The following is a 144,179-nucleotide window of genomic DNA, read 5'->3' on the forward strand; positions in this document are numbered from 1 at the left end:
GAATTAAAGTCGTTTCCTGTGCAGATCTTTCTGTCTCAAATAAAATCATGACTGAACAGGGGGAAAAAGAAGGAAGTTGAGAATTTATTTTTACATTGCAGTGCAAATTGCACACATTATCTGTTGGGTTAATAACAGGTTTATTCCAAATCATATTCTATTAATGATCTCAACAGATAATCTTTCCATAATAATATTGTTTTGGGAATTTCCTTACCTATTTGTGCAAAGACCTCTTCAGCCTCACTGACTGAATTACCTGAATACTTATATTGTGTGAATCTTTTAGTGAGGGACAACAGCTAAAAAACTCTGATATTTTTTTTTTTAATTTATTTATTTTTTTCTACAGGGGAAGTTATATTTTAATTGAGTTACACTATTCAGAAGTTGACTGCAGAGGAGGCACATGCTCTGGTTCATTCTTGTCTGGTATTTTCTGTAGTGTTTTTACCAGGTGCAAGTAAACATAAACTGCTACCAATTTTGATTTGACAGTCTTTTACAATAACTTTGCATTCAGCTTGTATTGGTGTGAATAAGGATTGTCTACAGTGAAACTGAACTACAAATTAGACTCCATGTCTAGAAAAAATAGTCACTTTAATGCTTTGCTAACTCTCCGGTTTCTTGTCTTTCTGGCTATGCAGTATAGTGGAAGCCTTTTCCTCACCAACTATTACTGTCTGAGCAGGTTTTTTTATTTTCCCTGGTACTGTTTAAATAATTTGAATTATTTCGACCATAAACTTTTGTATATTATGTGTTCTTGTAAACCAAAGTAGTGTTCTTTTCAAAATGATAGCACCCTAGTTTAAATGCAAAAGGTAGGAAGGAATGAAAACAGGTGAACAGAATTTTGTGTATGAGGAGAATATAAATGGCTTTTGTTTAATTTGTTGGATATTAATTTATTTGTATATTATAATAGTGAAGGGGGGAAAAAGGCAAGTCAAATAGGATGCTGAATGACATATTTGCAACCAAACATCCAAGGAAATTGAAAATGTGTTGATATGTTTGCAAATCTGTCAGATAAACAACTGCTTTTCATATCATAGGGCTAATGTATCTTATCTTACCCTAGAACCTACATCACCTAGTTCCGCTAAGACAAAAATGTTGTCATTATATTATAGAGAGGAAAAAAATGTAACTTATGAATTTAGTGTATTTTGCAGCAACCTTGGTCACGAATTTCAAAAAGATTTGAACACATGATCAGTCTGAGGAATAATTGCTACATTATTATTTCTATACGAAGTCAATAGATGCCCCCATATATACACTGAAAATGTCAGAGAAATGAGATTTATCAGTTTCAGGTCACCAACTGTATGATGACATATCTGTTTGATTCTGTAACTCTGCCCAATATTCAGTTGAAGTATTGTATGTTAACAAAAGGACCACAGTTAATCAATTGTCATTTCTCCCTCAGTCTTTGATATTGGCTTATTTTGCTTTTTGATGCTTGAGATGGCATTTTGTACCTATGGAAAGGAGTTAATATTAACAATCAGGGATGTTTTCATAGGCATGTACGATCTAAATAAACTGCATTTCAACTTACCTCTGCTGCTTCACTTCTCTCTTATATAGTTAACCTGCTAAGCAATGCTATAATGCAAGCAGCTCATCATTATGCACCCAGTAATGTGTAGCTTTGCTTTGTATGAAAAACTTCTTTAGTTTAATGAAAGAATAAGAATACACAGTATATACAAGATAGCTGTACCATAGGAAAAACCTAAACCTGCAGTCTAGGTCTTGCAGACGAGGGAGTGCAGACGCCGTATTGCAGCTCCTCACGTTCTGATGGTACAAGTCACTGGGAACAGTATGACCTTCCCCACCTTTCTGCCATGGGTAGACTGAAACCTATGATATATTTAGAGAGTGTATGCAAATTATGAGATGTTCTAATTTACGGGATCAATCATTATTTATGTACTTGTTTTCAGAAATGACAGCTAACAGCTTGATTACAAATGTAAATGCTAATGCAGTAGCACGAAGTGAGTTTTAGGAGGATATGAACTTGTGTTACTGACTGGTTGCGGGCGTGCCTGCTCCGCATGGTCCCTCCGGCTCCCCGGCAGGAGCAAAATGGTAGCTGCTTTGGATGCTGATACCTTTCCTGTTTGCTTTAAGTCCTGAAGGAACAAAGGTATGGCCAGAGCATGGCTCAATAGCTCCAAGTGTGTAACTAACAATGTTACGGAGTAGGCTTTATGTTATGGGCCTATTTCAGCTCAAATGAAACTGAACTGAAAAATTCCTGATCTCCATTAACATGGTTTGGTGTTTGTCCCATGGTGCTATGGTTTGTGTGTTCCAGCCATAGATATGCAGCTTAAAAACAAGGTGAATGTTGGTGATCTAGTGAGAACAAGAGCTATCATATATCTGAAACATTTTATGAAACTTCAGACTTAAAAATCTCAGCAAGAAAACCACAGAGAAATCTCAGAATTTGTGCCTATGGTTTCTAGTCTTGTGATGAGATACTGAATGATCATGCATAATGATATTGGAATATCACTAGTGTCTTTGAACAATTATGTAATCTGTATTAACTCTCTCTGGGATTACACAGATATAGCTGATTTATACTTAACTCTTTATCTTTAAAAAAAAAAAACAAACGATGGAACAGATATAAAAGACTATTGTTTTGTCTTCTCACTGTTCTGAACATAGTTGGGCCTCTTCAGCTCAAATGCTGCTGAAATATGAATAGAAAACCTGCTTCATATATAAATATTTATCATGAAAACTTATAGCATTTTTTACTCATTTCCTAACTATCTTCTCCTCTTTCTTAAATGCTCTTAAATTCTGAATTACAAACTAACATGCTGGAACTCAGGGATGCTGGGAAAAAATGTAGCTTACAGTTTCTTGGTAACACAACCCGTCTTACTTAGTGCTCTAAGTTAGGTCTTAATTACAGAAAAACAAATTACTTATTTACTAATCCACACAGTATACCTTAATTTGTTACTTTATCTCACTAAGAATAATTAAGTTCCATCCAAACATCCTATCGGTTAATCCTCCCTAGAAAATGAGATCATTAAATACGTGTGAGAAGGGTATTTTGTGTCAAAAATCCTTCTCCTGGTTGAATAAACAGGGCTTTATTTGTGTTGCTGAGTAGGAACATTTTTAATTTCTTGGTGACATTTTAATTATGACTATTGATGTTACAATTAGGAGCGCAGTGAAATCAGCGCAGTAAGACAAGGCCATTCCCAAACTGAGTCTAGTTGTCACCTACCAGAATACTTAGGTTTTTTCTTTCTCTCCACATGAGAACATGTGGAAGAGAGGGGGCTAACACAGAGGTAATTTTTAAGCAAAGAAAGTGATAGAGCCATTCTTCTCTATCCAGAATTACATGATCTTAACTCTTAATTGTTACTAATGACAGCTTTTCTGTTTCCTGTGAGGAGTGAGATAGTTGGTGATGGTCAAATTCAGAGCACAGAATTTCTAAAATATAGCAATTTAAACACTACTGTGTGTTCTAGTGAACCAGCTGTTGCAGGCAGGGAATTAGAGAAGGTGTGAAAATGCATTTGGTGATTTCCAGGTACAGTGATCATAAAATGTATAGTGCTTTTTTTGTTGAAACTGCTGGCACTAGTTTTGAACTTTGGCTTGAAAATTTGTTAAGACCACTGTCATTTCTTCAGCCTGTTTGTACAGTGCCTGGCATAATGTAGTATGGGCTCAGGTTATGATATGCATAATAAGAAAGGGAGGAAGAACGAATGATCTCAGGGATGAATTATGAGGCATTCAGGAAGACTAGGTTGCAGTTCCTGCTACTCCCCTTTGTTTGAGCAAATAAAAAATTGCATTGTTAGAAGTCTGGCACAGCAAGGCACTCTTAATTTTTAGGAATGTTCATTTCCAGTCTTAAGATCCCTTTCTACTGTTTGTAAAATTATACTATACCTGTCTTTTACATATTTGCTTATGTTTGCTTTCTTTGCATATTCTGTGTTCAATATTTTAAGCCATGTCACAGATTCCTTCTGAAGTTTGTAATTCTGTTTGGTGAACTCATTTAATTTTTCATTCCTGGATGATGTGACTTATCTGTAAACTTCACTAGATGTCTCTGGTATGGAAAAGCTGGCTACTTCTTTGCCTGTCTTAGAAATCAATAAAAAATGCATATGCAACAACAAAAAAGTCTTGGTGAACTAACAGTAGCCTGATTTCCAAAATTAAGTTTTCTGTGGCTTTTTTTCTTCTTTAGTCTCTTTAAACATTTTTTTTTTTATACACAATCTTGATTATGAACCAGTCTGACAGCTGTCAATCACAAGCTAATTAGAGTGTGACTATGCAAAAAACTTGCATTTTGTTTCATGTTGAAGAAATTACCTTAGAACTAACCTTGACTTCTGGTATCTTAAAGTCAAAATTAGGAAAGAAGATTAGGGAATTAGAAAAAAAATTTTAGAAAATTACTGTTGTTTTTTTGGGGGGAATGTCTCTGTTCTGTAAGATAAATAAGATCTGGAGAAAGAAAAGTAGGAAAAGGAACTCCCTCAAGTACAGGTTTTCTTCTTATGAATAAGTGTTAAGAACAGAAATAACTATTTTAAGGTGTCTTGCTCTGCAACAACACTGGAGCCATTGTGGGTTAACATAATTTTTCAGGCCATTTATGACAATCCCTTTGTGATAACAAGATTATCTGGTAGAATGATGCAACAAGTGAGCTGAGATCACTTAGATCTATTTATAACAAGGGCTATAGCACTTTCAGTATTATGGGGATTCAGGAGAGACTGACTTTGTCTTTCAGATTGGCAAGGATCTGTTGAGGGAAGAGAGATTAATTTTACAGAGAGGTTATATGTAATTCTTTTCAAATATTTGGTTGATTGTTCCAGCAAATCTGGAAAGCGAGCCTCCAGTCTGTTGTCTAGCCATCTTCCAGTGTCTAAAAGGACAACAAAAAAAAAGGCAATGATTGGGACAGTGAGAAAAGAAAAAGAGGAGCACCTAAGATATAAATTTTATATTCTGGGTATGACAGAGATACAGCTTCATATAGAGGAGACACTGGGCAAGACTCAGATGATCTGCTTCTCTTTCTGATATTGATCTGCTCTCCTACCTGTGTGTCTGATTCTTTTCCACCTTTCTTTCTCTTGCTTTGCTGAACATAGTTTCCTGAAGGCCTCTCATTTGTGTAGTGCCTGTTTCAATTAAGCCACAGTATTGTCTGGGGCTCTGGACTGTCTGTTGTGCCGATGGAAACTCATGTTTCACCCAAGGTGGACCAAAAAACCATTTATATCTAAATAAGCATTTACAAATATCTCTTAACTGGGATTAACTGGTCATCAACCAAGATGATGTACAATGAGGACTCCTAGACTGATTTGCTTGTATGCTTCTCAGCAGTCTGCAAAATGAACAAGAATTAGCCCTTAGAGGTTTATACTTTGTGTGTCAGCAGGATTTGGTGATGAAGCAGATTAATTCCTTCACTTTGTATTAGGAATGTGGCTTTTCTGAGAAATAATAATTCTGCCTTTATAGAAAATATGCCAGTAGGCCAATTAATTTGAATTTGCTGCATAATATTAATTGGTCTAGCTTGCTTGATTACTGCTTCATAATGAAACGGGTAACATCATTTTATGTTTAGTTGTCTGAACTATTCTACAGTTTTCCTTGCTCTTGCCACACATTTTTAATCTTTCCTTTTCTATCAGAGACACTTTTTCACTTTTTAACATACTATATTTTAAAAATTAATTCCGATTATTATTAAATGATGTATTTAGTTAGGCTACTCAGCCAGTGCTGGGTAACCTCTTCTCATTCCTTGTCTCAAATTTCTCATTCAGAGATGAACAGGATTTCTGTATTTACATCCCAGTACTGTAGGTGAGAATAAAACGGACACAACCACCAGTTCTTTTTCTTATTTATATTCCCCTTCTGTCTCTTTAGGGTTTTGGTTTTCATTTTCCTCCTTCATGATAGCATTGGAGTGAAGTTTGTAAATTTTCAGCAGTAGCTCCCAAACCACTACCCTGGTCAGTATGCAGCAGCATAAGCCTAGACCTCATGTCACTGACTTTTCTTGCTTGCTTTTCTATCTCTGCAGTTTTGGCTTGTAGGTTTTCCTTTTATTGCTAAATACAAGTATCCTACTTCTATCTGCACTTATCTGCTGTTTCCATCATCTAAACCCAGGGAGTACAATGATACTATAATCCACTTCAAATCATATTATAACAATCCTCATTAATTGAGGCTTTGTCTTAATCACCTCATAAGGTTATGATGATATATTTTTGCCTAAAAACTTCCAGCCAAGCTATGAATGTGGCCACTGAATCTCCCTGAAATCCTCTATTTCTTTACAGTTGAAAATATTACTTCACTAAAAATCTTTCACTTGTATCCCAGGCTGACTCCAGCATGTGCTTTAATATTACTTCACTAAAAATCTTTCACTTGTATCCCAGGCTGACTCCAGCATGTGCTTTTTTCATACATGACTCAGCGTTGTACTCACAACCTGCAAACTGTATGAAATTATTCAAATCTCTGTTCAGTGCTGAGGAGCAGAAAGCCCACCACTATAACCCATATAATTTCCAACTCCGAATGCAGGTCTAACGTTGGATGGTCCAAACTGATTTTCCTAACTAGGGCTGCTGTTTCTCATCAGATCTTTTGGCCAGGTAGGAGATGATAGTGGCAATTACCTTGATTAAGGTGCAGGAATGTTTTCCTTTTTTCCAAATGTCTTTCCTCCAAATAAATCAGGAATTAAACCTAATTTTAGTCATATGTATGTTAGCTCAATCACTACAATAACAAAAGTTTTGTTATGTAGCTGCAGGATGGCCTGAATTTTTAGATGAAATCACTACTTAGATCTTGGTTTCTCAACATAAATCAAAAATGAAGACATACAAATACAGCTAAATAGTAAAATCCTGGAATGTAATGACTATCCTCACATCTCTTTATTGGGGGATAGGACTTTGTTCCCACTTTCTTTCTGCTGCAACCTCTTTGAGTCTTCTTGCACATAGGGATTTTTTAATTCTGAGTGCTTTCCTTTCCAGCTAAATCACTAAAATCCAATACACTGCTGCTTTTTTTTTTCCCCCTGGCACCCTTACTGCTCATCTTTTTCTTTTGCATATAATACACTTTTTATACTATTCAGTATAAAACACAAGACAGACTGCAGATGTGAGAATTTATTTTATATAGCAGAGTATACCTGACATTTATAATAAGTTTTATTAACTGATGAAAGTTGAGCAGGATTTTTTCAGTCAGCTATTTATTTCCTGTGAATCACTTGTAGTAACATCATTAATGTGGCATCATTATCAACCTGGCATTTTAGTCATCATATTTACACTTCCACATTCCTTTTTATAGCATTTTATATCCCCTATTCACTTTGACATAAAATTCCTACAATTTCTCATCACAATCCTTTTAGAGCAAGAATACATTGCTCAAAATAAAGTACATCTGTATGTTTTAAAACCTGCAGGGGAAAAACCCTTATGAGCACAGCCAGTGACAGTTTATATTTAACAGGCTATTTTTTTATACTGATAGCTCAGAGTCTTTACAAATCATATGATGCGATTGTACTTTGTTTAGACTAGATATTTCTGATTCACGTTTCTCAAACTGTACATTATTGACTCAGAGTCTTGGACTCCAAGAAGCTTGATGTTCACAGTCCCTGTTCATTACGTATGATCTAATAAAAGTAAATTCCAGTATTTGTTAAACACTCATTAGGGGCAAATTAATTTCATGAACTAGGAAAATGACTAGATCTTTTAGACTGTCTGAAATATCTGTTATTTATCCTTTGTTATAATACTAAATAGCTTACCATTTCAAGACTTTAAACAGCACCAACGATTGTAAATCATGACCCCTGAGAGGTATGCAATTACTGCTTTCTTTACAGTGAGGGATGTTGGCATTGCTAGATCTCTAATGAGACACGAAGAAACATTCTTTTTCTGAGATATTTCACTCGGTGAAACTGAAAGCACCCTTATCTCCCTCCCCACTCCTTATCTCTGCAAATTATTGTTTCACTTGCTGGATGCTTGTAGAAGGAATGATACAGGGGTGACTATCATCAGCTGTGAAACCTCTGGTAATTTCCCAGTGTAACCAAAGCAAAAGCCGTGATCTTCCCCTACTTTATCTTCCATTTCTTGAGCCCAAGGAAAATTTACCATATGGAAGAAAACTACATTAAAAAAAAAAAGTGTGTGCGGGTGCTTATGGCACTCATGCCAAAGATGGTGATGTGTCACAACATCTTACAAAGAGTAACAAAACACTTGCTCAAAAAGCTAATCTTTTTGTCAAATCCAAAGGCGGTGTTAGTTCGGGATAAGGTGCTCGGAATGGGAAGGAGGGCAGCAGCTGCTTGGTTATTCGTTTCTATGTTTTACTGTCGTCTTTGACTAGATCAGAGATGACTAAATGGGGTTTTTTTGGCATTTAGGCCATATACAGCTGTTAAAAGTCACAGCTCTGGGGCACTGCTGTCCCAGGACTATTGCTCTCTAATCCTGACATAGGTTGCCTGCAGCCATTAAATCTTTCCACAAGCTCTTTGTGATTTTAACCCCCCAGTCCCTTGTGGCATGAAACAATGTCATCTCACTTCTGACCTGAGCCTATTCCCTATATCTAGCCCTAACAATCTTGGTAAAAGCAAGAGTGAAACAAAAGCAGGTGATTGAAACTTTAGCAAAGTAGAGGGAATCTGTAAGGAAATTCTAGCGCAAATGTTCTGTTAACATCACACAGAAATGTATTTACATGATTTACTATTTTAACAAGATATGTTGAGAGTGAAAAATCAAAATTACATTTCAGCCTACATGTTCCAAGACCCAAACTCATTTAGGCACCCATGTTTCAGTGCTTAACCACAGTTAAGGGAGAGAGATCTGGCCATCGTGTGCCCAGTCATCACATTTGGCCACCTTAATTTTCCTAGTTCAAGTGATGACTCTAGGTAAGCACAGCTTGAAAAACAGCTTTCCAGAAAACCCCCAAACCATCAAACCAAGCATGCCCATATAATAAGACAGTTACTTTGTGGAGAAAGGAGGAGGAAAAGATGGCAAATGAGTGTAGCAAAGCAGAATGAAGAGCTTTGCATCTAACACAAGTTGAAGTATCCATTTAGAATCAGGCCTCCAGGTTAGGTACACAATTGCTATTCACACATTTGTTTATCTCACCATTTATCTCCATGGGAAATGGGAACAAAGTTTTGGGAGTTAGAGATGTGCATCACTCATGGGGTATTCGCTCTGGCTCATTTAACATTGTGGTTAGAGCTCAGGCCACAAATAGAGATTGATTTACCCCAGCTGTGCTGAAGCTCACAGCTTACTCAGCCTAGTACATTCACACCAAATCAGAGGTGTTCAGCTGGGTAGATGAAATGGGGTTGGAAGGCACATTGGTGACAGCAGTTGTCATGCCTGTGCCTCAGTGGCACTGAGCAGTCATACTCAAGCACACTGTTTTCAGGTACTGAAAATATTTTAAATGTGCTAGGCAAGAATAAGCACCATACCAGAAAAATTACTTTTAGAGAATCTTGTACTTTGTTATCAAAATGTTAATAATTGCAGTGAAGCAAATAAGGGAAGTTTGCAGATTATGTGATCTAGTTCATCACTGAAGTCTATGAAAAGAACTTAAATAGACCTAATGTAAATTTTATAGATCAAAACTCACCATCTTAGCAGGTGGTGCAGCCATAAAGTAGTGGGTTGTACCTGAGCTTCAAATACACACCACTGCTTTGAGAAAAAGGGGAAGTAAGTTTGAAGTGGGTGCCAAACCTAAAACTTTCCATTATTTCCACAAAGTTTAGGAGAAATTGTGGCACTGTTCACACTTCTCAGGAAACGATATAATATGGCACCCTCTATATGAATCCTGTTGCGTTAGTAGGTGACTAGACAACAAATTTTAAGTGCAAATTGACACTGAAGCTGTGTCAGAAAGAAGAACCACTTGAGGTTGGAGAGAAAATTCATATATATGTGTGTATAAATATATCACAAAAAAATATTAACAGCATTTAATAATTTGATTAGAGCTTTAGGACTGTTTCATTAGGATTAAGAGATCCCCCTCATTATCCCACAATTTAAGCTGTAAATATATGTATTTAAGACAGTTGTTTTCCCCCAAGGACATTCTGCCCTTGGCAGAGTCCCAGAACTGATACAAATTTGTCTAAGAGTCAGCAGGTTTTGCACTCTCTATGGCTAACATTACAGGAAAATATTTTTAATGTATTTTGTACAGATATACACTGTACCCTTTTTTTCCCCAAGCAAATAGTAATTAGGAGCAATGAAAAAAAAATCATATTCTTTCTGACTTGGCATAAGACCTTATTTCATGTTTAATTGAACAAGACCCTCACAGTGTCCTCCTTAGAAGACTCAAGTGCCATAAGGCAACTGGTTGTATTTAGTAATCTTCTGCATCAGTAGTTTTGCCTTTTGGGCTCCAAAATTGATTTTCCTCATCTTGGCATATCTTTACAACAATGCCTCTTGACCTACTGCACTGCACTGGCCAGCAGTGGCATGAGTGGCAGAAGAAATGTAAGTCAGACTAGTTATTTCTGGGACATCAGAAGTGACAGCTTCATGAGTAGAGAGAGTTGAGGCAGTTCTGTTGAAATATATTACAGCTGGGAATCAGCCACCACAGAGGCTGTTCAAACTTAGGAAACTTTCTCCTTTATGAAGAAATCTCCTGAAAGACAGGGAATGTGTCTACCCTGGAAGTACACAACCCAAAGTTGTTTTGAATATATCTTAGACCTCTGCTAAGAATTTCATAAACTACGTGAGAACCATTTATCTCAAAAATCTTAGATTTTTTTTTTCTTAGAAACAGGCTGAGATGAAAAAAGTCTCCATAAAATGTATTCTTTTTAAATGTATTCTTCTATTTAAAATTGCCTTTTAAGACTGCCTTAGCCACAGTATTCTTGTACACTATTGTCTAGTATGGGCTAGACTTTTGGCTATGAATAGCACGTTTCTCTGCTGAGGCTTCTAATATACATAATCATAACCATTACTGTGGTGAGATTTCCATCTTTTCCTCCTTTTTTTCTAATCATCTGCCTCTTCTTTGTACAACAGTCACTGCTGAGAAGTCCCAGTCACTTGCCACAGATTCTAGTTGCTGTTACAGCTAATAGCCTCTGTGCTGATAGGTGACACTTTTTCTCAGCAGAATCTGAAGGTTATACAAGAAGTCTGGGAGAGCAGAGTGAGTGGATTTCTGCCTGATTTCTTCAAACACAGTGAACTGCAAGATAATTCTTCCTCTTTCATTTGTTTACAGGGAAATATAAATTTAGAGCATTTGTAAGCAGATCAGCATCATTAACACCATTTCACCAATAAAGCAATGTAATTCTAGAAAAAGTGACTTATCCACATTCACCCAGAAAAAGACTTAGCAGTTTAGGTCCTCAGAGAGTTAAACCATAGCTACACCATCGAATTAGATCACCTGAGTTATCGTGGTGAGACCATGGTGAATATTTTTCTTCTGATTGTACAGAGGTGGACAGAAAGTTATGCTTAGATAACTTTCCTAAATCCCAAATATCATGACTTAGTTACTATTACCAACAGGCTGTGGTCTGGTCTGCCCTTTTTTCCCACCTGTGGAAGTCTGTTTAGTTTCTTTAACAGAGAAGTGATCTCAGCATTCATCCAATGTTACTGGTTTCTTGGCCTTTCTGAAACACATTAGTTTAATTATCAAATTAATACAGTGTATATTTTATAAGAATTTTTCAGTCATTAGGAATGCCGATTTCTGTGAGGACCGTTGGCCCCCCTTTGGAGCAAAGAGTAGACAGGCGCAACCTTCTGCAACCCTTTTCAGCCTTATGGTTCAATGGTGCCGCGATGCCCCTTCTGAGGGGTCCACAGAGACAGCCCCACGCGAAGGCTTAGGATCTTCCCCAGAAACCTGTGGCAGGCGCAGTCCTGCTGTGTGTCAGGTCACTCCTGCAGGAAGACCTGTTTGGGCCATGGCGAGGACCAGTCGGGGAAGCTGTGCAGTGGGCAGGGGAACATTGCCTGGGTGGCTCAGGCACGCAGCCGCTGGCTGGTGCCAAAGCTTTGGCCTGACCAGGAGTCATAAAGCAGCAGCTGTAGCATCACCTCGCCCCCATCATACAGATGCACATGGTCACCGCTTGCCAACCTCACCTAGCCTGTGTTAAGCTGCCTCACCTCTGACTTTACAGCCACCTTGCCTTCAGTTCCTTCTGGTGCTGTATAGGCAAAGTCTCTTTGTGTCCTTATTTTTCTCTATATATGCTGATGAAAACAGTGTGTCCATTCTAACTGTGCAAGGTGCTGGTACTCTTTGTGTAATGCCTCAAGTAGCAGAGCTGAAATATCAGATAAGTTCTTCTCTGTTACTGTACAGAAACTAGTAATAGTAGAAACAAGATATATTTTTGGTCTGGGATTGGGGATGTGATGTATTACAATTCAGTTTCTGTTGTGTTGGGTTTTGTTCAAGATCCTTCACTGCACTGACCTTGAAGCCAGTTTTCTTTAGTGATGCACGCTATCCAGCCACAGTTATGATGTGAAGAGAATCGGATGATTATTTGCCATTTCTACTGACCATAGCTTCTGATATCATCAGTCTTTTTATCTTTTAAACATGTATTCACAGCTATTAAGTACTAGATATAATAAAACAAAATAATAGCTAATAATCTTTTGCTTGCAATACAGAGCTATAATAACTTGTGTGACATTTTTTAGAGCCAATATTTACCTTTATCACTGGTAAGTGCCTCCTGAGACTCGTTATTCATGTAATTCCCATTAAGAGGTGGTAGTAAAACAGCCTGTTGTCTTACAACTCTTGTTGTTAAGTACATTATGTCTAGTAATAAATACATCAGCTTGTGCTACACTAGAGAATTATTATCATTTCTTATCTCTAGACATTTATAAATAAATGAATCATGTTTATGTATAGACTTCTTTCCATTTACTTCTTGCAGTAGCCAGATAAAACTGCTTTTCTTTAGGTATATAGTTGTATTTCCTGAAGGTTGCTTATTCCCTGTGACTCTAAGGCTGTAACAAAAATAATATTCTTGATTTTTATATCTTGTACTTTACAATTAGCCAAGGATTATATTTAGCAGAAAAAGTTGTATTGAAAGATAAATTATGTCAGTTCTAGAATAATGTGACAGAAATACTTCACAGAATTTAGTTACTTGAAATTTTAACTGTTACTTCTACTGCCATTACTAACGCCTGGTACAGGAAGATAATCATTAACTTGTATCACTAATTTGTCTGATCAATGGCTCCATGCAGATCTATGACAACCGTCAACATAAATTTCAAGCTTTGGTATATATTTAAGAAAATCTTTTGCAGCAGTGTGAATATAACCAGGAATTCTTTTTCTCTTTCGATGACTTAAAACCCATGTTTGTGTGGCTTACCACTTAAGCATTTATGGCACTATTCATGTGTCTGCGAGAATAAGATTTTTAGCCTCATGCTCTGGCAAAATCCAGAGTCAGAAAATTTTGTTAGCAGGACTTGCTGCAAAATCTAATGATCTTTTTCTTGATTTCCATTATAAATATTTTTTAGCATCACTAGTACGCTTTTAAAAGCCATTCTATAAACGGCTAGCAATATTGAGTGAGGTTTTCAAAAGCATCAAGCACTTGTTTAATTCTGCTCATATCCACTTGAAAGGGTTTTTTTGTTTTATTAACTCATTTGCTAGGAGAAGGCCAGTGCTGTCGGGGGTGGAAGAGTGGATGATGGATGGGTGGTGGATGGTTAATCAGCAGGACTAAAGCTATGATAAACATCTGAAAGTGAACTTTCTGGTTTACTGGTTCTCTATATTATTCATGATGTTCTTCCTCTCCTGTCTCAGTGTTCTTAAAATTAATTTTCTCAATTTTTATACTTTTTGGGAGTTGCAAGCAAATAATCTTTCTGTTCAAAAACTGTTAAATGGAAGTGGACATTTTCAGCCCTGACACCTTTGCTGGAAAAGAAGGCCTAGGTTAGAGTCACTTACAAATGAACATAACTGTTGAGATTCAAATAATTCAACTCTTATGCATTCTTAGAAAGTTGCTATTGAAGTCATGGCTGGGATCCTCTGGAATTATCACGTGGAAATTAAAAAAGATTTACCTTCTCTGGGAATCTGTCTATCTTTTGGGGGAGGAGATTATGTATGGAGGTAAGAGAAGTGCACTCAGGTGTGAAAATTATGGTTTTGCAGCCAGCTAAACATTATATCAGTACATGTATTACTCTCATAACACACACTTTTAAACTGTTGAAATGGGATGTGTTGCTCTAGTTACTTCATGTTTTCTTCGCCTTCCAACAGACAAGATAGTTAGGAGAGAGGGTAGTCACAAACAAGCTGGCTGAGGCCATAATGACCCAAGGCCCCATTTTGCTTGGTCTAAATTAGCCCAGTTCCTTACAAATCAAGCACTGGTTAGGCAAGACAGGGAGGACATGATAGAAATGTGCAGAAGTCAGCAGGCTGGTTGACAGAAGGTATTGTCTTCTGAATAGCTGTATGTAGCAGTCTCACGTAAACGAAGAAACAAAATTCTATCAAGCCCACAAAGTTTTACATTAATCTCCATATTATTTTGTTGTGTCCATGAGACCTAGTTATAAAAATATTTCACACTGCCATATTAAAACTAATGCTTGATCTAAGACTCCCAGGTGGTTATTTCATGAGCTATGCACCATTACCTTTAAGAACTGCATCCCTCACCTCTTCATGCCTACTGTAGTCCCTCAGACAGGAAAAAGATGAAAACTGAAGTTGAATTTCATGGGGTTTTGTAGAAAAACAAAATGAAAGTAAAAGCCCTGTCTACAATGCCTCCTGAAGCTATTGAAATTAACATTTTCATCCAAAAAGGAGATGGCCTCTTAATGTAGTTGATTATGTTTAATTGAAAAAGGTTATTTTTCTTATATTTATGTTCCTACAGCAGGTCCTAACAATTGGCAGAGATTTTTACTGTGGCCTGTATTGGCTTTTTTTCTATTAAAAAAGGTGCATTCATTTAAAATGTTCTTGGCCGAAATCCACTTTTCTGTTTTTGCAAGATATTTCATTAAAAAGTAATTTAATTAAAGAGAAAGGTCTTTCTATTGTGACTTCACTAGGTTTTATTTTTGGTTTTAGATGACAATGAAAGGTTTTCTTCTGTTTAATTTTTTTCTGGAATTTTTCATATCTTTGCAGTAAATTTGTTGCATTAACAAATGTTACTACAACAGAGAGAAATCCTAGAAGCTTACAAACCACTTGTGTAGAAGTGCAGTTCTGCTGCTACAGGAGGTAATGGCATAGGACCTGTGGGTTTTTTAAAAGAAATTTGCATTAATCCCATAGCATCTGTATTATTTTTGTCCTATGAGGCACTTCAGTGACCTAGTATTAAGTAGATGATGCACACATGTAAAACCCCCATGTAGCAAAGATAGCGCACTCTGCGCGGCCATTAGCAAACCAATTCTGAAGAAATTTAGCATCTTGGGCCTGGTTCAGAACCTTAGGCTTGTACAACTTGGGATTAGTTAAATACATATAAAAGGACACTTTGAAAGAAATTAATCATATCTGCGTTCAAACGTCCTTGACTGGAGAAAGAGTTCAGCAATACATCTCTCCTCCCTTGACACCACATTGGGAAAAGCAGTGCCCTTTGTTGGTCGGTCTGTCTGTCTGCAGGTTTCGGAGGGGAAAAGTCCGTAGTCTCTGGGTGAAACGCGAATAACAGCTGTGCTGCAAGGGCAGAACCTACTCGGAACATCTTCAAATGCCCTAAAACAGTTCAATCAAGTTTATCAGAAGCTGTGAAGTCATCCTGCCTGTTGGGATGGGCCTATAGCCAGAGCAGATGAGCTTATAGAAACTTCTCGTTTCAAGGCTTTTACCTCTCTTGTTGTATATGATGTAGTTTGTAATCAGATGTAACATGACAGCAGCAGCTTGACAAGCTGATAATACACTTCACTTGCAAAATTCATGTGCTAAGACTGCAAACACATTTTTATTTAAGCTATATCATGTTTATGCATAGCAGGAGAATTTTTTTTTTTTTCTTCTGTGGATCTGCTACAGAAAGTCTGAGGAGATCTTTTTATCTTTTAAAGTATGATTGATATTTTTACAGCCTCTAAGAAAAAGTTTGACTTTCCCCAGTCACACTAATTTATTTGGACAGTCATTCAGATAAAAAGCACAGGCTGAAAGAGGTTCTCTTATTATTTGCTCCCTGAAGCTTATGTGCCCCATTTTCTAGCCATTAGGGTGTTTCATAAGCTTTTATTATTTACCTTATTGGTGAAAATAGAAGGAGATAAAGAGAAAAGGAAATCAGGGGTTTTTTTTCAGGTCTCACATAGTTATCCAAGAGAAAGAATATAATTAAGAAAGTTGTTGTTGTAAAAAAAGTTCTTAGTCATTAATGAAGTCCTGCAGTAGCTTCTAGGGATGATCCAATAAAAATGGGAGTTTACCCTGCTGATGTAATACCAGTTAGAGCAAACACAGCAATGCCATGTCAGGCTGGACTGTCCGGTGATTGTGAATCTGTCATCTGATGAGGCTGTTCTTTCACTTTGTAAAGATGAATAGTGCTTTTTATTTTTCTCTGAGTCAAATCCTGTTGCATCTAGACACTTTCACTCATTTTACTTGAGTAAAACACTGCTTAAAAACATCTGAGCAGTGACAGAGGAGATGTGAGAATCCCCATGTATGCTCTGCATCTGTCATGTGAACATAGCAGGTGGGTGTTCAAACAGTGCCACTTGCCACTTTACCATACTCCTCCAGAAAATCCTGTGTGGGTTTCCATAGGGATTCATCTCCGTGGAGTTAGTAGTAGGAGGCAAGGCACAGGGATTCAGACTGCATTATTCTTGGTCAAAATTGAGGAAAGCATAATAAATTAATAGCATCTGAGTCCATGTTAACACAATCTTTCCATCCATTTTGAAGCATCCTTCCGTAGGACTCATGCTGAAGAACACTATGAATATTGTTATATACACATATACACTTAGGAGCCTTTCCTGCTTTGGATTGTCTAAAACTGTATGTCTGCAGCTGGTTGTTTCCCCCTATATCTGAGCATGAGCCTTGCTTTTCAGGAACTTTTCCAAGAAAATTTGAGGGCTGAAGGATGAATGCACTGGAATGACTTTTCCTGTCCCTGTGTTTTTCTATGGGGGAAAGAACAAAGAGTTGAGAATTAAAATTTTCAAGTTATACATATGCTTGTTAGAATGCTATCCCCACAACTCATTAAATACATGAAAAAATATTTTACACAGCCTGAGGTTCTCTTCTAAGAGTCTGTCTTAGAGCTGTGCATTTACTTAAAAGGTAAAATCTAGAACATAAATACCCACATTTTTACTCTCATTCTCTGGTTTATGTGCCATTTTATTTGGGAGGCAATGCATTTGATTCTGTTCCTACACTATATCATAGTCATTGTTGTGGTACTAAACCTTAACAGTTGTTCATCTGATTCGATTAATTGCTTTACTGGGTATACATTGTACAGACTGAACTTTTTTTTTTGAAAGTGAAATCAGATTTCAGAAACATTCTTGTTATATTTGTCCCTGGAAAACACCAGACAGAAAATTCTATCTATTAAAACTGCATTCATTACCATATCCACAGAAACGAAGTTTTTGAATGAATAGCAGTTTATCAAGCAATGTGTCATAAAAGGCATTTTTTTGAATTTTAAAGGAAACCAAAGTAAAACATCCACTTTCATTATTGAACATTTTTAACTTTATTATTATGATAGAATTACAGTCTGACATAAAATAAAGCTTTTGCTAAACTCTGTAAAGTAATACATGCTTCTGCCATAAACAATCTCTATTAGATTTAGGTTTTATTGCCACATCACTGCACTGAGGTGCAATAAACATTCAATGTCATCTTTTTAAAATTATCCCAGGAGTAAACAGAAACTGTCCTCTATAAGAGTGTATCATTATTTTCAAGGAAGACTTACTATTATTACATGGTTTAGCAAAGCATTGTAAAAAAGCTACATAGAGAATACCTTGTCTTTGATAAACTGTGCAATCAAGTTTATACAGTATAATACTATTGGTATAGACTAACTAAGAGGTGATATAATGCAATCATTGCATAGCAAAAAGCAGACTAGTTAAGTAATATTCACATCTAATGTGCAAAATGCAGACCAAAAGGTAGCTATGAATTGCTAGAAAGATAAAATGCCCTAAATGAACACACTAGTTTAACGCCAAAAATAACAAGATAAACAAGTACACAGAAGTTAAAGAGCCATAGTTTATTTTTTTTCTATACATATATCTACACATGATACCAGAAGATGAAACATCCCCTTTTAATAAGTTCCAATCAGATAACTTATCCCGTTTAGACAGGACTAAATGTTAGACAATGAAGTATTGTTTTTAAAAAATCTTCTCTAAATAAAACATTAACTTTTTCCTTTTGTAGATAGAGAATGTCAACTTTTTGATTCATTGAGAAAGAGTTTAGAAAACATTGCCTATGAAATTTGAGTCTCGGTAGCTGTTTCTCTGGAGGCTCATGTAGCATTGTTTAAAATTCATTCAACCCCATATATTATGTTTTTTAATTGATTTAATTGATGCTTGCGAATATCCACCATTCTTCCCATTTCTTTGAAAAATCGTTATTTGAAATTTAATTTCTAAGAATCAGCAGTAATGATACTGACTAGAATTTTTTTAAAGGGAACACAATACCTGCAAAATGGACATCTTGTATTTAAAGCCCTTACATATTGTTCCTACAAATATATTGCTACAGTAAAAATGAAATGTAGTAAGTGTATTCAATAAAATCTATTTTCCTGTACATTCTTTTACGTATGACTTTTTTGTATTTAATGCTACATATATTACATCACTTATTATAACAGTTATGTATCAGCAAATATAGCAGTAATATACAGATGAACTTCTGTCTTAACAAATATTTCACCATTTTTACCTACCAAATATAATCCCATACTGTAGTATTTACGCATGACCTGAGCAAACCAGTCATTAATCTAATAGTATACACTGGATGACATTGTCAAATTGCAAGCTACTGTACACTTAACCACTTTGCAAATGGAATTAATTCCAAGCACTTTCTTGGTATATTTTTATTAGGCTTTCTAGTACCATTGACTTTTTTTTTTAAATTCAGGCTCTAAATATGTTTTATTGAGCATTTAACAACATATTAAGAGCTAAGAGGTGAACCCTACAAATGTTTTAAGAACACAACTTTAAAAAAGTAAAAAAATGTACAATCTCATGCTGCATATTTACATATATTACTTAAATACTATATTTTGTCTTTCTGCTATCCTTAAATCTCAGTCTAAAGCTTCTTTTAACGTATCATTTTATAAAAGAATACATTCAACATATCTAGAGCTTGCAAAAATTATTGGTTGGCTTGTGGCGTTTTTTTTTAACTCTTTAAAATGTAGTGATGAGTAAAAACTATCTGTAAAAGCATCCAGGAATTGTTTGGATTACACATGATACAGGGAAATTGGGATCTGCACTTGACTGTGCAACTGGTTTTAAATCTACTCTAGTGACAATTTAATGCTTAGAGCAAGACTGTAGTAAGACAGCAGATTAAAGCATTAGATCTTATGTGCTATACAGTGACAAACTGTACCTAGAGTGAGTAGATTTCCTTTTTATTTGAAGACCATTTAATATTATAAGTCAGGTGGGTTGGAATACAGAAGAGAAAAGGGATTAGGAAAATAACATATCTTATGGGATTCAGCAAATGGAAAGCTTTACATCTTTGAAAAGGTTATAAACAGTGGTTGAATAAATGGTACGGTATAGTATGTGCATCAGGAACATCATAAAGAATATTTTCCCACTCCCTACAATCCTTTGAATAAAAATATCTCTTTCACGTACATATACAGTAGCTTTTGGGGACATTCGGTACTAAGTTATCTACAAATGGTTTCTTTTTTTTTTTGTTACTCTACAACTCTTTCTTTCCCATTTTCAGAATCACTTTTCCAAAGTATACAGCTTATATTGTTCTCTCTCTCACACAAAGTTTTTCAAAATATACAGATATATTTTACCTTTTGTTAAATAGAGAAATCTTTATTTTCTTTAAGACAGAGGCAATAAAGCAAATGGGAATTACTGTATGTGAAAATGGGAAGCAATTCCCAGAGCAAAAGACAAAACAGAACTATACGAATAAATGAGGTTATTGATGTGGAGTTGGAGCTTTTAACTGGGGCTCCCTGTTTAAATAGGTAGCCCAATAGACTAAGTTAAAGATTCCAAAAAGCAATGGGAAGGCTATTCTTGATAGTCGATCAATTTTACTGACGCTGTTAAAAGTTTTCTTGGGTTCTGCAGGTTTTGTTTCTGGCTTAACTTCTTTGGGCTCAATCGTTGCACTTTTTGCAATCGTTGCCAACCCAGGGTCCCTTGCAATATTAGGGGTGTAGCTCGTAGCTGCAGCTGTGTATGTGTTATTTTTCTTAATGAGAGGATCCTTCACTTTCTTTGGCTGAAGAAAGAAGAAAATGTTTTATTCTTACTGTCTTCTCAACAGATAAGATTATGAAAAAAACACCATAAAATTTTGCTATTCATTGAATTTATACCACAAGTTGTAATAAGCTGTAATGTGTCTAGATACATGACTCATGCAAAATATTTAGGTGAATACAAGGACAAAAAACATCCATCTGCATTACTTGTGTTAGTTAAACAAATTAGATGATGGGTAAACTATAATGAGGACTTATACTGTTAGCTGGGCTCACTGATAGACAAAATTATCTTTAACGGTAATCACCAGTGACAAACAACTCATAACTCAATATTCTCTTAATCAACTGTGGATCTTCACCAGGACAAAAAATTTAAAAGACACTGAACTTCTTAATGTAGTTTTCCAATATTAAGACAAATAATGTTATATGATGCATTCTAACACAGTTTATCCATAAAAATGTACAATAAAAATACCATGTAACCATGCACAAAGAGTGGATTATTTAATAAAAGGCAAAGCCGGTAGTATTCTATTCACTAACAGTTTACACCAAAAGCATATGCATTATGGAATAGAAACTTAATGTTCTTGTTTGAATGTTACAATTGGGTCATAATGGCTGAAATGTCATTCCACATACAGGGACTTAAATAGCTGTATGGTTTTTGCATCCACCTACCTATATTGCTAATGTAAGAATGTATTGAAAGTCTTGTAGTGGAGAAGAACTTATTGATCTAGATTTTTCCCCTGGGTCCTTATGTTTTCTAGTATTCTACTTCTGGGATCTACTTGTAGGAAAACCTTAAATTTTGACATCTGGGATTATCAGTTGGAATTCAACTGTCCCTGTTGCAGACAGTCAAAACCCTTCCTCCAGCCACTGCACAAGGATAAACATAGAAGAAGGATGTAATGGGTCATTAAGGAGGTCACAAGAAACCTCACTTTTCTCCAAGTTCCTCTGATTATGAGAAAAAAACAACAGATAACCAAAAAAAAACCATCCCAGGAACTTAGAAAATCTTTAGTCAGTATTTGCCACAAAAAAAAACAAGAGGCAAATGTTATCTTTTATCCTTAAAAAAAAAAAAGCTAAAGAGAACATACCAGCAGAATATGATCTATTATGTCATTTCACAAGATAGCAAATATAATTGTCTGTTTTCAAGAAGCATCTGTCCCATGGAGGCAAGATTTTTAATGTAGTTGTCGTACTTTTTATGATGGATCAGCTGTCATAAAATTAATAACTATTTAGACCACCCATTAGGGAGGCTTTGGTAAGTTCTTGTTCAAGGCGTTAACATTTCAGGGAATACATAGGCTCCTGCAGAACACCTGGGAATGGGAAAGGAAGCTGCAAAAGCATCAGGGCAAGTGGGGAAAGGCTTGTTGAAGCATGGCTTGGAGCCCCACACAGGAAGGAAATAAGGCTGAAATGTTAAATTTCTGCTACTTAGAAAAGGAATTCACGGAATAACTCTGATGCAGATGCTCTGTGTTTCATGACAATAATACTCGGCTTAGCTTGAGGCTAAGAAAAACTTAAATTTGTCTCAGAATATTTCTGCGGAATAGGAGGAATGAACAAGTTGCAAAAAAATACTCAGAAAAGAAAAAGAGTGATGTTGGAAAGATTTATTGTTGTTGTTGTTGTCTATTTGTTCTTTTCCTCCTGAACAGGAAGGCCCGTAACATGCTTGCTGAGTACAAAACCAGTCCTCTTTCCTCCTCAGTCAGACACCCTAGCAAGCAGCAATAAATACAGGATGCAAAGAACCACTTCACAGAAGTCTCAGAAGAGACTCTTTCTATAAATTTGAATGTTATGAGGAATCTGATCCACAGAAAGTCCTGACACCAGTCAGGGTCTTAATATTTCATGTCAAATTCAACTTTATGAAAAAGTAATGTGACAGCTAATTAGAGCTCTAAATTTTATTAAGCTGTGATGCTTTGTTCACTGTGAGTTTGTCTGCTTGCCTTTCCTTATGTCTGCAGATAAAGCACTTTACTGGGTATTGGTATGTCTTTGCTTACTTATATCAAATGACACATGAAGACCTTTACCTGCTGAGGAATGCAAAGCCATAAATCTTCCAATGTTTTAACAGCGTTTGAATATTGTGTTTATATTGTTATGGGTTTTTTTCTGAAAGTGTAATTTTCTTTGAAAAAAATAAATGGCTGATTATAGTAACCATGTTACAAGGTAGGTTATATTATCGAGGCAATATTTAACATTTAAGGATCTTATTCTATTAATACAGCCCATTTTTTACAATAGGTATCATGAAGATAGAAGCACAACAAAGAATGAAACAACTTACTTTCAAAGAAAGTATCATCAGTAACTGAAAACTCAATATTCAGCAGCAGTCGTGCAGGTCTGTACTGTAAGTTTGTTTTGTTGCTGCACTCATTTGTTCTACAGTACCTTTGTATTAGTTGTCATTGTGTAAATGTCCTAATTTTATTTCTGTTTTCTCACTGATGCAATTAAAATAGCAAAAAAACCCAACCAAACAAAAAAGAAACCCCAACAGGCATACACTCCTGAATTAAACACACATATTCGCATACCAATGAGTAGCATCTGCTCCTCCAAATATTTATTCTGCTGAATCTCCAGTCTGTGAATGTTCATAATAACCATTTAGGCAAGTTAAAACTCTCTTTCAAGATCTCAAAAAAAACAAAAAACAAAAAACAAAACAACAAAAAAACCCCAAAAAACAACAAAACCAAAACAAAAAGAAAAAAAAAAAGATCCAAACAAACAAAATCACACACACAAAAACTAACCAACCCAAAAAAACAAAACAAACCAAAAACCCCACAACCAAATGAGCTTTCTGACAGAAGCAGCTGACATGATAGCTCATAGGAAATGGGAAACTTTCTCTTTCATTCCCTAAATGTCCTCAACAAGTTCTTGGTGTACCTCTGGTCCCAGACCAAAGGCACTCAGTGTGATGTCTCTCTGTTACATTCAGGGAGGGATGGATCAGGATTGCACACTCCCAACACTGCTGTCAATGCTTCCCCCAAAACAAATCAATTTCTCTTACAGACTAAGAAGTAAAAATAATCGGCGTTACCTTTTCAGGAACGACGCTTTTGCCATCCCATGCATAGCCTCTCTTTGTGAAGTAATTCACTGTTGCAAATTCGATGAGTGCAGAAAACACAAAGGCATAGCACACCGCTATGAACCAATCCATCGCAGTGGCATAGGCCACCTTGGGGAGCGAATTCCTTGCGCTAATGCTCAGAGTAGTCATTGTCAGGACAGTTGTCACTCCTGCAAAGTAAACAGTTTTAGTGTCTTTAGATCAGTGCCTATATTTTGTGCTTCATTTCTCAATTGTTACAATAGATGGGAAAGCTTTGTCTTCACCCTTAATTCTTATAAACTTCCCCACTTAGGTGCAGTTGCTAATTGAGGATATCATATTTCAAGTTCTGTGGAAATTGCAGTATCTTCAAAACATCTTTTATACCTTTATTCTTTGACATTTTTGTAGTAGAATAATATTTTTAAAGTTGGAATGGAAATAATATCTTGAGCTGTGAATTGGATGCTACTTTATGTTTCCTGGTATTTGGAGAATCATTGTTGCTGTTCCTTATTCATGCCCTGAGAATTGTCCTACAGATGTAACAATTTAACATTTTTAGTTTGTTCTTGCAACTGTTCTACAATACTTAGCTAGAAAACTAAAAAACTTGTTTTCATTCAGCTTGTTCAGTATATGCTCCTTCAAATGTATGTGTAAATGCACTAAGTTACAGTTCAGCATTATATGATATTGCTTTTATTTGAATTGATGGTTTTACAGATTTCTGTCCCTTTATTCACTGATGCCCTGAAAATAGCAAAAAAAAAAAAAAAAGTAAGAGCAATGATAATGTAATTTGCATTTCTGGTATCAGGGTTTCTCACTGCTGATAAACCTTTTCCCTTAAGTGGCCACAGAGAGCAAGCAGGACTGTATTACCTCACTCTGCTTGCAGCTGCTTGGAAAAAGAATATAATAATCTACAAGTGCAGGCTAGACATTCACATCACATCACAGGTCCACAAGTTACCTTGACAACTGCAATGTCATGTATTGAATGTGTCTTGCGAGTTCATCTTTGCTGCACTGAGTGTTAGTGAAAATATGTGGTGGTGTAAAATAGACCAAATAATGAAAAATATATTTACGTGCTGGTGTAAAGAATCATTAGTGCTTAGCGAGGAAGCAATTTGTCTTCCCTGAGAGAAAACCTAATCTTATCTTTGACTCATTGCTAGTAAGCTTATGTTTTTCCTGCATAGTAGCAAAACAGGATTTATAATTTCTATCTGTGGTACTGAGTTGTCTAAAAGAAGGAAGTTGTGCTTCTTTATGTATATACATTCATGCGGCATTTTCTGAAACAGTTTCACTGCCATTAGGAAATGAAAAAGCTATTCTGATACATAGCGATAGAGTAAACACAAGACTAGTTATTCAACAACTGTCTTTTAGAAGGAATGCTTTCAGAAACGTGTGTGTTCTTGAGCCTGTGAAGGTAGCAGCTTGAACATTGTGCAGTATTATATGCTATTCATTGTGAGACTAAGAATTTTGTTCTCCATCTAGAGACAATGACGTATGGCATTTCAAATTGATCATCTGACATGTCTTTTTAATGGCATGTATAAAAAGAGGTAAAATAGTTACAATTTCAACAGCTTTGACTACGGAGGCCCAGAAAAGTCCCAGGTTAATTGTCATTGAAGTTGATGATAAAAATTCAGAAGTAATTTTAGATTTTGATCTAAACAATATTATGTAAATCAAATTTAATTATGCTGTCGTCTAAACTGTCCTTCTATAAACGCACATCTGTATATCAACAGAAAGCCTCTACATGGTTCAGGAGGTGTAGGCTACGCAAACTGTGACTGATTTCCAGAGGCTTTGGGAAACTAAAGCACAGCTGTGAAGAGAGCCAGAAAAGGTCAATAAAAATAGTTCTTGTTCAACAACAGTTTGAAGGTCTGGATTTCTCAGCATCAGCCTTGTAACTCTCTGGCACGATGTCCAGCGTAAATGGGTAAATTCTCTTCACGAAAGCAGCAGGGCCCATGGCGTCCCACCCCAGCAGTGCCCTGAGGCAGGGAAATTAGTGTGAAAGACAGCTCGGCTGTGTGTTCTTCCACCTCCTTCTGCCAAATGTGTTCAGGTGTCCTGTCTGAACACCATGAAAAAGACTAGGTCACATAACAGAAATCTCAGGTTCTATTTTCCTTAACTGAAGATTTGCTACATCACCTTTTTTTCTTTGTTATTTTTTAAATTATGTACTTGACTTGGATTGATATCGCCAAAAACTATACTAGTTGTTTGTTTTTTAATTTCAAAGTAAACGTTTGCGAGCAGTGGTTGAAGCACTGGGGACCAACTGTATAAACTTAGTCCTTTAGATTGCCTTCTTACTGCATTCATTGAGTGCATCTATTCAGTACTGTAGGCACAATAAATTGTCACTGATTTCAACAGGACACCTTTAGCAGCAGCCTGCAAAAGGGATTGATGAAAAATATTTTTAAAATAAGAATTTTCAAAGGACCTAAGGATGTCAAATGACCAACACCCACTGATTAAAGCCTTTTTGACAATCCCCACCGTGAATGTCATTGCCATTGTCAAAAATGTTTTATTTGCATACTTACTGTTTTGGAAAAGTTGAAATGTAATAGATTGCTTAAGATATTTTCAGGTCTCTCTTAATGATCCATTTAAAAGCTTTGGACCTTAAATTAGCTTCCGCTACATCTTCACAACAAAATGTGTTAACTATTGTGTACTGCACCATGTCGCGGCTCATGCTGTTCTCCAATAACGTGTTACACACAACTAGTTTTACCATAAAATTTCTTAAACTTATTTGGCCTATGGTTGCCAAATAGTTTATAGGTCTCGCTTACCAAATACAGTTCTTGCTGGAACAGATTCTCTGTTAAGCCAGAAGGACACCTGTGACAGTATCACTGTCATGATGCATGGCAAGTAAGTCTGGATGACAAAGTAACCAATCTTTCTCTTCAAATGAAAATGTGTAGTCATAACAACATATTCCCCTAAAAACAAGAAAACCATCAACAGTAAACTTTTATAAATATGCAAATTAGAGGGGTTTATAGGAATTATTTTTTTATTATATTATCTGCTATTGTAAAAAAAGTTCTCAGATCAAATTAGGTCAGATCTGAAGAAAACATTTAATAAAGCAGGTTCCGAAGCTCCACTAATAATACAAAACTAGACAGTTCTGGGAAATGCTAATTAAATTTACATCTTTTCATCTCTGAGTAGTGAATGAAAGTCTACATTAACTGGTGGCTGTTTAGGGCTCTTTTGAAAGGTCTTATTCCATTAGAAGATGGAAATCCACTGTATTACACACATGTAAACATCATATAAAGAATAAATCAAGACAGGCACTCAGAATTGTTTCAGTTGGGACAAAGATGTAATTGTTGATGTGATTGTGTCTTCATTGCCATTGTCTGTGCTTTATGTACTCTGAAGATTAAGTGTCCCTGTTCTGGTAACTCAGTATTTTACTAAATGATTATTCTCTCCTGAAGTAAATGGAAAACGCAAGAATAACACAGGATATTTTCATTAGCACTAACTTTTTGGGTGCTACGAAACATATGAGCTAGGTATTCTAATTGCAATTAAAAGGAATCTTAAGTATTTATGTAAGTCTATAAAACATTCCTGCCAGAACGCAACAACTAATGCCTCATTTTCAGATCATCATTTACACCACTGAAAATGGAGTTTGAAAAACAGTATATTCTCAAAAGATTGGAAAATCTATTGTTGCAAGGTGTTTTTTTTGGAGTGGATCGATTCTTCTTATTATGTAATAAATATTATCTTAGGAAAGAAACAGGTAGACATGTAACTGAACAGAAACCTCTGCATTAGAGATGACATATGAAATTACTGTTATTCTATTTTAAAATGTAGGCAGTTGGAAAGAAAATATTGCTCTTGTACAGGAAAAGCTTAAATTGGATTGAAAAACTATGTCTAGACATTGACTGCTTATGCACCAAGCATGTCAACTGCCCTTTTCTTTAATTCAGAATCTGGAAGAACATTCATTTGAACAATCTTGCTCAATGTATAACCCTGAGAAAAGCTTATAAATAAGATGTGGCAATTCTCCTGGTATGTTTCAATATAAAAGACAGCAGCAAAGGGGGAAAAGAGAATGAATTCTAAATTGAGAGGTAAAGCAAAGGGTATACAAGGAAAATACTTCAAAAATAGGACTGGCAGAAGGTAGTATGGTGGGCATTATTACTTGAGTTTTGCCCACCTTTAACTTTTATTGAAACAACCTTCTTTTCCTCTGTACCAGAGATTATGATCTTGTGAAGGGTGCCGGCCTTGGCTAGAAGAGCCAATAATGTAATTTTATCTACTAAAATATGACATGGGAAGCTATTTTAATGCAGTCAGATATAGAATGCTCACAACAGTATGTCAGAATTAATTCGGTGATTGTAGATAGCAAGCTAAGAATACAGAGTGAACACACCACTGTACTCTGAAGCTTTATTTAGCTGCTTAAATTATCAAAGTATTTTTAACCTCTGGAAAATGAGAACACGATTCCAAGCGTAAAGGCAATTAAAAAGACAGGGATTACTCTCATCTGTTAAGCATTGCAGCAGGTCTGAGCTAGAAGTCAAGTAAAGGTAATGCCATGAGGAGTGAATCAGGCAAAGTACAGGCCTAGAATAATGTCTACAGCTCAGCTATGAGGCAAAAACCTGTTTTTAAATTTCCAAAGTACCAATGTAGTCATTTATTAGAAGACAGTAGATCTGTGATGAGATTTATTTAAATAACTGCAGGATGTGAAAGCACTCCAGTTACTTAATATTTAGCTTCCCGCACTTTATGGCTTTCTTTAACTGAAAAGCATAGCCACATTCATGACAGCTGCTGACCACTGTCTAACTTTCCAGCAATTCCTCTGTCATTCTGTTTTCAAAGGTTTGTAATTTGGGCATAAATTATACTGCAAGCTAAAATTTCAAATGGCTCTTGAGCATAATATTTCCTGTATTCATAATGTCTGATTAGTGGGCTTGCACAAGTTGTAGCTTATGCATCTTACCTCTTATTCTCTTATCCAAAGACGTTAGAAGGAAAGGTATTTCTCTTCAGCTTTCTTAGGATACCTAAAGTCTTCCATAAATAACTGCGGTGAGCAGATAAATTTGTTTTTCATTTTATTTATTCCATGAAGTTTGAATTAGTTTATGTATTGCACAATATGAAGCATTTAAAAGTAGTCACACAACTCTTTCACCTGTATTAACTTAATGTTTTGAATGATTGTCCATGTTTGAATACTTCCAGTGCTCTGGAATAGTTTGTGTCTGTGCTTGCCGCTTCTGTAGCTACAGTTTTTAACCAGCCATTAATTCTGCAGTATATCATATCATTGATTCAGATGTTCAGGTGGTGTCAACCTGTGTCCTTAGATGAAAATAGTTGATAATTCAGTAAAGTTACATCAAACCTGTTACTCAGTGTCTGTAAACTATCTGTAATAAACCCAGTTTATCAGGTGAGCACCTAAAATTAATGTGCCTCACATCAGACATAAGGTTTGACTGAGTTTTAGCTATAATAATACTTTTTCTGTTGCTGTAGGTATGAAGTAAGGTTTTCTTGCCATTAATTTAGAACAAAGTATTCCTCATTTACTACTTATGCCATGTAACCCAGTAGAAAAACTCTTAAGAACAGCAACCTTTCAGCAGATTTACAGAACATTAGAAAAAATATACCATTGTGAGTATAAATCCTGATGATTCTCAGTGCAAAGGAATGTTTTCAACGTGGCAAAATAATTCTATGTAAATAGAAACTTGCATGAGCCCTTTAAATATCTGTTAAAGTGCTTACAAAAAAGATAATCTTAAACTACTTCTGAGTCAATGTGAGTCAGTAGTTGGAGAGTGACAGGAATTTTACATAGAAGCAAAAAATGGATGACTTTCTGTTTAAGCAAAACAGCAGCAACAATAATTATTATTTTGTTTACTGAATACTATTTTTAAGCCTGTAGTACCTGCACATTCCATTGCCAGCATAGATGAATAACCATGCTGTAAAAAAGTTTTAGTCTTTCAAGATTCTTGTCATAAAAAAAAAAATCAGTATCTGTAGTTATCTTGTTCTAGATCCAGAAATAAGGATAGCAGATGTCCTACTAGCAAAGGAAGAAATTAAAGGGGGAAAAAAAGGGCTTTATGGATTCATCAAATCATTTAATAGTTTTGAGAATGTTTGGAGTAACCCAGTTACACTGAAATTCTTGGAAAATACATGTCTGGAATTCCAGACAACTATAATAACATCTTTAAATTGCCCAAGATGATGTAGATTCCTCTAGAGATCCACAGAATCAGCTACACAAGAGCTTAATTTTCCTGCCTAATAAAGGTGCTGAGAACTCTTAAGTGAAGATTGTCTTCAATTCCTTTTGTCTTTTTGTCAGATGAGTCATCGTCCACAACTCTGAAAGTAGGAAGGGATTTCATAATTTTCTTTACATATGTCATATCTTAAAATAGAGATGATCAGAGGACAAAGATGTGCTGGAGGATTCTGTTGATACTAGCTGCCCACCTACCTGAATGGGGAGAAAGGTGTTTATTGACCACTTCTGATCACCACCATTATTTTGGGGAAGGCAAAACATTTTTCTTTCCAGAGCAAATCAAGAAGAAGTTTTCCTTAAGACATTGAATTTGCAAGCAATAAGTGTGTTCTTTCCACCACTGTATTTTCTGACCAGGTAGTAACTAAAGAGGATTACAAGTCTGGTACTAAAAAGATTCTTTAATGGGCTTACTATCAGTTTTGATAACTATTTTATTTAGTTCTTTGTAATGTTTTTCTGCATCTAGACAATAGCATCTTTATTTCATTGAATAATTATTATACTATATTTAACTTCTATAGATAGGCATGGTAAAGAGTTTCTTCAGGTAGAAAAAGGAGGCAGAATTCAATTCATGGAATTGTATGAAGAAATTTTATACTTAGGTTTGCCTTCAGTTCTGTTTAAAAAATTATTATCTGTCTTGCTTAACAATTGATAGGGTGCTTCTCACGTTACTAATTACCCTGGGCTATATCTGGTATTATCTATTTGGTTTAGATACATTCCCAAGCTTATAAGTCTTCTGATTATCCTGCTGCCCTTATAGTGCATCCAGCAAGCAGAGAATTGACGATGAGCGTAAAACGGCAGGTACACAAGTTGTTGAGGTCTCTCTGAGGGAGTAGCTTCAGAACAGAAAGAGCAAAGAGCATGAGATTCTTGTAGTTCCTCACAAATCCTATTGACTTTTCAGCAAAGGGCAGCTGAGGTGAATTGCTGTCTCCGCAAAAGTCAGTGGCAACGTTTCTAGCTGTGGCCATGCCAAGAGTTCTCCCCTTTTCTTTTTACTTGTCCGATGCCTCTCTCCTCAATAATGGAAGCAGTGAGACGATGGGAACCATTGTACTGATACTGTTCTTATGCAAAGTCCTTGTTACTGCTGTCCCACTTTTTTTATGATTACACTGATTGAATAGAAGCTTCCAAGCTGTAACCTGAATATTGGTCCACTAGAAACTTTTATCTGTGAGAAATTTTGTTGGCTTAATAGAGCATATGAATACATTTTGACAAACTAAATAAATTCAGACACAAATTAGGGTTCACCTTATATCGACTCACTTTTCCTTAAATGTTCATTGACTTTGAATGACACATTAGAAAGTTTGATTTCTGCAGGTATAAGTGTACTTCGCTAGTTCAGACACATCGGGTACATTCAAAGCAGTACAACTCCTTCTAATGCAGTGCTTGTTTTGGTCCTCTGAAGAGCCAACCTAGTCAACACTGAGCTCTTGTTCATGCCCATTGTTCAGTTTATTACTATATTTAGGTCTTCGTGCCCCTTCCAAATTAAAAAAAAAAAAAAAAATCTTGAAACAAACACTGCAAAGTGAAAAAGCTAAGGTTTTTAGCCAGCTTCAGGGTTACAGGTATGTAATAATATAAATGTCAGCTATATTTCGTGTCTCATTAATAGTTTTGGAGTTAAAGCTGGTACTAACGTTAAGACACCTAAAACCTGTTTGGATATTCCAGATGGTTTTTAATTTGATAACAAAAAAAAAATTCTTTTCACTATCTAAATACCTCCTTGAGAAACTGTATGCTTCTTTTTAGCGACTTCACTCCTTCCAGGAGTATGATCTATTCTTCATATTCTTATGCTATTTTTTTAAGCTTTTATAGTAAGCAGATAATACAGTAAGAATGAGGAGTGCTTCTTTATAATGTAAATTACTGTTTTTTCTGGCTAGATCTGTCACTATAGGAAGCTTTTAAATGGTTTAAATATTTTAACCACCAGTTAAAGTACGAAAATAATCTCAGGATATGTTATCTTTTCAGAGACACGTTTTCCAATCTGAAGTTCATATATTGCAATTTATTTCTCTCACTCTCTGGTCTTCATATTTTTTTATCCTGCTCTAAATTATGTTTTGGCACTTAATTATCACCCTTCCCAACAAAAAGTTTGTCACAGACCTGTACTGGACTGAACAATTCCAGAGTCCACAGTTTGTCCAAGCAGATCATATTGGTTCAATCGAGAGCCATCTTCAGCCACAACCACTGATCTTGCTGGTTCCCGTGTCCATTCATATACAACCTCTGCTCTGGTATAAGCATCTAATTTAAAATAAATACATTGCATTTCAGATTTGCACCTTCTCTTTCCATATGGCTTTATCACAGCAATATTTTAAGCAGTGGTTTCAATATTAAATTATCTTTAATTATCTGTAGAAACCCACAACTGGCTTACTGGAACTTTTTATCTATGAGAAATATATCTGATTTTATAGGTCTAACCATATGGTGATTAGCTACATATCTGCTGTAGGGCTGGATTAAGATTGGTCCTCAATAGCATGGAAGTCTCTCTCCCTTACATCATTCCTTCCTACGTAAAATATGAGTATCCAGAGGTGAGAGTGAGGTGTGGAATTTCAGGGCAATGTGAGGACTCCACCTCTTTTTCTAACTTTTGACTACTATGAAGAAAGGCGAGCACCGGTCTTTTCAATTTGTCATAGTGTGGTGTTGTCTGGGCCACTGTAAGAAAATAAGCGCTTCTCAGAGTGGCTTCAGTGATCTTATCACTGGCCTGGCTAGAGCTTTCCATTTGATTATCTCCCCCACCCCGGACTGTCCTTGCTGTTTTAACAGGCGTAGCAGGCACTTCTGAGGCTGCCTAGGCTCAAGTGAGTTTAAATCACAATTAATCTATTGTTTTGCTTTGATTATTTCTGGGAAATGCTCACACTCAAGTTCACATTTATTTGAGTCTTGAACAAAGCAAAAGAAAAATGCTGTGGGCTCTTCAAACCTGAGTAGCCTAGTATGTTACACAGATAATTCAGTAGCATACTGCATATGCCATGCAGGTGTTTTGTGATGTTATTAGTATGTTATTTATATTATTTCAGGAATCAAACTATATATAAATTTTTTTAATATCGGTGCCCTTGTAAGATTCTTCTGTCATTTTGCATAGTCTGGAGTCTGACAGCTCTCGCTCTGAGCAGTTAGGGTGGGAGTTAGTTGTCTACAGAGAAGCATCTAGTGTAATTCTTCACACCTAAGAGTATCCCAGACGTGTACGGAACTGAATGTGTAATCAGAACCTACATGCAGCTTGCACCCATCAAAGGCAGCTGGAAGCCAGACGGGGCATCTTAAGGCATCTAAAATGACACGACTCCTACCTACAGGATGAGATTCTCCCTTTTTTCAGGACTGGCAAGTAGGAAAGGAAAAGGAGGAATCTGATTTGCTTGACCTCATTTGTGAGTTAGTAATTTAATCTTATCAATGTAAGAGATAACAGTAATTGAAGAGGTGGTGTTGGATGGAGTGTGCTGATAAATTAATTGCATGGCATTTGATCCCACATTATTGAAGCAGAAGGGTGCTTTTACCCTCAGATTTCATATTCCCCAAGCTCTGTAACATATACATAGCTTTTTGGAATCAATGGTAAATGAAAATCTACATCTTAATAATTCTGACCTTAAAAATAATGGTCACAGTAAGTACAAGGATTGGCTTGCTAATGTAGTCACATAAAGAAAAAGAGGCAATAATAACAGTAATTTTCAAGCATTTTACTTGTTCTGAAGCATAAGAGTAGTTCGGAAGAGAGAGGACTGGTTTCCTGAGCTGCTGAGAACCACTGGATTGGGCTAGAGGGGAGTACACTAATCAGTGCTGGAAATGAGCTCGCCCTGACTTGTAACTGCCAGATTCAGTGTTCTGTTTAGCTTCCACCTTCAGCTTCCAATTCAGATATTTCATAAGTAGCAACACAGCCTTCTACTCCTATCACTGCTGCTTTCCAGAGTGGCCTTAGTTTTAAACTGACAATCAGATTTTTGTGGTAAGAGTTGAGGAGAGCATCTCCCTTTCTGATTTTGTTTTGCTAACATATGTCTTGTTGTTTTTCCAGAATCTCGTTAGCATTTGTCACATCGAATTTACATTGGAATAACCTCTAGTTTAAGATGGTATTTTGGCAAATCACTTTAGCCTTGGAGCTGGGTCAAACATTTATCGGCCTCTACAGTATAGGCAGAGTCTGTAGGAGATGTGCGACTCCTTCAATATGAGGCTTTTCTGAATCCAGCTCCAACAAATGATGAGTAACAGTGGAGGACATGGAAAAACTCTTATCCAATTTAATCCAAAACAAACAGCTGGGCAAACGCTACCTTGGGGGGCTACTAAGTGTAATATTGTGGTCTGCACTTTAAAGCCTGGCTTTCATGACAACTAAATGTCTCTTTCAGTAAATTTTTCAGTCCATTAAGATGATCATAATGAATTGCTTTAGTTGTTTGACATAAATGTCCCAAATGTATTTAAATATGATTCCCACTGGAAAAGTGGCAACTAAATATAAGAACTGTTCTTTTTCTATGTACAATGGCGGGTCCCATTTTCGTATCTTGCTTGGGTCCAGCCATTTGTCCCATGGGAGTTATTTCTATTTATATCGATAACTAAATAGTGAGACAAATATTCTATAATCTGATGAGAAGGAGGGGAGAGGTCCAGCTTCAAGGCTCTGTTCTGGACACTGAATTCCCCATGTGGTGTTTGCAATAAAACCATGTTACAGAAGGAATTTCTCTCCATGAAGATCCCAGATTAGAAGCTCACCTGAATTTAGTAGGGGAATGCAAAGTTTTCAAGGAAACTCCTTGATTTTGTCTCATGGCCCTTCCCAGCATTTGGAGTTATCTGTTTTGCTAGGTCCTGTTTAGGACAGCTGGTATGATAGCCAGTTAGTGTTCAAAACAACAACAACAAAAAACAAAACAAACAAACAAAAAAACCCACAAAAAAACACCACCACCAAAAATAGCCTGTAAAACATGGCAGACCACGCCTGCACTCTGAGCTTAGAATACCAGTTACCACTTCTGACTTTTGTGTAAGAAATGGTCTTTCAGTCAGAAATATCACTGATTATTTTTTGTATATGTATAATAATAAATGTATGTAAAAATAATATATATTATGATAAGTTTGGGGGTTTTTTTAGGAAAAGGAAACCGATTTAGATACAAAAGATATGTAGATACATTTGCATGTCTTTTTCCTATGTTGTTTTTACCTTGTGGTGAGGTTCTGGAGTTGTACTCAAATCCATATTATCTACCCCTTTTCATTCATATTTTCTGCATCTCTTAATCATTTAATCGAGGCAAGATCCTTAGTAATCTGGAAAGCCATGCACTTTGTGAACTAGGAGTATGCTAATCTGGGACCCAGTGGGCCAGAAAGAACTCAATGTAGGAAAGAAATGGGAACTGTTGTTCAGACGAGGGAGTGTCTGGTGTTTAGGCTGTGGCTCAATAATGCACAGATGTGGTGACAGGTGTCTTATCAAGTCTATAAAAATTGAATCGAGTAGTTCACACTTGTTCAAAACCAGTTGATAGTTTAACTTTGCATTAGCAGGTTTCATGCACAATTAGCCACCTTCCCACCTCCCAGACCCAGCATGCGGTCTGCATAAACAGTTTTAATGCGCACTTCAAAAGAAATTCAATCCTGTGCCCACTCCTGATCTAACTGGGATCTCAGGTGCACAGATCTCCTGTTATTAATCAAGGACCCACTGCAGCTATTTGCCCTATTATTAGCTGGTGTAAGGCTTACCCCCACCCCCTTCTGTTTCACAGGAAATTTGGAAAGATTTATTGGAAGTGCTGTAAGAAAACTTAACATTCAAGGAGTAAACTATCCTTGTCAGTTATACTCTAAGTTTCTATGAGCTTTTTGTTGTCTAAATTTTATCTAGGAGGCTAGTAGCTCTTTAAAGATAAAGCATAAGTCCTTTCTCATGGTAAACAGCTATTCAGCCCAAAGTAAATTATCACCCTGTCTGGTAACATGTGAAGAATGAATTGGGTGTTCTCCTTGTTGATTTCTAAAATAGATCAAGTCACTAAGTATCTATTATCAGTGAAACGACCCATTTCTACTAGAAAAAAATAGCCATTGAAGAAACAATTTGTACACTATTACTTCTTCCACACATTTTGTCTTCCTTGTTTGTGTTGAACCAACCAGAGTAAAGCAGCTCCTCACTTTTTTTTTTTTTACTTAAAGAGTTGAAGGGAGGCTATATTTCATTTTTTCAAATATTATGTTTAGCTAAGTTTGAAAATATCAGTGTCAGGTTGGTGGTTATGCAAATTAAAGTTTTTGGGGAAATTCTCAATTTACAGAAAGATTTGTCAGTTATTACACTGATTTCAGTTACATTACATTTTGTACACTATGTTCTTGAATCTAAGGTTACAAATGCTGCAAACGTAGAACTCTAGTTGGAGCTTTGTGAGATTTTTCACTTCCAGAAATGTTGCATTATAGTAATATGAATATTTTATATTCTTAGGCAAAATTTTGTTCTAAACGTGCCAAAATTATGGTAGGGGAATGTTTTCACCTAAAGCAATTCAGTTATCCATGGTCTTCATTACTTTTCTCTAACATTGATTTTGGGTCTTAACAAAATAAAGCAACTATAAGATTAACAGTATATTCTATGTGACAAACTACTGTTCTAGATGTTTTGAGCACTGTCATTTTTCTCTTTTGTAAATTTCCAGGCATGGCACGGGGGGATATTTAAGACACATAGAAGAGGTTCATTAAATTAAGTATAAATATATAGAAGAATAAAAACACAACCCCGCAAAAAATAAGTGAAAAATACACCAGATTAAAACCATGAGGTTTTCTCAGTTGCAAAATACTTCTGTAAAGTGGCCTAAAAAGGGAGAAACCTCAATTTAAAATAAACTTACAGCTTCCAAATTTCAAGGGGCAAGCATGTGCATCCATAGGAAAGTCTTCTAAATGCATTGGACATTCTGCTCTCACCGTCAATCTATAGTGGATTAATGAGCAAAAGGACACATTTATTCTAGTTTCATAGCAATAGCAAACAGAATTCTAGTAAGACACATAGAATAAGTACAGCATAATATCAGTTATGTGATTAATTAGCAGCTAGAACAGGACCTGAATTGTCTGGCTGGGGGTGCTGACAGGCATGTGTAGAAACAATAGTGCGACTGGCTCTGCCTCTCTACCATGTTTCACTGTACAGCAGAGACATGACTAGACTTCTAACTTGGCATGAGGATTAAAATCTATTAGAAACTGAAATTGCTTCCTCTCTGCCATCATTAAATTGGCCCACTGTGGATGCTCAGACATTTGCTGAAATCATTTCATTGCTATCAGCTTGGGTGCAAACACGTTTCTCAATAAAAGAGATTAAATAAACTAGAAACAGTCACATACCATGCATCAGCAAGGAATGAACAATATTACTTGAATACTAGACAGAAGATTGTATTAAGGCACTTGCAAAGGTGAGCAAATAGAAATGGTTATGGTCTAAAAAAGAGACATATGTGAACTATGTGCTGCCAAGATAGTGTTCTTGTGGATTAAATCCCTAACAGCCAAGCATTTAGAAAGACAAGAAAAATTGAGCTAGACTTGTATAACTACTAGCCAAGCAGATTCTACCCTAGCTTAGGCAGTCTTGAAAGATGTTGCAGAATAAATTGAATATATTTGACACACTCTCAAAAGCCTGGAGACTTTGTTTTCTCCAAATACTTGTACTGCTTTTAAAAACATCTTCAAAATTGTTAAAATAAAACTCAGTGTTCACCTACATACTAGGCTATTCATCTTGACTTTGAGTCAACAGAATCACTTTATACCTTTTTTGATTCCATGGGAGACTTAACTGGGGGGATGTGTAGCTCTGTAGAGACAACATACCATTTTTTTCACTGTGTAATTTGCAGTCTTTTAATCTAGAATGTTTCCATGACTGTGTATCATCCCTATTTTAAAAGGATTTAACCCCTCTGCTAACAAGTGGATAGCTAAAGTTTAGTTATCCATGAAGAGAATAACACACTTCTAGTAAGAGTGGTGCCAGCACAAAAATAATTTTTTCTCCTGACTTTCCAAATGCTTGTGAATTGTTTTGCTTGTTATGAATGGAGTAAGAAATGTCTATTTTTAGACTGTCCTGCTCCCTATTCCCAAGCAACAAGAAATATGAAGAATGTGTATCTCCTAGTTTTTAGAATGTGCTTTCTATAAAATCCAAAAATTAAAGACCCTTGTACATGATCTAGTAGTCTGGATTACATTAAACTTTTGGTTTTATTACAATTTGCTGATGGAATCCATGAAAACAACTCCAAATTAAGGTCCTCTGCAAACTGGTGGATTCCTAATACTGTAAGTAACTTTAAAAAATCAAGCATTAAGACATATCCAGGGAGTGTTAAAGGTAGCACAGCAGGAGAGGAAAAAAGAAACACTGCAAATGTTTAAGTTTGTCCATCATTCCATGGCCTATTGTGAAAATAATTAGTAAGTAGCAATCAAATTATGCTCAGAAAGGAACCTGTTTCCTGGTTGGGAAATACAATGCTTTAACAAGTTAAATTGTCAAACTAAATGAAGGATATAATATTTTAGGACTCACCTCATTGTGTATAGCAATGTCCCATCCTCTGTAATTCGTAATAGTTTATTTGGCATTGTCATGTTATGAGCCACTGACTTCTTTCCATTGTGGAAAAATGTATCAGGTGTCCAAATTTTGCTGGCCATTAAATTATTTAACCGGAGAACAGTCATAGGTCCTTTGAATTTTAATCTCTCATCTTTCCAGCTTTGGCGGAAAAATACATCTATAGTGTATTCCTACATCAATTCAGAAAAAAGGGAAATGCTTATGATGGCATATGTTGCAATATGAGAACTTGAAAAGTATATTCTTACCGTTCCCTAGAAGCAACATGACTATTAATGAAATTAGTAATTATCAGATGTTTATTCTTTATATTACTTACAACGTACCTGAAGCTGGTTATTAAAGAGTTACAATGCCATTACTGTTCAACAGAATAAATGTCAGGGAATAGAGTATTGAGATCATAGTATTTGAGATATAATGTAGTGGAAACAAAATAATTCACCTTTTTCTCACTTGTCCTTCACCTTCCATAAAACCATAATTTGAAGCTGTGGATGTGATAGCCACTATGTGTAGCACAGGAAGAATATGTCTCTTAGAAGCAAACAAACCTGGTGAGACAGTGTCTTACTAGACCCTTTTGTTCTAAGTGTCTCATTAGCATAAACATGTAGTCAACCTGCGAAAAGTTCACAGTTCAGTAAAATTATATGCTCTGATTTATGAGAAGTAGAATGTCTTATTGGGCCAAATCACTGGACTGCAGAAAGCACAAACCGAGGACAGCTTTGGACTAAGAATTATAGTTCAGTTGTGCAACGATTGGGCCAATGGGAAGAGATGCAGTGGCTGACAGTGTACAAGGGGAAAATCAAAATAACCAACACTTGCTATGAAATGAGAGAATTATTTGTTACAAAGCAAAAGGAAAAAAGTGAAGAGGGAGAGAGTGGAATTAGGAAAAATATGTTGCAATATTATACATAAAATATAGATGTATGTGGGGTAAAAATGTGAAAAACTCCTGTGGATGCAGTATAGTATAATATTTTCCCAGGGAAAAATTCCGCTCTGACATGAAATTTCAGTAGATTACCCTGCCCCTTCCATCATTCATAGCTATGATATTATGATAAAAGTCAGAAGAAGCTATCCAAACACTGTTCAAAATTACTCTGAATGATAGTCTTTTGGCTGAGAAACTGAACCTTTGCTGAGATCCTGCCAATGGAGGTGGCACATCTTGAAATAAAGGAAATTCTTGCGTGTGAAGGCACACACAGCTACAAGGAAAAGAGCTGCACCAAGGAATATGTTAGTAAACAGAAACATTCTGGAATGAGTATGCAAAAAATCTGTGGCAGACTCCTTTAGACTTGTCATTTTTTCTTCTAACAAATGGTAATGCTCTGTACAATGTAAGCAATTGTGAGATGTTTATTCCTTGTGTAACTATCGGCAAGTAAGAATGGCGATTCTTACTGATGGTGCGTTTTTCCTGGATTTTTAGGGCATGAAATGCCTAAAAAAATTTCTCGTGGACATGGAAATGCTGTCATTCCATGAGATGGTCTTGCTTTGGGTTTGTTTGGTTTTTGTTTTGTTTTGTTTTTCAATTTGCCTCCCAGACCTCTGAATAATTTAGTGCATACTTAATTGTATTTTGTTTTTTTTAATCATGTGCTTAGTGAGCTGCTGATGCCCTGGATTTATTCAGCTCCAGTGACAGCAATAGAACAATTATACACAATTACTTGCTTCAGAATTTTTCTTGGTTGGGGCTTTAGGTTGAACTGTGTGCAAAATCTTGTCCCAGGTGTGCAGCAGAGTAGATGAGCAGGAGGTTTGAAATGCAGTAGATGACATTAAAATATTGGATTTTCTCCACTTTAACTAGCTCCAAAGAAAATTTCCTCCTACACGCATGGGAAAGGTAAAAGAGATGCCCAGAAGGTGACATTATTTCAACGTGTGTGTAAGCCATTCCCTTTTTATCTCTTTCAACTGCAAAGAAGGAGGTGAGTGGGAGGTGGTACAGGTTGAGAGAATGGAGTCTGGTTCTTTGCTTTACATGAACACAAGGTTCTTATGCTGGAAAAGAACAAGGAGTCTGAGATTTCATAAGGGACTTGACAGTATAAGACGAAACTCAATTAAAAAGTAACTGACAGGTCACACCTGGCACAGACTGAATCTTTCTCTATCCCAGACCATTGCACCATATAGGATGAATTCACTTTGGCTGAGATTTCTCAACTACTTTAGCTTTCTACTACCCGCTTGAACATGTACAATAATTCTCCTCAAATAAATCCTGACAGACAGCTGATCTTTAAGATCAAGTCATCAGATACTCTTCTACAGGAGGGTGACATACAGAACAAGGAAACGGAATGATTTTCTCCAAACCATGTACTATAGCACTAGTCTACATGCAAACATATGAGTGAGATGAAATTCAGAATAAATTCTCCACAGTGGAGACTCTTCATTCCTTAATGTGTAGGTAAAGAAAAAAGATCCCTCTCTGCACTTTGGCAATAAGTTGTATGGTATTTAATATTTATAACACTTTGACTTAAACGTTCTCCAATTTACTCATCTGATCTCTCTCCCTGTAGACTGCTTATTCACAGGGTAGACCACACTGTGGTCTACATCTGGTAAGGTGCTGTACAGGAAGGTATTAAGATAGAAATTATTTTCTGAAGAGCTTACAGTACGGAAGCAGCGGGAATGAGGGTTTACTAGGAAAAAAAGAATTAATTCTATCATGAAAGAAATTAATTTTAAAATACTTCTTATTCCAGATAATATACATGAAAAATTTCACAAAAATGACAGTCATGTGAGAAAAGCTAGTTGTCTGTTGATTAGTTCAATCTACCATCTGAGAGATCATGCCTGAAAACCTGCAAAGTTCTTCCACAAAAAGAGGTTTTTATTTTAAAAAGTGCTTTTCTCCTGTTTAACTTTATTTACAAGTTTAAGAACAAGTCAAGACATTCTCTTTATAGAATAACAGGTTATGTCTATGCTGCTCTTAAAAGAGTGTATTGAGAGTGGGTAGGAACACCATGTACTGCCTGATATATCAACCTACTATCTATGTAACTGCCTCACTGGATTCCTGCAAACAGATGGTCTAGGTACGCTGATGTCTCACTGTGGCTGTAGTTTCGTAACACGGCATCAGCTGGAAGAGCTCGTTGCCTGTTCCCAGCCATCAGTCTGGGGCTCAGGCAGCTGCGCATCATTCCCCCAGTGTGCCAGTACAGCTGCTTGCGAGGCTTCCCTGTGACCAGATCCCACAACCCAGGCTACGCTTACTGTAAATCTGCTCCATGGAGCAAATTTGGGGTAGCCCTCAAATGATGGTGTCTACAACCAACCTGTAGTATGCATACAGGGCTTTGCACTAAAGTACATTGAAATGAATATAAAATTTATATTCTGGTAATCTCTTCATTTTATCTTTCTCTGTCTCTGATTTCACACTTATTTCCTTAAGCAAAAGAGTCAGCATGAGTAGGCTGCACACACATACTTTCGAGGGGAGGCGAGTAGGAGTTTTACACTAAATACTTTTCTCCAATTCCTTAGTTTTCAAAGCATATTAACGCCTGCCTGTGTGTTTCTTGGTCACACACTTTTATATTAAGAGGCTAATGAATTCTTTCTCTTGTTTAACTAAGTGAAAATCAGGAGCCAATGTGGTATGGGGTTTTAATTGTTTTTGACGGCTGTTTTTTTTAGGTAATCATTGCTTATGCTATAGTAATTCAGCTATACTGAATCATAGCTGAAGTCAATAATTTTTTGTTTTTCAAATATACCTGTTCCTAATACTGAAAGTAGATTATTTTTGGCTTCAGTTTTATTCTTCCTTAAAACTCAAATCCCATACAAATATCACTATATTCTAGGAATATCCATTTAGCTTTACATTCTACTTAACTAAATCACCTGAAACTACAAAGTACAAGTAGATGTTGAAGTCCAAACATCATATAGTCCCAAGTAATTCAGCAGGCCTATCAGTCACTCTAAACTTATGTCTACATGTAGGAAAGCATCCATGTCCATTTGTTTATTAGATTGCCATTCATTATTGGAGCTTTCTAGTAATTTGACTCAACAAAGTAAACAATATCTTAACCAGCTGACTTATAGAAAACAACTAATAAATATTAATACAAAGCATATATTCACCCACATCACTTTTTCTGTTCACCTCCCACAAGCATCTATGTCCAGCCCAATACTTTAAATTATGTTAATTTTCAGGTAATTAACAAAATACCTGTCCCAAGAGGAGGGATCTGTACAAAAATGGAGCAACTTCAGATCACTTACAAACTGCAGCTGCTACAGGTTTAATTCAAGGACTATTAAATTTAAAAAAATACATATTTTAGTCACATGACTCTGTTCAAAGTTTTCAGTCTGTCCAGTGGTGATTGGTTACCTATTTCAAGACAGAAATGGGAAAGCAAGATGGAGCGTTTTGCTGAACCAGTTACCAGAACACAAATAGTGGATGCCAGTGGTTTCTACAAATCTTTAATCCAAGGAATTTCTCCTCTTTTAATGTATTATTTAATAATAATATAAATACATATACCTTAAAACCCAAGTCCCATACAAATATCAGTATGTGCTAGGAATACCAATTTAGCTTTACATTCTACTTAGTAATTATAATATATATTAATATATAAAATAAATATATTTTATATTTAATTTAAGCGGACATTGTAATTTCACAAGATTATCAGAGAACAAAAAAGCAGAAGTCATTGAATGATTGTTTTTTAAATTCTTTTTCATAGTATATGTAGTACTTAGACAGTATTGTATACATGTGCTGAGGAGACAAGTCACCGGTCTAGCTATTTGTCTGGATTACCCTTCTGTTGGAGGAGTTCTCAGCAGAATGACTGGTCAAAAAGTCTGTGCTGCCCAAGCTATTCATCCTCATTTAAATACCATGGCATAAGTTACAGTTCCACATTTGACTGTGATTTTATAAATGTTATTTTCCAAGCAATCAGGAAAATGGTGTCTTTGCATAAAGTTCATTTAGGAAAACAAACCATCTTGTAGAAGTTACTTTCTCTCTTATTCCATCCCTTAACATTATTTTGAGTAGTCAGAAATTTGTAATAACCTGGTGCTTAAGGCCTGTCTACAGTTTTAGTTCATATTAAACAACCGACAATTTTGTGGTAAGAAAGGGAAAATGTTTCCTTCCCTGTGATAATTTTTTATCTTTTTTTTTTCATCTTTCTTTTGGTGAATGTCTTTAGCTAAATGTAGCCAGTTACAAGGTTGAACTGTTTGCTTCATTTCAGTTAATGAGGGTGTTTCAGCATTCTTCCTAACACAGGATCCAGCAGATACTAGTAGCTGCAGAACAGAATCTCCCTGTCAATAGCAACCTACTTGTGAAGACCTCATTCATATGCAAAATTTAAAGTATCTTTTCTATATTTTTACACATTTTTAATATCTCTAAAGACCAGGACTCACAACATCTCCATTCAGTTTTCTGAAATTCTCCATCCCCTGCAGTTATCTAGCAATTTGATTTTAATATTCATTCCATAAAGAAATGACACTAATTCTCCTATTAATCTTCTCTTTCAGCAGCCAAGATCTAGGAAAGTCACTTCCCATTGATCAGTAGCTTTTAATAAAAAAACACAGGTTAGACTGTACAGATGTCACACTGTAGGCATAAGTGTTAATTGTGTTTTACGAGGGTGATGATCTTTTTCAGCAAATTGGATCAGTGATGTGCCAGCAAGGACCTGAGCAATCATTCTCAGAAGAATACAAATCCAAACCCTAATGCATTTCATAATATATTATGTAGCAAATACAAGGTCTGTTAAAACACATTATTAAAGTCACTGAGGCTGCTAATTTCAGGGCACTTAAATGCAGTCACAGCTAGCAGGAATGGTTGCATATAAAAGCTGATAGCATTTTGGAATCAAGGGTTTAAAAAAAGCCTAGCCTTAAAAGGAGTAAATAAGTTATTGCATAGATCTTTCATCCTCCAAATTAGGGACAGAGAAAATGAATGTTGTAGAAATATAGACCATCACTTACCATATCATGGTCTGAAACAGGCCCAAAACTGGTGACGAAGATGTCAGTCTTCACTTCAGTTACACGCTCTGATGAAGCAGGAAATTAGGACAGTGAGTGTCTATCAACAGTCTTCATTAGATCTAACCACTACCAATTCTCACAATAAATACAAAAGTTATTGGCTTTGATTAGTCATTCTAAAATTGGTCTACAATACGGTCCTGATAATTTATTGCTTCTAGAGGTAATTTCACAGCCAATATTGTCAGCAACAATTTTTTTAATATAGTGTTTCCACGGAACTTTGAGATGTGGCTTGTGATGCTACAATATAGCAGCCATAGTTCCACTGTTGTGTAAAGCTTTTCACCCTTTGACTAATAAATCTTTTTGTCTGACAATGTAAATGGTGCTGAATATTTTACACGGTACTCCAAAGTCTCATTGGGTACTCAGTGTTTCTGGGCAAGCTGAATGAAGGTGTCTAATATTTAACCCTGGGCTTACGAATTACATATTTTGTATTGAGACACAGGAACATGGAAGGAAAAGAGAGAGGGAGAATACATTACAATGTATAAAAACATAAAGATATTTTATTGGCGTGAGTTAGAAATGGCTGCATTACTCTTAACTGTAATAAATGAAAAGGAATTACAACTTTTCCAAATAAATATCAGCTAAACTTCTCTACTACAATTCTTGACTTATGTATAAAAGTTATAGTTTGTAAATTTATTAGTTTTCTTTTTAAATGTATATGGATACTAACATTACATTTCCCTTAAACTACCAAATTTGTTTTATAGGCCTTAATGATAGATTAGTATAAATAATTCAGAAATCTATAACATGTACATAGCACAGATTATATGTATATGCTGTACTATAAAGCTAGACTTCTCTGTGATTTCAAGGACGTGGCACAATGCCCTTGGCCAATTCAGAAGAATCTAATGATTTCAGTGGTCACAAATGCTGAGTCTGAGCCTCCTAAAATGGTGCTGATCCCCACAAAGAGCCCAACATCTGGCTTCTGCAGATATACTCTTAAAAGTCATTTTGAGAAATGCAGAAGCTTAACCTCCCCCTTTTTCTTCCCCCACCCAGAGTATCAGTCACTTCTGAACATATTGGTATTTTCTAGACCACACATCACAAAATATTCACCCAGGATGGCATATTTCAAAATAACCTTGTTGACTTAAACATTGCTGCAGGGAGTGACACCACCTGGAGGCATAAATCCAGTGTTGAGCAGAGCTAACCCTATCAGCTTTCAGCATTTACAGGGACGTCTGAAGTCTGAACACATTTACTATAGTGCTATACGAGCCAGCATAGAGTTTTTGGTAGAAATTTCATATGAGGAAGGAGTGATACATTTCTCAAATAATTTTCAAAAAAGAAATAAATTGAGAAATTTGGTCTATTGAAAGTAATCCTAAAGAAAAGAGGTTAACAGAAAAGTACATGTAGAGTAAGCAAAAGTCACATAGCAGGCAAAAATTTTCGTAAGACTAAGAAACATATATATAAAGTTATTTGTATAATGTTATTTAAATATTGTAAAATAAATTTTAAAACTAATTTAATCAATCCTCTGTTTTCAAAATACTTCGGACTGTTTGAATATGATCTATTTCATCTGACAAGAAAATTTTGACAGAAGTGAAATAAGGAATCAAGGTTAAGCAGCCAGTAACAATATACATTTCTGTATCTGATGCAAAAGTTCTAATGAGAATCAGTGTTCTACAATGCACATACATTTCTCTTTCATTCAAAAAAGTCTAAAACTTCTAAATATATATAAACGTAAGCAGTTTAATATAAATATTTAATATATATGCAATATATCATTTTGTGAGACAGCCATAATCAAGATGTATTATTAGATCGGATTCTGTTGTTATTCTAGTAATGCACAGAATGACACTTGTAGTCTGTTAGGAAGCTAATGAAAAATTAGGTGGTAGCAAAAGTAATCTCCAGGACTCATTAAAAAAGTTAAAAGATGAAATTTCCAATGTATTATTCATAATCACAGAAAGTAAAATACTATGATGTGGCTGAATTGCCTAATAATACTATTTTCATTCTTTATATCTGTGGCTGAGACGTGTACAAACTACAGTGGCTGTTGATAAAAGCATTGGATAGTTGAAATTTCCTCCTTGGCTATCCAGTGAAATTAATGTGTGACCTGATCATTGTTTACAAGCTTTTTCAACTGAGTTAAAGAAATCTAAATATTCTCTTGAAACCTAATTGGCTCTCCACTTAAAGATGTTCACAGTGAGAATTTAACCTTCTATTACTGGAAGAAGCTTATGGGTGTCCAGAAGGTACTAGGTTTGGAAAAAAAAACATTCGTTGCTTCAGCCCATCGCTTTCACAAATGTTCAAGAGGCTGTGGTCTTGTATGAAACAGCTGGCAGAAAAAGAAGATGGAGATTATACAAGGTCTGGTAAAACATTGCTGAATGTATTCTTGACGTTCCAGCTACTGAATCACATTTTCTTAAGACAGAGAAGCTAATATCATAATGAAACCCATTAGCCTTTTACATATTGAAAAGTGAATCTCAAATGACTCCTTTTAAAGATCTTTCATCCTGACTCCCCATCTCTCCATCTCCTTTCCCTTGAGGTGCTTCCACTGGTGTCATTAGGAGATAGAAGATGCTAGAAGTTCTTCAGGCACAATGCATTCATCTCTTAATGGTGAAAACTCAGAGTCCCAGCTCTGAGTGAGCCTCTATTTAATGTAATATAGCTAACCTATTTACCTTGCACAAACACAGAATACGCTCTTTGAAGCAGCAGCATATCACGTAGTGGTATCCTGAATTCTAGTTTTGGGGGACATATGGCCATAGTAGAGAGACTGAGGCTTAAGGAAATCACTTTGAGGACCCAAAATGGAAACTAAAGGCTTTGACAGTAAGATGGAAGATTCCTAAGGGAGTGGAAAAATGAGTAATGCCTTTCATTTCTATATAAATTCGAAGATAATTTAAGTGGCATGTAAATCATAAGTAATAATAGAAAATTCAGATTGTGAAGTCACAAGAGATTGTGTTGTCTTCATACTGATTACATGTTTGCAGAACGTCTAATCCCAGGTCTCTTCAAATCCAAGTAGAACCACTGTAGACACCACCAAATTATTTCTTTTTTCTTTGATATGTACCTCATTTTCAAGACCAATGAAGAAGTGTTTATGAACACACTGAAAAAGATTAGCCCCTCCAAAGCCATATGGAAGTTTTGAAATTTTTATTTACTGTTTTACTAATTAGATGATTCAACTGTGCTTTGTTAAGAGCTTCAGAAGTTGTGAGTCATTCCTGCACAGGACATGTGTTTACTCACACAGTTGAGATATATATTTAGAATCAAGGTTAACCATGTTCAGTTTGCAGCTTGATTACCATGGGAAGGCTTAAACTGTGCTTCAAATACTCAGAATGCATTTTTCAGTAACCTCAAATCAAAGGTTATAACCTCAAGCTATATTCAAAACTTTCACAGTATCCCTAAGAGCTAGAGAAAATTATAAGTCATTGAACAAAACAATTTCAGGTCAGGAGCTGATCAGACTGCTGAGGATTAATCCATCAATTGTAAAGACATGTTAACCATGTCTCTTCACTATAATAATCTATCTCACGAACCAGGACTAAGTAATATAGGGGTATCTGTAGAACATGTAAAGAGTCCAGTAAAAAAAAGAAAAAAAAAGGAAATTATTAATGACTTACTAGTTCCACTATGAGGCAACCATAGGGTCCAAGCAGTTACTGATCAGCAAAATAGCAACTGAGTATCACACTTAGATGCTCTGGAGCATAGCCTCAGACAATTGGTCCACATATAGCTATGAAGGCACCAGTTAATGTGAACTACTGTAATTTTACTGTTTACAGCTACTGTGTTTTGCTAATGACGGTAGACGAATGTAAACCCTCAAAATTAATAACAATGAATATTTTGATTTAAGCTCCCAGGGAGCCCATTATTGCTAGAATTGTGATTGTATTACAAATTGAGAACAAAATAAGAAATATAGATTTATTTACACAGCAGGAAATAAGCCTATTTATCATAGGAAACTATACATTAACTATTTCCCTTTCTGCCCTGCTGGTATTTGAGCACAAGGCTTATCTGAATTCCATATTTTGGTGGCTTAAATTAATTCCATCTTTTTTGGTAATGCACTTGTTTCTCCTGCATGTCTGGTGTAAATGTGTGCTATAATTATTAAAATAGAAAAGATTTTTCCTGTGGTTTTGAATTAAAGGAATTTAGAAGCTTGTACAGCATACAATATTATTACTAAAAACATCATGTAGACTAATCTCCCTGGCTGCATCCTATGAAGTATTTTGATTGAAGAACCACAATAACTACACTCATAAGAATTTTGTGCTGCTGCTTTTGTAAAAGTAGACACCAAAAGGGAGAACAGTGAGCTGCCCTGTGATTACCCAGCTATAGTCTGTGCTACTATGAAGGGATTACCGAGAGCTGCGCAGTGTCATGGCAGCTCTCCCCACGCCAATTAACAGCTCAAAGCTGCTCATATCCTCCCTACTTCCCTACTGTTGTATTAAATCAATTTTCCTGGGGTCTTATATGGCTTTTTACAGTTGCCTTTACATCAATGTGAAGTTACAGAGTGCAAAAAAGACCAAAATCAGCCTTTTTTACAGTTAAGTATCGCATCTAGTCCTTCTCCATTTACAGAATTATGTGCACGGTTCCAGTGTAGCACTCTCTTTTCAGTTAGACTAGAAACATTTAGGTTTAACTAAATTTTTATTACACGTACAGACCAAAACCATATTTCCCCCAAACTTTAAGTTAGCGCAGATATGAGTTCAAATCCAACAACTTCCACTGGGACCTCAATCACCAAGAGGTAAGTTTATCATATATTTATAGATAATGTTCTCATAAAACTGAATTTTAAAACCTAATTAGCATAATACTGTCAGGTTTATTTTCCATCACTTTAAATATAAGCACTCTCTGGAAGTAATGAATTGCCTGAGATGGACCAAAGTTCCACTTAAGGACAGTCACACTCAATTTTGATAAACATCACACAGGAGAGATCAACAAATAGCTTTTACTGGTATCATAAAACAAGTATAATTCTGTTCAATACTGAAGTAATGTTGATAATCTCCTTGGGATGATCTAATGGGCATTCGACCCAACTGTAGAAGCAAATTTCATTTAGGAAGATTCTTGTCTCCCTAATGAAACCCACTCTTGTTCTTAGTTCTGTATTGAAAAACCTTTCTACTGCAAAATCCCTCTCAAAGGGATAAACCACATTTACCATTATGCTAAGTTAAAAGGTCACAGACCATGTGATAGCCTTTAGTTTTAAACAGGGGATGTGTGCACTGCAAAAGTGATATTCTTAAAAACTTGTAGCTGCTTCTGATGCCTAAGGAATCTCAGGACCAGATACAACCAACCTGCCTCGTGCAAACCCAACCTCTCTCCAATGTGGTTCTCCAAATCTGCCATGGTGGCACCCCAGGACTCATCTCTATTCTCCACATAAAGACAACCCAGAACAAAAAGCAATGGCATATCCATTTGTCTGAGGAGCTTATTTTTTCCATCATTTTTCATTGCTTTTCCATTCTTTTAATCTCCTGCTCTAGACATAGTGGTTTACTATGAGAAGTCACCAAACACTGAGGTGAATTTTCCTCCTTATTTTGCTCCTTCCCACCACTGTCTGATCCTTTCTTTTGTTCGGGATTGTGTATTTGAAAAGAGATCAGCATCTTTATTATTTGGTCTATTTTTGATCACCTGTAGTTCTAGGATCCAGATAGTTCCCACAGAAAATTATGCTATTACCTAAATGACTTCACTGTTTATTTTTTCCCTTAATATCTGACATAGTTTCCTCTTTTCCAGTTTCAGTATGTTACTCCCTGTAATTCTTCCACCTTGCTTTTTGTAAATTATTATCCTCTCATTGAGTTAATAGGTGTCCTCTAGTGTGATTCAGAACATTTTTACATTAATTTTGAAAGATCTATTTTGCAGGCTTAAATAACTGTAAATGTAGTTATTTGTCCCTGTTTATGGATGGGTACAGCAGATGCTATTTCCTAGTAACATCTGACTAAGTTACTATGCCCACATATGAAGGAGGCAAACATCTAAATAACGTAATTTGTATCAATAATTATTGATAAAAAGTGCAAATCTGCCAATGCGTAACACAGTGCTTCATGTTTCTTTTAAAGAAAAATTGGATTAATTTTAGCCACAATGCCATTTTTCAAATACCGAGCATATTCAATCACTATAATTTTATCCCGTGGGTCACCTACTCCATTTTTTTAATACTCCTGTTAGTGAGAAATATATCCTTCTTTGTTTAATGACAAAATGCTTGGAGCTGCTCACTGAATTTCAGATATGGCTTTACTGGGTTTTCTGATAAATAATAATATTAATTCCTATGCTCTTTATAGAGCATATGTGATTTTTAGTTTTCCATTGTGGTACCTCAAAAGAGGATCTAAAAAACAGGAAGGGAGGACTTAATATTAATCTAGCACTGATTCCATGCATGCTGAAAGAGTGATTCAAAATTCAGCACCTCTAAATTTTTCATTTCCTTAATGCTCCACCTTTTAACCTGGCTTTGCAATTAATATACAGTGTAGCTCCAACAGTGTATCTTTGTAATGAGATCTTTCCAGGATTTTGTTCCTGGCTTCATATCTGCCTCACCAAGATATTTCTACCAAACAATGAAACTGTTCACCACAGTAATACGAAGTTTGCAAACTTGGGATAGAGAAATATCATGATGTTTATTTCAAAAAGGGGGAAATTACTCCTACAAGTGAGTAGAGCAAGATGATCCAACCCCTTTCACAATTCATTACAATTTTTCAGTAAACATAACTTTTTGTCAGTGAATTCTTCATGCATACCCATAAACGCAAGGAAAGAGAAACAAATAAGCTGACTGAAGAAACTCTATCATTTATCTTCCATAGGTGTGAGAGAGAGAAATTGGTTCTCTTTTCTGTTTCTGTTCATGCACAGAATTCTCTTTTCTGTAGGTGTATATATTTGAAAAACTGCACTACAGAAGGAGAGGTCGTACAGGGATAACAGTTTTCTGCAATATGCTCCTTTCTGTAGAAGAAAGTAACTGTACCACACAATGTTTTACTTCATCTTCTGTTTCTCAGAAGGCATAGAAAGAACAGGACAGGCAGTTTTGGATAATTGGAAGAGTGCTGTAGTGTAATCAGTGGTACACAGATTTACATTGTGCCTAAGAGTGTAAAATTTATCAACATATATGTATGAGGGTCTCTGGTCTCTAAATTCTCTGTTAGCTACATCACAGCTAATATGTAATGAATGAGTTTTAGACCTAATTCTATATATCTAAAAGTGCTGTTATATTGGTAGCTTTCTTAACTTTCTCTTTGGAATAGATAAAAATTGTGTTCTGATGAAATATTTAATAAGAAGCCATCACTGATGTTCAGAAGAAAAATGAAACCACTGCTCTTCCACATATATTTTAAAATTTCCAGCAACAGATCATGCTATAATGGAAGACTGTTGAACTTCCAACTCCAAAAACTGTGCTATATTTGATATATTGATTCAGATTTCTCATTGGATATTTTTCCATCTGGAACATTTCTGAATATATTTCCCCATTATACAAAGTGTATAAATCAAATGTGTCAAAATTGAGTCATCTTGAGGTTGTTAGCTCATATTTAGGTACGAGAAGGCTTTCCAGAGATGAATTTCAAAATCCTTGAGCAAATCCTTTACTATAAATTGGTACCAGAATTGAAGACATTGGCCTAGATGTTTGTCAATAGTTTTTGAAATTTATAATGTATGTCTTTTGAATAAAGCATTATTCAACATTCAGAGGAGGAAAGCTACTTCTTACTACGTTTGGTTTTAAACATTAATTTACTGCCCACAATTTCATTAAATGTGGGATTTTTTGACAGTCTTGATACTCTTACTTCTAGTATTCAAAGCTCACAAATTAAATTTACTCTGCTGAACTGACACGGTGAAACTATAATGTACTGAGCAACAGGGAAATTGTGATATTCAGTGTTCTTGGCTACAGGCAGGAACATGCAACACAGTTCAAAAAAGGAGGATGCAAAGATTAAACTTCTCTAACCCTTTGTTAGGGAAACTACTCCAATTCTGCCTTCCCTCCACGCCATGCTTCCCATGCTCCACACGTTCCTGGCTTTAACTGATAGTGGTGCAAATGGCTATGAAAGTTTGTGACGGGACTCATCTCCTCCCGCAGAAGCACTTACATTAAACAATCTTTCTGTCAGGAGTAAATTTTAAGTGGGCTGGATGATCCTTTCATGAGGTATGCAGACCTGTTCTCCCAGTATACCCTTGAAGTCTGGCTTCAGAAATGTTTATACAAACACACATACATAAGACTCTATACCGATGTGCTTAGTTCTCTAAATTGTAATCCAGAGAATGAGAGCAAATTCTTTCCCTGTGTCTCCTTTTGTCTGCTCTTCTAGTAACTGTTAAATCATAATAGCTACAAAACTCATATAAGAAATCATCATGTGCTCAGATTTTTCTTGTAGATCTGTACCAGACTCTACAGTTTTCAGAGTTTCGTTTATTTATTGCCTTCTCTGCTCGGTTTATTTACTGTGATATAGTAACTGACTGAATTGTACAGTTGCATTAATCAAAGATTAAGGAGCATTTATTTCTACATTGTCCAAGGGATTACAAGTAAGGAGGGAAAACTACTGGTAGATAAAAGTAAAAAGAGATTCTTATTTAATTGTGTATTATCTGAAATTGCACACAAAAATTTACAGATTAACCCATTTTTAAATGTGTCAGTTAATACTTTATAAACAGAATTTTGTCTTTAGCCATTCCTTGAAGTCAGTGAAGTCAAACCATTTAAGAAGTTGGCTCACAATTCAAGAACTGTTGCAAGATGGTAACCTTAAGTCACAGAATAAGCTTACTCTTAATTATCTTCCATTTCATATGAAGAAGATGGTATAAGAATTCTTAATGTAATATCCTGTTCTTCTTATAATGCAGTTCCTCTGAGAGCTATTATATGAAAACAAATTGAACTATACTTAGTGTGGTGGGTTGCTTTGTTTTATTTTACCTGAAGAGTCCAAAAGAAAAAAAAAATTAAAAAAAGACATCTGAAAGAAGTAAACTCAACCTTTCCATGCACTGGAAAGAACGGATTTGTGCTTGTATGTTTAGAACTTTCACATTTGTGAACAACGAGCTTTTAAAACCCAATTTTGGGGTCGTGTCACAGTAGAACAAATCAAAGAGTGAACGTAGGGATGCTGATAAAGACTAGGCTTTGTAATGATATTTTTATAAAGATAAAATCATTATTATTTTTATATCCTTTTATGGATTCAGCACCAAGAGCAGAAGAAGAAAGACCTTTTTACCAAGCTGTGAAGACAAAATGTTATAGAAACAAATCCTGACATACCCAAGTAGAAAAAAAATTTTACAAACTTTTCTGATTTTTATGACTAAGGTTGATTGATGCTTTCACTTTTAAAACCAAATCTTTCTTACGAATATAGTCATAGATAGGTTTGCTGTTTAGGCCTGATTCATAAACTTCTCATTTATCAGGTCACAGGTCATATTTTAGTATCCTTTATTCTTCATACATTTGAAGTTTTAATATATGTTCAGAGGTTTTCTTGAATTGTGCACCATTTTCTTCTTTTGGGTATAAGTGTGAGTAAACCGACTATATGAAAGACAGAGAAGGCATGACTTTTTTTTAAAAAAATGATATTACATATCAGCATTATTTTATGTGTATACATAAACAGAATTAAAACAAGTATATCATGGAAAAATAACATTGTTTTAACTGATTTTTATCTAACATGTAACCTTGAAAACTGTAATACAACACACCTCCCAGTCCTGGTCTCAAGCGATTATCATAACCATCCAGCAGACGATCCAATATTCTGGTAAATACTGTGGTATTGTCTTTAAGTTCATCTTGTGATGAGGTTTGTCCGTAGCTGAAATACAGAACAGTTAACACTGAAAAACAGTAATCCACCAATAACCTTACAAAACAATAATTCCAAAATCTCTTTAATCTTCCTTATACTGATTTATGGTCACAAAATCTCCTCCATAAGACAAGATTGTAGTGCTTTATAGGATTCTTTCACTTAAACATTTTCATCTTAAATGGTACATTTTTTTGTAAAATTGTAAATAAACAGTGTCTTTCTATAAATGGTGAGCAACTAGAACATCAGTTCCTTAATGTTTATCTCATTATTCATTAATGGTTATAATATTCTAATATGTGTTCCTCAGTAAAAGGCTCATTTGTCAGCAAAAGATAATGTGTTAAATTCATAATAATTATAACGGGTTTGCATACAAAGAAAGATACAATAATTTAGAACACTGACATTTAAGTACTGAAAATAAATGCTAAAACAAAGATAAAGCAAAAAAAAAGTGAGTGTGCATTTTCATAGATCAATATATAATTTTACTTTATTTTACTTCCCATTTTCCTTTAGCAATTAGACTTGGAGGAATACTTCAACTTTTCTTTATAAATGTGTAATGAAACATCTGTTGATATGGAAATCTTTCTTGTCTATAAAGCTTCACTTACAAATCCCTAATGCATATATCTAACTCAGCCAAAGGTCCTGAAGTTTTGCTTGAACGAGGATAAAATTAAGCTCTTTGAACTCAGCTACAAAAAATCTTACTTCCATCAATACAAACCAGAAAGAAATCCTTGGGCTTAGTGGTTTCTGTCTGCTGTAGATGACATCAGAATCAACCTTTTTCTTAAATCTGAAACCTTTACCAAATACCCGTCATAGATGATTCCCTTAATCACAGATTACAGTTGTCTTAATGCCAACCCAGTATCATTTTTTCATTCATTGCTGGGAAAACTTCCATTATAAACATGTGTAGTCATCATGACTAAAAGCAGAAACGCTGCTTTCCAAATCATCATTTTGTCGCACACGTTGCTACTGAACTGGATAAACAGTGCAGTGCCAAAAACTTTTGTTAGGATCAGGTCTAGTCACAAAAGTGATTCTTCGATTGGGCAGCTTGTTATCCATACGGCTACGGTGATATGTGGGTCTCAGCGGTCTGCAAGTTGTCCCTGCCCTAACCAACAAAGACCTTCTTATAAGGAATATGCTGTTACATTAAATGATCAGATTCTAGTAAAATACCTACGAAATTATTTTCTGTAAACTGCGTCAGTCAAATACCCTTCGTATATCTCACACATATATTCTGCTTGTCTCGAATACAGAGAGAAGAAGGATAGATACTCTGAATATAGGTACTCTGGAAATGCCTCCAAGTTATTTTGCAGTATAGGTTTGAAAAAGTAATACTACAAATTTAAATGAGTTTCAGAACTGACACTCATAGAAGTTCTACTAATTTTTTTTTTTTTAATAGGATGTGACCTTGTAGAGAACAATTTTCAGGGGTTTTTAATGCATATAAATCACCGTTTCTAATGAAGAAGACAAAACCTCTAACAGTTTTAAAAAATACTATGAATTTCCTCTAGCCACATCATATAAATTCACTTAATTAAAAAAAGGTTGATTTATATTTATTTTTCATATCTACAGTTGCTTTTTAAGTCACAGACATTAATATTTTTCTTTTTATGCTTCCTATATGTTACCAAACAACAAGTTCTCCTGCTGTCTCCAATGAGCATTATCTTTCAACGGATCGTTCCTCATACACCTTATGTAGAATTGCAACACAGGACTTTTCACTGGATTAAATTTTATATTAACACTGATTGTCAGTAAACAAGCTGCTGTACATACATATCTCAAGGATAGCCGAAGGTCATCAGGATTAAGGTGGCAGAAGGATATAAAAACACTTCAGAAATTTTAGTGGTAAATAAATGAGTATGTTTGCAGAAGAGGCGTCAGAAAGATGGACTCGTGGCAGTGCAGGAGGAGAGGATGCAATGCAATGCACCGCTTCCAATCTGGATGTCACATTTGTCTGCACCTTTACCTGTTCTTCCCACCATTTTATCGGAGGTAAAAAGCACTGTTAGGGCTGGTTTTAACTGAGATATGGTCACAACGGGAAGAATGTGACCATTTGTGTACGTATATAGTATACTGTAACTCCAGAGGGATTGTGATTTTTCATTCAGAATACACATTAAAATAGACCTAATGCTGTTTTTTTATGACAAGAAGAATGATATGGCAAGACTGTCTTTCTGTATCACAGACACTTTATCTAATTCATCAACTGTTTTCTATCATAAAGGATTAACAGCACTCCCAAAGAAAAGGCAAGGGAAGTTACTGTGACAAAATGGCTTTAGAAACAGATTATAGTGTAAGGTGTGTACATTTTGAGGAAAAAGTGACTGCAAGAGATTGTGTTTTCATATTAAACCACAGTATAATAAAAAACTGTGCACTAACTCCATCTACAGGTCATTATAATAGTGACACACCATATAATTTTTAAACATTAGTCCAATGCATCTTAATTGTCATTTTAAGAATGCATATGCATACATTACAGATATAATAAATATATGTACACATATATATGTCCACAGATCTATACAATAAACATGTTTTCACAAAATTGTCTACCTGGTCTACATCAAGTACTTCATGAATACTTCAAATCTCACCCTTCTTAATATATTATCAAAATAAAGGTATTTCTTCTAGAATGTCGTGTTTATTCAATACAGCAATTGTAACATGAATCACCTGCTTTTATTGTTTTCGGGTTTTTTAGAGGAAACACTCGTGCAGATGAACCTTTGCCCCCTCCACTCTAAAATCTTCAAGGTAGCCACAAGATAAGTTTACCTAGAGCTGCGAATGCATAAGGAGACACTATGGAGATCAAGGCACAAATACCTCTTCTAGGGATCACTACTGACAATACAAAATTTCTACTGCTTTTTGGTCATTAGGAGGTAGCATTATTGACAGGACATTAATATTTTTAAAATATGGAAATATATCTGTGAGTCTTCTTAAACACCTTTACTGAATTTTGAATTGCAGAGAGTACTGCAAGTATACTCCAAACTGCTTTATAGTCTTTAGTTAGCCTACTAGTTATTAGATGAGGTGTTGTATGATTACAAATTGTTCTTAATACTAATGGTATTTTTAGATTATGATTTCAACATATATTTCATAAACATTCGTTGTAGCATGGTCTTTCAAACATAAACTGTTAGGAGGTTTGAGCTTACAAATTCTTCTTCATCCAAGCAGTCTCCCTTCACCAGGAAGGTCAACTTTGAATTTGTGAAAACAGCTACTAAGTTAAGACGCAATCCTGACCAAATAAAAAGTGGAATGAGGGGACAATAAAGTTACTAAATAGCATTTAAATGACATTTAAAAAAAACTTAATTACACTTTTTTTTCCTCTAAAGGATCTTGTATTTCTGAGCAGTCATTATATAAGAGTAAAAAGGATTGTACAGGTGTTCAAGAGGTAGTTTAGTTTCAATTTGTTTCAGAAAGCTTTTGCTTTTTTTTCTTCAGAATATTGGAAAAAAACATGTTATGCAAACAAATCGTAGTTTTCTTTCAGTCTTCCCTTAGTTAAATTTAGCTGGGATTTGAACAGGGGTTAACTTTCCCCAATACACTTAGTAGTAGTGCAGCCCATGCAGTATTTGTCTTACACTGCTATAGTAAATGAAAGGTTCTCAAAATATGTTGGTGCATTAAAAAATATCTCCCCACCTTCTTTCAGTCAGTGCATTCAGAAGGAGGCTCCAGGCCCAGAGGCAGTCACAAAGCACCAGGAGTCTCTTCATCGTGGGCTCTGAAACTAGAAGGAAAATAATCATCAATGTCCCCTACATTAAAACAGGTACTGTGGAAAAAGAGGTCTGATTTTGGGAACTTTTGCAGAATAATTTGATGTCAGGCAATGACCTCACAATACTATAGCTCATGCCATTTGGAATAAAGGAGTATGGCCTTGGCTGTTCTCCTGTTTACCTTCTACTTTTAGACACAGAGGCTTAGGGTGGGATTTATTTTATGGTAAGGGTGTATTCTTGTTTGCCTTATTCTTGAACTTTAACAAAAGCAATTATGAGTTAAAGCTGCTGTCCCCAAACTCTGCGGCAATTCTTACTCAGTTTCCTCCTGTGTTGAAAAGGTGACAAGGCACCTCCATGACATTTCCAGATAACCAAGTGTAATTGTTTTTTGTTTGACTTGAACCAGCCCAAGTCCTTCCAAACCTCTTGGAAGGTGTCAGTGTGTGGTAGCGCGACTGAGGAGAGCGGTGCTTCCCTCACAGCCACTGCTTTGCTTTGATGTGATGGAAGCAACTTTCTTCTACAGATATTACTGTTCTCCCCTGAAATATTAGCATCAGAGAAGGAGTAAAATGATCAGATTCTGACTCCATGATCTGCTGCTATGTATGTACACTAATGTTTTTGTTGGGCTAAAGGGCACAATTCGTAGCCAAACCATGTGCTGACAACCTACACACCGTCTCCTAAATCTCTACCTGTCTCTGCTGCTAGGAAATGTTTTTGTATGAACAGCCTTCTCCTCTCCAAATGTCTCCTGTCCTCTCTGCAGCCTTCACTGAGTTACTGTCAGTTTACCTTTGAGTAAAAAGTAACACAACCTCAGAAGGTTTCTTTCGCTTGCTAATAAACTGTGAAATACAAAGTTAGCTGGTATTTGTGGAATTGGTGTTCCAGATTCAGCTGATTGCCCAGGATATGCTGCAGGTTCTTTTACGTACCTATATGCTATGTGCTGGAATCCAGTCAATTTTTAGTATTCATTACATTAAATAAGGGCAACAAAATATGAAGCCTGTGTTTCCCCCTCAGTAGTGAATTGGAGGGGTTTTTTTAATGCCTGAGAAAATGAAGCACTGTACATGGAAATGTTTTTGTACCTTTAAATAAAGCTACCCCAATTCTCTGCACACTCTCAGGGACAATTTAAATCAATAAAATATCGTTACAAAGCTGTATGTAAGCAGGAAGATATAATTAATGCCTTTATAGGCAAATGATCGGCAGATAAGCATTGAGTGGGGGTGAGCTAATCTAACTGGATAGGAAGGAGCTGGATGTGGCAGGAAAGCGTGGATAAAGATCTTCAGGGACGAGACTGCATCTTAACTTGCCCTGTGATCAGTCCCCTTACAAAGGGAAAGGCAACATCTGTGGCTTCAAAAATCGCCTTCTCCCGGTCCTGCCAACTTCTGCCTTTGCAAAAGGTTCCTCGGGATAAAGAACGGAAAGTGAATTATTCCGAACTATCTTGATCTGTTGAGCTCCACGCCCGCACCAACCCCCCGGCACCATCCCTCTGCTTCAATAAACCCATACAGGCACTATAAATCCTGGAGAAGGAAAGTTTCTTGCAGCTGGAAAAAGCAAATGTTAACAGAAGTCTTCCCAGGCGCGTTAAACAGCAGCAGACCCCGGCCTCCCCCAGCCCGCACCGCCTGGGAACCCAGCTCTGGTTTTCCCATTCAAAATGGGAGAGAGCCACACTTCTGGGAGCATTTCAGCAGCTCCCACTGGGGAGAAAAAAAAAGGGGGGGGGGGAAGGGTGCATTTTGATGCATTTTTGACCCCCGGTGAGAGATTTGCCCATGTCTAAGGCGCAAATCGAGACTTGTTTTCCTCCCGGCATTTCAACTTTGTATTTCCCCCTCACCCTGAGAAAGCAACCCCTCCCACCGCCTCCCTCGGAAAAAAAAAAAAAAAAAGAAAAAAAGCCCCAAACCCAAAAAACCTTTTCCAAGCGACCGGTGGAAATCACTCCACGCTAAATAATAAACAAATACGATAAATTAAAATGCCCATCGATCGCTGCGGATTTTCAAGCTGGAAGGCTGGGAGGAAATCACACCGACCCGGCGGTACCTGCGGAGCGGGGAGAGGAGCCGCCTGCGCTCCTGGACGCGGTGCCCGCAGCTGGGAGCGCCCGGAGGGGTGCGGGTGCGTGCGCGGGTCCGCGTGCGTGTGCGCGGGTGCGGGTGCGAGCGCACAGCCGCCCTTACCGGGAGCCCCTCGGGCGCGGGTCCGCGGCGCCGCTGGCCGGCTCTGCCGGGCTGCTCCCGCCCGCGCGGCGCGGAGGCTGCGCGGCTTCGGCTCCGCCGCTCACTCCGCCTCGGCCATCGCCGGCGCCGCCGCTCCTCCGGGTTTAGCGCCCAAATTTCTCTTCCCAGTTATTCCGGCCGGCGCTATACAACAAAAGCTTTCTCTTTACCAAGACAGTAGTAATACGTCCCAGGGTAAACCGGATGTGAAATAGGCTGTGACTTCATGCCAGAGAGATTTTATTTTAGAAAGGAAGGTGGTACCAAGCTCTCATCTAGAGACCAATCCGCCCATTTTTTATATGCAGCACAATTTAACTTCCAGTGCTCTCGCCCTAATCCCTTTCTGGCTGCAGACTCAAATCCTTCTACAATCTGCAGCGTTATTATTATTGGGGGGGGAGGAGGTGTGTGTGTGCACTGAGAATATTTAGACACTGGCCGTTTGCAAAACAGTCTATTTTAAGGGTCGTCCCTGAAAAAATATAACCGATCTGCGTTAGCCTTCAACCTTTGCTCAAATATTTAATCGCGGCATAAATATGAATGAAGGCTAGCTAGAAATGTAGAGGGTGCAGCACTACGCGTGTGTGCCTATAGGCTCTATGTACCTACAGAGCCAGGCGGTAGCCGGTGGACGTAGCCAGAGGGGGACAGGGATGCTGTGCAGTTCTAAACGCAGGTAACACGCATTTTGGGCGAGACCCGTAGGAAATCAGCTCCAGGACCTGGTGGCTCTCCCACACTTTCACACGCCTTTCAGCGGTAGGAGCCACGTTTGCCCGGAGTGGCTCCAGGGCTCTGTCGAGGGCTGTGCCCGGGGGCTCCCGGCCCCGTCGCACCAACTCTCTCCCGGGCGCGGCGCTGCCCTGGACCCGGACCCCGGCGGGGACCAAAGCCGTGACAGCCCCGCGCTCCGCCGGAGCCCTCGGCGGCGGGAGGGGCGCCCCCGGCTGCCCCCCACGACATGGGTGGTGGCTCGGCCCTGGCCCACCTGCCGTCACCGAAGGGCACGCTTCTGCTTGAAGTTAACGTCAGTTTACACACACACACCCCCACACACCCCCCCCAGCGACCGTCCTCTCCTCAGGCGTGAGCAAACTGGGCGAGCTCGGCGGGTGCTGACACTTCTGCAGAGAAAGAAGGAGAAAGTTGGATGGATCAGGTGCGGAGAGGCGTCGGGTATGCCGTGAGAGCACACCACAGGTTACCGTGGCTTTAGCTCAAGGCACCTTTCATCAGCCCTCAGCCTGCTGCGGAAATGTCAGACACTGCTAACTGCCACAAAGACAGCCTGGTCAGCTGTCTTAGCTCTGTTTAGCGTAAAGATAAAATGAGCTCCTCAGTCAACAGTATCTGTTACTTACAGAGCACTGCCAGCATCCATGGGGTGGAAAAAAAATCCTTGTATCGTATGCACCTGCTGGATTTCAAATACTGTCTACCTTCCCTCTTCCCCCTCTGAATGCCATCACCGATCCAATTTCTGTTCTTCCCTGTGATGTTGTTCCAAGGGAGGTCAAAAGCCATATACTTTGTCAGAGATAACCTGAATTGGTATCCTATGTTACAGTTAAACTAGCTGTTGCAAGCTTTATCCAGCTTTTTAAAACCAAATATTGCACATTCTACACATCCTCATGATATACATGGTTTATTTGTCTTTGTAACATCCTGAGAAGGATTTGATGTGACCCAACAAACTGATGACATTCATAACTAAGACTGGCAGTAACTTCCAAGGTGGCAGTCATTTTGGATAAGTGCCTGACTTACAACAGTCTAAATGCTGCAATGACTTCCCTAAGCACAAGGAAAATGGGAATTTTGTTTATCAAAGTCCCCTACTGCACCAAGTTCACCCAGTCATGGGCATTAAATAGCCACAGGTTATTTTAAAGTCTTGCAATGGACTTTTTGCTTAGTTTCCTGACATTTCCAATGAGTTCATCTCATTTTGATTCAAGGTTGTTAGCAATGCACAGAAAAGTAGGGAACAGAAAAACCTACTAACTTCCCAAGGGAATTATAAGTCGTGACTTTTCAAATCACTAGTACATAGGCACAGTCTTAGTGGCTAGAGGTATTTTCCAAATATGCCATGTTTCTACCTTCATTTGCTCTTAGCTAACATAATTTACTATGTTTTTATTCTTGCACTGAAGCATGAGAGAGTTTTGCTTAAGCAACAAGTTGAGATCCTCAGCTGAGTTAATAAAAACAGTACAAGGGTGTTTTATTAAAGTACATGGACATTGTGTGGCTGTAAAACCACTGAGATTCCTTGCCCTGTCACTAGGGGAATTAATTATATTATCTACAATGACCTTAAACTATTTTTTCTAGATTAATAATATATGTTTGAAAAAATAAATAAATGTTCAACATAGCTCCAGTATTTCATTTTCCCCTTCTTTTCTCATGAACAAAGAAATTATAAGTCGTACATTTGCTGTATGTTGTGTGTCTGTGACAGGCAGCTAGACAGACAGATGGGCCGAAAAGTGAATCACTGAATGGCTAAAAGTTCATGTACCTCTGTGCACTAAAACCTGAGCGAGTGGGCAGCTGAAGTCATTTCAGAGCCAATGAGACGTAACCTTGCATCCTATTTTTTTTCTTCTTGACTTATTTGAATTAGTATATAAACAATGGAATCTGTTTTTATTTTAGTAAAGTGTCAAGGGTCGCACAGGATGGTCTTTGCCTCCATGGACACAATTGCCGCATACCAAAGGATGATATGTTTTTCTGAGTTCTCCCTGGGTGAAAATATTGACCTAAAATTGGAAATTGCTCATTCTCTCTCTAATTCTCATCTGCTCAGAAAGTAGGACAAAACTATTTTTCCTCCATGGCTGAGATTCCTGTCCATCAGTGCTCACACATAACCCAGATTTTCCCTTTTCAAGGGCTGTTACCACAGTTATCATGTCATTCTGTAGTAAACACTAAAAATTTAAAACACTAAACAGGCTGTTTTATGATAGGTTATGGTAACAAAATAACTGTCTTTTAAGGAAAAAAAAACTATAAAAGAAAAAATCTAGTCTTTTAAAGACCGATATAATTTGTTGTTACCAACAGGAATGTAACCAACTTTTGAAGAAAAAGTGCTAAGTGGGAGATACATGTCTTGCAATTCTTACTTTTTCCCTTTCCCATCCAAATTCCACTGACCTAATCCAAACACCACTAAGGGTAACGCATTTATCAAATTAGACCATCTGTGGCTTTCAAGCACCTAATTTAAGAGGATATCTTTGAAAATCTCAAGCTATATATAGGAATGTGTATATTACCCATGAGTCTTAGCATCATATGATTTCATTCTTGAATGAATTGTTCAGATGAGAAAGGGAAGATGCATTTGGGATTAATCTCTCCAAGTAACTCAATATTAGGTGATGTACATCTCAGTGCATGGTTTTACAGTCACATTTGGAAAATGAGTATATCAAGAAGACCTAAATTTTTTTCAAGACAACTTTATGACTCCATAAGGTTTTCAAAAAGAGGCTGTGTCATTCATGTTACAAGGTAGTGTAGAGCTGAATTCTTTAAAAACAATATTATTAAATCTAAACAGTCAGCCAAAACAAACTTGGCACAGCTACTATGTGCAATGCTTTGAACTTTGATGCTAGTGCAAGTGATTAATAGCAATGAGGTTAAACCAATTGAATCCTATTTTGGTAAAATAAATCTATTAAATGATGAATTAGAATTGTCATAGCGAAAGATTTTTGAAGTAGTTAGAACTATTTTTGCTGCTGAATTTCTAGTAAACGTTTTTGAAATCTGGCCTATTCCTTAAATGCCTGCATCCTCTCTCTGTATATGTATACATAACACATATACAGAGTATTTATATGTCACCAGGGAACAATTTTTCTTTTCAGTGTTGTGTTTTTTATCATGCTGTTCTTTGTGTGTACAAAATATACATATGTTTTCTTTTAGTTTAGGAGCATATATAAAACAACTGAAATTCCACAGCAGAATGCTTTGACACGATGTGTCCTGAATAGCCAAGGGATTTGAATAAAGCAAATGAAACTCAGAGATTTACTGGCATACAGCAGATCAGATAAAGAATTAAAACAGAAAGACCATCTGCTCCAAAGCTTTGAACTCTGTTATTTACAAGTCCTGCTCGTGTGAGTAAATGGAAATATTTTGTTGAATATATTATTTGAATTTGATTTCTAATTTACATGTTTCAAAAATATACTGAAGAATAGCTATTGACCCTTTGGTAGACATAATGAAATTCAGTTGCTTAAGTTTTTTTTTTCCTTTAATTGAGAGCCACAGTCAAGAAAACAGGACATATATTTATCAACTAGTGTTTTTGTAAAAGGCAAGTGATGGTATCAAACAAAAGTTCACTCTTATTATGCCTCTTTCATTTTACAGTAAGGTTCTATCCATCGCCTCTTTAGTGTTCAAAAAATTAGTAGAAAGAGAACTTCCAGGGAAATACAAATAAGAATCTTCATGAAAACAAGTTACACTGTTTTCAAAGAGTCAATCTGAGATAATGCACATTAAAGACTACGAATGTTCTTTCTAGATCTGTGTTGAAAGTTGAAAATTGAAAGTGGTGCTCCTTTGAACCCATTATCTATTAAAAATGGAATAAAGATGTAAAATACCTGACACCCAGAAACTTAGAGATGATGGCTGTCTCTTGAATTTTAAAGTTTCCAAATACAATATTTCAAACAGAAAACCCAATTACTTACAAGTTTCTCCGACTTTCTAATCCACATAGACAACAATTTATTATGCCTTGCCATGCTGTTGCCAAACATCACCATGAAATTCAATCCATGAAGCCAGAAGGGGAGGATCCGTTCCTAGATAATAATAGGATTTCTTGTCTGATGCCAGAAAGGAAGAATGGGATAACAATATGTTTTTTTAAAAAAACCCACAGTGAAATTAATGAAAACCACCAAAAAGAACAAAGGTCACAGTCAGGAGCTTGCGGGGATTACAGGAGCCTGGCAAATCCAGTGGTGATCATCGACGATATCTTTTTCAGGAGGCTTTTCCTGCAACAGCTGGATTTATCTGTAGTAGAATATAAACACCATATGTGTTTATCCCCTATGCTCTAACTCACTGCTTGTGATGAGGTGAAGTCTAAATCTACAACCTCCTGGAGCTTTCCTAGCACCTTTAGTATAAATTCAGCACACCTTCTGCAACTACGAAGCTCTCCTCACAAAAAGGGAGGGGTGTACTCTTGTCAACCTGGTGTGGATGTCATTCGGTTACCCTTCAGAAACTAGAAAATAATGTCATGGCTCACTGTCCTTCCCACTCTGCATTTGGAAGGAAATATTTGTTTGGGACTCAAACCTTAGAATTATGACTTGTGGTTTGATATACTTAACAAGAGTTCAGGTTCATATGGACCAAAGAGCTAACCTGTAATTTCATATTTTCTTAAGCAACAGTGTTGATCCATAATGATGATTTTTCCTAAAAAATGGATAGGATAAAAATCTATGTAAGCAGAAGTTCTAGATTATTCAAAGTTTCTGAAGGTTGATAGGGTTTTTTTGGTTTTAAAGATTTCCCTAGCAATACAATGTTTAGTGCATTAATAAGCCCTTGTTACTTATTATTTGTAGATAAAGAAGTGACTTTGAAAGTGACTATGAAAAGAAAGTGAACAAAGTAAAATAAATATTTACAGATAAGAAACAATAAAATACATTTTATAAAATTAAGAAACAAAAATCAGAAGGAAAAATATTCACCATTGTCCTACTACAAATATTTGCCTTTGGTTGAACTAAAAGATGTAGAGTCAGAATATCTCAGCCTGAATTCAGAGATACGCTTAAAATGTGTTTAAATCCATCCCTATTCAACCAAAAACTTAAGAATCCACTTAATGCCATGGGTCATAGATATTCTTAAACTTAAATGTGTCACACAAGGCTGAATTTTCTTGCTTTTGCTGCTTTGGAAGCCAAACACCCTGCTGACTTCTTAGGTGACCTTAGACACATTTCATTTCTCTCCCTGTCTTGGTGCCTTTATCTAGAATGAGAACCTTGCAACCTTGGAAGCTCAGTTAGCCAAAATTCCCATCGATTTCAGACAGTGCAGCGCTAAGCTGAACCTTTCTTGCAAATACTGTTTAGAAACCACAGAAAAGTTCGTAAAGCAAAGGTAACACACACGTTAGCTTGTCAGGTGCTGGTTCCCACTGTCATTTCGAAGCACACGGTGTTTGATTCACCCATTCCTCCTACTCCACTGCTTTCCTGGCTTCCTAGAGATGGTGCAAGGAGGCTCTTCAGATGATTTTATCTTCCAGCTGGACACACCGTATGCTTCCTGACTGCTGATGTTGTGCATGGAGGTGTACTTGCTTAGCTGCAGGACACTGTCAAAGCACCCTTGCACACACTGTCCTGCTCCAGAGTTTGAAGTCTGCTGTAGAAACAGCAGAGTAAACATTTAAGTGACATTCAGATTTTCAAATCTAATTTTTGTGTGACCTGCTTAGTGCTAAAAATCCAAGTGTAGACAGGCATAGCAAATATAGATGAGGAATACGCTCGCACAATCATTAACAAAGTGGTGTTGTAACGGTATGATTTTACACTTACCTTTTGCATTCATATCCTAAGGTCCTTATCCAAAAGATACTAACACAACTATTCTGCGTTTTACTTCCATTTTAAAATTATTTATGTTCGGTTTTATACCTACTGAAAATTACACAGACAAAACCTGTGTAATTTTCCCAGAACTGCTGTGCTGGGACAATTGCAGGTCCAGCTGTTAGTGGCAGATATTTTCAGGCAATATAAGAGCAGGGCAGGTTATGTGTAAGCTTTCCTGTGGCTCAAGGCTCCTAGTTTTTATGCATTTAGCTTTTGAGGTGGGTTCTTCCTGATTTCCTCTGTGGTTTACGTTGCTTGTTTTTACTGTTACAGATTAAAACCTGATTTATGTGTTTTGAATTTCCTTGTAGAGCCCCCGGTGTTAGTCAGGCAGAACTGAAATTTTGATGTTGGCTAAAGAGCTGCTTGATGGACTTTTTTTTCTTGCTCCTTCTAACAAACTGATTCAACAGCATTGCCTGTTCCATCTATTTCATTTATGGAAATATACCTCACAATTGTTATATTTATATGCCAAGCTTTGCAACATGAAGTCTGCACTTACAATAGTTTGCATATGTGGTTATATTATATTAGGAAATTATTGTTTTCATTCAAAGTAGCTAAAATAATAGCTGGCCTATAGACACAAAAACTCATACAATTAAAAATCAATATGTTCTGGACATTTTCAATAAATGTAAATATCAGTTAGAATTGAAACTGTGTTGTAATCTAAATCTGTGCTTTATTCTAAAGGAGAGCTCTAACAATACCATTTCAGAAGGTCTCTGATAATCCAAGATGATCCAAGTGATATTTTAGAATGTAACCAATAATTTTTAATGTTGAGTAGCATAAACAGCTTTATAGGTGTAAGGATTGGCTCCCCAGTGCATGTAAGCTGGCACAGCTGTGTTGAGTTCAGCTGGGTTGTTGCAGCAGCTGTGGATCTGGTCCTCGCCTACTGCCATGTTTAAACAAACTAAGCAATTGCTGTAAACACCTAGGCTTGCTCGGGTAATATGTGAAAAGACAGTCAACTTAATATGAAGCCATATTTAGCTTTCATAGCCTTTGCTTGCTGCTTTCATAAGAATATTAATATTTACTTATTCTTTGTAGCATGGATATTGGTGTGCCCTTTTACTTCTTTTGAGATTCTGTGTATCAGTATTAATTGGTTTCTATTCTAGAGCTTGAACAGTTACTTATGAAAATTATGAAATGTGTCTACATAGAGACAGTGCCTCTTTAGTCAGTAGTAGCTCCATAAAAAGGAGTGTTGAGTCTTCTCTTTTTTACTGCTACCGATCAAGAGCAAAGCAATTGGGATTAGAACAATACTCAGTCACTGGTGTGACTGGGAGGGAAACTACTTTTTCACTTGTGTTAGTTTTGCTGTGGGGAAGAAAGCTCTGTATTTTTGAGAATAATTCGTTGGCATGGTTGTGGAACTTCCTTCTCAGTTACCACTGGCTACCCTTACTGAAGGGAATGTGGGTGCACAGGCTCCGACCAAAGATATGTTGTTATTAGCAATATTTCACAGACTGACAAGAAGGTTGTCTGACTATCTCATTTTGTGATAAGGTAGCAAGTAAAGGAGTCAGCTGTTCTTTTTGAAAGTAAAACTCTGCAGGCCATTAAAGGCAGGATTCATCTAACCCATTTTCAGCTGTGACTAATTATTCAGATCCCGAAATTCACATGTAGACACCATTCGTAATCAACAGAGTGATAAGATGACTTTTCTTAACGGATTGTTGAAATGGAATGAAACATTTTGTCATAGTGATGTATCACTTTCTGCTAGGCAATACTAATAAACATTTAACTAAAACTTAGTTACATAAATGTAATAAAGGATTGTAAAGTCAGGCCTATTGAATATTGCTGCTGTTTTGTATTAGTTCTGGAGAGTTGGGGTTTTTCTTTTACAGTTTCTTATTTGTATCTATCTGATCAATTGAGAGTTCAAGAAAAACATCCAATACAACAGTATTTTTATACTGAGCCAGGTGTGATGCTGTGATAATAGCCTCCATTTTTTGCTCAGGACAAAAACCCAACCATATTGGTATATGAGATCATTTGTCAGGAGTGAAAATACTTTCCTCATTGCAAACCAAAAGTGATCTTACTCACATATATAATTCAAGCAAGAATTTGAGAGGCCTAAATGTTGAAATGGTTTAAGTCTGTATACCAAAACAATTGGCATGTAACATTTGTCTTATCAGTATTCTGCAGCAAAATCTTTAATCACGTTGCAGTGGTGTCCTGAACTTCTCTCATGTGCTAGGGATGCCAATGGCCCTATGACTGCAAAACTGCTGGTATTTTCTTTGATTACACATAGTGATTTGCTCTAGTAGCTAAAATACATCAAAGTATGCTTTGCCTTAGATGACAAAGAAAGAGAGTGAAGGTCCTTTTCTGAAGACAGTGATACAAACTAAACAAGTGGGACAGCAAACCATCATGTGCCTGCAAATACAACTGGTTAGTCAACAAAATTGTAGTTATTGAAACATTTTAATGTTCATTCCTTGGCAGACAGCAACTAGAAAGGTCTCAGCCTTGGACTCTGCCCCTCCCTCATTCCCCGCCCCCCCCCGAAACAAAATGGAAGGAAGAAGTAAAGTCTTCTGAAGGCAAAAAGTTAGTTCACTAGCACTTTGTACTCTGCTGTACAAAGTAAGGTCTGTCAAAACTGCAAATTTTATTGTCATTTAGGAGAATCAGCCAAAGGTGCGTATGGAAATAATTCTGTATATAATTTACACTTTTCTACCATTTTTTTCTTCAAAGCACAGAATATGCACTCTTCACAGTTTTTCCCCCACAGTTTTTCCATGAACTTTTTCTTGTTTTATCTTTTTATTGTTCTTGAAATTGAGTAATATAGAAAAAATTATCAGTCACCTAAACCACTCAAGCATTTTTCCCTGGTTTTGAAGTACACATTCATCCAGCATAATCATTTCTACTGTCTAATGCTACAACTTCTTTTCCATGAGTATATTGTCGTAGACACCCACAGGAGTGGGTAACAGGCTGTAGTTCAGTTTTTCCCCATTTTAATGGGGGGAAGGTTTTATTTCTAGGTAGCATAGCAGGAATGCACATATTTTAGAAATTCTTGCTAGCTAAATGCTGAAATATAATCAAAATAAGCAAACTTGAAGACTTGATTCCATGAGAGATCTACCACCTTTAAGGTAGCAAAGAAGGGGTATTTGCAGCTGTGCATGGCCCTGTGGCTCATGCACATGTGCCGACATTGTCCATGCATTGTAGGAAAATGCCATTCCATTCTACCAAGGGAAGATGCCAGGAACCATCTTAATTCTGAATTCAGCTGGGCATCTGGGAATTTTTTAGATACTGCTGAAAGGTATTCATGATCGGGATTCATAAATGGGATAATTAAAGCAAACTCTTGATTGCTTCTTCTGACCTGATGAGTACTTACTCATAGTAACAATGTCCACTCTAGAAAAGCACTTGAGTCAAGTATTATTATTGCTTATTTAGCAACTTGTTACCTAAAAGATGCATTTATGCTAGTGTTTTATTCATATTGTGTGGCCGTTTGAAGGAAATCTGTCTATTCCTATTTCCTGCAGTTTGGCTTGGCTCACATTAGGGAGGAGTCTCAGAACATGGAAATTCAAGTCATTACCAATGAAACAATATCAGGCAATAGTCTCCAGGTGTGTTTCTGATATGCTCCAGTAGCTAATGGATATTCAGCCCATGGGACCAGAGTAGAAGTAAATCTCTCAAAATGCATAAAGGTTGGGTGCTGATCCACAGCATCAGCTGTTTTGCTCCAGATATCTCTGTCTACTGGTTTATTGTGCTGGCAAAGCCTACCTATGATAATTAGATATCCATCATAAATTTTATTTTTTATTAATTCCCTTTACCTTTTGCTGTGTATTTGGGACTGATATTCTAGATATTAGGTATGCCAATATCCACGTCCCTAGCCCTCAAAATTCTTTTAGGGCATGGATCTGCATATGCCTGTGTATGGTTATGCCAGCCATGTATTTTCCTAACTTAGGATGTTGACTCCCTGCTAGCAGCACCTTATGGAGCTCTTCCTTTTTTTTTTCCTTGTGAGAATAGGCCTTGGATATGTAGAATAGTCACTGTTGTCTGTATCATCAGATCTGCTCGTTGTCCTAAGTGTATTAACTGTATAGTATTTTCAGAAGGGTCCTAGTATCAGTTTCATTTTTTCCTTCCCTTCTGTAAGCTGGCATTTTTATGTGTACTGTTAGGAAAAAGGAAATCAATCATGCAGATTTACTGAGCAAGTACAGCTGAGCAGTTTGGGCAAGACTCCTTTAATTTGTTGGGTTTGATTTTTTTTTTTTTGTTAAATAACAAAATGTACCTCAGACTGTCTTGCTAATTATTTAAACCAGCGAAGTCAAATATTTGGAAATGTTAGCTCATCCTCTATAGCAACTCAAGGAATTTACAGTCATGTAGCCTATCCTGCACCTTATTCTCACTTACTTTCTTGTCCTGGTTTCAGCCAGGATAGAGTTAATTTTCTTCACAGAAGCTAGCGTTGGATTTGGGATGAGAAAATGTTGATAACATGCTGATGTTTTGAGTTGCTGCTAAGTAGTCAAGGACAGTCCAGCTTCTCGTGCTGGCCTGCCAGCAAAAAGGCTGGGGGTGCACGGGGAGCTGGGAGGGGACACAGCCGGGACAGCTGACCCAGGCTGGCCAGAGAGATATTCCATACCATATGACATCATGCTCTATATATAAAGCTGGGATGAAGAAGAAGGAGGGGGTGGAGGGACGTTCGGAGTGACGGCGTCTGTCTTCCCAAGAAACCATTACGCGTGATGGAGCCCTGCTTCCCTGGAGATGGCTGAACACCCGCCTGCCCATGGGGAGTGGTGAATGGATTCCTTGTTTTGCTTTGCTTGCATGCGTGGCTTTTGCTTTCCCTATTAAACTGTCTTTATCTCAAACCATGAGTTTCCTCACTTTTACTCTTCTGATTCTCTCCCCCGTCCCACCATGGGGGAGTGAGCAAGCGGCTGCATGGTGCTTGGTTGCTGGCTGGGGCTAAACCACGACACTTCTGAAACAGTCCTTTTAGTTTACCCTATCAGAGTAGGACCAAAGGTCCTTCTACAGAAGTAGGATTAAGGAGAATATCCTGTGAAGTCATGTGGTATGACTGGAAAGAGCTAGAATCAATATATCCGTTTGTTACAGTTGTGTCAGTGTGTGCTGAGAATCAGGACATATATTCAACAGCAGAATAGAGCTCTTCAAGTTTGTTTGAACAATACAGACCATTTTCAGGAATAAAATACAAAGCTATTTTGGACAGCTAAAGAATTACCTTGCTTTTTATTGATTAACATTTACGTGATTCTAGAAAACCATTTATGTAACTAACTAATGATTTATTTGCATGACTTAGAATGCCACCCCACTGTGAGCTATTCTTCCATGTTCTGATGGGCGTTGGGAGGAAGAAGGCTGGATTTTCTTGTTTTCTATTTGTCTCATTAGAAATATGAAGAAAACACTTTGACTCTTTGAACAAAACAAACTCCCCAACAGCACCTGACAATAAACATCTCTTAAGCACTGGTCTACGAATGTTATGAAAATATCTGCTCTTAAACATGTTAGTAGTGCAAACTGAATTCATCAAGACTGCCTACTCTATATTCCCATACCTTGTTAAATAGAAGGAATGTAAAAAGGTTTTTCAGCTCTTCTGTGTGGGATACTGCTGTCAGTGTTCCCCCCCAAAAATCCACTGACAGAACTTTATATCGATGGTGGGATAATTCCTCTATCTGACTATGTCAATAATAACTAAAAAATCAACTACTACAAGAGAAAAATGAGAAGGCCATTAAGTTGTATTTTAATTTATGTATTTCAATTTTCATATAGCAGGCACTAGCCATTTAAATACTAACTGCAAATGAGCTTATTTAAATAATTCAAACTAGGAAAAAGAACATAGCCTACTCCTCAGCAAATTAATTGTCTACATGTACAAGCTATTGTCAGAGTAGGGCCTATTCTTGAAAATATTCTGATAATGACACTGTTTAGAAATAGAACATTTTATTAAAATACATCTTGACGTCAACCACATTTTATAGGGCTCAATGCTACAAGAAAGGTATGCCTCTTCAACTCTTGGGCTTGAGTAGGTGCATACATTTGAAATTTAATCAAAGCAAATACTTAGTGAAAAACAGTCTTGGATTGACATAAAATTCAAGTTGGCATTTCCATGTGTAATATGACAGAAAGGGTTTTAAATACAGAATTTCTTCAACTATATCTTCTAGAATATTTATTGTATGTATATACTTAGATATAATTTTATTTACCAGTGCAAAGTCAGTGTGAAATAGCATGTGCCAAAAGCTCAAGATTAAAAGCTTAGTTTTAAGTCGTCTTTAGTGAAGAAATACAGGTTATACAGTTTCACAACTGTTAGCCTGTTTTATTTCCTTTGTAAGTTTTGAGTTATTCAAAATATTATACAAAAATAGAAAAAGGATGTACACTAAGTATAATTACTATTATATAGCGAACAGTACTGCTCACAACAATGAATAGAAAAAAAATACTGGTTGGAAAGATTTGTGTGCTAAAACAATATTGTTACTTAGAGTACCATTCACCCAAATAGGTTTACAGAGTTAGAAAAAGAAACAGGTTTTGTAATTAAGGTGAATGAATGCATTTATTTCAGTATACCAAGTTAACACTTTTAGAGTAACTTCTATGACAGAAAAGCTATTTAAAGGACCACTGCAGTGAAGAATGACTGACAATATGGAGCAGCACAGAAGGGACCTCATTAGTTTTTTACAGGAGGAAGAAATTGGAAAGCTAAAGCTTTCAGAGGGCAAGAGTCAGCGAATGTAACAAGGAATTCCTTATAAGCACCGTGTCTATTCAACTGCAAGGTTTGCTATGTAACAGGTGAAATTCAAGTGAGAAGTGTCTTAAGATACTGTGGAGACATGTGAAATATGTTCATAAAATGTCCTGTCCTCACAGAATTGTTACTGCATTTAACATAGAAACATGAAGATGCAGACAGAGCTGTCCTGATAGTGAGTAATAAGCAAATACTTATTTACTATAAGACATTCTTGCTTGGTAGTAATGATGGTAACATGGTAAGAATTAAATATCAACATCAGGTGCTTTCGTGTCACTCATACAGTAGAAATAACTTGAAGGTTTTTTTTTATGCAGCAATTTGGAAGCTGTGTTTTATACTAGGTAGTATAGCTACTGAGCGGTAGCAAGGATCCAGAACTGACGGGTATTTCAGATAACTGTATTTAATCTTCACTAAAACTTAGCAAAAAAAACACCATAGAACTAAATTTATATTGAAGCTTTTTAAATTTGCTGGGAAATATTCTGGATTTTTCCATTGTTACAACCACATAGGAGAGTTTGTCCAGCAGAGTGACAGGGAATAAGCAATTAATGGGAATGCAAAATAGGCAAAAATCCATTCAACTTGTCTTAACACAGGTTTACTGCCATGAAAAAATGAATTTTAAACCATTGAAAACTGTAATCTTTAAAAATTCTGAAGGGTGAATTGTCACCCTTTCTGTCTCTAACCTTCAAGTATAGTGTTCACATGTATTCTGTATTCCTTGATAATGCTCTTAGACTTTTTACTGTAGCATACAACAGTCCCTATTCTCAGCAGGGGAATAAAGGGGGATTTTATGTGCTGCCATCTCTAACAGGGTATTTTATTTTAGTTTTTCTTGCCTCACCAACAGGCAGCACCCACAGGACTTGGTTCCAGCGTGGCCTGTGCAGAGGGGTTTGTCCTTCAGCAAAGGAGCAGGACTCTGTACCCCTGAGCCTCTCATAGCAATTGTGAAAACAACTTGCCACAGCTGAGAGTGTGCATGCATTTACTTTTATGTTTAAAGCATACAACCATGAGACACAAACTTGCCAAGTTAAAGAAATTTTCTAATAAAAATCGTACTAAGAAAAAGAAAGGCAAGGCTTGCACAGAGAAGAATAAGCAGAGGTATAGCACCACAGCAGGAGAACCAAGGTGAAACATAGCCTTGACGTAGCTACTGTTGCTTTGAAAACATGGGTAGCGGTGAACTAAATTATATCACGCTGGTCCTTATACACAGTTGTTAGACCTTTGGATAACAGATGTGCTTCTGAATTAAGCTAAGATGAGACTAGGTCTAACCAGCAAAACATCTTATGGATCTTACTGTAACAAAGCAGGGAGAATTGAAAATCAAACCTGTGAAACACTATCAAATTTGTATTAGAAAAAAATTTGCAGCACTGTTAACAGGTCTGGTCTTGAACTTTGTATCCATCATTTTTGTGAGCCATAATGTTTGTTAAATTCCATAACATTATGTAATTTTAATACATGCATTATATTTCTAACTCTTAGTCGTAATCTCCCGGCGCCATTCTTCAACTACTAATACATTTAGTTAAACAGTTTTTTATACAGGGCTAGAGAGGTAGTAACTGTATGCCAGAGATTAATTACAGGAGCAGTTGAATATTCCAAACATTTATTTATATTGTGGCACTTGTCAATAACTCAGAATTTGCAATTATTTTCTTACAATAGAAACTACTCAAAAATCAGCAAGTAAATCAATGTTTCTGAAATTCAGTGACATATCACGAAAATCAATGTTTAGCCATTACAAAGGATCAAGATTTTATCCTTGGTCTGGTTTTGATGGCATAACTATAGTTGCATTTATATCTTAAGTCCTAGGTTATTAAGGATGTCCCTAAATCAAAGCTCAGGGAGCTCAGTAAGTTCTATTGACCTTGGATGCTCATTAGGCAAAGAACGGTATGCTCTCGCTCTTAATGAATGCAGTTATAAGTGTCATTCCTGTCTCTTGGCCTTTTAGGCGTATTTCCAAAGTCTTGTTGTGTTGGGATTCAGAGGAATTAATTTATAGACATGCTTGCTTGGGATATTGGCATTTGTCTTGCTCCCACTTCAAAGCCCCTTTCAAGAATCTCCAGAAGACTAGTACAAGGTATGAGTAGACAGATAACTAACCTTCCTCAGAAAAACCTGCATGTGTCTTAGGAGCAGCTGCAGGTTTGGTGTGTTTTTTGTAACACCATTAAGAGACCTATCAAAACACATGCACTCCAAAGACCCTAATTTTTCTTCAGTATCTCCTGTCTCCAGAATTTCATATCATACCTCCTAATCCTAAACAAGACAAGCACCACCATTAAATGAATCCTTACTTTTTCCAGCAAAATTATTATACTGTGTCTATATTTTACTAACACAACTTCTGACCAAGTAAGCCACAGTAAAAAAAAAAGTAAATAAATACATGAGTTTATGAAGCAGATTCTTTATAATGTATTTTTCTTAAAACAAGAAAAAATGTTAAAAAAAGTTCTTATTTTTATTCTTTTCATCAGTATCAGGACACCTGTCTCATGAGATCCAGCCAATAAAGTCAGTAGGCAGTATTAAAGCACGCGAACTGATAGAAAACCTGAAAATTAACTTGTATTCCCTTCCCTTGCACACTTACATCTAGAGAACAACCAAATTTTTTCTTTTGCCTTCATTTTTCTTGCCATGGTTTTTCATGTGACTGCTGTATTTACCTCAAGGTCAAGGAAAAAACCTTTCATATATAGTATGATAGTATTGACTGTCAGTACCTGTGATTTGTATGTTAAGACATAAAACTTGTATGGATTGGTAAGCTCCTTCAGGGTGTTATTCTTCGTCAACACGATGAACAAGAACCACATTCTAAAGGTAATGTGCATGGGATTTCAATAAGGGAATAATGTCAGCTCTCTGTCCTTGATAAAATACAAGGACTTAACATCTGTTTGATCTTCTTCCTTGACGAGACTGGCTCATTGCCTCTAGAAGAGTTGAAAAAAAATTCTGTAAAGCTGAACCTTGTGGTGTCTGGATCTGGAGTTATACATTCAAGGTGTTCATATTTCTGATAGGATGATCAGAACCGCTTTAATCTAAAAGCATGTGTGCTCTCAAAGGAAAACTGAGTAATGCTTCCAATAATTTTTTATGGCTGAAGAAGATTATTATGGCAAGGAGACTTCTCTTACCCATACTATTCACTATTGGCATACTGTATACATACATGAAGTATTACTGACAGCCAAAAGGCCGAGAAGCTGCCACAGAGGCTGGGTGCAGCTGCCGTTTTATGATGGGGATTTAAAAGCGTCATAGCTCCCTCTTTCCATGGGCTGCAAGCATGGTGCAATTCCGAAGCGCGGAACACAGCTACACCAAGCTCCACACTTGCAGGGCCAGGCAGCACAGCTGCTGGAAGCTTTCAGCCTCTGGTGAAGCCTGAAGTGCAAGCGTATCCTTAGCATTAACATTCTTGGGGGATGCAAAAGCTCCAGCAGTGAAGAAGTGCTACATATGAGTCCTCTCTCCAAGAGTTTCCCAGCCTTTTAATCTGGGCGATGTAAGGGGAGCGCTGGCTTATCCCCCCAGGGCCATGTTTCTTGTTTGAAATTTGTCGCTGGTGGGCAGATCCTGAGATTATTTGGGTAACGTTAAAGGTACAGTTCCAGATTTAAATTCAGTGTTGTGTTTCTAATACTTATTTGTATATCTAACTTTGAGCAATGTGTTAATACAAGGCTTTTGTGAAAAATTATGTTCTCTATAGGGTTCTTCTCTTTAGCTGACATGCCTAGACATATTCACAGGGAAACTGGGTTTTCTGGGCATATGGTAAGACTTGGATAAATTAAAAATTGCAATGCCTAAAGATAAGGTCTAAATCTCCTAAGTCTTCTGGCAGCAGATGCCTCTAGCAGTATGCTGGGGCATACCAGCCTTATTTCACAGAGATGGCCCTGATGAAACTTATAATACAGTGTCATGACTCTCTAGGTCTTGAACACTTTCCAACAAATTATGTCATCAACACAACTGAAACAAAGAGGAAAAATGTTCACTGATATCAAAGGCAGACAGATTCGGCTGATTTATTTTTAACCTGCTTAAAATATGAAGTCAGCCAAGTTCATGTGTGAGGGCACTGTAATGTCATTGAATCCATTTTGGGGAGCAAGTATTGATAACAAAGGTGCTGGAAAAAGAATTTCCTATTCAAACAGACATCTACTTAAAAATGAACTTTCATTTTTAAGTCTTGTTAGACCTTCTAATGAAGAGAACTTGTATACACTGGCTAAATATACTGCAGAAACTGTAGTGGGTCTGGGTGTGATTGTGTAAACTGAAAACCAGAAGTTGCTTATGGTTTAAACAGACTATCAAGATTGTTTCTTTATTTAGACTGTATGTTATGTTAGACGTGGCAAACTCGAATAAATTTTGAGTGCATATTTTTGATTGAGTAAACCTTTAAATGTCTCAGAGGTTCTCCATTATTGTTAAAGTTACTTTAACATAATAAATAGGCAATCTTGTATGTATACTTTATCCTTATAGAGTATAAACCCCGGTCTTTTTTTAAACTTATAATTGAATGTTCTTTTACATTAACATTTCTTTACAGCACAAGAGCATAACAATATTAAGTGGAAAAATACCCTCTAAGATAGTCAAACCCACGCATTTGCTAATGTATTCTCTGTGTATGAAAAATTTATCAAGTTAGGGTTTGCTTTTGAGAGGTTTTAACAAAACTTGGCGTTTAGTTTAAACAATTCTCTTTTATCTCTGAATTACCTTAATTAACCTTTCCTCAGAATTATAAAATGCCATTAAATTATACGTTAACTACCCAACTCTTTATGTAATATTGCTCATGTTAAAAATTGTAAGTGGGGATTCTGACATCAAAGTGATTTCTAGCTCTTTCCATCTCTTACAGGGACGTGCAAGTTTGTTAGCAGCCCGTTTACTCCAGGGATGGTGACATAATAGATTCACTGGAGTCCCAGGTAAGAGTTCATGGGTTGTAGTAGAAATAATGCACTTTAAAGTGTGTTAATCACAATCAGGAACAGTCAAGGAAGAAAACAGAAAATATTTCCTTTTTCTATTTTTACTTAGAGCACTGAAGAACATTCTTAAAATACAGTAAAATGTTGAGGAAGTATTTTCAGAACAGATCTGTTCTGGTACCAGAGTAATATTATTCAAATGAAAAGTCTTGCAGATATTAGTGTCATTGGTCTAATCACACGATTAAAGATGCTGCGATACATATGTATTTTTCAGGATGAGATGCAAATGACATAATAAATAGATTGAAATTGGGCTGTCTATAATTAAAACAAAACAGAAGTCTTTAAGTGCTTCCCAATTTTAGTCAATGGCCAGGTAGAAGCGTTCAATTTGGATATGAAATGCTTATTGCTTGATTCTGTGATTATAGAGTATGGTAATTAAAGGCTGATGAATGATTTATTAGTTCTCTTAAAATATATACCATCACTTTTAGTTTAGATTCTGCTCCTGTTCACTTGCTGAGCTAACTATAGATTTGAAGGTTTGGGGGCTTTGCCAGAGATTGTATTGTCTATATATGTAACACTTTAAAAATAGGTATCAGTCGCTATTTTAAAAGGTAGTTTTCATTAGGCTTCTATTCTTTCCTCTGCTAGTCTCATTCCTGTTCTGTGCTCAGCATAATCAAGCGTAAGTGCCTACGAGTAGTGAAGTAGGAGACTCCTACAGCGTGTCGACCTCTTCCGTCTGCTCCTCCTGTACCTCTGGCTCTGCTGGCCGGGACAGCTGGGCTCGCCCTGAGTGGGGCAAAACCCGCTTCTGCTCCTGTGCTTCTTGGTGGCCGAGCTGCCTTCATTTCTGTGCAGCCAGCCTGGTGACACCTTCCCTCTGGGGCTTGTGAAGCCCACTCGCCCACCTCAGGACTGAGCTGGGGCCAGAAGTGGGCATGACAGTGCAGGCTTTCCATGCTAATTATCGAAATAGCCATATTACTCTGGGGCCTTCAGCCTGAAGTGTGTAACGTATTTAAAGTACATAAATAGTTCCCGTGAACTCAGAGGAGCTGATACGCAAGTATTGTACAGAACTGAAGCATCAGCCTGGGTATTCTCTCTTTTTGACTGTCTTCTGTTGTTTCTGTTTATGTAATATATATTTTTTATTGCTTAGATTCTCTGTGCCATGTGAAATGACACATACAAAATTCATAGGAATGGTGTAAAGGATTTTAAATATTTCAAATTGTGGTTAAGATCTAACAGTATATAATCCATACTGCATGACAAAGTGAGAAATTGTTATTTCCGCTAGGACGAAATTTTAGTAGCTCAAATCCAATTGTATCATTAAATGAAACCGTAGATTCTGTCGTACCATTGTGCACAAAAGAAATTATATTCAGAATAGTCTTGGTCAGTAGCTGTTCTTCAAAGTAGATGTGGACTTGCAGGATGTGTGTACACATATGTGTATGCATGTACATTAGCAATATATATGCATGTATGTTGGTCTCATTTTATATCTTTGATTAAATCAAAGGAAGCTAATATGACTATTTGATCTGTAGCCATGAATACCAAATAATAAAAATAATTCCTATAAACTTGTATTATTTAATATTCATAGCTACATGTCAGAGTGGCTTATTTATCTTTAACCACAAGGAAAGCCTTGGCTGCAGAGCCTTTGGGACTAATTGTAAAGAAAGTATCTTTTCAGTGTAGGAAAGGAGAGCCACTATAATAACCTTTGTTACACTCACTTTGTAAAGTGAGCTGAGCTTTTGTACCCTTCCAGAAACTACCGTTCATACAAAGAAATCTGAAAGGATTTGGCATGTTATTTTGGCACTTCGACACTGCTAATTGTCAGGTAAAAACTAAACAGCGGCAATAGGTTTCCTCCCGCTATTTCTTCCCAGTAAAATGTAATGTCCGACAGGAATACTGAAGCCTAATCTACAATGTCACGTGTAACCATCAGATCACTGATATCTTCCGTACTGATTTTGAAAGAACGGCACACGTCTGTTTCCCAGGACTGACTTTTGCCTGCAGCTTACGGAGCCATTCGCAGTGGAGGGAGCTGGTTCCACAGCGGAGCACTGCTTGCGCATGAGCAAAGCGCAGGCACCTCAGCCTGTAGTAAGGTCTTCCCCTCGTAAATGGTGGAGGGGCTGGATGCAAACTCACAGGAGTTAATGGAGAGGGTCTAAAAACGTCCCGGCTCTGAATACATTCCACAGGGAAACGAATAACAAGGAATCTATTTTGCTGAGAACCGCTTTATTTTAAGCATATCTTAAGGAGAAGGCAACACCACTTAGCAGACAAACTTGCACGGAGTGCCCTTGCTGGAAATGTTTATGCTTTTTCATAAAGGGATGCTGTGCATGCTAATATGCCAGTGCAGTGCTCAGCTGGTGGAGCTGGGTAAAGCAAAAGAGTAAAGACCTTGTAGGGAGGTTATCCTCCTTTAGGAGCATCGCCTCTGAAAATACCTGTCATTTTGGGCAGCCTGATACTTTCTGAAAGCAAAAGAATTTGTCTTCAGAAGTCTTTCCATAAGCTCCAGGGAAAAGTTATTTCTAGCAGGGATGATTAAGCAGTATCCAGGAAGGGGTGCACTCCATCAGAGACAGGGAAATCGGTCCTACCTTAAATTTGGTGGTGGTATTTTAACAAAGGGCTTGTAAGTGCCCCTGGGAGAGCCCTCCGGCAGAGACAGCGTTCATGTGCAGTGTCTGTAAGAGCTGGACTGGAGGATACTCGTGTTGGTAATGCCTGCTCACACACAGTACAGGAAATTTGCTTCTCTCGCTGTTAGGAAGGTATTTAAATTCACTCGGCAGTCTAAGCACATGAGTTCTTTTTGAAAGAGGTTTACTGCTGAAGGTTATGCTGTGCTTTTCATTAAGTCATAGAGTTCTAAGTGTTGAAGAGTTCTGGATAGTAAAACTACAAGTAATTTCTACTGACCATGGTCGACTAGAAAATGTAAACTGCATTCTTCTGTTTAGGCAGAGGTAATTAACAGAACTTCTGTTGATGCGTTCTGCAGGGCGGGGGAAATACTGCAGCTCCTTGATTTCTTTACTGCATATCAAATATTTCCTACCTCACTTATTCTTTTTTTTTATTCCATGTTAGAATGGGAGCAAAACCTTTAATCTCTATTCCCAGTTCTCAAGTATTTCTGCACGGCTTGAGAGAGAGTAGAAGCAGCTATGAATGGCAATATGGCAAATGTTTTGCTATGCATGCTGTTTTAAGATGGAAGCCATTTTGAAAAGCAAGATTATAGGTTTGTACAGTGTTTATAATTAATTTCATCTGTTTCTGAATAGTATTCATCCTGTACAGTAACAGCTTAATCTCCCTTGAAATATATAAAGCAAGGGAAACAACAAGCAATCTCCACATTAACCTTTGGAAAACAAGTGGTAAAACTCAAATACATTTGAGTTTTATTTGAGAGTTATGAATTTTTGGGAAAAGTGTTTCTGTTTGCTCTAAAAGGATGTTAGAGCAAATAAGGAAGATGGAATCTTGAATTGGAAAATTAGTCACATCTAAGAATAATACTTCCTTTTGAAAATGGGACTGTTAATTATTAATCACCTTTGTTACTGTCTCCTGGAGTTTCTACAAGTTTTTCTTTATTTGATTATAAACATTTTTGACTGATGAAACAATTTTTTTTCATTCTTCTCAGTCATAAATAGAGAGAGACACCTGCTGATTAAAGTGGAACTTATCAAGTGTAGGACAGCCTCTTTTGACAAAGAGCAGAGAAAGATCAGGAATTGTTGCATTTAAAGATGTTCAAAACATAGTTCGGAGGAATTGTTTCCTCAGTTTCTTACATTGACACTTATTGAAGACTGAAAATTTCCAGGCAGGGTCAGAGTCCTTTTTTTCAGTTTTCCTGTTTGTTTGTTTGTAGGTTTTTTTGTTTTTAAAGAAATTGAAGAAAGGGAAGACTTTTTTTACACTCCATCCCAAGTTATTTGAGGGTTTCTTGTTTTTCTGTTTGATAACATTTTCTTGCTGAGCAAGAAATGTACTTCCTTCCAGCCAAAAATGACAGCACTGTGATTTTTTATTTCATAGCTACAATAAGCACCACAATGGGCTATGTATGACCACACGAGCTGTCTCCAGGTAACTAAAACTAGTGCTGGAGGAATGCTGATGAAAATGGACTCACTCAGCTCCCTCTCTCCTTTGTATATCAAACTTCTATGGTTTATGCTCTAAGTCTGGCTCACAACATAAGCAGTAGGGTTGTCAAATACTGAAAATACCAAGTACACTGATCTGTGGGCTGGTGCTTGACTAGTCTTTGAGGAATTTTCAGTAAGAACCCAATAGAGCCCATACGGCAGAAGACCTACATATTTTTGTTTCTATTTCTTTTTAAGTTTTCACATATAATATTATTTAGGTCCTGGTGTGAGAGGGGAGACTTCTTCAAATCTGTTGTTAATTCAGTAGCTGATGGCTGACAAGGGAATGTGCTTGGGAAGAGAAAAGATGCAAGATTGCTTTTGGAAGCAATCCCCCTCCATTAACCCGTGCCTTGAGTTTGTGGAATTCTGCACGAGCGTTAAGATTGATGCTTTATTTCACTCTGATTTTCAGGGTGGACTGGCTGGCCCTGTCATTGCCAGAAAGGATCACCGTTAAGAGATTTGGTGAAAGATGTAGTTGTTACTTGGTTTATAACAGCTATCAGGACCATGCCAGTCAGGGTTTCCTCGAATACACTGTAAGTATATGTAAGTATATATATAAGCTGGAGTAAGCTCTGACACTACGTTGTCCCAAACCTACCTTATGGATTTGGAAATCATAAAAAAAGGATTCTCACTAGAGACAGATTCATAGAAAGTAATAGCTTTTAACTGGAAAATGTATTTACCTCCTTAACTGGACATAGAATTTTGGCTTTTTATTGTGCTGTGAGACTACGGTCAGATAGATCGATCTGACTTCTACAAAAAAGATAGGAAATGAGACGTTAAAAATACGACAAGTCTGTCAGTTATATCAGCATAACAAGCAGTAGCAGTCAGTACTAAACATATTAGAAAAATGACTATGGTTCAAATCACTCTTGCTATAATTCTGTTATACTGGCTGCTCTGTATTTATTACATGCAGCGGCACAGAGTGGCACAGCAAGAAGTTGTCTTTTTACTGCAGCAGACCTTCACTTGCTTTGAATGTTAAATCGTTTCAGAATAAACAACTGAAATGACTGAAGTGAATGTAGCCTGCTAAAGAATGTTGCACTAATGATCTCTACAAAGGGAATTTGGCCTTGTTAAAAAGTATGTAAACAGTAAGAAGCAATTCTAAAGCCCTCTGATGTCAATTGAAGCCTTTCTATCTCAGCAACTCATATATGTTTGCTTTAGAAAGGCAGCTTCTCTACAGTGGAATGCTCACAGCAATTTCAAAAACAGCAAAGCAATTAGTTTTCTTAGTCTGGGGTTGCTGAGGCTATGTAAAAAGAAAAAATATAAGACATACCTAAGCAATGAGTTGGGAGGAGGAAGGAATAAGGGTCTTTCATAACAGAAAACCGACTTTAGCTTTAAAATCTCTCAGTGAATCTTAGTAACCTATAGTCTAACAGCAAAGTCATAAAAAGAATACTAAATTTGCCATGTCATCATAATGATCTATATAGTCTTTTATCTAAGTCATGATAATAGTTCGCTTTAATTGCTGAAAGAAACGAAAAATGAACAAATATTTAAAGCCTATCACGCTGAACCTTTTATGTGAAGGTGGGGTTATCTTTCCTCACTCTTGGAAGGGACCATCTTGTAACTTTATGCATAGACTTGTAGGATTTTCATGATTTTTATATTGTGCTTATAGGAATGATACTGAAGATAAAATTGTGTATCCATAGCGTACAATACACAATGTAAGAGACCTAAGGCCAGTACTTTAAATTTAATGGACAAACTAATTTAGGTTTTTTTCTAACTGCCCTAGATGAGCACGGTGTTGCCCAAGGAAAGAACAGGTACTCCTTTGAAAGGAACAGGGAGTAATTTTCTTTACTCTTCACTTGGAGAATACTATTAACTCTCAAAGTGGAAGTGGACTATTTGGTTATAGCACTTAATACAACAGGATATTATTCCCCTTCCTTTTTTGCTTGGTGACCCATCTGATGGACCCATTAATGAAAGGCTCTATTTTGTGATCAGCTCTGAAACATGTCATACCTAAAGGCACAGAAAGGCTTCAGAGGACTGGGCCTATTCCTGGGAGAAACAAATTCTCAGGAATATGTTAGTGGCTAAAGCTATAATGCAAGAGACAATTCTCGAGGCAGAAGGAAGCCTTCTTCACTGATACTAGAAATAAGCAGAGGAAAGAATGAAGGAAGATGTCTGTTAATCCTCAGCGTTCAAAAATAGTGATTGAAATCGTCATTCTGGATCTGTCTGATAACTTCCTGCATAGGCTGTGGCTTCAGATGTGCACAAGACTAAGACTGTAGACTGAATGGTTGGGATTTTTTCCTCACCTGACTACCAAAGAGGTGCCTACATCTGAGCAGGTCAGCTAGACTCCCTCACAGACCCATTTCTAGGGGGTGATTTTTGTCTGCTGTTTCAGAGAAGTGCTCCAGAATGGGAATAGTTGCACCTAGAACAAACCTGCTTCTCCCCGGTGTCTTTAAAAGGAGTCTAAACTCCCTGTTGAGATGGAGCTGGTTACAGCACATCTAACAGAAGGTGAGATGAAACTTGCACAAAAGAGCAGATATGGCAAGTAAGAGTGTTCACCCCAAGTGCAGTGCTGTAGCTCTTCTGCCGTAGGAACAAATGTTCTTATGAACAAAGTCAGATGAAGATTTTCCTAATGCTAAGAGACGATGGAAGTAGAAATAGAATTTCTTAAACAAAAAATACGTTGCTGCCCAAGGCAAGCTTTTATTATCATTTTGTCTCCTCTTAGTTCAGTTCAGTGAGTACATTCATTGCTAATGGTTCACAAAGAAGTTACTGCAATACATGTTATCCCCTCCCTGCTCCCCTAGCTACCTATACAAAAGACTTGTATGGTGCTTATTGTCATGTCTTTCAAAATGCCCACCTTCCACAGCTGACGTGGAAGAAAGTTAAGTTAGTGTGCGGTGCATTTACTGAGCTGTAATTGCTTATAGCACTTGAGGATGGGAGCATCTGAACTGTGAATTTTTTTCCATTGTAGACTACCTAACATAATAATTGAAATCTAGATTATCCTCTTCACAAAAACAAATCTCACTTTTTTGCTGATATACCATTTTTAGCTGGAGAGTCTAGAAGGTCCCAAATGTTATGCTTTCTACTTCTTTAACGTAAGATATTACATAATGTATTTGCCTGTCATGCCCTTGGAAGAGGACTTCTTGTTCATGGATTGTTTACACAAAACAGAAACGCACGAGTCTCTGACAATGAGAATCTGACTAATCAGTATGACATTTGCAAAAGTAATCACTGATTACAGGAGGACATGTAGAGATTGAGCTCAAACTCTGCAACTATTATACAATAACAACACACCCAGCAGAAGTACAGAACTATAGTTTATGGGGAGGTTTTCTAAATAGTCCAGCTTTCAGTTTCTGAAGATCTCTACAGACTTGTGACTCTTCACCCCATAGTTAGCTTGATGGGATTAGCTTTTTCCCTAGTATTTCCTCACTTCATTTTTGTCATTCCTCTGGATGTGACTTGGAATTGCCATTGAGTGCAGCTGAAAACTGAAGGTTTCCCCTATACTGATCAGTGCTATAGCAATGTAACCACAGACCTGCAATTCTCACATCTGCTCATGTGTCGCACAAGTTCAGGAATTAAATTGGTCACTCGCTATTATTCCCCTCAACCCTATTTAAGGAAAATAAGCAAAACGATAAATTCACTTGTTTGTCATACAAAACTCCTCAGGGAGCTGAAAGTTTGGCTTTGAGTCATCGTTTTCCTGTGTTGAGGGAAGGTTGTTCAGATTTGTAGCTCTAGAAGCATGCTTATGGGTATGATCTCAAACTATTAGTGATCTATTTTCTTGCTCCAGACTGAACACAAAATCTCTCAGTAGAGTGATTATGTACTTGTATTAACGTCATGGGATTTCTGGAAGCAGAAGACTGAGTATCCAACTATAGCTCTGACTTACTGAGAAGCTCAAACACTGAAACCTTGCTTAAACTAGACTGAAATATGATCAGAACTCAGCCTGTGTCTAATATCTACTTCTGAATGGCAGTGATAACATTAGGTTAGTTTCCCAGCTGCCACTCTCGGCAGAACAAGGTGGGTTATATAAGATGTTTTGCATAAATGCATAGTAGCAGATAATGGAAATTCAACACCTTCAAGAGGTGACCTGGGAAAGACGGTCAGTACAATATATCCCATTGTTACAGACTTGCATTGAGTGTTGGAAATGTGGGAGTTCAGGATTATTTTATTCCTAGTTCTACTGTGCAATTCTAACACAGTTGATTTAACCTCATCATGGCTATCTGTACAATGAATACAAAATTGACCCAAACTTCACAAAGATATTAATAGACTTAATGATAGATGGGAGGTGCGCTTTTTCCCATTTTTCCTCAAGACTCTGGCACTGCCAGTAGCCAGGAATAGCGTTTTCCCTTTTACAAAGAACTAAGCCCTCTGCGGTACTGAAAGAGTAAAGGGCAATTTCACCTCTGTTCCTTTGCTCTCTTGTGCAATACTGGAATATTAGAAACTTTATTTTTTTCTGTGTATTATTAAGAAAGTATTAAGATTTCACTGCTGAAAAGCAGTAGGGAAAGGCAGTGATTCTGTTGATATAGCTGTCAACTTTCAACACATTAAAAGGTTAAGAACTTGCGGTGTTTTACAGCAAAGATTTTTAAGAATCTGATATTCTAAATCTCTATCCAGCATCAATTGCAGCAGAAACTCTCTCTGAATAATTTGCATAGCAACTGTTGCTAAGAAAAAAACCTGCAGCCTAAACCAAAATTCTGATAAATTCAAATCCTATCAGCATTTCCAGCAGCTGGAGAAGACTAAATATACATAGTTCAAATGGCTGGCTTCCTCCAGCAATGGTATTTTTAGATGTTTCAAAGAAAAATAATGATTCAGAACACACAAATATTCTTGCTATATATAAGCTTGGGGGGAGGGAAGAATTGGTCATATCAAGGCAATAGAGCATCTAGGTTTCAGGTGTGTTATCTGACCATGGGCATAATTCATGTCTGAAATCAGACGCACCTGTTCAAGCAAAGCAACTGATGCTTAGAGGAAGCTTCTGCCTCCCCCAGGCTCAAGCACCCTTCGAAGTGGTGAAATGGGTGTTTTCACAAAGGCCTCTGAATCAAAACATAAACTGTTCCAAATTTATGAAGCTTTCCCTGTTAAGAAGTGATCCCAAGTCACAACGGAAAGCCATGGAGAACTTCAGTTTGCTGCCCACACACCACTCCTAGTTCAGTTTTGTTCACAAGTTCTTGAAGCAGCAGTGTATCTCCCTAAAGATTTCCTCTGGTGGAATTTTTTGGGAAAATGCACCTCCGTACCATCTGGAATAAAATAATGGAAGGTTAAAGAGAAATACAGGGACTATTTCCTTTAGGAAAAGGAGGAAAAAAAAAATAATATAGTGTGCAATGCATTGATAAAATCACATGCGTTGTCTCAAAGAAAAGACTAGAGTGGTGTAACCTGCCAATAACACTACTGAATAAGTCTAAACCAAATAAATTTGAAATTGTCATCTATTTCAGCAAAGACTCTCTTAAGTTTCTGTCCCTTTGGTGTGATAAACCTATCATAGGCAAGGTCTAGGATTAGGCTGTAGACTGGGCTGGGTAAGTCGATGACTGGATTGCCCAGCAGAAGGAAATATCTGCACAGTAAAAATAAGGATATTCGTATTTTGCTCTCTAAAACAAACTCCTATCAAGTAGACTCCTTCAACTGCTGTTAAAGGAAAGATGTATTCTTTTTGTCGCTATCAGGCACAACTATGCTGTTTGTAGAAAACAGGCAAAACAGAAAGAAATGGCTGATAAGTCATTTTTCTAACAGATAATAGTAATCTCACCTTCAAAATGCATGAAATGATATTTTTGTGTAAAGCTATATCTACATATATGTATGTATGTGTGATTGAACTCAGAGTGTTTTGCCAGTACATAACAGACTTACGCGGCTGAAAATTTTCTAATATTTTTTTTTTTTTAGTTCTTTGAACATTATGGTTTTAGTATTGTATCTTTTTGAATTAAAAAAAACCAAAGCAAGCCATTTTACTTATAAAGTTCCTGGGCTTTGCCTGGAACATTACTAAGACAAGCGTGTTAACCATACCTGGTAGCCAAACGCAAACTGCTTCAGGGCATATCTGCCCTTATAGCCCATCTGGTTTGTCCATTTGCATGTGAAGTGGGTATAGTACTTTCAATAGCACTGAAGGGAACAGCAGCCATGACTCAATTTTCAGGTCACTGACGAGAGTATAACATCGCTCTCTGTTCAAGGTATCTTTTCAAAATTGATTCAATCAGAATATATTTTTCTCTGACAGTAGCTGGAGCAATAGTGTACAAGACCTCAGAGGCTTTATGAAGCATCTAAATCTTGGAAACTTAATCAGTGAACTTTCTGTAGTTTATCCACAAGTTCTCTAGTTCCTCCTTAAATTCTGATTTATCTAAATTTTCCTTAGTTTCTCCTTTTCAGGTTGAACTGTCTTCCTCCATCAAAAATAACAAGGTCTCACTGACTCTCATCCTTCAGATGTTGCTGCAAAAGTCAGAAGCAACATGTGTGTTACTAGTCCCCTCTTCAGTACTGCTTTAAATACTGCAGCAGTTGAACGACATCTGCTTGGATGGGTCAAGTGGACTATGCCTGACCTGCAGGACACACCACTACTATTTGGCTGGGTAGGTGTCCCCAGATCATGGCAAAAACTGACATGTGGATCCCTCCCAGCCAACCCTCCAGCCCTTGTGCCACAGAAGAATGAAGATGAAGGCTGAAGTTCTCCTGAGACGATGGGGGAAGACCAGCACTCTTAGATATGTTGTGAATCACACCTCCTGTTCTGTTCAGGTATAGCCAGGAGTCTCCAGCATTTGCTTACTCCTGTTATGCACCCAGCACTACTCAAAGGTAGTGTCTGTATGCTGTGCAGTGGTGTGTTTTGGATTTATCACACTTCTTACAGAAACTCAGACCTGCTGGCACAAGCTGTCAGCCAATGCAGAAAACTACAAAAATTTCAGAACTCACCTCTGTGCCCATAAAGATAGAAAGGATTTTTTTTCCTTTGAATGAAAGCTTAATGTCCTACATGTAACTCATGATTCTGTGGCATTGGCAATGTCATATGAAAATGAAGTCATTTAAGAGTTTTTTTTTTTACATTTTGCAGCCAGTTAGCACGTGATGGCCTCTCTAGGGTAAGGATCAAAGGAAATAGCCTAGGCTCTGTACTTCCTCAGGGAAGAGGAGATATGACAGTCAAATAGATACGACACTTGGCAGCTTGGACAGCGTCTGAACAGTCTAGAAAGCAGCAAAGGCAGGAAGCGCAGGGGAAGAACAACATAGCAGGAATGAAAAGGGAAAATAACTACAACAGAAAGCAGACAGAGTGGTGCATCTCTGCACTGCTGTGAAGGTCTCCCCATCCTCCCATCCCATCATCAGACATGCACTGCTTTCTGAGAAGAGCTTTAGGTTTCTCCTCCAATTTTTGTCCTCTCCATTTCTGAAGGAAATGCCCATCTCCTTCCCTGAAGACAGCTAACATTTGTTTTACAGGTGAAATAATTGAATAGCCAGAGAATCTCACAGAATAGAAGTTGGAAACATAACTAACTTTGACATCAGAGATTGCGTACTCCCTTCGTGTGCCACACGTCTGAATGATGTGTGAAACCCACTTAAAAGGGGTAGGGCTAAGCCTGCCCCTGGGACTGGGCTGTGTGCACTCGTGGGCCTGCCAGGGACTTTGCATTCCCCTCTGATTCAAGAGCTGTGAATGACCCAGCTGATTTTTGGCTACACTTGTCTCTGCTCTCACAGTACTTCTGGGAATATTTCCATTAAGGGCAGCATGGTAACTTATCAGAGAGAATACAAGCAAAAGAATAAGTAGAAAAATAAGAACATTATGTCCGGCTATTGGAAGATTCTGCGTCTCTAAGTTCTTGAGAAGATCAGACTGTGATTTAATAAGTACCATTTTCCAGCAAACTAAGAGTTGCTCTTGGATGCTTTTTGAAGGAGTAGATAGCTCTGTATGAAAATAGGAGTCTTTAGCTGTGGACTGCCATTAGATAATCTTTTCCCTGCCTTAAGGATATTTATGTCCCTTTTTGGAGTAGAGTTTGGGGTGCTTAATCTAAGTGCAAAAATATAATTTTTTTTTTCTTTGTGTGTTGTGAATGAATGCTTTCCAAACAGCCATTCTAGAAGATGGGCATTTAGGGAAAATGTGCTGCATCCTGAACCTCACAATGAATTCCCAAATGCAGATACCAGAAGTTATATATCCATATGCAATGACATGATTTATAGGTTTGAAGGATTTGTGATACTTTCTCACAATACTTCTGGAGCTTAGTTTTCATTAGTAAAAAAGACCTTGATACATCAAAATATCGTTTACCCTAAACACCAAATGTGAGTGTGCATCTGCTGTCTCTTTCTTTCTTTTCCCATTGGAGAAATCGGGTTTGTCAGCATCTTACGCAGGATGGGGCACATGCTGAACTGATCCGTTTAAGAAAGTTATCAGCTGCTACTGTTGTTAGGAGCTGGGAGCAGCTCAGACTTTTCTTGGCCATAGACTTCCCTTTCACTGCTCTCAGGTTGAGCATCGCTGGTCCTGGTTGCCCCAAGGCAGCAGTCAGGAAGGGGAGGAGAGCATGGGCTCTGGTCCTGACCCCTGCAAGCCAAAGCAAGTAGTAACTAAGGGCTAGAGCTTTGCTCCCAGTTTATTTTTTCCTTTTAGTTGTTTTTGAGGATAATAAACTATTATTGCTTACTTAAAGCTGTAAATGCTGATGATTTTGTGCTGTTGGATGAAAACAAGTGTATTCCTGCCTTAGTTCATTATATTCATTCATTCATTAATGAATATAACAATAACAACAATATTCAGCTTTTTATAAAGCTGAAAATACAGGTAATAATTTTATCCTGAACAATATAAATTCTTAGAGAAAATGATAGAGTGTGTATTACTCTAAAATGTAGTGTAACATTAACAGGGAGGACTAACAGTAGCTTCATACCATTCTCTTAATAAATGTTGACATTGTTCTCCTGGATCTTGAAAGAAAAACACCTACCCTTTCTCCCATAATAAGAATTTATTTTCTTTTATATTACATCCATCTGGAAAAATTTGGGGAAGCTGAAATATAACTAATAACATATTAAAATCTCAGCACTGCATTTCCTGGGCATTCAACACGCCAGTGTTTTCTAAAAGGAATATTTTAATATTCTGCAATGCAAACAAGGTCATAATGTCATGCAAATTAGCTTCCAGATTGGAGAGGTCTCCCATTCACACATTTGTTATGCTCCATTTTCATGGATGCTGATGACATCAAAGCATTTAGTTAAACCCAATGTTTTAGTGCAATAGCAATGTAGTGAAATGGTAGAGGGGTAATATACCCCCATAATCATATTGCTTACTGACACATCAGCAAAATACGTTTCTTAATAGTTTCTTAATAAGACTTTGACAGCTCATGATTATTGAAAGTAATGGTAAAACTTTTGTTGGCTTGATAGTCTGCAAGAAGTTTTCAACAGTAGATATTACATTGGAATGTGTTTCTCAGACTAAACAATGCAGCATTGTTGCAATATTGAGCAATAAAAGCAGAAAAACTTTAATAGTGAACTTTGTTAATCAAAGCTGCAGGGAAAAAAATGGATATCAAATAAATTATGGGCTTTTTTTTTTTTCCAAATGCTGTATGTGAAAGTGACTTTAAGAATAGGAGAATAGTAGCTGTTGATGAGGCTTTTTCAGAGACTTTGGTAACAGTTTTGTGATTTCTCCAAATCACCTGTTTGCCAGAAGTCATACAAATCCCACTGCCCCTAGGAAGAGCAAATGAAACTTCATAAATATGCGAGATGCCAGTGAGTTGTGTGGATCTGTGTAATTCTCCTTTATAGAAAAAGCAGAAATTTGCTTGACGAACAAAACCAAAATGGTGATAATCCTATGTAAAAAATTTCTGCTTGGGAAAGTAATTTTAGAACATTCTTCTCACTTGTTACCTGAATGTTGTGGACTTGATGTGTGTAGGGAGGTACTGTAAAAGATTACTACATAATTTGAATAGGCCTTGTAATTATTGTGTGCTTCCATTGCCTGATTTCTACCCTAGCTCTGCCTGCTTAAACTCATTTGAATGCAGAAGAGGTACTCTTAATTGCTAAAAGGAATGTCATTAGACCCCTTCTCTGTCAAACAGCTTACGATAGGTTAACTCTGGTTTAAGTGACTGAAGGCTGTCTGCACAAATGAACAAGTCTTATAGTTTGGAGTTCTTCATCCAAGCTAATTATTTCTGCTCTGTTTTCCCAAACCCTATACTGACCATGTACATTTCAAGAAAACAAAAGAATAATTGCTTTGTAAAACAATTATTCTCATGGGAAAACATCCCACAGTGTTCCAACACTGAATTAAAAGATAAAATAAAATCAGGTTTCTGTACTACAGAGAAGCTGCGGTGTAATTATTTCTTGAAAAGATATTTTTAAACTAATCAAATGCTTTTAATATCAGGATACAATTCTTAAATTTTAGTGACCAAATGCAAATTTGATCAACTGCATATATTAACATTTCCTGCTTACTGTATTGAAAGTTTGGAAAATAAAATCATTATCACTTAAAGGTGCTAGAAATATTTGCGTAGAACTGGGCGTCAATTCTGCTATTATCGTGAGAGAACTTATTTCAAAATGGTAGGTTTGTTCATTTGTGTTCCAAGTCCTAGCACTTGTTTTGAAATTCTGACTAGGACTGGACAATAGCTGCTTTGGGGAAAAAAGCAGTATGAAGTCCCTACTGTACAGAACAGAGTGGCTGCCTGATTTCACCATAAAGAGCAGGAACTGCATTGTCCCATTGAAGGAAATACGACTTCTGAACAAATTCTTTGTCTGCTACCTTCACCACAGAGTGTCATTAAACCCAGTTTATATTTCCGATGGTATGCGCAAACTCTCAGGTTTTTATTAACAAAAAATAAATAAATAAAATCTTCGTAGAAATTGTAAGCGTCTGGTGTTAGACAAATGCTTTATTTCCTGTGTACTAGATGCAGGATGGCAAGAAAGTTTAAAGCGTCTTTCTTTAGTAAAGTTATAATGAATGTTTCTGACATCAAGGGAATCACTGATGATTCCACTGCTGACCCAGTGTCAGGATATGAATTTTTTTCAAGCTCCAATTATAGAAGTCTTAAAAAAATTTGGGGGCTGGCAAAATGTCTTCCTACTTTGTATAAAATGGAGCTATGGAAGCCGAAGATTTTGTAATAACAAAAGAGGGAAAGTACCAAGAATTTACCAAAAGTTGTAAGTTTGAAATTAAGAAAAGTAAAAGAAGGTACGATTGAATAAGTAAAAGAAAGAAAAAAGTAACGCCATTGAACCGCTCCGGTTTTAATTATGGAATTATTGCAATATTGTTTCTTCTTCTTTGCCAGTCTCTTTCCAGCTGTTTTCTTCACGGAGACTTTTAACGGGACAGTTAGGGTATAAACACATTCTGACTGAAACAGATGTGCTTGTCACGACTGTCCCACCTCTCCAAGTGGCCCAAAGCCTGGTGGAAAAGAGCTTATACGTTGTGTGTTGATGAAGCTTTGGAGTAGATAAAACTCTTTTTGAATACGGATGAAATAGATTTGGAATATAGATGCAAGAGTTTTGAAACAGATTACGCTACGGACGAGGTTTGGGACATGGAAGTGCTGCCTGCACCACGGCAGTGAGGGCCGTCCGCGCACGGGCGATGCAGCGGGGGCGGCGGAGGTGGGGCAGGAGGCCTCTGTGCCACACAGGGATGCCCACAGCCCCCAGGCTCCAGCCCTTGCAGAAGGCCTCCCCAGGGCAGCCTCCCCCGGGAAGGACAATTACACCCCTCTTGTCAGCAGAGGAGCTGACCCCAAGGTAGCACTCCGGAGTCTCTTCAGAGGTGCCAAACGCTCAATTAATTTTCAGGAAGGCGTTCCAGCACCTTCCTTTGGGTGCTTCATCTGGTCTGTGAATTAAACGCTTGATGCCAGACTCTCAAGAGGAAAACCTGTTTGTTTTGGTAGATGGCAGAGATGAGAAGTTGCTAGGTGATACACGCTCCACTCCTCCATTTCCAACTGCAGCAGGTCACCAAAACCCTGTCAGGTTTTTGCAAATTCATAATTTCTAGACACCTATCCCAAGGAGGTTGAGTGGTAGCTTAGGCTTACCACAGCAGTCACCCACAAGGTCTGAAAGGAGAACAAAAGTTGTTAAAACTTCTCCAGTGCGACAAACAGAGCACGTTGTAATCTTTACAGAAAGCATGATGAGTCTTTGTCTCCCAAAATTTCTCTGCCAGCCTTAGTTTACTCTTTCAGTTTCTAAATCCTGTCTCCTTCTGATATCCTTGTTCCTTCCAAAACTGAATTCAGGATCTAAACAAGGCAGGTGACTTGTTTTATCTTTACAAGGCAAGAAATTCTTGACATTGAACCTATAATGTATGGGCTGTGAATAGATCCCCAGCATGTATGCAGTTGCATGGGAATTGCATTTAGTCAGCAGTCTTCAGGGTTTCTGTAGTAGTGAGCACCAGGGAAACAATCAGCAGACCCCGAAACCTGCTGATGGGGCATTATTTCTGAATGAGCAGGGCTGGGTGTGAGATGAAAAGGTTAAATGAAGGTGGAGGGGTCAGGGCAGTTGCACTGCAACCCGGTGCTCAGACTGGAGTATTAATGCAAGGCAGCATGAGAGGAGGTATTTAACGGAGGATTCAGAATATTATTAATAGTGTGTTGTCTTTGGGTCTTACTTTTTGTCCTTCTGGATAATGCAACTTAATTCCCCTTTCCCTAAGTCTTTTTCATTATCTGAATTGAATCCTAAGTGCTACGTTCAGAGCCTCTTTGCCTTTACTTAGAATTCCTGAGAGGGAAGCATCTCTTGCCAGGCAATTTTCAACTCCTGCTAGGGTAGGCTGAGTTGTTTATCTGGTTTTTACTTTTCAAATGGTTAATGATAATGAACTGTAATTGAGAATTGCTTTGGGCTCATTAATATGCATGTTGTCATCCATTTATCTCCCTGTTTCCTTTGAAATCACCTTCTCAAGGCTTTGGAATGATATTTGGTATTAATTTTTTTTTTCCTGCCTTCCTGTTAATATTTGCAGGTGTTTGGGGTGGGGTTTTTTGTCCTTTTTTAGAACTAAATTGTTTTAATGTTTTTTCCAAGTAAGTTTCTGATTGTCTCTTAACATTTTTCTGTTACTGTAGGCTTCTTGATTTCTAATCACTCTAAATATTCTAGGTTTTTAAATGTATTTCCAGTGTATGGACAGGAGTAGAAAAAGTTTCTTAACCTAAAACTTTCAGTTTAGGCTCTTAAGCCAGCAAGAGTAGTTGTATTAATAACAAGACACTAACGAAAACAAGCCGCAATATTTCTAACTTCTATTTTGCCTTGACCAAAAACCTCTTATGGAATAGTAAAATATCCGCCTGACTGTTTTGCGTTTTGCTTTTGAGAGACAACAAATTTTGTCACTGCTGTGTACAAATGAGTTCTTGTAGACTCTTTCTTGGCCATTCATAGTGTCCCTCTGTTTCTCAGCCTGCTGGAAATGCTGGGTTCACAGCTGAATTATTTAGGTGTAGCAAGGACCTGTGTTGCTTATTACCTCCCTGATTCTGTATAAATTAAGGAGTGCTGTACACCTTTGAAAAACTAATTAGGTACTGATGGAATGTTGTTGGGTGCAGGTAGCTCAGACTCCTTCCTCCACCATCCACCCCAGCCTCTTGCTTTACCAGGCAGTGGTGCATCCCAAGGATCATCCCTTGAACCTGCCCTGGGTTCATTCCTAAAGCTGGTTCTTCTCTGCTTCCACAAATAGCAAATCTCTGCTTTCTGAAGCAATGCTCAAAGAAAGTGGGAAATGGGAGCTCAGCTCTGAAAGCCTCATTAGTGTGTTTCAATCGGAGTGATCCCACATGAAAGAGTAAGAGCACTGTATCATTAGTAAGAGAAACAAATTTTGTTCATGATCATTCACAGTTAAATGGAGAGCTGAAAATAATAACAGATGAAAAGTAATATGAAATTGTGTTTATTCTAGTTCTATTCATTCTAATTTTAGTCAGCCTTGTGAGGACACTTTTCAAACATCAGTTTTGGAAGAGATATTCCCATCTTTAAGAAAGCCAACAAAATAAACATAAAGCAACAACAAAACAATCATGAATATCTGTAACTATTTTTATATGTTACATTGCTTGTTGTTTCCTGAAAGAAAAGCTTACTATTATGATCTTAATGATAGCACTTCATTGTCAGCTGCCCTCCCTTGGAAGTACAGTTCCAAACATCAACAGTGAGAGCTTGAAAATCTGGTTCTGAGAGCTTTTGACAAGCTCAGCTCCAAAGATGGATTTGACTGTGGATACCCCCTGATTCTGGCAGGGGTCGGGGGGGGGTGCATTCAGAAATATTCTTATCTAATGATTTCTACCTCACTTTTTTAACATGGGTCCTTTCACTTTCTGTAGACATGCACATTGTTCAGGGTTTTGACCTACTAGCTATGACCAGGACACTGGCAGAAAGAGCTATGTGCTTTCTTTTTGCATTTTTTTTTCCCAAGTTTCTATCCCAAAAGTTTTCCTTTCCTTGAAAAGTATCACTTATTTAGAGCCTGTTTTTTTAAATATCAATACGATGAAGGAGGTAATTTATTACTACGTGACTGTTCTTAATATGGCATTTTGTTTCATATGAAGGCTTTTAGGAATGACCAGTTGAGAGTTTTAGGATGCTATTCGGTGAGTCTGAAGTAGTATGATTGAGAAGGCTTACTGAAGTTGCTCAGTCTGTTGTCACACCTTTCTACATTATATTTCATATAGAGAAGTATCCTGGGGTCCAAAACTGCAACAAGGGGTTCTCAATGGTGAAGAACACCCATGCTGTGAGGAAAAATTTTTTAGGAAAAATTTCTTCACTGAGAGAGTGGTCAGGCATTGGAAGGGGCTGCCCAGGGAGGTGGTGGAGTCGCTGTCTCTGGAAGTGTTCAAAAAACGTGTGGATGTGGCACTTCAGGACATGGTTTAGGGGACATGGTGGCGCTGGATTAATGGTTGGACTTGATGATCTTGAAGGTCCTTTCCAACCGAGTGATTCTGTGATTCTGTGACCAAAACCAGCTGTTACATGTTCTTCTTTGAGCACCTATTTGTGTACCTAGCCAGTCATTATGCAGAAGTCAAGCTATCAAGGATTTAAGAGTAAAACTGTGCAGAGCACCATGAAGTTTCTCTCCAGGTTTGTGGCCAATGAAGGCCACAAACAGGGGTGTACATCCCGGGGCTGCTCTGGCACAGCTCCAATAAATAAGTAAGTAAAGCTACAGTTGGTTCCCTAGTTCATGAGCTATCCTTCTGTGAAGTGTCTCAAAGACAAATCATGTCACTTCTGACTGCTGTGACTTATAAAAGGAAAAATCTTTATATATCACAGAATTTAGGCTTTGGCTTTAAGCATTTTCTCCTCTGTTACAGCACTATTAAGTTTCTTTGCATCAAATTACTAGACATTGTAAGTCTTGTCATTACAGTGAGTTGAAGTTGAGAATTGTTTTGACTATTGCTTCTGTTCTGTAATGCAGACTCCAGGTTGATCCATGGGTGCATTAGCGAAGCAAAACTTCTAGTTGTGCCAATTTGCTCCGCTTTCCCAAATGGAAAAGAGGCAGGAGAATGCAATTGCATAATGAGAAAATATACATTTGTGTCTCTCCCCCCACTGCTCTGAAAGCAGCTTGCCACCATGACTCTTGCAGGTGGAAGAACAGATGTTCCGCAGTTGACATCCATGCTGCCCCTCGGCCAGCTGGCAGGAGAGGTCCATCATTGCCTCCCACTTGAGCTCACAGATGTCCCTTCTGAGACATGTCTTTACACAGAGGGTGATCAAACTGTGCCAAACTTGGCACTGCCGTTCAGTACAACAGGGGAGTTACGCGTCCGCGAGCTTGTGTTAATGTGTTGATAAAAAAGCCACAGAACTGTGTCTGGGGAGTCACGTGTAATGTGACACAGACTCAGACAAGCAGTTATATGGATTGTGATTTATGGTATAACTCCCATGGGGACTGTTTTTCACTCACAAAACACAGAGAAGACAGTGCTTACGCCAGCTCTCATGTTGCTGCTGCCTGAGTGCTCCTCCTCAGCTTCTAACAGCCTTGCTCAGGCCAACATCCCATAGGGATCAGCTCCCTGCTGTCTCAGCCGACGCAGTTACACACCCTTGTCCAGCTCTGGAGCTGGAATGGAAAGGAACAGCAAAAGGTTTATGAGGAATTTCAGGGGTAAAAAAGACAAATTGTAATTACTTATGATTCAAGGAGTCTGTGCATCCTCCCCCATATATTTTTCAGAAAGAAGCAATGTTCAAAAGAGGATCAGGTGGAAAATAGCTGTTCTCAGGCATTTATTGCACCACTCTGTGTGAGCTGGAGATCAACAGTGTTGTAAGCAGCAATGGTTTAATTTTTCCAAGCATGAACACAGTAATGCTACTTTTCCTAGATGCCCTATATAATTCTCAGTTTTCTACAATTTCTACAGAAGTCTTCTGCTTTTACAAAAATCACACTGAATGGGGTTTGTAAATTGCTAATACATCAGCCTTCTGTGAAATGTGAAATACTTGTAAGCCAAGGAAAGTTTCCATGGAAAATACTCTATATGCTTACCTTGCCTATGGGCATACAGACTAGAAAAAGCCAGACGTTTCTCTTCTGCAGCCCTTGACTGTAAAGCAGTGTGAAATCAGGCTAATTTATCAAGAATTATCATAAACTGTGAGGTCATTGATTGCCAGAATTATTGGAGGTATTTTAAGAATAAAACTTAAGAAGAAAAGAACTCGCTGTAAGAATAGAAGTTTTATATATAATCCTGTACTATCCAACTGAATGAGCAAACAGAGCAATTCAGTATAGATGATGCTTACCCAAAGACATCCTCCCGACTAAAGGAACGTATCTGTATGTTCCTCTGTATCTGTCAGGAAAACCTATACCCAGATCCTTCAGTCCTGATTTTTCTGCTTTGCCTTCCTTTTTCCTCTTGTCACACAGAGGCCACAATGAAGAAAACCTTTCTTCTTTGCAGCAAACATGTTCATTGCAAATAGACAAAGGGATTAGTCTAAAACAACTGGGGGTCATTTTTAAAAATAGCTGGGGAAAAATTTGTTTTCTTTTAGTTATAGAAGGGAGAAGGATTCATAATAAAGGGGCAAGGATTCATAATAAAGCCAGATATGTTCCATGTGGAAAAAGAAATATTGCAGTAGTCTCTTTCCTCTTTCTATCTGTAAAAGAGTTTTTAAACAAGCAATTTTTTTAATAGTTTGGACAATATAATAAAGAGACATTCATTTTAAAACCTTTTGATGTGTCAGGTTCATAATCTGTTCTTTGTTAACACGGAGACACTTTGGGGTCTGTCATAGTAAGCTATTGATTTATTTTTTTCAGGTTGTCAAAAGCATTGCCATTCTGGCCTCTTGTCTCCCACCTTAGGTGTGCTCCAAAAGTGTACTACAGCCGCCAGCCACTTCAGGGCTGAAAGCGGGCTGGCTTGGTATGACTTGTGGCTTGGTATGGATATTAGGAAAAATTTCTTCACTGAGAGTGTGGCCAAGCATTGGAACAGGCTGCCCAGGGAGGTGGTGGAGTCGCCATCTCTGGAAGTGTTCAAAAAACGTGTGGATGTGGCGCTTCAGCACATGGTTTAGGGAATATGGTAGCACTGGATTAATGGTTGGACTTGATGATCTTGAAGGTCCTTTCCAACCGAGTGATTCTGTGATTCTGTGACTCTGCTCTGGGGGACTTGAACGGTAATCCTTCCCAGAGCACTATTAAAGGAAACCAGTCACCAAATGTTTGGAAGAAATGTGAGTCAATCAAAGACTATACTATCATTTCAAGCAAGTCAAGTGGTTCAGTAACCACACTTTCCTCTCAAGATGGAAGGCTATTTTTTCTAGTTTTTTTTCTTAATTATTTTTTGACATTAAAGTAAAGGAAAAGTATCTGCCGTCCAGTAGAGTGACAGTCAATTGCCCTATTGCCCCCAAGGAGGGTAGGCTTGGAAAGATTTCTTCTAGTACAGGGCATAAAACTTAAAACAGCAAGCAAATGATGTCACTTCTATACAAATTCAAATCTAAAACAGCTGGTTCATATACACAAAAATTTGCTTTTGATAACTAATTCCTGTTTTCAACAGTATCGCTGTAAGGAGATTCAGCCATGATCAGCTGAGGCAGAAAGGTGTGCAAGAGTAAGAATGAGCCTTGGCTTTGGCTAAGGGGTGATTACATCTCTTGCAACAATACCAGATATTGCACTGGTTCAAGATGGCATTGTTCTGTAGTTTCTCATACCTCTTCTAAAATGAAACCTGTATTTAAGTGGCTGGGAACAGAAAAGATTCTAAAAAAAAAGTCTTCCTTCATGAACTACTACAGGGTGAAGGAATCCCAAAGCAACTCATTCTCCTTTCTTTTATCCACTCCTGAGCTACTAAACACTGCAATGATGTTTATCTAATAACTCCATTCTCCTTGAAGCATATTTTCTATTAATAGTAATTATCTATGACTTATAATTTGTCTTGAATTCTCCTTACTAGTGCAGTACTTGAACTGATTATGTACTCCCACTATTAGAATAAAAAATGATGTGACTGCATTCTTAATAACAGCTGCATATAAGTGTGTGCATAAAAATATCATATCTTCTGAAAGTGAGAGGTGTTTCTACCCACAGTGAGGTGGATGAATGTTCACCAATTGCAGAATAAGTGGGATGAAGAGGCTCCTGACATTCTCTTTAATGAGATAGAATGTCACCTGACTTTGACTTGCATGATTTGGAAGACTCAGGTTATTCTTAGTGTACTTATATATTGTGGAAACTCAGAGAACAATGATGGTTTTGGTACTTAATTGGGGATTTTTGCTGTAATAAGCATATAATAAGGCAGACCCTGATTTGAAGAGTTTATAGTAGATGTAGAAAATACAGAAATCATTATTGTGTGGAATCCGCAGATGTAAATTCCAGAGAGATCATGAACTTCTCAAGGTCATAAGTGAGACTTTTGACAGCATCAGGAAAAAAATTTAAATACTGTCAGTCCTGGTTTAGTACATGTACTATAATTCTCTCTATCTTACTGGTTTCCATTTGGTAACTGAAAATTGGGTCCAGATTGTTATACCTCTGTCTGCATTGTGGTTGAAAACTGTATGGTAGCTCTTCACTACTTTGAACGTTTGAGCAAATCCTCATATCAGGTAGGTGTGTGCTATCCTTTGCCTCTTTAAAACAGGAATTCAGGTTTTGCTGAATACACAAAACTAGGCTGGAAAATCCCAGCTAAAAGAAGGGCAGGTGGACTTTATCTCTCTACAAAATGGATTATTTTGCAATTGTACAACACTTAGAGTTCCTCATATGGTTATTGCTAGTCTATCAGTAATTATAAAATGTGCCACAGCAAAGGAAACATGAATGCTCATTTTTGTTCTGTCTTGACTCATCTGACCTTGGAAAGTTGCATTGAGATCTTTAAAAGCAGTCTGTAATTTCAAATGTCTTATGTCAGATAAGTTGTACATACGACCTTAAATGAAATTAATGAGAGTTAGAATCTTCTAGTGCCTCTGAATGTGATACTGAGCTGGTCACCCTGCCATCTTAGCTTTCTCATCAGTTAAAAAAAAGACAACAAAAAACCCAAAACAAAACAACAAAAAAAAAATCAACACATCTGCATTCACCTCACAGGAATGATGTAAATTAACTAGTTTATCTTGAAAAATGTTCTTTAAAATCTTTACTAAAAATAATTAGTGTTGTAAAAAAGGACAAAAAGAAAAAAAACCTTAATATTTTAAAGTGATTGCTCTAAGCATTCTTTAAAGATATACATTCGGAAAAATTGTCAGGCACTTTGGACCTGAATCTTTCAAGTTTTATGTTTGTAAAGCCCCTTGTTTCCAAAATGGATACTAATTTGCATTTCTACGTCTGATTTATAGATGTAATCAATGCCATTTTTACAAAGTGCATTGCTTGTTCTCATTCATTGCAGCTACAGGTGTGGTAGTGGTTGAAGAAAACTCCCAGTATGTGTATACACTGAATAGGGTGAGGGCTGAATAATGCAAGCCTATTTGAATATCAATAGGTATGGTATTCCCATGGGGAGAAAATTCAGTGATGTTCAGTCCACCCAGCAAATTAAACAAGAAACATGAATTTACATAAAACAGTCTTGAACAGATGTTCATCAGCAGAATACAGGCTTAGCTTTTTATATTTTTTTTAATCAAAAAGTACAGTACAAACATTAGTTTATTGGGTTGAGGGTGGGGTGGAGTGGGGGTATGTAACTCCATGCCAAGACTACACCCATGAAAAAGGTAGAGAAAAAAAAGCAGAGAACAACTCCATTTTCTTTTGAAGCAAGTGACCAGTAGAATCTGGATTGCAAAACAAATAATTACATTTTATTTTGTTAAAGTAAATAGATCATTCATGACTGAAAATGAACTAGTAATACTGCCTGTAACTGCACCATCTGGTGCTACCTGTCATTACAATATGTTCAAATTACCACCATATTTAATACATGTATAATATTGGATGGAACATTGTATTCTCATTGATAGTCTCATCTTAAAAAAGATTTAACAGAAATGCAAGTTTTCAGAATTACATACAAAAGCTGTGTCAGGTGGAGAAAGAAACTGGAAGATGAGCTGTTTACAAGAGAAATTATAATTACTTAAAAGTAATTCAATAGCATGCAGAATTTAGATTTGAAAATGTTCACAATTTTATCTTGTGCCATTGGAAACAAGATGGAGAACTGTGCAGCCAGCTTCCTCCAACTCAACATGGATTTCTCGTGCTCTGTGGAAGGGAGTGAATGGGACCTGTCACCGCTGAAGCCTTTGGAAAATCCCCTGTTTTAAGGATACAGTGAAAGTGGCCTGTGTTACATCAGAATTTATTGATGAATATATGAAATTTGCTGCTTCTAACCCTTGAAAAATTTGGCAGTTAAAGTTCAGAACTGCCAAATGGAACTAGCAGATAGGCGTTTACCCACCCCTCAGTCTTTGCACCTCTTTAGTAGTAATAGTAGTACCTAATACTACTTTCATAAGGCCACAAACTGAACATTTGGCTGAAAGGTATGTTTATGTATTTTTCCATAATTATCTTTTCATGTTAACAAGCACCTCTGACAATTTTTTTTATCTTTATCAAAATGAGTGAAGCCCCTTGAGCTCTTGTGAACATTGTTTGCTGTTAAAGTAGGACTTTTGTACCAGTTTTTAGCTTCTAGTAGGCAACTGCAAATTTTGCACATCTTGCAAGGAAGTAATGTGTTGGAAATATAAGACCAACAAGCCTATAGCAGGAACACTGTTCTCTTCACAAAACTCAGTGTAAAGTTTAATAACCTGAATCGCTTAGAATGCTTGAGAATTGCTTGAGAATTATTTTCCCAAATTGTCTTTGTTTGGCTTGGAAATTTTGAATACAGGCTGATTTGCTCAGAAATACTGGATTTTGTACCCTCTTTCCTTGGCTCATTCCAGATGGCAGAGCGGTTTCTGAACGGTACTGCCAAGGGGGTCTCCACAGTTACCTTAGGTTTATCATACAGCTCATTGCCTGCTCCATTCCTACAGTGGTGGGGAAAAACACCCTTTGGAAGCATCATGTGGGGTGGTAAAATAAGTTATTCTGCAGTGCTATTGATCCCCAGATCAGACTTTTATGAACTTGGCCTGTTTGGTTTTTGTGGGCTTTTTTGTGGGTTGTTTTTTTTTTTTTTTTAATTCCCCCCATTTAAGCTGTTACGGTACTAATAGTATAACTAGGATAGTAATCTGAACTTAAAGTGCTGATAAACTATAGATACAAAAGTGCTTTCTCTAGAATGACAATTGCACCTGAAGTATCAACCAGTTTGGTTAAGAATTGTGCAAAATGGATGCCAAGTAGATAAAAATAAGGTACAAAAGACAAGTTTAAGGAAACGTTTCCTTGGACCTTCCTCAAAGTGACATTTGCAGCCAGTAAATTACTCAAGGCTCTTTCTGAAGTAAGCCTCTTTGCTGTTAGCAACAGAAAATGAAGATTCCATTTTGAAATTTCTCTAAATATTTCTAGTGAGAAAACACTGGGCATAAAGAGGCCAAGTACAGCTAATGGGTGTTATTTAGACCCAATTTATCTTGATCTAATTTGATGGCTGACTGGAAACTCAACAAGACTGAAAATCAGATGATATCTTAGTGCTGAACCTTGAACTCATCAATAATTCATGATGTGCTTTTATATCCTGCATTATATGCATGTCCTGCATTATGTAACATACAATTATGGTAGTAAAACTAGCCTTGGCATATTTAAAATTTACAAATATGTTTCTGATAATCTTGTAACCGATCAGTTATATTTTACGGTATAATATTATGCATTCAGATTTTTGCTCCTTGCTGAAAAGTACTCTTTTTTTCTCCCAGCTCACTCCTCCTCAACCTGTTCACCACAGATTAGTCCACACTTTTTAGATATACAATATTTAGATAAACAGTGTTGGAGAGTTTAATTACAATTGTTAATCCAGCTGTAGCATGATGAGGTGTTTTAGAGGCTTCTCAGCATATTTGCCTGTGCAACAGTTCTGACTGGAAACATCTCCTTTACATACTACATTTTCTGCATAATTACTTTCTCATGAGGTTAATTAATCTGTGTGTTCACCTGGCACGTACAGTATGGAAAACAGCTCTAGCATCATTTTATTACTTAAGTGCACCAACTCTCTTATTGACCTGAAAGACTGTCTGGGTTCCAGCAAACAACTGGTACTTCAGTCAATAAACCATGCATTACGGGTGCTTAATTGTGTACACTGGAACATCAGATACACACAAGTGTGTCTATAGGGTAAATAAAAGTTCTATAAATTACAGGCACATTATAAGCATTTTAATGAAAACATTTAAAAGTGAAAAGGTAGAAATGAAGAAACTTGTGACAAAGTGACAACATCCACTTGATCTGAGACATGTACGAGGTTATGTAATAGTGAATTAATATCAATTTACTATAAATGTCTGTATTTGGATCTGGTCACTAAGTGATTTTCACAGACTTCTCCTTTTCTGTGCATAGGTGTGCATTGGATTGGCACTTCTTTAGAATATTGGCATTTATAAGTGGCCTCTTCCTGTTTTATGGAGACATGAAATGTCTTTGCCTCTTAACCCCTTTTAAGTTGCCTAACTTCTATTTAGAACTTTTTAACAGATAAAGGTAAGGACTGAAACAGTATGAAAACTGAGAACATATGCTGCTAATGGAGAAAAGTTCATTGGCAATATCACAGGTACCATATGATGCAGTTTCTACTAGCAGATAATTCATGTTTTAACAGTTAAGATAGTGATAGAGATTAAATAAATGATGTTATTTTCTTTTTCCATACAGTATGTGCCTTAAAAAGTTTAGGACTCATCTTACTCTCCCCAAGGAAAATAGTACTATATTTAAATAATACCAAGGAGGTAAATTGTCTTTTCCTAAGCTATGCATTCTAAGGTGGACATAAAACATCGTTTATGTGACAAATACATACTATTAAAACCATGTTAATAGCCTTGGATGCAAATTCGTATTAAATTAGTAGTAAGATGATGAAAAGCCTGTTTAATATCTCAAAGTAATTATTGTTAACTTAGTTTATCCCGGTATTATGTACCATCATGTTTTTACAAAAACATGTGTCCGTAGTGCTTGTAGTAAAATAATGGATTGACTGAATTGTGTGCCCAAAAAGGACCGTGGGACTTAGGCTTAGGGTGATCACTTGCCTGCCCTTAGCACATGGGTGGCATCCTACTCTGGAATACTTTCTTTTTACCTTTAGAATAGCCATCAGGAGACATGCTAGTCTTCCAGCCTCCTCATGGGCGTGCATTTATGGAACTGCTTTGTAACAAGAGTACACTGCCCCTAAAATGAACACAGCGTATTAGGTTAAAAAAGTAATACACTCACAAATTATTTTGTTTTATAAAAAAAGGCACAATAAAACTACTTAGTGCATCTTGTTTCACTATTTCTGGAGCTGAATAAACACATATTCATGAATAATGTATTGAGTAGTTGACAAAAATGTCATAGTGATTTGTATTATTCAGCCACATGAAGAAAGGCTTTTTTTTAATGTGAAAAAATAGAATAACTAATTGTATAGAGCAAGTTTGGGCTTTTGGTGTTATGAAATAAAATAGCCTTGATATTTTGAAAAAAAATTCTGTGGGTGTTGTTTGAAATAATGAGAATGAGACTCTGGGAACCACACTTTATAGAAATGAGAAAGAAATACTGAGATGATTGCCATGGGCTTGAGTGGATGGTAGCAGGTGATGGCTACGGTCTTGTTGTAAAAGCCACAGCAATATGTATTCCATGTAACTCAATGAGTTACACGCGCAGTTTGCTGTTCTTTTTATAATTTTTATTTGAGTGAACCAGAAAAATAAAAAACCCACAACTGTTGCGATCTTCAGCAACCAAAGAATCTGTGAATCAGTTGGTTTTACAGGACCGGAATGTTGCTGGGCACTTTTTAAGACAAGAAGGACCTTTTAGGCAGACTCAGCGAGATAATTCAATGACTGAAGTAGTCAAGGCTGCTTTCTTTCACAGTTGTGAGAGTGTGGCAGATGCATGACCCTCTTGTCCTAGCTAGCAGCAGCTCATCACCAATAATGGAGCATTCACTCCCTTCCAGGGAGTGTCCGGAACAGAAGACTTTTGGCTGTATAAGTCAGGCTGTAACCATTTGCTGAAATTAGGTCATAATCCCTTACTGTTGTGCATTCTCTGCACTGCCTCCTTTTATCCTTAGATCCACTGGATTATATTGCTGGCACGTTCATGGTACTTTGTTCACTCAGCTTGTGCCCTTTCTGAAAGCCTCTTGACAATCTTGATTGTATTTTGTATCTCGGGCAGTATCTGGGATGGCTTCCATACTCCTCTAAGCGTTCATTCTTCTTTTGGAGACCACGTCCATTTTTGCATTGCAGTTGGTGCACTAAGTCTGGCATGTGGGACTGTATTGAATGTCAAAGGTAGTGTCAGTTTTCTGTGTTTCATCTTCAAATTTACAGCAGGAGCTGTTGCATTCTCACAAGTGAAAGTGAAAACAACTCTCAAAGTAAAGGAGTTCCTACCCTCTGAAGTTCTTCATAATAAAATGTGTGCCATCCTATGGACAGTATTCTGGATGTGTGTCCTGCATTTTATCACTAATTTCACTGCGAACTGACCTTTGTACAATCATTAGGAAAGAAGTAACTTCCCTGACTGTCACTTCTTTTACTTTCCAACTCTCTTCCATCTGGGATACATTATAGATAACTAAATTCTGATTAATGTCTGTTGAAACTGTTTTTCAATGGAAAATTTGTCTCAACAAACAAATTTTTGTCCACTGGAGAGGGTTTGGTGTGTTTTGTTTTGTTTTGTTTTGTTTTCCAGGGGAAAATCATCCACTTCTTTAGGGAAGGCATGGTGGGGATGGGCATACAGTTTAGACCCAAACTTGAAACATTTTAGTCAGAGGGATTAAAATGAAGAAAAAAGATTATTTGGAAAAGTAATGTTTTGACTTTAATGAAGTCACAAAATAACTGATATGAATGCTCTGGTTTAATCTATGATGATCAAAAGCTCACAGGGAGGGAAGGCAGGATCCTTTTTCTGTCCAATTGTACATTCAAGATTTCTAGTGCAGTAACCACTTTTACTGTGAGTCTGATCTACAGCCCTTTTTTTTTTTTTTTCTACTGGAGAATCCATCCAGCAGCTTTCAATGCAGTCCCTTCACACAGATGTAAACTGAGCCTTGGCGTGGGACATGTTGCACTTCAGAGAAATAAAAACCTTACTTGGAATTCCTCCTAGACAGAAGAAATTCTGTTCCATCTAAGGAAAGCATTTGTATTAATAACAGCTTAAGTGGGGATGACACATTAGTGGTGTCACTACTGGTGGCCATATATTGAAGTAACCTGTTGAGTTTTTATTTAACTATCTAGAAATGTATACAGAATACTATGAGAACTGACAGAGGAAAACTGTTCCCTGACAATTTCTGAGGAAACTTTTTGCTGTCTCTAGAATGAAATATTTTTTCCCTGAAAACTGTGTAAAGCAGAGTTGTGCTGACTTGAATGCTGTCTGCTTACCAATTTTGTTGATGCTAATTTTCATGTGACATGGTGGTTTTCACACGGAACATGACATGTCAGGTAAAGTACATTTAGCAGCAAGTGTTTGGATTGTACTCAAGTCCAAGTATTATTCAATTTTTGCTGTTCCAGTGATGTGAAGAAACTAGAAGGCCCACTGTCCTTCAACACCACTTAAAAAATTGCTCTTTGATTCACATTTTCTCTGTAATCATGCCAACATCTTTACCATCTCTTCAGCCTTTAAGGTCAATGTGAGTAATGTGGCAAATAAGGAATATGGCTCACATGATGACTGTACGTCTTAATTTGTCTGTTATTGTCAGCGTGCCTTCTCTGAGACCATTAAAAATGACATTTATATGAATAATCTTAATGGCCAAACTGTCCCTCACAGAAATATGTAACAAGATCCAGTTTTGCCTTCTCCTTTTAGTGCTAAAATCAGAACAGTTTCCAATTACTTTTTTCAATTTAGTGTCTCCAAGAATTATTTTTTCCTCATGAGGGTGTCATGAGACATGTTTTGAGATTGCTGCACCTTTAAATGGATCTTCTAGAGAGAAAAAGTGTTAGTTTGCACTTCACTGACCTTAATATTTTCCTGGTGATTTCAAGAGATTAAGGTGCTCACTTATAAAAGTCACGAGTCCTTGATCAGCTCCCAATGAAATGATACCTTCTGATTGAAGAAATTTCTTTCCAATCTTAAAATAAAGGTAGGATGTTGGAGTCATGTGCATCTTAACTTCTAGTACAGCTGGAATTAGAGTTTTAAACTCGCTTATCTTTCTTTGCTGCTTATTGGTGCTGAATAGAGCACATTTACCCAGTGGTTTTAATTTATTTCAAGCCCACAATAATACTCCTGTGACTGCTCTGTAAAGAGCTGTTAATGAACAGATCTCAAACATAGAAGGTGATTTTCTGATGCAGAATTTTTCTCTGCCGGCAGAATAGAAGTACAAATACGTACACTGTATATAGAGCTTCTTATAAAGACATCTGCGGTCTTTCTGGCTTCTAAGTTCCTGCACCCCTGAGGGTTTTCTTCTTTATTCACTATATTCTCCTCAAGTTGCCTTCATAGGGCACATAAAGGATGGTTTGTTGTTTGTTTTCATTCTTTAAAAAAGTACTATAATAAGCATTTGCAAGTATAGCATTTAAGGATACATTTGCCTTAATTTATGTAATTAATTAAAGTTGTAGATACCTACTTTTCTTTAGCTGGTCTTTTTAAGACATCTCAGTCTATGGTAAATGAATTTATGTAATTTTTGGTAATAGATTGTTCCATATGAAATTTAAATAATATAGTATCGTTACAACTGAGCTATCACATTGGCTTGAGGCTGGTATTTAAAACAGCTTCTTAAATATGGCACCAGTTAGTCTCATTTATTTCCTTTCACTTTGGTCTTACTGAGTTTGCTTCAGTAGAATTATTCCACTTTTATGATGTTGGAAGAACATCAGAATAAAGCCCTTAAAGTAATAAGGGCAAAGCTTACCACTTTGTCATATTGACTTAAAAATCTACCTGAAACAACTTTAGTTACTATTAAAAGCATGAAGTCTGACTCCAGCTGTCAGCCACACACACTGACTTCTGTCAGCAAAGGCTCCGTCCACCTTATCGGAAAAAGACTTTTTTTGGGGGAGACAGATGTAGTATAAACTGTCCACAGATTGAAGTATAAACATCCAAATTATTTCAAATCCAAGACTAGACAGGTGATGTGCTTGTTATTTCTTAAATTGGAAAGTCATATAATTTGAAAACAGGAATTCTATGGCTGCTGCACTGTGAAATGTTTCGAACTATTTTACAGAGACCGTGTTCAATGTTACTAAGGTCTTACTCTGGGTGTGAGTGATTCAGCAGTTTACTCCTTAAAACAAAACCTACCTAGAAATGTAACTAAATGAAATAAGAATCAGGAAAAGCCAAAGGTAACATTAAATGTACTGATTTTCCATGTTAGGTCTGCATTTTACAGATATGAAGATAAGGTAGTTTTTGCCCTCAGTCCGTGTTTCAAGCCCTGGCTGCTGTTACTGGAATCTCTTTCATTCATGGAAGACACCATATACCAATCACGTGCCACTCTGCTCACAAGCTTTTGCTCACTTTGAGAGATTTAATGCCATTTTTTCCCTTGCTTTACTGTTGAAATAATGTTTTCTTTTTTTATGTTTTGAATTAAATTACTTAACAAAAGAGAAACCCTGCTTTTGGCAGCACGTAGTACAGGAATCAATTCAATAGATCAGTGGGTAATTCAGAGGCTGCACTCTGGGTTTCTCATGTATATATCCATAACACTAAAAGCACTCTTTATTAATACTTGTTCAGCTACTCCTTCAGGGCTGTGTAGCTGATCCGGTGTAACTCAGTAACACCTTATAAACTTTAGTTATTCAGATAGTTGGTTACTGCTCAGTTCCAAAAGGTCTCTGTCCAAGTAGATTCATTTAGTTCACAAAAACCTGTAGAAAGCAAGTGAGAAGGCTAAAGAGTGTTTCAAAATAAAGTGTACTTGGGTGACATTTAAAACTGATCAAGCTTAAAAAGAAAGAAAACTTATTTTGACTTTTGAATAGATTTGACTTGCAAGCAGATATCTCATACTAAGAATTAATGTTGGTTTTTATGTAAAGATTGGATCAGAAAGGAAACCAAAGCTGTTACTAACCTAAAATGGTGAGGGGGAAGGAGGAGAGGGGAGAAGTATACTGAGTTTTAGCCTATAAGGAATGTATAACTTACTGAAACTTTAAAATACACCTTAATTACATTTATTGACCAAAACCCATTTTTGTTCATACAAAGGTATTACTGCCTTTTAAACTAAATTCAATCCAGTGAAATTAAAAGCTTTGGATAAAGAACTAGTCTACTTCTGGTCATTTCTACAGCTGTCTCACCATCACAATCCGATCTTTCCCACAGACTCTTTTATGGGCCTAAAAATTCTTCAATATAATTTCCAGGTGAGATTGCAAACATTATGCATTGACTTGATTGCATTGATAGTTGAGTCAGATCACTTGGTAGTGATCTGATGAAGATGTGAGGACAAAAGCAGACAATAAAGGGCATCATTTGACCTTTAGTATTTGTCTTTTACTATGATTGTTTCACATGCAGATAGAACTTCTGACTTCTTTGCTGAAAACCCACTTTTAAATCTCATAACTATTCCCCCCATCTCTGTTGGTAACACCATGTCTCCATGTAGTTTAAATCAGCACACTGAGTTTACAGCTCTTAGAAAAGACAACCTCTAACAGTTGATATTTCCTAATGTTAACCAAAGCAAAGCTGGCATTCAGTTATAGTAATGAGGCTTTTTTAGTGTGCAGGAATAGCAGCCATAAGTATTCCAGTAAACAGTTTTAGATCGTTAGTTTTATTTAGTTTTAAATTACAAAATATTTCTATCTGTGCTATGAAAATATGATTATAAATATAGTAGGCGTGAGGTAGGGAGAAAAACCTTTGCAGTAGTGCTTGAATATGTAACTGCATATGGCCTAAAGAAGGCTTATTTGCTCCGTAAGGCATGTAAAGAATTTAGTACCTTAAAACTATTAGAAATTACTCTTACTTATGGAGTGAAAAATAGTCTAGTCATAATTGAGGTCAGATCATGTTTTGATGAACTAATGACCTCTTCGATAACTACCCAAATGTGTTGCAACACGATTTAGCAGAAATGCAGGTTACATGGTTTATGAAGTTCTGCAAAGACTTGTGTTGTCTTACTTTTGTATAACTACATTAAAGACACAAGTTAGGGGTTTTTTCTGATCTGTGTTTGTAAGATCACATGTATTTTGCTTTTGGACAGGATTTAGAATACTTCCTTGTCTGGTTTGGGGTTTTTTTTTTTGTCTTTTTTTTTTTTAAAGGACTCTCAAGATATATGGACTTCCATTTCCTAGTTTACAGTTGTGTGGATGCTTTTGGTTTGTTTGGATTCCTTTGTTTCTCTTGGTCAAAGTTTCTGTTTTAAGACTTGCATTTCAGAAAGCATGGCTGAGTCTCATTCATGCTTTGTCACTAACTTCTACTTCCAGTATACTTTGCTGACAGTCAATTGCTATCACTTGCATCAAACTGCCATCTGGAAATGAACTGTGGATCTTTATTCTTTGTATGCAAGCACCATTCCAGCCGTGGCTGAGTGATAATGATGTTGAAGTAAGGAGGCAGAACAGAATAGTTTACTCCCCAAGTCTCTACCCATTCTGCCTGTGGATAAGGATTTTTTTTTCACAGGTTTCTTCATAAAGCCAGGTGACGGATAGCATTTATGCAGAGAGTTGAAAGGCTTTGATTGCTTACTGATTAGAGGGAAATCCTGCAAGAGTGACTTCTATAAAGAAGGCAGATGAAGAATGCTCTTGTTGTCATGAACTGGAAGAGAAACAAGAACGTAATGAACTAAGTAACAACAAAGTCACCTCTGAATTTGTTTGCATATGTATAAGAGAAAGGCATTGAGTTAGCAACATGACAGGATGCATCAAAATATCAAAACACTGAATGGTACACTATGTTGAAAGAGTGTTGAGGACTTTGATCTTCACATTTCTGGGGTTTATCCAACTCTTGTTTTAGCTTCTGGTGAGGACTATCCTTTGAACACCTTAGTGGATGATCTCAGGGCTGATCTAGTGTGCCATTGCATAGTTTCTATATCTTAAAACTGCTGGATTTTTATTTGGTTTAGAAATTATGAAAGAATAACGTGTAGAGGGGAGAAAAACCCAGATCAATAATAATAAAGACTAATATGTAATTCAGGTTTCTCCTGTATCATGATGTAATTCTGTAATTGTGTTAGTTTTTCTATTTCTTGCACTTCTGATGAAGCAGAACATGCTGAAGATGGATTTCAGCTACACTCTGTTCCTTTGAGGAGTTTGTGGGCTAAAAGCAGACCACCCTTTCTACCAGGATACATAGAAAGTTATGTCAACATTGAATAATGTATTACCAGACTGCAATAGCTGAAGGTAACTGCTCGTCTTCTCCCCCACAGTGCCCTATTTTGCACATACAAATTCCCATCTTACAGCAACTTTAGCCGCTGCTCTTCCTATTGCAATAGCCAAAAATACTGAAAGAAACCCATATCCCCCAACTTCCTTTAAATTTGTATTAAATAGAGAAATATATATTATTTATAATTTTCAACAGAAATACATATGTATATATGCATACATAAATACATACAGATATATTAAAAAATCTTTTCTATTTATCTGTTCTTTTTACTATATTGCTTGTTTTGTTAGTGTCTGACCATAACCAGGATTGTTCAGAACTGACATTAATTGTAAGTAATTACATTTATTCTAAGATATAACTTGACATTATTAACATTATTATTGATTATACCTGTTTCTCTACAAAGCATATAATAGGAAAAATACATATTCCCTTCCTACCATTCAAACAGATGTGGGGATCCAACCCTTCTCTGTCTTTTCCATATGAACAGCTCCTTTGAAAAAAGATAAGCAGTCTTTGTCGTCATGTTGAAATATGCTGTTAAGTACTAAGAGCTGCTAGTTCATTGTGAAGGTGCTGATACAGGAAGTTACCACTATTTTGCACATTGAAATACTACACTCCAAGGAAACAGTCACTGTTTAGTAACTCTGCATCTGCTGTAAAATTCATATTTAGATTTCTTTTAAACAAATGTCAGGTACAAAATTTAGCTTCTTCAGTGTCACTTGTTTTTCCATAGCTTTTAAACATTTTCATTTTGTGCATAAACCAATTTTAAAGTATTCTGAAAACTCTTATAGATAGTAATGTACTCAATATAGAAAATTAGTCAGTGAAGCAAGAATGAGTATAGTTATACTGAAAAATAATCGCTGGGTCCCTACAGCACAATTTGCTTTTTGCAAAATAAGATGTATTTACAAATTATAAGATACTTGTCCAGTGTCCATATTTTAATTCTTTTTAAATAGTATATAAATGTTGAAAATGGGAAAAAAGTCACAATTTTAGTTTCAAAACAAAATGAAAAAAGAATTCAGTGCACTTACAAATATATCCAAGTATGCCAGCCTGCAGCCAGTCAGGAAAAGCAAATTGCAAACATCTCTGTACAAACAATAGTTATTATTGACTTGAGTCTACTTAAATTGTCCCCATCTAAGCTCTTGAGAGTTAAAGAACAGGGAGCATAAAAAGTAATCTCACATGTTCAGTCCAGCTATCACCACTATAGTAAAAGCTATATACTCCTCTTGAAATAGGAGAAGGAAAACAGCTGGAGCTAGGTCATCAGTTAGAATTGTTATAGTGCCAATAAAGCAGTTGACAACTTACTGGAGTCAATTAGCCCCTAACTATTTTCTCAGAGTGACTAAGATGTTAGTTTAGACAAAGCAAAAGACCCTGAATTTCCTGAATTGATGCAGCTTTTCATGTTTCTGTTGAAATTAATTTCAAGATGGAGTCCTTAATTTTTGTTTGGCTGCATGTAAAACTTTTTTGTGCTTTTGACTCCTACCAGTGTCCATTACACCTGCAACAAAGCTGGCTGGAGTTTGATTTGATTAGGCATCTCTTTCCTAATTACATTCTTAAGAAGGATTATGGAGATGAAGGGTGAATATGCAATAAAATAATAGATGCCTATGAAATATGAGAAAGAGATCTTGTGTTTGTGTTGAGAGTGACAAATAAATTAAAATACTATTACCTTTAAGCTCTGAATATGCTGACAGTATGACAGTTGTTTTGCCTCTGGAAAAAAATTATAGGGAGTTTGCTATGGGCAGTTCAGTCGAATCATCTGATAAAATGCAGCTTGTTCCCTAACCAGCTATCACAGCTTGCTTCCAGGAAGTTCCCTGGAGCTGCAGGTTTGCGTGTACCTTGATGGATAGCTGCATCTTTCTGTCTATTCAGCTTTAGACCTTGAAAACTCCCTGGTGTCTCAGTCCTGCATTTCTAGATCAGGCCCAGAAATTCCTTGTTATTAGTCTGGTTGTACTTCCATGGTCACTCTCAACAAAAGTTACAGTATCATAACTAACCAGCTAAAGTGCATGAACAATAGTTTCTATTTCCTTTGTAAATATTCTTTATAAATATTATGTCAAATAAAAGGAGATGAAATGAAATAAAAGAAAATCAGAATTCATCATTCATCTTTTCTTTTAAAGGGTTACGAAAACATGATGGGATTGTAGCTCCCTTTCATGGGATTTCTTAACATTATTTTGGGCCAATTCCAAGTGCTGCAAATCAGTGCAGCTCCTTTCAGTGAAACCATGCCAAGTTATACCAATTCAGAATCATGCTTTTTTTAGCAATCCTTATTGTATTTTTAAAAAAAATCCTGTAATTGATAGTTTATATCACGTGAACATTCAATTGTTTATAACAGAATTAGAACAAATGCATTCTTTTCTTTGACAATTGAATAAAATAATTTAACAAGAACTTTTATAGTAGAATCAATGTAAGAACCATTAAGAAAGTATTGTTACAACCCTGTACAGTTTCTATCTTTTTGATTTGTCCAGAGTTTGTTTCCAGGTGATGTCCAACATAAATACTCGCTGTTTGAAAATTGAGAGCACCTGTGGATAGACAAATCCTTTGAAGTCACTTCAGCCCACCATGACCTTCAGTGATTTCTTTGAAACCTTGAGCTGTTCTTCAGTTGGACTGATGGTCATTTCGAAGATGCATTGCAGTAGGTTCAAAAAACTGGAAGAAAAGTTTAGAGAGAAGTTTAAGCTATGGGTTGTTAACAATAAAGTTAACTAATAAAACTGCCTGATTTCTGTCTCAGGAAACTTAAAATAGAATTGCATGACAAGGGAGAATCTTCTTAGAATTTGATGTTCCTTACCCAGATCATCAAAGCTCAATTGTGAGTATGTATGGCAATGACTGTTTTCTTCTGAACTTTCTTTTTCCAGTGTTTAAATTGAAACATGATGTAACAATACGCACTGCAAGCTTTATGAATATTAAAATACAAGCTAAATACTTTTCCAGTTCTTGTTTCTTTCTCTGTTCTTGTTTCTTCCCACTTGATCCATGGATCATAAGAATCTCATCTTCTCCTTCAACGTAATATGTAACCCCTTTTCTGCCTTCATACTATGTTCTCTGTGTCCAAATAATACCCAGGATTCAGCACATTTAGCACATTCAGTGGTTTTGTACCTTCCTCTGCTCCCAAACATAATAAGCTGGCCTCTGCTTGTTTTTCTGCAGTTTATCATCAAAACTTTAACATCGTATCCTTCTTTAGTTTGACATCATTCCATGTTTCATTCCATTAAAAACTGTAATATCACATTACATAAAAATATTAAGACAGGTTACTTTAGAATGAAGATGTGTAAGATGTGAGAACAGCATATGCATTGATATGAATGCCATGAATGATATGGCAAAGGTAGACTAAGTACTTGTATTCTTTGCATTAAAAGGGCACTCTTTGCATTCTAAATCAAGCAAATTTTAAAATAAACTAAGCATGCAATTCACCTACCAAGGTCACTGTCATAATTAGTACTCAGCTCAAGGACTTGGCAAGATTTAAAACCAAAAACAAAGCCAAAAAATGCTGTATGACTTTTTCTAATTTGTCACGCAGGTTTGTTCCCCTCTCAAGAACTTCTCTGTTTGAACAATCTAGACAAATGTGTATTGTTTGTTACTGTATAGAGCTTTTTGTGGATGGCAGATATTACAGCACTCTACAGAAGAACATGCACCATAGAAACATGTCTGTTCCATTTTGCATGTATAAATCCTGGGGATGTCACATCTTCAAACCTTGCACCTAAATTAATTACAAACTGACCTTATGTAGTGAGGGAGTAAGTCTTAGAGTAATTTTAATGGTTTATTTTTTTCATTTTATAAATGGCACAGTGAGATTGCTATACTTAAGCAGCTGTCAGCATTACAGTTATAAAACCTTTTGAGAGAAAGGTGGGCTTACCATACAAGTATCAGCATTTTCTGTGGTCTAAAAACTGGAGTATGTTATTTCAGCTTTCTTATACACATTCATATACACATTCTTCATATACATTTTCAAGTATCTCTTTTTTTCTACTTTTATGTTGTCCTTTGGTTATACCAGGTTCTAACAGCACGCTGTCTTGCAAAATGCAGGTAGAGAACTATATTAGCTTCGTTTCTATACTTTTACCAATATAACTGTTGCCTGCAATGATATTGTTACTCCACAATACAAACCAGTTTAAATTGACATATCTTTTACGTATCAAGTTGCATGGTGGATGACTGCTGCTGAATAAGAGTATTTTCCCACTTGTTCCAATGGAGAATAGAAACATTTATTTAAACATTAAGGCCAGGAGATAACTTTATCCCTATCCACATATAAAAAGCATTAATTTGAAGCACTTAATTTCAAGCTGGAATGTTTTTCCATTTTGTAAATTTTTTCTCATTCAAAGAATGCTGTTATTTTGCTTTAAAAAGTAGCAAAACATTAACTATATAAAGAAAGTTTGCTACTAAACTTCCTGGTTTGTTGAGCTGGACTTGATTCAATATATACGGAAGTACAAATACAGAGTCCAGTCTAAGATACTCTTGCTGTCTGCCCAATCCTGGCTGCTCTGAAAAAATAATATTCAAGTGTTTAAAAGCATACATTTTATTAGAAACACCTTCTTCATTATACAAACTTCCAAATCCTAAAATTTCTGTGTAATTAGCGTACTCTTAGTTTACATGCATAGTAAGAGAAAGGGTGATTTAACCTGAAGTCTTCCAAAAAGAAAATGATTAAATGGAGGAGGAAGAAAAAGGTACTCCAAGGAGCACCTTTGAAAAGGACTCAAGCCCCAAGGTTCTTATAAATATTATCAGATACAATACACAAGAATGACTTAATTTCTGTAACATATGGCCCATTACTTAAGCCATAAGAAAACTGCTTAGTAGTGCACAGAAATACTACCAAACAGCTTAGGCAAGAGTTCCTTATTTCACGCAACTCTGTCATTACATTAACAAGGCTGCTCGTTCTAGCTGACGCTCTGAATCCAGAACATGAAGTAAAAAACAATTCTTGCACTTCGTTCAAAGTCAAAGAAAGAGTCTGGCTGGAAGAGAATGATGAGTTGAAAATTATCTTTGATTCCAGTGCTAATAGCCTGCTTTTACAAACAGATTAATGAAGTGCTTCTTGATTTATTCTATATGCACCATCCTGTTTGGTTTAGGAATCTTCACAATAACAGACTTAGGTGAATGATGTTCTGCACGCCAAACTACACTAATCAAAATCCTAGAAAGGTGCATTGTAAGAAATTGTGCACAGAAAATTTGGTTATTTCAATGAACTGATTAAAATTTTTTTCACATTTTGTTTTTTAAACAAAAACCAAATTAACTCAAAGAAGTAACTCAAAAAAAAAAAAGATAATATACCTGAAATACTGCACAAAATGCACTTTCTAAATGAAATTATATTTCTGAACTGAGTAATACTGTACCAATATTTAATCTTTTGGGCTTGAGCCCGTGACTGAGTTGAACTGGCCTTGAAGCATGCCAGGCTTTGTTCATGTACCTTTTGTATGTCCTCTGCTTGAATGGGAAATTCTTACATATTTTTAATGTCTTTTTAAAGCAAAACCAATCCTGATTTTCCTTGAAAAGTAACAACTGGCAAAGTGACACAATATATTGAATTAGAAACCTAGCAATGTATATATAACAATCATTATTAGTTACAGATGAGTACACAAAGAGGAAAATGTAATATAGGAAGAAGAGCTTGATCAACATTTTGCATAATTGTTTACATTCTTCATCATTTGAAACACTCCAGCTGTCAGTACTGCTCTGTTTTCTGAATTTTGCTGATGGATTTCTGTCATTCCATAAGGCTACTAGAGAACATAATTTCTGAGTTTGTGAGCTTGCAAAAGTTGCCTTTTAAAAATATTTATGGTCGGCACTATGTCCTAGACATAGTTTAGATACTTAAGTATCTAAAAGTAAGTATTTTAAAAGCCTAGTTCTAATATAGCTATTAATATGCAAGGTTCAGTGTAAATATTTCATCAGTACCAAGGGAAATGGCAGCTATGTTCCAAATATTTCTATATCCAAAATGTGAACGGTTGAATTAAATCACTGGAGTTATGGCAAGCTACACAAGCTGATGAACTGGCCTCTAAACCGAAGCTGTAATGATTATACAGGAGCTTTTTTGATACTTCCCTTCTTTGATTGAGATAAGTAATTTGCACACATAGTCAATATTTTAATAGCAGGATCAGTAACTCTGGCACAAATGCTAAATTTAGCATTGGGCAGATTTTGAGTGGCCAGGAGTTAGCAGCTGTGACCTCTTGAGAGAGACATCTGCAGGAACATTTGTAAGAGATAGTACCTCCTATCTTCCTGCCCTCCTGTTTTCATATAAGCTGCTTGGCAGCACACTCCATCTTTGAGAGACAGCATTTTCCAGGTCATACTAGTAGCAAAAATCAGCAAAATTAGAGGCTAGTAGCCTCTGCTTCAAGCAGAGGCAAGATGCCACCCATCAGCTGATCAGCACTATCTTGTTACTTTGAACTGCAACATCTCTTGGCTGTCCAAGAGATTTCCCTTGGCCTGCTTTACCTCTAATCTAGGAAATAAAGGTACAATCTGCTCACCACTCATACCAGATTGCCAGACTCTGTTTTTATTGAAGTAAGGACTTTGTGCATTCAGTACTGTCTAAATACCATCATTATCTCTCTAGCTGTCCTAAATAAAGCTGAATGTACCAATCATATTGACTGCAGTATACACTGAGATTCAAAAACTCTATGGCAATGAGGCAAATGACTGTATATTTTACCAAGGAAATGGGACACCATTAGCTGTGTTTAGGCAAAAGAGAAAAATTAGACAATTAAAGCGTTAAAGGCTTAAAGTTTAATGACTGCTTGAAAATTATAAGCTAATCACTAACTGATTATTCTAGACATGCTCAATTTGCAGGGCACACATCTCTTCTGGACCTCATGGATCACTCTGATTCAAACAAACTTAAGCAAAGAATTTAGGAGCTTTATCTGCAAAAAACAGTTCAGCTATATGAAGAAAAAACAAAAAATCAGTGTTAAAATGTATAAAAACAGGGACTTTTGATTCACAAACTGTGTATTGCAGTTGTCAATTCTTCACACTATGGATAAATGTTTAGAATGAATAATAAACTTTTTGTGGGAGATTGTTATCTTATTACTTCACTGAGCAAACCTTAGGCAATATTAAATTTCTTATCTCCTTGGCTACATTGCTTCAACAGATAATTCTACCATTTCTTATTGCAGATAGTTAGATTAAGAAATGGAAGATTTAAGATTAATTTGTGTGCTGAGAATGGTGTCATACATTGTCTTACACCATGCATTCTACTCAGTGCAACATGGCATAGAGATAAGTGTTTACATTTCTCATCTTCAGATAGCCTTTCTGCATTGTACTGAGTGTTACTACTACTGGAAGCCACAGCTGATTTTTTAACAAAAGCTATTATCAGGAACTTTCCTCAGAAAGGACTGACGAACTGGAGTTGCAAGAGTAAATGAACAATTAAAATAATATTGGTCAAGTAAGCACATTACATATTACAAGCAAGTATTCAGAAATTCTATTACTTACTTCCATAGTGTCTTTTGAAAGATAAACAACCCAGTATACCAGGTTGAATCCTGCAAATGCCACTGGAAAGAGGATCCTAGAATACTGGTCTATTTTACTTGTTCCTCCAATAGGTGGTGGTGGTGGTGGTGGGACTGGTGGAGGAGCAGACACTGGTTGACACTGGGATGCACTATTTGATATTATGCTGGCTTCAGGAGACTGATCTGCCTGAGACATTATGGAGTTTACTCGCTTCTTCAGGTTACAGTTGGAGTCAGAACGCTGTGGAAGAAAAAAGAAAAAGGTGGGGGGAAAAAGGTGATTTTTGGATATAGACCCTTAGGTTTTGTGCTCATTAGGATTCTCCCTGCCTTTTTACTCAACTTTGATTTATTGCTGCTTCTCTGCTATAGAGCACCATAAAGACATCACAAAAATAATGCAAATATACAGAGGTATATTTGTGGCCTAAAGATTTGCTGTAAAAACATAAAAGAATATGTGTTTTCCATATTTTTAACATGGTAATAAATGGAAGCTACAAGAGAGAAAGAAAAAGAGAAGATGGAGCTAAAAGGAAAAGAAAAGAAGGTAATGATGTATCTAAATTGCAATATAGTGGTGTGACTGAAGTTTATGTAGATAGGAATTGAGTTTAAACAAAATAGCACATATGGGCTGGCTCAAGTGTGTGAGCCCATTTGATGAGTTTTGGTAAACACTGAATGGAGTCAAGCTGTCACACTGTTATTAGTCCCCAAACTAGCTGCTGATGAACTAGAAAACTGCTGCACAAAAGGAAATAGACTTTACAGGTGCCAAAGACATGAATGCTAAATTGTCCTATAGTTTTTTCTAGGATGAAATTTCATTTTCAAATATATCTCGTGATTCCTACAGCAGTTTCATGTATACAACTGAAGACAAATACTCATCCTAACTGTAATGGGACTATTTTTCTTTTCATTTATAGTAAAATGAAACCAAACTATTCTTATATTTTGTGCAATATTCATAGCCAGGTCCAATTACTCTTCAGAAAGCTCTATGGAAACTCCTAAAAATTTAACCAGATGTCAGGAACATTTAGAGTTTACCTCTTAGTTGCTAGGCTGACATGTATATTCATTATGTACACCTGTTTTATTTGTGGCCAAGTTGCCTTTTTTTTAGTTTCACAAGAGTAGAAGTAATAGATTTTTTCCTTGCAGAAATGGCTTAGGAATAGGATCTACCACAGGCTCTAAGGCTGCTCTAATGGATGTCATTTGCCCACTTTCACAGTAGTACCAAATGGGAGGAAATTTTCAAAAACCTCGCTGCTACTGCCACCACCCAGGATTACCATTACTAATGTGGATGCATGGCAGCAGCCGTAAGATTTGTCTGATGGCTGAGAAAACACAGAATAATGCCTAGAGTGTCAAGCTGGTTTTTATCTTTTTGATATGTAGTAGTCAAGTTTTCTCTTAATAGGGAGCAACAGAAATACCTTAGACTCTAAAAAGCAATACTAACATACAACATTTTACTTGAGATTGAGTCTAAAACTTTATCAGTAAAGGATTACAAAACTTATTTCCAGATTATTGATGAAAAATCTGTGTGCAAAAAATTGCCCAACATATGCAGCTATTCTTGGGTTTGAATAAGCAGCTTTTTTGGTCAGCAGAACTAGATGACCAAATGACTGACACTGATGAGGAAAGTCTTAGACAATGTAAATAACTTGCAATACAACAGCATATATATCTATTGTGAAATGGAATAGTAACATTTGAATGGTTTTAAGGTAACAGAATTCTGTTAGATATGCAATTTCTAAAGTCATTCTTTGGGATTGATTTAGTGACAATCATTCATTTAAATGTAGCCCACCGTCAGCATTTTGCAGAATTATCTTGCAGGATTTCTATGCATGGAAACAGATTTTATTCAATCAGATAAATGACTGGGTCATTAAAAGGAAAAGAAGCATTTTCTGAAATACATTGCCTATATTTGTACTTGGGCCACAATTTCTAGATAAAAGACTAACCTAGCACACCGGGTATCTGATGTATGACTTAAAATAGAGTTATAACAGGAATTGTCATTTTAGTGTTCATTGTTACTGCCAGAGTATCAGAACAAATGATGTTGCTACAACATGATGCCAAGTTCTGCTCATGGATGAACAGACTGGTATCCAATTGAAACTAGGGAAAGATAAATTCCTCACAGCTGATTTTAGTCTAAGTAAAATGTGGAGAGAACAATATTTGAAAAAAAAAGAGAAAAAAAAGTTTTTTCTACAGATGCGTCACAGAAACAGAAAGAGGGTTATCCACGCCCACTTGCAGTAATCATGATAACCACCCCACTCTATAAACAGACTGACTGACAGAGCCTGGGCTACTGCTTTCATTCAAGTTGCTATTCTGTTTTGCTTATATGCCCTGCTTTGAGCTGATTGTAGAAGTCATAAGGTAGCTTGGTTTTCTCTTTACTGCAAGATAGCTTGACCTTTTGTGGAGAATGAATGGTTCCTAAAAATATAAGTGCTAAGGTGAATCTTAGCCCTTTTTATCTGCAATATTCTCATGGGTCAAATTCTGCTCTGGATCATTCAAGCATGAATTGGGAGTTATTGTACTGAGGTGATGGGGTTAATAGTAGGCAGAACAGATGTAGCATATGGTCTGTGGATGACGTTTAGTACTGAACGTATTTAGAATGTAGGGGTAGTAAAATCATTGTGGTCATCTGAACAGGCAATTGAAAAGTGTAATCCTGGTTGTTATTTATATTACTTATTAAATCTCATTCCTATAGAAGGAGGATTGCTATAGAAGGAGGATTATCTCAATGTGGTTTCATCTCAGGTTGGAGACAGGAAGATCTGGAGTCAATGTGTATCCTCAGAACTTGGGGAGTGCACTAGCTAATGATTATGCTCCCACTTTGGAGCCAGTTTAGGTCCATTTTTATCAATGGAGTGATATTAATTACTTCTCATTACCTAAAATAGCCTATTCCAATATTCAGGAAGGACCAATGCATTTTACTGTCTCGGTAAAATGACAGATTTTTGTCATGCTCTTCACCTGCTGAGGAGATGGTTTGAAGTTGATATAAATCATTAAGAAAGTCCCTGAGTAGTTCTTTACATGGTCTTTAACACCCTCGTGTGCCCACCCAGCAAGTCAGGGTCAAGACTATTTTCTTATATACCGCTACTCAGGATATGGAATTCTAAGCCCAAATTTCTCTCAGATGTGTCATGAAGATGTTTCTCAGTATGGTAGTTAACTGTAGACCAGACTTGCTGCCCCAGAACCACAAGTCATCTTTTTCATTGGAATTCACTGATAAACCAAGTTGAGGAGGCATATAGTTTCTTATTACAGATGAGTTCTGAACAGCAGCTACAGTAATTTGTCTACTATATTTAGATTTAACTTTTCCTTTTGACAAAGATTACCTACAATGACATCATGAAACTTTAGCAAAACACAGAGAGAAAACAGGAATGAATAGCCTATTCTGCATAGTTCACACAGCCAGTCACTCAAATAGTAACGACTGTTTTACAAACAGCAAGAACAACAACCAGAAGCCTGAAGTATGGCACACCATGTCATAATGAAACAATTAATTTTGTTAAGTTACTGAATCCTGATTCAGAGGTGTACTCTTGCACTCATACGGAATGTTAGTTGCATCAGCAATTAAACTTGTCACTACCTGTGACTACCCAGTTACACAGAACAGATTGCAAGGTCACTATTTAATGTGAGATACCATAAAACTGGACTAGACAAAGACTGGTGTGTATAGGCTAGCAAGGTATAGTCTGGCTTTTATTAAACTTTTGCAGCTCAGCTATCTGATCCCTTAGGAAGCTCACAAAGTAGTCTCATCTTGTCTATAAAGGTGCTGCTCTCTCACAGCTCTCATCAATATCACTAGAATTTGCTTATGCTCAGAATATCTCAGGTGACTCTCAGCAAATTGCTTGGCTTCCAGATTTTAAAAAATACCGCATATATAACCTTGTAGTAAATGGAATTCTTTGTCTGCTTTTTCTGATTTTTATGTGGAAGCTAACTGTGATTTATGAATGCGCTTTGTTCTTATGTTTCTTTTCCTCAAGAGATTTCTGTAATTCATATTTGTATAATTCTCTGCTATTCTCTGTTCCTTTGTACTGAACATACATATTCTCACTGTCAGTTTAGTTTATAACATAAGATACTCATGCTACTACTAGGTTATAAACTAAACTGCAGCACCTTGCAGCAGAGAATTTCACCACATTATGCAAGATCTCCTTTTGGGCATGCATTAGGGTACCTCAATCTTTACAGTCCTGTGCAGTTTAAGTATCCATTTCATGCCAGAAATTGATTACAACCTATAATTTAGCCATTTCTTTGCATATCTCATCTGTGGGATCTGATTCAAAAAATATATATTGCTAATATCTATAAACAGTGTTCTGCATAACTAAAAGTTGAATATAGTTTAGAAATCATTACTAGACCTGGGCTTAGGCATCTCTTTAGCAATTCTAAGTTTCCTTTCCTAGAAATACTGTGAGGAATAATGTGCAAATTTGTTTTCGTTGTGCTTTATCTTAGTAAAAGGGTTAAAACACTTAGGATAAATTACTTACTTGGAGCATGGGAAAGCCACATTCACATTCTTTCTTAACCTTTGGGGATTGAAATTCACCTCTCTCAAAATATAACCTAACCATCAGGTGAAAGTGGTCAGGGGGAGAGGCCATTACTGTATAACTTCAAAGCTGTTCTACTTTGCATGGAAAATCTAAAGAGCCATTAGAGGCAGAAAGCATAACTTTGAAAAATATACCATGCCCATTGTATTAAAATTGCTGTCATGTAAAACAAGTAAGCACTAAGGAGAGCAGAGACTGGAACCACAGTCATCCTCTTTTTAATGTGAATGTACTGTGGTAGAGTCTCTTTCTAACATTTATATGTAGCACATCCAAAAAATCATATAATTAGCACAGAGCCTCTGTCAAAATATGTGTTTCTCTTAAACAGATTTACATGTTCAAAGTCACATTTGGCTCTTAAACTTTTCAGTGTCAGTCCAGAACAATCCCCGTCTCTACCTTTACTGTGCTAAAGTTCTGCAGCATATAGAAACTACTCCTTTGAGTGTCTAAATGACAGAATTATACAAACAGAACTAGAGAGGCTAGTTTGGGGCTTTTTTCTATAATTTAACCTCCTTTATTTTGTTCTCACTGCTCCCTTGCAAAAAATGTACTGGGATTAGACTTCAATGTTGAACAAAAAAATGTATAAATCCAATCCATCTTCAATTTTTCTATTTTGGTGTATGATATCGGCTACTTCTAAACATTTCTTACTGCCCTGCATTGGCTTTGTTAATCAGACAAATATTTAACTCAGGCAGAACCAAATAATCATCATCTACTTTCCTTGTTGGGATGACAAAATGTCCTAATAATGACATTTATGACATAATGACATAATAATGTCATCATAATGTCAAAATATAACTGAAAGTTGTTTATTTCTACTGGATAATCTGCAATTTTGGAGGAGCAGGAAGGTCTCTGTAATTCGACTGAAAGTGCCATGTTCTCAGTCAAGATTTTAATGCATATAGCTGTTTCTAGGATGATCTCACAAAGGGTTGTTGATAAGCCAAATAGAACTGCTCTCCTTTCAGTTACACTAGGATACTCATTAAACATACTCAATATATTCTGACGTAATTATAGAAAACTAAATCCTCTATGCTGAAGTGACATATGGCTACTCTGCAGTTGGGCAGGGTTGTTAAAGAGAATGAGGACCCTTTCCTGCCCAAACCATGTTATTTTGAAAGACAGGGACAGGGTTATTTGTAGGGAGAAGGAAGCTCTCCCAACAATATTTCACTGCTCTGTGCTGTTTTCTGTTAAAACAACAGGTCTTTTAGAACATAACTGTAATCAAGCTACCACCCTGTAACAATCTTTTGTTTTTCACATGTAGTCTCTCACATGGAAAGGATGTCTTTTGATCCATGGTGTGTACTCCCTGACCATCTTGCAGAGCATTCCTTCAAATGGTGCACTCCAGACAGTATCACGAGTTCCCTTTCCCCTGCTACTTCCAGTATTGGGGTATTTCTGGATGAAGGATGCCATAATGATGAAACAATACGATTGATATAAAAAAAATACACATTTGAAATTGATTAAAAAGCTAAATTCCATAATTTTTTTTATATATGTGTATATATATAGTATTTGTTTTTTACATGCTAGAACAAACTTGGTCACCATATGAATAAAAACAGGTTTCTGTCAGGGTCCAGATGACTACTCAGCTTGTTGCCATTGTATTTTGGAGTGGAACACCCATAGTTTTGTATTTCACGCAGGGATTGCCTACAGCTGACAGAGCAAGCCAAATTCTGCTCTCTGTTAACTGAGGTAAATAGAGTGGCTTTCCTGGAACCAGAACAGGCATGCTGGTCTGTCATCAGTTAACTGAGCACATAGTCAGACCACTGTCTCTCTTACTGAAACCAGTGTAGTCCAAGGACTTGAGCAGATTTTCTCCTACTTTCATTAGTAGAGTAGAGCAGAGCAGAATTTGATCTTCTGCCATCTTTCTTTTCTGAGTGTGCAGGTTTTTTGGCTACAATATAAAAACTGTGATAAGAAGTTTTGTTCATTTGAATACAGGAAAATTTTAAACAAAATTAACAAGGCTGAAGGGAAAAGGTGGCTTTTTGATAGCATTTTGAAAGATTTTTGATATTTTTTTCCAGGAAAAATATTTAATTTGAAATTCAAAAAACCCTGAATATATTCTGTAAATACATTTATCTTTATGAGTTTAGGCCATCACTCAAGCAGCAAAAGCTTCTAACTGGCTGTTTCATAACTCCTTTGAATTTTCATTTATACCAAAACTGTCTCCCCAGGCTTCTCATACACAAAGCAGGAGAATGGGTCTCCTCTCATACAGAAAGGACTGGTTCAGACAGCCTTAGGTTATTCTGACCACAATGTTCTTTAGCCACTCTTCAGGCAATTTAAGATAGTAGATTATTAAAACATATAGTCTGTAGTCTGCTGTTACCCTTAATGTTGCTACTGGTAGCAGAATTCCATTGGCAGCTGTATAGCCAAGAAAATTTTCAAGTAAGCACATCTCACTTTTTCACTTTTATTTTTACAAATGGACACCCCAAAACTAAGTAAATCTTTACAATCTTTAGAAATTTTCTCAATGTAAAAATACAATCTGACTTCTTCTATAAATGCACAAGACAGTAAGCATTTTTTAACACATTACACTCTTCATCCTATACCTGCCCTTTTAAATAGCTAAAATCCTGACAACTTCCATGCACTTAAAAATCACAAGTAAAAATCACAAGTAAAAATATGCGCATTACAAGTGGATGAAAAACTTTACTATCCTTTCTAAAAGAGCAAAAAGAAATGAAAAAGAAAAATCACAGATTATAAAAGAGAATGTACCAAAACCCAAGGTATTTGATTTTAATTATTTTTTTAAAACCAAATAAAGTACACAGTTAAAAAGCATTTTAATGTATAAGACATGAATTCAGATTTTTTTTCTAGTGAATTAGAAAACAACTATTTTAAGAAGGCAGGTGGAGTAAAGGGGGAGAAAAGGCAAAAAAAGAGCAGAGGAAGTAAGATAAACTATGCAAGGGCTAAAGACTAAGAATTGTAGCAACCAAAAAAAGAAAAATCTGGAAAGAAAAGTGATAAAGGAGTTTAGAGGCAAACAAATAGAAGAAGCTGGGGGTATGGGGCAACAAAGGACAAATCAAGACCTCAGAAACAGATCCTAAACCTACAATAAGAAAGAAACTGCATATTACGCTATGTGCCTTATTTAAACATAACTATCTTAAGACCAGTAATGTAGCTATGGAAGTACAAAGCTCAGCAGAGGATGATAATCCTGAGGAAATGGTCATATACTCACGCAATCAGCCTGTGCTAACTACATTGTTAACATTCAAATTAGCTAGTTCAGGACTGTTTCAGCTGGAATTACATCACTGGCTGCAATACCTCCATTAGGAAAAGAGGAAATGGCCTCAAGTTGCGCCAGGGGAGGTTTAGATTAGACATTAGGAAAAATTTCTTTACAGAGAGAGTGGTCAAGCATTGGAACAAGCTGCCCAGGGAGGTGGTGGAGTCACCATCACTGGAAGTGTTCAAAAAACATCTGGACGTGGCATTTTGGGACATGGTTTAGGGGGCATGGTGGTGTTGGCTGATGATTGGACTTGATGATCTTAAAGGTCTTTTACAACCTTAATGATTCTGTGATCTATGTGACAACATACAGAAGTTCTTTCCCCCTTACCTTCACTACACAAAGAAAGAAAGAATAACACCTTCTTAAAATGTGTTATTCTGTAATCACTCCTTTTTCCCAGCATGCCTTTCTGGAATGATACTTTTTAATTCCAGTTGTTAATTTTTGTAGAAGCCATTTTGACTACATCATCTCTCCTTCCATTGTAAGTACCCTGCATTTTTATGATCTCATTGATTTTGCTTTTTCTATTACTGCAGAGGTGGGTTCTCAGAGAGAACTAGTCCTGTGAGAAAAAAGTGGTGTACTTGCAGCGCTTGAAATCTACTGTCTTGGACAATATGACCTTTGAGCAAGATCAGGAGTACAGAATTTTGTGGACACTATGGGATGTTTTAGAGACTGAGTTTACCTTGGGACCTTGATGGTATGGGGTTTACTACTCTTCTAAATCTCTATGTTGTTAGCTAGTTGTGAATAGTTTTCTTGAGGAAATGGTTGCAGTGTGCTTTCCTGGATGTTTATTTTACTCCTAGATGCTTATTTTTTGCTTGTTTTTACTTGGAAAATCTAACAAGTAAGTATTTACAAATGAGGAAGGTGTGTCTTCAGTTTGGCTCAGTGCTTGTTTGTGGCTGAAGCCCTTGATAAGAAACTTGAAGTCTTTTAATTTCCTTTTCTTTTATTAATTTGTTCAACAGCAATTTTGTAACTTGTGCTTAGCTCGGTCTGCAATCATACGGAGACCATGTAAATCTCACCCACAAGTACTGGAGGAGCCACAATCATCAGGAGTATGTTCTAGTATATCTGAGCATGTGTAGAGGGTAATTTTTTGAAACGGTTACCTTCTAGAGATTGAGATGGGGGGGTAGGAGGGGTGGCAGTGGCTTTGTAGCATCTACTCTGAATTCACCAGCAGTAGCACATGCAGAGTAGGCCAAACTGTTTTCATCTCACTCAGCAGGGACTTAAATTTAAAAAAGTAGGGGTTTTTTTTTTTCTTCCCTTCTTGGAAATCTCCCTATGATTAACTCAAACTTGAATGAGGAAGTGTGTGTAGGAAAAATCAGAACTGTTGTTCCTCTTCATTATATAACAGCTATCAATATTTTCCTCATGCTACATAAAGCTAAGTGATCTCTCTAACTTCTTTTTTGCCAGCTTGCCCTCAAAAAAAGTCAACAAAAGAACAAAAATGAAGCTTTAGTACATTTTAAAGTTCCTTCAGTCTTAACAGTATTTTTCTTATCTTACCTTATTTTACCATTGCAATGTTCTGCTCATTCAGTCCAGACTACTTCTCAGGCAAATACCATGATATTAGGCAGGGGAGAAGTATTCCCTAAATATTGGCAAATGCATGCTCTCTTTTCCTCTCATTGTTTTTTGTAAGTTTTAAATATAATTATAAAAGTTTACTAGTTAAAGTAAATGTAGATATGAACTTTGCAAATATTGCCAAAACTAAATCAGTCTTTCTGCTGTCACTTTAAAATCGGTGCAAGATTCTGCTGACATTTGCTTCCAGGCTCCTTTTAAATTTTTTGGACTTTCTTTTGTGTTTTCTTTATATAACTGTAGTTTAAAAAACAAACAAAAAAGCTGTGGTTCTGACTTAAAATGCATGAAGATTTGCTTCTTTTTGCATTTATATATTTAGTGACAACAAAATGCATTTCTGTATTTCATTATATTTTACAATGTCTTCATTTTTTTTTTCAATATTAATAAAATTGTAAGCAAAGTACAATGTGGCTTATAAGCACAATGCTTCCCAGTTGAAGTGAAGAACATTTGTTAATTAGCTCCAATGAGGACCAGTAGCAGGATGCTGTGGAGCTTTTGGTTTTATATGGAACTTATCAATTATGAATTTAATGGTTTGAATGTGCCTAAATGTTATAACTTTAACTGGTGTTTACAAGCAAATGTGGGAAAATTACTATATGGTGGGTAAGATCTTGCCCTGATATCTTGATTGACTTCCTTATTCAACTACAGATTCAAAGGTTTTGCAGAAGATCATTCAAATACTTATTCCTCTCAGAATAGGAAATCTGGTGGTAGCAAAACTGTTGTTGAAAACAGGAAGGCTCTAGTGATAAATATATTAACATATGTTGTGAGACAGCATTCATTACTTAGCCTGCGATGCAAGGAATAATATTTACAAGCAATTCTGACATATTTTTTTTGATACTAGATAGCCTTCCTCTCTTTTGCATATACTAAAATTTATCCTTAATCTTTACATTTATGTTTTTTTCCCCAAGCTTCCACCAACACAGATTTTTATGGAAGTAACAGATTCCAAGTTTATGTAAAGGCTAATTCCTCTTCTTCCAGATGACCCATTTATGGTATGTACCAGTGTACTACAGTGATCCCATAATCATCTGGCCAATGCACATGTTCATGCCATTGTACAGTGTCCTACAAACTCTGCAGACCTACTGAGAGAACCACAGCTGCCTGACCACACTGCCTACAGCATTGCTCAAGAGAAATATTCTGGGTAACAGTCTAATGGCTTTCCTTAAATACCTTACCAAATAACATCTCTCTAGTAAATCATATCTCAAGTTTCACTAAACAGTATGAATAAATGAAGTCTTTCAATTTTCTGAAAAAAGAACAATGTCTTTGATAAATGGACATGATCTGGTTATATAAACTGTTTCAGGTTAAGATCACTGTAATATTGTTTTGCATTCACTACTTCAGCTGCCTCTTCCTATATGATGCTTATTATCAGAAAAGCAAGCAATTACCGAGACAATCTCGTCCTCTGCCGGTACAGTTGCTGCTGATAGTGCTGCTGCCAGTGCTGCTGCCCTGGCTGCCTTCCTCATTGCTCTCTGAGTCTGAAGATTGGTAAAGTAGTTGACAGCTGCAAACTCAATAAGTGCAGAGAAGACGAAGGCAAAGCACACAGCTATGAACCAATCCATGGCGGTAGCATAGGACACCTTGGGCAAAGAATGCCGTGCACTGATGCTTAAAGTGGTCATTGTTAGAACTGTAGTGATTCCTTGAAAGTAAGAGAAAGAAAATGGGGACATTAGTATTTTGCTTCAACCCTGCTACTGCTAAATTCATATACTGAAAAACCCCAACTCCTCTTTTGTTTTAGCTGTCATCCTACGTACCAGCTAACCAACAAGACTGCTAAGTATTTCGTATTCTTAATACATGTATACTGGCTTCAGCATCTAAAAGCTCTGAACAAATTTCTTTAATACATTGAGCAGACTGAAAGTTAAGATAACTACATACTACATGGTGCAGCAGCTTAGAATTGTTATAAACATGGGTATAACAAAATTCAGGCTCAAACTATGACAGTTTACTTGAGGGGTTAATAAGTGGAACGTACAGCAGAAATCTAGATTAACAGACTGTCATTGCCCAGCAGTGATCCTCTTTTTCTTCTGTTGTTGCACAAGACAGATCATGGCTTGCAGAACCCTCATTGAATCAATCAAATTCTGCATTAAAATCAGTGGTAAGCTACGATCCAAATTTTTCTAGTAATAACAGCTTGGTCCTCTGTGCAGTTGTCTTTAATCACTGGCTACATTTTTTAAGATTCACTAACAGTATCTTGATTTGAAAGCACCCACAGTTACAAATACAAAAGTATAGAAAAGCTACGTCTCTGGAGCTGCTGATCTATTTTCACACAACAATCAGGTCCTGTAGCTCATGGGCCCCATAGTGTTCTTTCATGAACTAATGAATTTATTCTTTCTGTTTTGGAGTGTACAGCATTAATAATGTAGGAAATATACTTACTTCTCACCGCTGCCTGATACAAGCAAAAAGTGCAAAAGCAAACTCATTCATTAACATATAAGTCTCTGTGACTCATGTTTACTTATAATTATGCCTGCTAAAATGTGAAAACTGCAGGTGTTTAAAACCAGTAAGGTGGAGAATATCCTCTTCTGCTCTTTTCTGCAGTTGGGAAAGGGTAAGTGAGAAAGTAAAAGATGTTATAATGTCATGTTGTGATGATGAATCAATATGCTATGAATGATGCTCAGTGGAAAGGATGCAGTGTCATTGCATACTGCAGCATCAAGACAGGGTGACTTGATTATTTTCAGAGTGTTTTTGCAACTCTTTCACATGATGTAGCTTGTCACCTGTCTGAGGTTAACTACATCGCAATGTCATTACCTGACATGTCTTAATGAAATGCAAATAGGAGACGGTATAACAATATGTAGGGTCTCTACTTCTCCCAAATCTGCGAGACTCATTTTATAATATGAATACAAGTATGCCGAGATACATTTCAATTTCAAAGGTCCAGAAAGAACTTTTCAATATGGTGTGTGATTAGATTAGAATCTGTCCATGTGCTAGTTAGTAATAAAAGTGATATATTCTGTATCTGAATAAAAACTTACTGCAGCAGAAATTTAAATTTAGGAATAGGACTCCTATTCTATTAGAGATATAGATAAGACTTCTCTCAATGTGGAGTGAATATTGATGAAATGCTCTGCACTGTGGAAAACTACTTTATCAAACTGAATGCCAAATTACAGTTGGTAAACTGTGTAACTGATGATTGTTTACCCTTGTCTTTCCACTTTGAACAGTTCTCGGTAAGTTCTGAAGAACCTGTTACATAATGCAAACACTGAACTATGTTATCTTTTCTTATTGAAAATGAAACAACAAAAACCAAACACCTTTCCCTGCCTGAGACTTCATTATAAATAAACTTTAATAACAAGATATTAATTTAAAATTCTCAGGTTGACCTGCTAGGAAGGTAGAAGCTGACTACTATCTTTCTGCAAAATAACAGATCAACTTTTTGCCAGGAACAAAAAAGCATAGATAAAGGCACATAAAAATGTGAAATAATAGCCATTGCTGTATGGATTCAGAGCATACTTAAAGTTAGGGCTCCAATAACCATGTTTTTTATTCTAAGTAATTTCTGATAATTCCGTGCTTCATAAAACTTCACACACACATATATATATATGTATATGCATAGCTATGTATATGGTTCCACATAAAATAAGGAATTTCATATTAGCAATCTGCTGTTCTTTCCAATGACACAGTTACAAAGAACACAAGAGTGCCTCTTCAAGTATTTCTGTCTCACATTTTTCACTTGCAGGTCTGTAAAGAGTAGGTGCTTATGACCACTAATTTATCTTTGCAAAATGGTCAGAGTATTAATTGTAATATTACCTGCAAAAGATAACTGGCATCATGTGGGAGGTAGAGTTGCTAAATGAATTTGTCTTGAGAAACTGGTTTAGGCACACTATTGTTATCCTTCTACTGTTAGTTTCTCTCAAACTTATAGTTTTGGAACTTAGAAGTAAAACTGAAAATTTGTAATTCAAGTATTTGCAATATGATGCAGAAAGGAGACTTAACATCTCCATTTTAAAGCTTCTCCTTTTTAAACCTCTTCTGTTTCACTGGGGCCTGAAAGCCTTTTTTGTCATAGGAAATTTGCCCTCTTTTTCTTAGATGAAAGTATTTAGAATAAATGGGATTTTGAATGAGTAAGGACTATAAATTCAGACTGTGGCTGGGAGAAATAAGAATGCAATAAGGATGACTAATTTTCCACAATACTGAGAAAGGTGTCTATTTTACTATTTTCTTAAAATATTTTCTGTTTCTAATTCTATATTTACTCTTCAGTATTACATCTAAGAGTTGTTATTCCAGGGTTCGGGGTCTCTATGTAGTTATTACTGAATCAGCTAAAGACTTATTTGCACATTACTTCTAGCACATAGAATTGACTTCTACTGCCCACGAGGTATCAAATATGTTTTATTCAAAATGTACAGGATATAACTGTATAGTCCAGAGATGCAATATAAAGCTAAATCAGGTAGCATCATATTTGGTGTACAAGCCTATACATATTTTATTCTTCAGTTGCAATAAACATCCTTGAAAATCTGTTGCCTGATATTTTAATATTTTTAAGCACTTAAAGAAATCCCAACTGCCAGAAAATAATACTTGCAAGTGCTTAATGATGCCAAACTGCATCTCAGCTCCCAAGAGGGATTTCAAGAACAAAAGTGTTGATCTTCCTTCAGAGGCACCTGAGAAAGTTGTGTTCACTTAGCATTCCTAAAAGTTTGCAATGCTTTTATGAATACCATTCCATGCAGGTAGGAAATGCCAATTCACTGAAATCAAATTATAAAAGCTCTCTAGCCTGCTAACTATAATTATAGACTCATTTTGAATTATGAGACTTGCATCATTTATCCTTAGGGAACATATAGCTGCCTTTTTGTTACTGAAGATAAATCTCACAAAGGAAACTTCTTGTTTAGAAGTACTGGGTTAAGAGAAAATAGATAGGTTTGCACGTGTGTATGGGTAGTGGATTCATGAAGTTTTGGACAAGTTTATTATTTTTGCTTAGTATTTTTATGATTTTTTTTGTAGAAACAATTCAGTGAGTGAAAGTTTACGCCTTAACAATGAGTGCAGTTTCAGAGCCTATCAACATTGAAGTGGGTGTGTGTGTCAAATTTAATAGCAGAGCACACACTAAAAATTTAAGCAGACAAAATTCAGAGCTTTGGGAGCATTAATTCAAACCACTGGAAAGAAAAAAGGACCCTGCCATGCAATGTGGACACACCTTTCACATTACAACTCTATGAGCATTCGTCTCACCTAACTTTATCCATCTAAAGTTCCTGCTAGTTGTTTAGATACCTTTGTAGATAAGGGGAAGAGAGCATTTCAGAATGAGTGTTAGATGAGGTACCTTATGTCAGACGAGATTAATTCCAGTCCATGTGATTTTTTTTGTAAAAACCTTTAACTCAGATTGCTTTCACAAGAGAATAAATCAATAGAAAAACTCCTCTTTAAAATATGGACAGGTTGACATTTACTCTGAACTTGTCCCTTCCTACACACAAAGAAATATTGAGGGGGAAAAAAAACCCATCACAAACAAGTCTGGCTAAGCAAACATTCTGAGTAAAGAATTTTGACCCTCACGGGCAGACTGAATATTATTTGTTTTAATTTTAGTATTTACTTTTGTTCACTGAAACCTACTAGCTGTCTTTTCTAATTCCCCCTGGATTTCAGGAGCTGTTTGATACAATGGATTCAATACAGTGAATGAAGTGAATGATAAAAGAACAAAACATGAATACCAGCCACGGTTCTTGCTGGAACAGATTCTTTGTTGATCCAAAACACAACTTGAGACAGGACTACAGTCATGATGCATGGAATGTATGTCTGAATGAGGTAGTAGCCTATTTTCCTTTGAAGATGGAAATAGAGCAGCTGAAGTGAATATTCGCCTAAAACAAACAAGCAATGAAAGTAATGAATGAATGGTATATGTGATGCTGAGCTGTTCAAAGACCTTAATGCAGCATACCAAAAACTGTTCTGGCTGGAACAGACTCCTTGTTAATCCAGAAAGACACCTGAGAAAGAATGACTGTCATAATGCATGGAGTATATATCTGTATCATGAAGTAGCCCATCTTCCTTTGCAAGTGGAAATAAACTGTCATGATTGCATAATCACCTGTTAAGAGACAAGTATGTCAGCATTATTTTGGCAACATATGAGTCAACGTTCTTGGCTTAAACCCAACATAGGGTTTCCTTTCTGAGGAAAGCACTTGCAGGCCTCCTATTGCATAATAAAAATAAGCTGATTAAAAAAAGGCCAAGTGACCTTATGGAAAGAGAGGAAAATAATATTCACTTGATGTATTGTTTTTACTGGGGCAGGGAGGCAGGGGGAATTCTTAAGAATTGCATGAAAAATTGTGTGCTTAAAGGGACCATATTGAAAAGCTGTCTTTTCAGAGACAATGGTTAGATTCTTTCCAAGGATTTTAGTTTTTAAAATGGCAAAAGATAATTAAACTAATTCAGTTCTATATGGAAAAAAACCTGTAATTTATTTTCAAGATGTGTTTTATAATGTCAATAGTTCCCACATGACTACATCTTACCTGTGCTAGATTTAATTGTTTCACTAGATACAGTTTGTCCTATGAGGTCATACTGGAGAAGACTGGAAGACTCTTGTGGAACTTCTACTGAATGCAGGGGTCCTTTTTTCCATGTATAAATTATTTCACTTTTTGGATAGGCATCTGAGTTAAAGAGCGAAAAATTACTATTATTAATTATGTAATTTATAAGCAATTGAAAAAATAAGTAGCATGATCCCTTTTGTGGCTCAAATACGCAGAGAAACATGCATCCTGCTCCAGCGAGTTTCTAACCTCATTAATGGCAAAATGCAAAAAAATCAACAGTAAGAGAATGGTTGAGGTGGGATGTGATAGGGACTAGCTTTTGTTTCTTAATTTGCTATAAAACACATACATTGACTACCAGAGATCGACTAAATATTTTCATTTTGCAAAACTAGAAGTAATATAATAAAGGTACCACAGATTTTATGACTTGTTGATGGACCCACTTTGACTACTAGATGTGTAAGAATAATAAAAAATAAAATATGCTTCAACAGTCATCCTTCAGTGAACAAATCCCTGTGCTCATGAATGGTCTGAGGTCAGCGGGGAAATTAAGATTCTAGTATAAAAAAAATAATAAAAAATGTCAGGTATGTCATTAAGTAGTGTCCTAGGATCTCACTTCTGATCTTCTCACATATATGTAGAACAAATGTATTACTATAAAAAAATGAAAGATACAGAAAAACTTACAGCTTCCAAACTTCAATGGACAAGCATGTCCATCCATAGGGAAGTTCACCAACCGCATAGGACAATCGGCATTAATGGTTAGTCTAGAATACATTATAGTAGATGACAATGAAAAAAATGGTATGCAGGAACACTGCTGAAAGAATCAAAAATAAAGGTCAACCAAAAGCAGAATAGGCTCTCACCTCATTGTGTAAAGAATAGTTCCATTTTGCATAATTCTGAAAAGTTTGTTAGGAGTTGTCATATTATGAGCAATTGATTTTTTTCCATTTCTAAAAAATGTGTCTGGTGTCCAAATTTTACTGACCATTAAATTGTTCAATCTCAAAATTTCAGTTGGCCCACTAAACTTCAACCTCTCATCAGTCCATGTCTGCCGAAAGAAGACATCCATTGTGTATTCCTATGGAAAATAAATAGGTGGGTAACTTATGTTTGGGGGCCAGCGGTCCCAAGTTGCTGTGCACACAGTAACTCCATGAAAAAACCTAACACACATCAATGGCATTTCATTTACTGCTTAAACATGTAATCCTATTAACAGTGAGTAGTTAGTCTATGAAAAAATATCCTATTTTCTTATTATTTAAAGAATAGTTACAAATTAATCAGTGAACAGATAATTTGACATGAGTAAGACAAAAAACCTCATTGTCCTCTCAGAGATAATAATTTAATTCAAAGTGACTGAGGTCTAAGGAAATATAGATGTCTACTTTAGTATCCTTTCAAAGTGCAAAAACAAACTATCAATGTTTAATTGCGAGGAACAAAGAATCATGCTCAGTGTGTCTCCTGCAACTTAACTTTGGGTATTCACAAAGAAGGGACTGATGTGAGTGAGTCGCATCACCGCAGGATTATGGTGCCAAGTTAATATTAATCTAATCTGTGTTATTTTTCTTGAGGATTATTAGTAATACTCTTGCAAGCCTTCAGAAAGGAGTTCCCTACAGAAGTTGCTTAGGAAATGGAGCTAAACCTTGTCTGGAGGCAAATGTGTAAAAGGCAAGCTTATGCCTTCTCTTAGGTTGACTGATGAAGAGAGGTGGAAAAACTTTTGGTTGTATCTTGTGGCCCACAGTTCCTTGCCTGCAAACCGGATTGCAGGCTCAGGTGAGCAGGTATTGGAGGAAGTATACAAGGGCAAAAACAGCAATCAAAGTAGATTTCCAGAATGAGAACAGCAATGCCAGCCTCACGCCGATGGCTTAACATTTTCCTGGGGCTGCTGCTGTAGTTGGTAGAGTTCACCCAAGTCTGCAGCTACCTGAGTTTGGGGACACCCAGCATGACAGGGGCCAGCTGTCTCAGAAATGACACCGTTCCAGTACAGCTGCTCATTAGGTTGTTGCCTACCATGCAGGCTTCCTGCAAAACTATGTGTTGGGCCACAGATGCTTACAATCTTCTTAACGAGGTTAAAGAGGCATCTTTAACCTCCCATGCCTGCCCACACTTGAGGCCAGCATTGCCCTCTGTGCCCAGCCTCGGGCCTGGGCCAGGGGCTGCCCCGGCTGACTCTGCTGGGGAAACAGCTCTACGCAGCTCCAACCAAACTGCACTGTTGGGCCGTACAGATTGTCAGGAAGATTAAGTCTCGTAATCTGCTTTAATGACGGTCAACTCAGATGCCACCGTAATGAATCCCGGGAAAGGAGTGCAGGGGCGGCAAATGGGGCCCTTACCATCTCCACGTCGGACACCGGCCCAAAGCTGGTCACGTAGATGTCCGTCTTGACTTCTGTCACGGCGCCTGCGGAACACGGAGACGAGCTGGGAGCGGAACGGGGTTGGGGCTGGCGGGCACGGCTCCCCGCGGCGGTAGCGCAGCACCGGGGCCGCCCCGCAAGAGCCGGCGGGCTGGGGGCTGGCGGGGCCGGGGAAACCTTCCGCCTTTGCCGCCCGCCTCTTGGGTTTCACCGCCTCCCTCCTGCCGGATCCGGGACGGGACCCTCCTCCCCACGCCCGCTGTGGCGGCCGCTGGCACCGGGAGCTGGAGAGCTCCGCTCGCCCTCCCCCCACCGGGCCGTGTGCTCTCAGGCTCCCCGAGGGGACGGGAGTTGCCGTCTACCTCCAACTCCCGGTCGGAGCCTGTTGTCGTAGCCGTCCAACAGCTTGTCGAGGATCCTAGTGATGTTTTGCGAGTAGAGGTCCCCCCCATCGCCCTGGCCCCCCAGCGTCTTCTCTATGCTGCGAGGAGAGGCAAGTCCCGCCGTCAGCCCCCTCGCGCCGGACTCGCGCCGCCGTCCCCTCGCCTCCGCCCTCGCGCCGGACTCGCGCCGCCGTCCCCTCGCCTCCGCCCTCGCGCCGGACTCGCGCCGCCGTCCCCTCGCCTCAGCCCTCCCGCCAAACTCGCGCCTGTCGAGGGGAGAAACTCGGCCTCCGGGGGACAACAGCGGAGGGACGAGGCCCCAGACGCGCCTCGCCTGCGCCTCCAGGCTGCGGCGGGGCTTGAAGGAGCCCTCGGGGGTTGGTGGGGCGCGGAGGGGAGCTCACTCACCTCACAGCGACGCATACCCAGGCGATGAGCAGAGCCATGCCTCAGGTTTGTGCAAGGACGCTCAGGTGCCCTCAGACCCGTCAAGCGGAACAAGTGCCAGTGCTCATCCTCCCTTCCCCTCTTGGCCAGGGGCTCCGCTGGGTGAGGATATCGGCGAGTCCGGCCGGCTTACCCCCTTCCCCGGGGTGCTTGGCCTCCCTCTGCCCGTGGTGGGGAGGTGGGGATTCTCTGTGGCCGTGTGTGTCCTGTGGATTCGGCACCGCAGCCTCCTCTGACTGTTCCAGTGGGGGAATTAGGGTTTGAAGGCACGGTGCGCGGTCGGAGAGCAGTGACAATAATCGAATAAGGCATTAGGGGAGATTAAAAGGAAGAAATCCACTGCTAGTTTTGGCATGGAATTAGCAGGGACCCGTTAGGAAATCTGGAAAAGGGCTGGCATCTTGCTGATAGAGATTATGTTAGAAATGGCCTCAGCTTTTATTATGCTTATGGTTCACAGGGAGATTATTATGCAGCTTCTGCATCATTAGAACTTCGGGGGGAAAAAAAAAAAGCCCAAACAAAAACCAACCTTACAGTTTCCAATTTAGTGCGTTTTTTGACCTTTCACAACAGATTTCCTCATGATCAACCCTTCAGAACTGTACAGAAGGCTTGACTGTCTAAAGATGTTGATATATGAACACTGAACAGGAAAAGTTGTTTCTGGTTCAGATTTTGTTTTTTGTTGGTTTGGTTTTTTTTTAATACTAATCTGTTTTCGAGGGTTATATACACAGATTTCACTCGGACTTTAAACCAGGATATTATTAGGACTTTTGTTAGAATTGGAACTCCTTACTTTTAAACCACTGTGATTGTATATCATTACTAATTTTGTCCTGATAAGTACTGACGGGATCATTACTTCAGCAAGTGTGTTAATGTAGTCAGCCTTAAGGGAAAATAAGTTCAGGCTGCTCCAGCTTTTTCTGTGACCTTATTACTTCTTATAAAGCCCATGAATGATGTAGCACCTATATAATTTAGCTACACTGTAAACAAAGCAATTAGGTCAATTTTCTTTCCTCATGGTAATACAGAGGAACAAATAACTAGACCAAAGCAAATTAATTGTTTTGATAAGATTTTATTGCATAAACCACATTTACATTACCACCTTCTAAGCAAATACATTTAATTATCAAGCAATGGAAACTAAGTATTTGCATCAAACTAGGAGAACCATGTGTTAATTCAGCGGTAAGACTAGATGAAGTCCAACACTAGGGATCTGTGCTCAAGTTTTGTGTTTAAGAGAGGCTGTGATGCTCTGAAACTCAGAGAATA

The 144,179-nt window shown here is 37.0% G+C and overlaps 2 protein-coding genes across 2 annotated transcripts; both read right to left on the reverse strand.

The window, feature by feature from the left end:
• Positions 1 to 20,445: 20,445 nt before the first annotated feature.
• On the reverse strand, positions 20,446 to 61,492 carry GABRA1 (gamma-aminobutyric acid type A receptor subunit alpha1; the record flags this gene model as incomplete). Its single annotated transcript, XM_082006203.1, has 10 exons — positions 20,446 to 20,754; positions 23,850 to 24,052; positions 26,711 to 26,863; positions 32,413 to 32,556; positions 37,248 to 37,330; positions 38,963 to 39,183; positions 45,074 to 45,141; positions 55,061 to 55,173; positions 58,921 to 59,008; positions 61,435 to 61,492. 10 exons carry the CDS (start codon positions 61,490 to 61,492, stop codon positions 20,446 to 20,448), a joined length of 1,440 nt encoding a protein of 479 aa, XP_081862329.1.
• Positions 61,493 to 118,287: 56,795 nt separating this feature from the next.
• GABRA6 (gamma-aminobutyric acid type A receptor subunit alpha6) lies at positions 118,288 to 142,888 on the reverse strand (the record flags this gene model as incomplete). Its single annotated transcript, XM_082006239.1, has 10 exons — positions 118,288 to 118,338; positions 123,292 to 123,555; positions 134,387 to 134,646; positions 139,030 to 139,182; positions 139,619 to 139,762; positions 140,345 to 140,427; positions 140,530 to 140,750; positions 142,036 to 142,103; positions 142,422 to 142,540; positions 142,851 to 142,888. The coding sequence occupies 10 exons, from the start codon at positions 142,886 to 142,888 to the stop codon at positions 118,288 to 118,290; spliced, it is 1,401 nt and encodes a 466-aa protein (XP_081862365.1).
• Between the last annotated feature and the right edge of the window lie 1,291 nt (positions 142,889 to 144,179).

This window comes from Phaethon aethereus, assembly GCF_964289735.1.
Source record: "Phaethon aethereus genome assembly, chromosome: 14".
Lineage (NCBI taxonomy): Eukaryota > Metazoa > Chordata > Aves > Phaethontiformes > Phaethontidae > Phaethon > Phaethon aethereus.